At 33.1% G+C, this 140,849-nt stretch overlaps 15 protein-coding genes, 1 long non-coding RNA gene and 1 pseudogene across 26 annotated transcripts in view; 5 read left to right on the top strand and 12 right to left on the bottom strand.

Moving 5' to 3' along the window:
- The window catches only part of LOC130820970 (protein SIEVE ELEMENT OCCLUSION B-like), a 6,878-nt gene extending 146 nt beyond the window's left edge, over window positions 1–6,732 (bottom strand). The window contains exons 1-8 of one of the 2 annotated variants that reach the window (XM_057686548.1): window positions 3,800–4,009; window positions 3,482–3,672; window positions 3,271–3,375; window positions 2,466–2,914; window positions 1,939–2,048; window positions 1,648–1,790; window positions 916–1,407; window positions 1–806 (exon numbers count right to left, since the gene is read on the bottom strand). The exon at window positions 1–806 is cut by the window's left edge and continues 146 nt beyond it. In XM_057686548.1, coding sequence (XP_057542531.1) covers window positions 189–806; window positions 916–1,407; window positions 1,648–1,790; window positions 1,939–2,048; window positions 2,466–2,914; window positions 3,271–3,375; window positions 3,482–3,598 — 2,034 coding nt within the window. In that variant the 5' untranslated portion in view covers window positions 3,599–3,672; window positions 3,800–4,009 and the 3' untranslated portion in view covers window positions 1–188. Of the gene's footprint in view, window positions 807–915; window positions 1,408–1,647; window positions 1,791–1,938; window positions 2,049–2,465; window positions 2,915–3,270; window positions 3,376–3,481 lie in introns of both variants that reach the window. The other variant, XM_057686547.1, reaches the window with a different exon arrangement.
- An 841-nt stretch (window positions 6,733–7,573) lies between these two features.
- On the top strand, window positions 7,574–12,602 carry LOC130821012 (proteasome subunit beta type-7-A-like). The gene is made up of 8 exons (XM_057686610.1): window positions 7,574–7,914; window positions 9,170–9,311; window positions 10,709–10,805; window positions 10,933–11,002; window positions 11,083–11,187; window positions 11,303–11,401; window positions 11,521–11,608; window positions 12,386–12,602. The coding sequence occupies exons 1-8, from the start codon at window positions 7,777–7,779 to the stop codon at window positions 12,457–12,459; spliced, it is 813 nt and encodes a 270-aa protein (XP_057542593.1). The 5' UTR covers window positions 7,574–7,776; the 3' UTR covers window positions 12,460–12,602.
- Window positions 12,603–13,262: 660 nt separating this feature from the next.
- On the bottom strand, window positions 13,263–15,519 carry LOC130821773 (glycosyl hydrolase 5 family protein-like). The gene is made up of 4 exons (XM_057687552.1): window positions 15,124–15,519; window positions 14,575–14,825; window positions 13,953–14,473; window positions 13,263–13,762 (listed from the first exon to the last, which is right to left on the bottom strand). The coding sequence occupies exons 1-4, from the start codon at window positions 15,517–15,519 to the stop codon at window positions 13,263–13,265; spliced, it is 1,668 nt and encodes a 555-aa protein (XP_057543535.1).
- Window positions 15,520–17,932: 2,413 nt separating this feature from the next.
- LOC130821013 (glycosyl hydrolase 5 family protein-like) lies at window positions 17,933–18,396 on the bottom strand (annotated as a pseudogene).
- Window positions 18,397–19,581: 1,185 nt separating this feature from the next.
- On the bottom strand, window positions 19,582–25,021 carry LOC130821011 (E3 ubiquitin-protein ligase RGLG5-like). 4 transcript variants are annotated; one of them, XM_057686606.1, is made up of 13 exons: window positions 24,873–25,021; window positions 23,674–23,967; window positions 23,260–23,344; window positions 23,026–23,166; window positions 22,832–22,945; window positions 22,642–22,739; window positions 21,160–21,239; window positions 20,952–21,057; window positions 20,731–20,858; window positions 20,411–20,642; window positions 20,272–20,328; window positions 20,038–20,188; window positions 19,582–19,930 (listed from the first exon to the last, which is right to left on the bottom strand). In XM_057686606.1, exons 2-12 carry the CDS (start codon window positions 23,953–23,955, stop codon window positions 20,108–20,110), a joined length of 1,404 nt encoding a protein of 467 aa, XP_057542589.1. In that variant the 5' UTR covers window positions 23,956–23,967; window positions 24,873–25,021; the 3' UTR covers window positions 19,582–19,930; window positions 20,038–20,107. The 4 variants fall into 4 exon arrangements, with proteins under 4 accessions (XP_057542589.1, XP_057542590.1, XP_057542592.1 ...); XM_057686607.1 differs by having other exon boundaries at window positions 19,582–19,912; XM_057686609.1 differs by having other exon boundaries at window positions 23,674–23,977; window positions 24,873–25,006.
- Window positions 25,022–27,039: 2,018 nt separating this feature from the next.
- On the top strand, window positions 27,040–32,219 carry LOC130821010 (serine/threonine-protein kinase AFC2-like). 4 transcript variants are annotated; one of them, XM_057686604.1, is made up of 11 exons: window positions 27,040–27,203; window positions 29,748–29,774; window positions 29,861–30,002; window positions 30,128–30,176; window positions 30,267–30,381; window positions 30,656–30,747; window positions 30,885–31,023; window positions 31,127–31,191; window positions 31,287–31,384; window positions 31,870–31,972; window positions 32,097–32,219. In XM_057686604.1, exons 3-11 carry the CDS (start codon window positions 29,959–29,961, stop codon window positions 32,142–32,144), a joined length of 753 nt encoding a protein of 250 aa, XP_057542587.1. In that variant the 5' UTR covers window positions 27,040–27,203; window positions 29,748–29,774; window positions 29,861–29,958; the 3' UTR covers window positions 32,145–32,219. The 4 variants fall into 4 exon arrangements, 3 of the variants coding, with proteins under 3 accessions (XP_057542587.1, XP_057542586.1, XP_057542588.1); XM_057686603.1 differs by having other exon boundaries at window positions 32,060–32,212; XR_009045280.1 differs by lacking the exon at window positions 32,097–32,219 and having other exon boundaries at window positions 31,287–31,637; window positions 31,870–32,004.
- A 601-nt stretch (window positions 32,220–32,820) lies between these two features.
- Window positions 32,821–35,502, bottom strand: LOC130821009 (uncharacterized). The gene has a single exon (XM_057686601.1). The coding sequence runs from the start codon at window positions 33,835–33,837 to the stop codon at window positions 32,821–32,823; it is 1,017 nt and encodes a 338-aa protein (XP_057542584.1). The 5' UTR covers window positions 33,838–35,502.
- A 990-nt stretch (window positions 35,503–36,492) lies between these two features.
- Window positions 36,493–50,375, bottom strand: LOC130821008 (coilin-like). Its single transcript, XM_057686600.1, has 13 exons — window positions 50,054–50,375; window positions 48,409–48,473; window positions 48,015–48,281; window positions 46,354–46,518; window positions 44,539–44,599; window positions 43,416–43,487; window positions 43,098–43,263; window positions 42,247–42,467; window positions 39,724–39,990; window positions 38,807–38,878; window positions 38,542–38,712; window positions 37,988–38,156; window positions 36,493–36,946 (listed from the first exon to the last, which is right to left on the bottom strand). Exons 1-13 carry the CDS (start codon window positions 50,246–50,248, stop codon window positions 36,753–36,755), a joined length of 2,085 nt encoding a protein of 694 aa, XP_057542583.1. The 5' UTR covers window positions 50,249–50,375; the 3' UTR covers window positions 36,493–36,752.
- Window positions 50,376–51,390: 1,015 nt separating this feature from the next.
- LOC130821236 (uncharacterized) lies at window positions 51,391–55,280 on the bottom strand. Its single transcript, XM_057686917.1, has 2 exons — window positions 54,872–55,280; window positions 51,391–51,688 (listed from the first exon to the last, which is right to left on the bottom strand). Exons 1-2 carry the CDS (start codon window positions 55,180–55,182, stop codon window positions 51,679–51,681), a joined length of 321 nt encoding a protein of 106 aa, XP_057542900.1. The 5' UTR covers window positions 55,183–55,280; the 3' UTR covers window positions 51,391–51,678.
- Window positions 55,281–57,343: 2,063 nt separating this feature from the next.
- On the top strand, window positions 57,344–63,059 carry LOC130820999 (protein PECTIC ARABINOGALACTAN SYNTHESIS-RELATED). The gene is made up of 11 exons (XM_057686591.1): window positions 57,344–57,864; window positions 58,511–58,561; window positions 58,679–58,769; window positions 59,133–59,209; window positions 59,714–59,802; window positions 59,954–60,073; window positions 60,951–61,067; window positions 61,151–61,294; window positions 61,380–61,503; window positions 61,793–61,984; window positions 62,126–63,059. The coding sequence occupies exons 1-11, from the start codon at window positions 57,565–57,567 to the stop codon at window positions 62,483–62,485; spliced, it is 1,665 nt and encodes a 554-aa protein (XP_057542574.1). The 5' UTR covers window positions 57,344–57,564; the 3' UTR covers window positions 62,486–63,059.
- A 1,809-nt stretch (window positions 63,060–64,868) lies between these two features.
- Window positions 64,869–72,322, top strand: LOC130820868 (uncharacterized). 2 transcript variants are annotated; one of them, XM_057686411.1, is made up of 14 exons: window positions 64,869–64,984; window positions 66,997–67,156; window positions 67,307–67,564; window positions 68,053–68,227; window positions 68,861–68,922; window positions 69,001–69,164; window positions 69,265–69,362; window positions 69,892–69,950; window positions 70,046–70,180; window positions 70,264–70,499; window positions 70,601–70,757; window positions 71,205–71,280; window positions 71,365–71,415; window positions 71,773–72,322. In XM_057686411.1, the coding sequence occupies exons 1-14, from the start codon at window positions 64,929–64,931 to the stop codon at window positions 71,997–71,999; spliced, it is 1,914 nt and encodes a 637-aa protein (XP_057542394.1). In that variant the 5' UTR covers window positions 64,869–64,928; the 3' UTR covers window positions 72,000–72,322. The 2 variants fall into 2 exon arrangements, with proteins under 2 accessions (XP_057542394.1, XP_057542395.1); XM_057686412.1 differs by lacking the exon at window positions 64,869–64,984 and having other exon boundaries at window positions 67,018–67,156; window positions 67,336–67,564.
- Window positions 72,323–91,626: 19,304 nt separating this feature from the next.
- LOC130821033 (BTB/POZ domain-containing protein At1g67900-like) lies at window positions 91,627–95,601 on the top strand. Its single transcript, XM_057686633.1, has 4 exons — window positions 91,627–92,220; window positions 92,323–92,392; window positions 92,939–94,165; window positions 94,587–95,601. The coding sequence occupies exons 1-4, from the start codon at window positions 92,162–92,164 to the stop codon at window positions 95,073–95,075; spliced, it is 1,845 nt and encodes a 614-aa protein (XP_057542616.1). The 5' UTR covers window positions 91,627–92,161; the 3' UTR covers window positions 95,076–95,601.
- Window positions 95,602–102,686: 7,085 nt separating this feature from the next.
- LOC130820766 (uncharacterized) lies at window positions 102,687–103,819 on the bottom strand. The gene is made up of 2 exons (XR_009045251.1): window positions 103,502–103,819; window positions 102,687–103,072 (listed from the first exon to the last, which is right to left on the bottom strand). It is a non-coding gene; the product is annotated as an uncharacterized LOC130820766 (long non-coding RNA).
- An 8,367-nt stretch (window positions 103,820–112,186) lies between these two features.
- Window positions 112,187–112,869, bottom strand: LOC130820770 (probable E3 ubiquitin-protein ligase XERICO). The gene has a single exon (XM_057686278.1). The coding sequence runs from the start codon at window positions 112,770–112,772 to the stop codon at window positions 112,320–112,322; it is 453 nt and encodes a 150-aa protein (XP_057542261.1). The 5' UTR covers window positions 112,773–112,869; the 3' UTR covers window positions 112,187–112,319.
- A 5,512-nt stretch (window positions 112,870–118,381) lies between these two features.
- Window positions 118,382–124,123, bottom strand: LOC130821251 (uncharacterized). The gene is made up of 14 exons (XM_057686937.1): window positions 123,603–124,123; window positions 122,131–122,242; window positions 121,929–122,033; window positions 121,150–121,260; window positions 120,593–120,676; window positions 120,396–120,511; window positions 120,210–120,311; window positions 119,902–120,015; window positions 119,755–119,811; window positions 119,572–119,638; window positions 119,330–119,383; window positions 119,146–119,220; window positions 119,021–119,056; window positions 118,382–118,761 (listed from the first exon to the last, which is right to left on the bottom strand). The coding sequence occupies exons 2-14, from the start codon at window positions 122,239–122,241 to the stop codon at window positions 118,666–118,668; spliced, it is 1,128 nt and encodes a 375-aa protein (XP_057542920.1). The 5' UTR covers window position 122,242; window positions 123,603–124,123; the 3' UTR covers window positions 118,382–118,665.
- A 1,623-nt stretch (window positions 124,124–125,746) lies between these two features.
- LOC130820730 (chloroplast sensor kinase, chloroplastic) lies at window positions 125,747–136,478 on the bottom strand. 2 transcript variants are annotated; one of them, XM_057686222.1, is made up of 9 exons: window positions 135,822–136,478; window positions 131,509–131,670; window positions 131,103–131,399; window positions 129,228–129,293; window positions 129,071–129,139; window positions 128,868–128,960; window positions 127,900–128,117; window positions 126,845–127,118; window positions 125,747–126,262 (listed from the first exon to the last, which is right to left on the bottom strand). In XM_057686222.1, exons 1-9 carry the CDS (start codon window positions 136,263–136,265, stop codon window positions 126,008–126,010), a joined length of 1,878 nt encoding a protein of 625 aa, XP_057542205.1. In that variant the 5' UTR covers window positions 136,266–136,478; the 3' UTR covers window positions 125,747–126,007. The 2 variants fall into 2 exon arrangements, with proteins under 2 accessions (XP_057542205.1, XP_057542206.1); XM_057686223.1 differs by having other exon boundaries at window positions 131,509–131,675; window positions 135,822–135,955.
- Window positions 136,479–137,395: 917 nt separating this feature from the next.
- LOC130821298 (GDSL esterase/lipase At3g27950) lies at window positions 137,396–140,611 on the bottom strand. Of its 2 annotated transcripts, none has more exons than XM_057686990.1 (6): window positions 140,340–140,611; window positions 139,227–139,617; window positions 138,689–138,898; window positions 138,424–138,587; window positions 137,931–138,201; window positions 137,396–137,845 (listed from the first exon to the last, which is right to left on the bottom strand). In XM_057686990.1, the coding sequence occupies exons 2-6, from the start codon at window positions 139,543–139,545 to the stop codon at window positions 137,601–137,603; spliced, it is 1,209 nt and encodes a 402-aa protein (XP_057542973.1). In that variant the 5' UTR covers window positions 139,546–139,617; window positions 140,340–140,611; the 3' UTR covers window positions 137,396–137,600. The 2 variants fall into 2 exon arrangements, with proteins under 2 accessions (XP_057542973.1, XP_057542975.1); XM_057686992.1 differs by having other exon boundaries at window positions 137,931–138,108.
- Between the last annotated feature and the right edge of the window lie 238 nt (window positions 140,612–140,849).

Here is a 140,849-nt window from a genome sequence, read left to right as displayed (position 1 = left end):
TTATTATTGTTAGACTATGCTTCTTATTGAGGAACTATATACTATGTTATGAACCCAGAACATCAAACTACTATATTCCAAGATACTAGTGCATTGTAGCTATTTTCATGCGGTCGTTAGCATTAGGGGATCTTACTAGTTTATTGTAGTTATTATGATGGGGGAGTATTAGGGGGGGGCGCTTATTATTAGTCACTACAGCAGCGATACATGATAAACTTCTCCATGGTACGCCCACACTCTGCGCAAACCACCTTCTCTGGTATGCCACCGGTTGTTCCAGGAAGTATGAGACGGTTGCAGTGGTGTGGTGTTTGTATTTTTTTCAAATAGTCGATTATAGCTTGAACAAATCCTTTCTCCGGAACATCATTTTTCCATTCTTCGAAATCATTTAAACATGTCAAGAAGGTCTCACCTTTGGCTTTGGTCATCTCTGTTGAGCCTCGGCTGATGAGAGCCCACCCTTCATCACTAGCATCAAAGCTCATCAGTGTCACTATCTCCTGCATTATAGAGTCATTCTCTACAGTCTTTCCGTGCTGCATTTTAGAGTGCCACATGCTCTCCAGCCGCACCCAAAAGTACCATATGAGAGTTATATCAGGCAGTACGTGGCTCAAAGTCTGGGCAGCAATGACTTCGTTGATCGTACGGATCTTTTCTTTGAGACTGCTCTTGCCAACGTATAACATTTCGAGTGGGATTCCAGCAACTTGTGCAGTAGCTTTCAGTTTGGTTGTAAATCGCTGTATCCATTCCATGTCTTCTCCTCCATACAAGCAAATGTATTTTGCCTCTTGCATCTGTTAGAGTAGCATACAAAGTGATAATTTGTTTTATGTGTGGCTCTGAGGTGGCAGGGTTGGCTAAAATAATATTGGAGGATTCCATATGATGAACAGAATGACATACCCATTGGAAGATCATTGGTTCGATGGCATCAGCTAACAAGTCGAGCCTCCAGGTTTCTTCTCTCCAAAGAGCTTCTTCCCTTGAACTGGTGAAAGGGAATGCCAGACTCCCCCAAATCCACATCATGTGAAGAGCATTGGGGTTCGTAACTCTACCTTGTGGGTCCAGGACAACGAGCATGCACTTTTTGTTGAAGTGCCACACCTCCTTTGCATATCTCATGACTGCTGGATCAACCAAAGAAGGATGATATACAGTGTACCAAGGCATCGTTGACTGGAGACTTTCAAACTGTTTTTGTCTTTGTTCAGTCCAAGGAGTAGATTTGTCGACAATTGGGAGCCACACTACTTCATATTGACTTTCCATCCTTGCTGGGTGTTGCCTGGATTCTTGGTACATTTGATCAAGAATTGAAAGCTCTTCATTAGAAAGTTCAAGGTCTGAAATCAACAATAGAACATTTCTTCTTCTCAAAACATAGAGATTAACCTGTATGGTTGGCAAAGATCAATTCAACTTCTTACTGTCTGGAACTCCATTCATTCACTTGGTTATTTAAATAGCTTAAGTTATGTGTTGGGTTTCATGCATCAGGTTCTCAATCTTGTGCAATGTTTGATTTTAGGTGTATATGGAGTAGATTGATGCAAGTCATTGCTGTTAATGCTCAATCTATATAACAATGTTTATTTGTGAGCTATTACAAAAAGTAGTAAACAGTATGCAAACCCCTTTTTTTGCAGAACCATCAAATAGTGGTGGCTGATCGTCCTTGGCATAAATCAAAAGCCTAAGAATCTTCATGTTGTCGAGGTGGGGGGTCTCAAATGCACGAACGAGCAACTGATATGCTTCTATGTGTTTCTTTTCATCTGCATTTCTCAAGGATCTTAAATTAGTTGTGCACAATTATGTAATGATGCGAACAGTTTTTATATAAAAATTCACAAAGTGTGCCATGAACATTTCAATACATCCTCTTTAGCTTCACGAAATGCAATCCTGAATTTTTTTGCTTACCAATGTGTTGGTAACAGAGATCTAGCTGCTTTCGTAAATGTTCATATATGTTGCTGACCTTGTGAGCCAAGCTTGATATCTCCCAAGCTTCTGTTGTTGATAATACGTATCTGATTGCATCAATGTATCATTTAGCATTTTACCACTACACTATTCTTGTTATGCATTTTCGTGTTGAAAGGTAAAAAAGGGAAACTAAGGTGAAGGATGCGGTGTATGATTTCAGATATCAACTTTTATATTAGTTTATGAATTATGAGTGGAGCAATTTCCTTATAAAATGCTGCTGGGACTAATGAGAGCATCTACTGTCCAATCCCGTGTAATTCTCTTTACGTGTTCCTTTATGGTGGTTCATAGCCAACATTATGAAATTTAAATTATTATGCCTTAGTGAGAGTATGAAAGTTAGTGCAAATTTTAATCCTGTTGGAGGGTATGAAAGTTCATGTTTTGCCAATTTAAATTCAAAGAACATGCAAATGAACATATTGATAGGATTTTTGGAAGTACAAACGATAACTTACTCAAAACTCATGCTTATTAGACCAGCAATTTGTGATGCACAGGCCACGATACTTCGGATGATCCAGTAAGCAGCTGTTGGAATTAAAGCACTTGCACTTTCATATTCTGCTGTATCTTCTGTTATGTACTGAGATGGGAGCTCCTTGAACTCCACGATGCACTTGGTAACATTAACCATTGCTCTGATTAGATTGCTAATTGCTTCAAACTTTGGTTTGAGGGATCCAGAGTGTTCCATAATCTCAGGAAGCTGCTTTAGGATAGCTACAGATTTGGCCAGGGAGTTAACTGTGTGAAGTTGGGAAACCAACCAAAAATCACCATAATAGACAGCAAAAGCTGCAAGAGCTAGGGCCACTTTTGCATCCCATGAGTAGTTTGAAAGCATGTTGAATATGGATAGACTTGTAGCATGAGCATCTCCCCTGCCTGAGCATTTGCAAGTTATCTGTAGGAAGGACGTATTTAAGGGTTCCTTATCATTAGATTTTCTCTTAAATTAAGCTAGTATGTTGATAAGCATTTGAGTTTGCTATCATATAAGCTAAATCAGTATCAGTATATCATATAATTTCAGTGTAGCATTTGAAGATATTAAACAGAAAACTGAACCGATTACACAACACAAATACATGTAACATTCCATAAAAATTCTTGTTATGGGTTTTATACGCTTTTTCGTAAATTGTCTGGCTTGATTTGTTAGCGCATCTTTTTGTGCTACTTGTTTTATAACTTGGCTAGTTAGATATGTTTTTTTTGTTTCCTGTCAATAGCTTTTGAGAATCAGAATTTTTGACAAACCTCACAGGAGATCTTATTAATGGTGATTGCCAATAGTTCCATCAACTCTCCATGGCCAGCCTGAACTGCCTTATCATCAAGAGCCTCCAAGTGTGCTTGAGCTCCCTGCTAGTGTTCAAGCAATGAGCTTTATAATTAGGGCTGCTGATTTTATGCTAGAAAAAGTTCATTTGTTTTTGTGTGTGTATATGTCAATTAAGGGATGCTGTACCTGAACAGAATCAGAGGGTGCAGCACGGTAAAAGATATCTTCAATGATGTGGAGTAGAGGTCTCACGTCAATATCACGACCATCAGGGGCATGTATTGCCCTAAGTTGGGTTAACATTGCCGCATCATCTGAAGATGAAAACAGATGACGATCACCCTTGAATCGTTGTCTCCTTGCAGGTGCAGTAGCCCCTGCCATTTTGAATAAATGTAGAATTTAATCTCTGAGGTGCTTATCTTAATTCTCATCTTCTTCTTATTAGCTCTTATATAGTTTCGACAGATGGCTAGATATTGCAATAAAGGTTGAATCAAGTACCTTGCTTGCAAGAGGGTCAAAACTTTTGATCTTCCGATGAGGTTAAGAATTTCGGATGAGAATTTGACTGGCGTTGTAAGTTGTTCTTTCTTTAAATATAGTTTGTATGAGATTGTTTACCTGATTGGTTTTGGTACTGCTACTGCATGAGATTATTTGTCTTCTTGAAGCGTCAATTTTCTTATGTTTGAATCTATTGAACTGATCATTGCACTAACTGATAAACAAACAGTTTTTTGTTTAAAAAGTTTCACTGATTCATGTTCATCTTACTATGATTGTATCATTCTTTTTAGCTTGAATGGAAGGCTTGAAAAAGGTTGTTCTGGTTATTACTTTAGTGAACATTCCACACTTTAATGTAATAATATGACTCAATAATGTCCATAAGAAGCTACATTTACCTTTCTAGAGAGAAGAAATCATGCTTTAATCTTGAAATGTCCATAGAAAATGAGACCATTTAAAATAGTAAAATGAATGTGATCATAATATAAAAACAAGGGCACATCTTATCGACTTATCGTATAAGCCGTGTTGTAAAATTTTCAAATTCACCAAATTAATATTACCGGCACTGTGAAGGTGTAAAAAAATCGTGATTTAGGATTCAAGAAATATTTCATGGTTTTGGCTGATAATCGGCGGTACAGCAATTGCATCATTGCTGGTTACTGCATCACCGTTTTGTTACCGCAATCGTGACCGATATTGCATTTTTACACTGACGTGGATGGAAAACCAATTTAACATGCATAAATGAAAGGCTCAAGTAGTGTAATTAAGAGGACCAAAAGATTGTTGCATTTTTTTTTTATATAGATCTGAATTTTTGTTCTTTAGCTTTTCCTAATTCATTAGTTCTCTTAAAATACATGTGAACAAGTAGTCAAGAACTCTAGACCTTTAAGTTGGGTCCTTTTAGTTGCATCTTTTGCCGTTATCTGTCTACTAAGTAAATCTTGCTATTTTGTTGGGTACCCCAAAGATCTAGCTTTCCTGCTTTTAATTACATTAATTAACTTAGCAGTTAATCTGAATCGGGGCAAACTATGTGTATTATGTATATTCATGCTTTTCTGGCTCTCTTTTTAAATATTCAATCACATATTTTGACTATCTTTCAACTTTGGTTATGCTTTCAGAGTATTAAATTGTTGGTTTTTCCTTGGACTTAAACTTTAAATGCTATATTTAATTTGGATGTGGCAAAGTTGATTAAAGATGTATAGAGTATACATCCCTTCTGTTGAGGATCAAGCTCTAAAGTTAGTGTTAGCTTTTAATTGTGTTAGGATTCTTTTTGTAGGTGGTGAGAATCGAACGCCTATTATAAGGGTGAAAAGGAAAATCTTCAACCACTAGGTTAACCCATTGTTGTTATTGCTTTTCAACTATATTTTTTCCTCCGTGCTTAACTTATTTGTCCCTTAATTTTCTCGGTCTTCACAGAATGTACTAGTTCCCTTGAATTTAGCAATGCCCAAAATTTAACTATATAATGCATTTAAGAGTGCACTTCAGTTTACTCTTCAAAAATTTGCGTATCATGCTTCTGGTGAACCAAGGAATCTCTATGCTTAATGATATGCTTATGATTGGTTGTGCACGAAAAAGCACATTCTGGCCTTTGTCGCACAAGCCCAAACCAATGAAGGCGATTTTCCCTCATCTTATCATACAATTTTGTGAATTTTCTCCACTTGATCAGTGTTGATAAAAAATCAGTCTAATGGCTTCTTCTCTTGCTTGCAATTTGTAAATCCAAGAGACCGTTGAGAAGACTGCTTTGGTTGATGCATGTAGTGATTGTTGAATAATTCAACTATCAGTTTCAAAACAAATGGATCTAAAAGCTTTATTTGCAGGCTCGATTGTGGCGTGTAGTTGGTTTGATGTTCCTGGTAACTTGTGCTTGGATAATATGGACCACCAGCAAATCAGAGTTACAAAAAAGGTATTCTTTGCTGAATAACCGATAGCAGGAACTTAAAGAGTGAGGTAACCTTTGCTTTTTCAGTGGGTTGCTTTAGTTGCAAGTCATTCTTTGGACCAAATATTGAAATAACATACAAATAACATCTTGCTTGCCAATATATCTTAGTGCAAAACGTCACTCACATTACCGCAACTGAAATATAGGTGGAGACAACTGCAAAGCTATCCGCATTGAGTGTGATTGTGTGAATGCCATTTTGTGATTGTAGGCGGAGTCAACCGCATAGCTATCCCTGGGTTATAGGAGAATTATTTGCACTGGATTATAAGCCTGATACAAGAGCACTTGTAGTTAGTAGTACGGCAAAGTTGTTACCTAAAGACTATTATATGCATATGCTGTTGATGATCTGATAGCATTCCTCCTTTTAGGACTTGAGTAATAGAATAAATTTTAAACCAATATAATGATATACTTATTTAGTTATACGTTATATTATTTTACACTGCTATAGGCTTATCGTCATTTAACTTTGTCTGTGAGTGCTTGTCGCTTATTGTAGGTCCCAAACCCGGATAAAGGGTAGGGTGAGCGATAGGTTAGTGACAACCAGCTTAGTAAAACTTTATCACTTTCCATGATAGAACGAAAAAGCAATTTTTGTGGGGCATCCTCTACTTAGGGATGCGCTATACTTCTTAGGCCTGGACGTAGTGTTAAGTATTCATGAGGATGATCAATGAAACTAATAAATTGGTTTATATAGTCGATTTTAATCTTTTGAAATTAAGGCTCTAACGTTGTTGATAAGCTTATCATCATTTGGAGCAAAGGAAATCGTCCGGTCATCTCTCGGATTAAAGCTATCTATAATTGGGATATGACAAAGCTGAGAAGAGAGTAAGAGTACTCCTGCAAGGATCAAGATCTTAAGTGTGTTAGCCTTTTGTTGTCATGTACTATTGAATATGCTTTGCAATCGAATTTTGTTTTATTAGACCCAACTATTATAACATATATTCTCTTAACTTAAATCTTCTACTTGCTCGTCTGATGAGGCAATGTAGTTTCATATATATATATATATATATATATATATATATATATATATATATATATATATATATATATATATATATTTGTATTTCAAAATCTAATTGTTAGTATATTTTGATATTTATTTTTATTTTATTTAAAAAGAAGGCACATTCATAAAATTTATCGACAATGTAGAATAAAATAGCTTAAAAATCATCAATTAATATAATAAATAACATAAAACAAAAGGTTTCACCATAGTGTCCATGCTATTTTTAATCATTCTTTTAACATATTGCATTTTATAAACATTTTATCCCCAATCGATGTTCATCATATTGGAATAATGTTTTGAGAATTATTAATCAATCTAGTGGTCGAATATTATCCTTTTCATTATTATGATAAATGTCTCATCATTTATAATAAAGATGAATTCTCAATCTTTTTTTTACCTAAAGAATTATAGGTAACTTAGGTATTCTATTTCTTTAACATCAGGTTAATACACATTTCGGTGTAAAAATTCCTATATCAGGCGACACATTGTGACATGCACTCATGGATTAAAAATAAGGTCATTACATTATATAACCATTGCTTTATAACGAATTTTGAATTTATTTCATTATAAGCTTAATAAATAGAAGTTCAACAAAACTTGAATTATAATGGTAAATGTTTTATAAGGTTGTTCTCAACATACGTTATTATACATAAACTAAATTACCAACTCCAAATATAAATGATGAGAATGAAATTTTTATTTTGAAATTGTATCAATAAAAATTATTCACAAATAGTTGATTAAAAATTTCTCTAATTTGGATTTCTTCTCCTTCAAGACTCGTTTTTTTTTTAATCCAAGAGAAAAGCGCCTGAAAGTTTCATTACTCTCTGAACTTACTAGATCTTCAACACTTCAAAAAATCATCAAATTTTCCGTCGCTTTCTTCTTTGTAATCGTAACTTCAAACTACAAAATCAAAAAAGGTCGAAAATGTCGTTTGAAGTTCCTCCAGGGGGCGGATTTAGCTTTGACAATTGCAAAAGGAATGAGATGTTGATTAATAAAGCTGGTCTCAAATCTCCTACTTATCTCAAAACTGGTACTACTATTGTCGGTCTTATTTTTCAGGTAATTTTTCTAAATTGTTTTGGTTAATTCACTTGCTTTTTTTTGTCTGTTCAGGGAATTTTCTGATAATTTGATCTATTTATTTATTTATTATTTGTTGTTGTTGGTATAATTTATTTTGAAATTTAGTTCTTTGTTCTTAAAAGGCATTGATTAATTTAGAGTTGAGTGTGATACTGGTGTTGATTAGTTCTTGTGTGAATATACCTTTGTGATTAGTATGGTTTTATAGAAAGGATTTTGCAGAAGTTTAAATTTTGATGAGATTAGACCTAATAATTAGCAATAATTGCAAGAATCTGGTTGGGTTATTTATAGATTCGTGAAATCACGACCTAATGAAAATATAGAATGTGAGTACTACACTACCACTCTAATGGGTATGATTTTGAGATGACATCTAGTACTGGAGATCACTTTACCATTAACTCATTAAGGGTATGCTTGGATTTTCTGATATATATAGGGGCTTAAATTTGGGACTTGTGAATGGTTTAGATGTACGGGTTGAGATGATTGAAAATAAAAATGAATGGGGAATTAGAATTTAAATGGAGGATCACTAAGATTCATCCGTGGGTTCATGTTCATGTAGCTGAGCCCAATTGTTCATTGTTGGTAAAATTGGGGGACTTACAATGGAAATTATGAAGTGGTTAATATCTCATTTCCTTCGGTTTGACATCTTTGAAGGAGGAGGATAAATCTCGGAGACAGCAGAAAGAGTGATTGAGAGATCAAAGAGGGTGTGACCGTGAGAGAGTTATCAAAGAGTGCGAGAGATGTGATTAGAGAAAGAGTCAAATCAGTAGAAAGGTCAAGACACTCTTGATAAGGAGTGAAGAAGAACTGAATATTTTAGTGGGACCCTTGTTGAAGGGGATAACTTACTCCTTGATATTTCACCCCCAACTGGAGCAATAAAAATCTCAAAATTCTCCTTGTTCCCTGAAAATTCAACCCCAATTGTAATTTCTTGTATTTGCCTGGTTGATGGCTCATATTTAGAAAGCACTTGCCGTGTACAGTGGAGTCTCGTGATTTACTTTATATTAGTTGTCATCTAGATGTGATGATAGTTCTGCTGATATCTAATTATTTCTGTGCGCCTTTTTAAGAATTGAATAAAGAAATGAGAGTTTGGCTTTCTTGCATAATTAAATCATGACACTGTATTGTTGTCAACATTCAACCATAAATTTTCTTGTTACAAGGCCTCTTGCGAAAATTGATGGAAGCATCGTTATTTTTTTAGGATGGTGTTATACTTGGTGCTGACACAAGAGCGACAGAAGGCCCCATCGTGGCTGACAAGAACTGTGAAAAAATTCATTACATGGCGCCAAACATATACTGCTGTGGTGCAGGGACTGCTGCCGATACAGAGGCAGTGACTGGTGAGCTCTCCTTTTTCCATGATTTAGTAACTGTGCCAGTTATTCCTCTTTGATCCTGGCTGTGGTCTGTTAATACAATATTTTCTTCACATGAATTAGTTTTATTCAAGAAAAATGCCAAAGTATTTAAATCGAAATGCCCATGCTCTATTTCCTTGGTAACTTATTGGAACTGCAAATGATGCCTTTATAACAAGTTAATAGTTAGAGTTTCAAAGAACAAAAGAATCTTTAAGGGTTGTTTTTTTCGTAAGTATAATGTTTGTAGTAATTGTCATTAGAGCCTTTTTGTACCAACAAGAGCTGTTTTCTTGATCAAGGTGGCTTCGCACTTCTCACCTACAGTCTACATCATTTGTGACATCTTACAATGACTCACGGAGTCATGAATCATTATTTATCAAATATGATAGAAGTTGTGGAAAGATAATGGCTGAAAGGTGGCTTTTCAATGTGTGTAGGTGTAGCCAATTTTGTGGAGGATAGATGTTAAGGAGTAAATAAAGATTATGATGAAGCAAGTTGATTTATAGGGATCTACTTTCTTGGATGTTGAAATTCCTGTGTCATAAATGTGTTTTGAGACATTGTACTATGCTTACCTTTGGAAGAGAGGAATTTGCGACATACTCTTTTACTGAAATTTATTTATCTTGCTACTTCACTTTTATTGAATAGGCTATGTTGGCATATAGCAATAGCGATGCTAGATACTTACTCAGTTTTCTTAAGTGCATCCTTTCTCTACGCAGTGAAAGAATAATGGAGGAATTATCAAATTTATTGACCAAACAATCGCTTTCTGAATATCCATCCTCCTAATGGTAACTACTCTCCATGAACATGCTAAGTATGGTTGTTTCAGAAAACCAAATATTGCCCTTGCTTAAGTTTTTTGATGAATGAGGCGCTTAATTTTGTCCTCTGCAATGAGCATAATAAATTTGGATTTAGTGACACGTGGCCACCTGAGTGTCTAATTAAAATTGTATCATATGAGTGATACAAAATTTGGCTGTCCTGATAACTCTTGTATGTTTGTAGCGAATTTTGTATGATAGATTCTTCTTCACTAATATTTATGTTCTTCCTATACTTTTTATGGAAAAACCATGAAGGCGCTTCTATTTTTTACTAGAAGTCGTACCTTTGCTGAAATATCTTACTACAAGTAAAAACTGTATATCATCCACTAGATTTTTATGCATAAAATGCATTTCCGTTGTCGCTGGGTATGCTTGTCTTAGCATTTCTTTTATATATGTTTGTTCCTGATTTTGGAAAAGATTAATCTTATTGATATCACAAGAAGTTAAACAAACACCGTCTACTATAACGTATTTGTTTGTCAGCTAATTTGCTTACCGATTTGACTATTGTTTCATATTTGTGTGTAGACATGGTTAGTTCTCAATTAAAGCTTCACAGGTATCACACTGGCCGTGAATCGAGGGTTGTTACAGCTCTTACTCTTCTGAAGTCCCATCTTTTTAGGTGAGAATGCAATTCGTGAAAAGTTTCTCTCTGAAGTCTGAACTTCACTGAACCCAAAACATTCTGCATATGCTCTCTTAAATAGTTTGTAACTAAACATCTAATTGTCACGTGTTCTATGGTCAAGGTATCAAGGACATGTCTCTGCAGCACTGGTGCTAGGTGGAGTTGATGTGACCGGACCTCATCTACATACTGTATGAAACTTTCTAGTTTTTTCATTCAATAAATTAAAGATTTCTATTGGCTGATTGATGCTGATTTTTTTACTGCACAGATATACCCTCATGGATCAACAGACACACTTCCTTTTGCGACAATGGGATCAGGTTCCCTTGCTGCAATGGCTATCTTTGAATCAAAATACCGCGAAGGCTTATCCGTAAGTTGACATTAGCTTAGAGTGCTTGGAATTTAGCGTGATACTTTCTATTTATCTTTTAATATTTATTTTAATGGTGTTTTAAGAAAACATACGACTTATCTTGTGCATGCAGAGGGAGGAAGGAGTCAAACTAGTGTGCGAGGCAATCTCCTCAGGTATCTTTAATGACCTTGGGAGTGGAAGCAATGTGGACGTATGTGTCATAACAAAGGTCTGTTCATCTCTAACCTTACCTATCGAACAGTTTTTTCCGTGCATCTTGTGCTGTTTCCTGCTCTTGCCTGCCCTAGTATCAGCTCACGTTTTTGTAAATCTGATTTGTAATCACAGGGAAATGTTGAATATTTAAGAAACCATGTGCAGCCAAATCCTCGTACCTACAATAGTGCTAGGGGATATTCATTTTCTAAGCCTACAGGTGAAGTACTCAAAGTTTACTGAATTCTTATCTATTACAAATTGAATCTCTTTACATTAACCAATCACCAAAATGTTTAAGTTGAATTTAATAGTAATATGGTTGTCACCATATAACAATAGAAGTCTCGCTGTTGCCTGTTGGTGTGTATGTATTTGTCGAAGTGTTTTCTAATCACCTATTACTCTCATTCTCTTGGAGCACTGCTACTTGAGGAATGTATGGCTGTACACAGTTGCACCTTGTTTTTACAAGAAAATTTTCCATGCTACTCAAAGACACAATACAGGTCAGTGTTGTGTTGATAGGTGCTGGAAAGTTTCGCACACATGCCCTCCTAAGTGAACAGTGAACCAGTTGTCAACATTCTACACTTAACCCACATTTATTTTCCCAAATGCCTTTTAGTGACTTCCGCATAGCTTTCACTTAAGCAAGGTTTTGAGGGGTTAGGTGTGCGCAACCTTATTCTTGTGATTACAAAGGTTATTTTTGATTGACCCTTGGTAGCAAACATCTATAATTTCACATAAATAAGAAGTACACATGATTTAATGAGTTATTCAGCTATAGTCCATTATAATCCGGAACCAAAGCCCCTTCGATAATGGTCGAATACTTATTTTACGAACAAGGATACTTGGCCACTAGTTGATCTATAACAATTTGTAGTCATGTTGTACTTGATTTATAATCTAATTTGAATTTTTTAATATTTTAAATTTTTTTTATTTAATGTTTATGTTAAATCATGTATTCTTATTGTTGTGTATACAGAGGTTCTATCCACCAAGGTTGTATCTTTGAAAGAGGCTGAGATGGTTGAGGGAGGTGATGCAATGGAAGAGTAATGGTCTTTGTAATACCATTATCAGGTTTTTCTTCTTATTAAATGTTATAACTTTGGATTAAAATGCAATTGAAATGTGGATTGAGAAAAATACTTGTGGATTCCTTTGAGGGTATTATCATTTAAAAAATCTTGAGTACTTCAGATGCAAAATAATGTTTTAGCCTTTTGAGAACGCAAATTTTATAGTGGTTGGTTTTAAAAGTCAATTTCTATGATAAATTAAATAAAATATAATTTTACTAAACCTGGAAAAATGGTTGATCTGTACTTTGTTACTCCATCACCCATGAACTTAACTTCACGTATGGTAAAGTAGTATTCTTACACGACAAATTACAACAAATTCGTAAAACAAAATTACCAATTGTTTTATCAATTTTTAACACGTATTCAAAATAATCTCAAATGAATTGGCTTTATAATGACGCCGAAACATTACTTTGAGTGTAAAGTTATTACTTATATATTTGTCCATTAAATTAAATCTCTTTAAAGACCTATCTTGTACAACTTTCGAGTTTCGACTATACTAAAGTGGGTAACAAGTAATTACTTCGAGTGATAATTTAATTGAACACGTAAATCTTACCCGATTTCAACAAGCTTAGATATTACAAGTGGCGGACCCAAAATTTTATTCATGGCCTCACGGGTGATTCTCGGAATTGATTTTGATAATCCAAACGAAAACAAAAAATGGAGCCTTGACATTTTAACTCAAGATATTAAATACTTCTACATTTTTTCTAAAACGTTCAGTACGATGTACATTTGATGGTAGAGTTTGGACACCCTAAACCCCTATATACGTCCGACACTAGGTAGTACACTCGCTAAAGACGTATTCGTAAGTGTATCAGTAAAATTAGTATCTCTTTCAACACTAACATCAATAATCTTAAACCATTGGCTCTCAGGATTACACAAGTGATCTTCACTTAAGCACTTACAAGCCTTGGTAATCACCTTTTTTCTAACATAATCAACATCCAAACAACCGTACTCACCCTTTCTTAATGATACCGAGAAATGTAGCTTTGAATCTGAGATAAATTCCCATCTGGTCTTTCCTGTTCCTCTACAATCATGGCTTAGTTTCACAGGATGATCTAATCTTTGTGCTTTCAAACAAAGGTTTGAACCACTTATAGTTAAGGTGTTCTTATGTGTATGAATCCAATGGTTATTGGAATTTAAGCAATTGCCTAGATGAACACCTTTTACTAGGTTTCTTTTGATGCAAAGGCCTGTTGATGGGTGATATATTATCTTATGGGTATTGCCATTTGATAATCTTGGTCCTGCATTTCGAAAAAATATTAGAGGTGTTTGATTGTTTCATAATTGAACATATTCGAAATTGACCTTAAAAGACTCGATCGTAAAATGGAATATGTTCATAACTGAGCATATTCGAAATCGACCCACCCGATAAACTAAAACTCTGGATACTTCTACGACAAGAATGTAACGAAACGAGTAACAACGTACCTTGAAGTGGAGATTGGATTAGAGAAATCCTATCCAAGAAGCCTTTGCTTCTAAACTTAGTCCATTCCCAATCAAGCACTCCATAATACTCATTTACTTCGGTTATCCCTTCTCTTATATAATAGCTTCCAACCAAAGTCCAAAGTGCCCAATCAACATCATGTTGAGCCATCCATGCAAGAAAACAATTCAAATACCTATTATCATTGGTTTCTATTTCCCTTAAGTCTACTCCCCATTCACTTACAAATAATGGGAATCCAAGATCAAGCAAAAACCCGGAAAGTCTCATAATTTCTTTCTTCACATTCCCACAAACCTCGTTAGGGTTTCCATTTTCCCAATCATGCCCATCTGAGAAGGAATACCAATGTGTCTCATATACTAACTTTCTTTTGAAACTTAGAGATATTGGGTTTTCCTTAAGGAAGGTGAAATCTTTGTCGTAATCTAGGCCAGAGATGATAACTAACAAGTTCGGGTTTGCGTTATGCACTGCTTCTGCTCCTTCTTGCATGTACCTGAATTGTTTTTTCAACCATTTTTATTGTAAGAATATGCAACTTTAATTTTAGTGTAATTTTGACTCGAAGATCAAACGAATTTAGGAGTAATGTTATACCTATACCAATCTTGAACATTTTGCCTAAACCCTCGGAGTTCATTCCTTAAACTCAAACCAACGACATATGGGTCGTGCTTAAAAAGAGTAGCCATTCTAGTCGAGCCATAGACCCAAAGCCTAGGGTTGAAATCCCTATCACCAAAGAAGCCATTCCCATCAAAGATATTACCACAACACCATCCTGGTCTACTTACATGATTATCTAATATCACCATCACTTTTTTCTTTGTTAGACTAGCCACCACTGCCTGCATCAAGTTATTTTTATGACATATTACGTGCCGGTTAGATCATGAATTAACAGTCGAACTTTACGTGTATTGATTGTTTAGATGATCGTATTTTTAATTTGAATGGAAATAGTTACGTAGATGATTTTCCGAAAAAGAAAATTATAAATTGATTTATAGGTGGAAAAATTACCATGAAAGTCATATAAAGTGGTTTTTGAATTCATTTTTGATAGTGTATAATATATTTAGGGGTTGTAACCACAAGTTTAAGCAGTAACATGGTTACATTTACGACGATTGTAAGAGAACTTACCTGAAAAGCATGTATAAGAGAATGGTCAAGAATGGAGGGGTTATGAGCTTTTATCCCTGGAATAAAATTTGAGAGACCAGCATTTTGGAAAGATTGTCTTACAGTAAGAGAAGCTAAGGAACGATCAGTAGCCAAATAAAGAGGCCAAGTGAGCCTTACGCAATTAAATTTCATTTCTTTTATCATTCTTGATATCTCATCAACCGATTGTTTACTTAGCCCTTCCGCAACCACTAAATCGGCGTGTGCTACCCAATTAACACACGCCAACTTCACTCGTTTTCCTTTGTTGTCCACGATCCACCGAGAGCTTGTCGAGAGGGGTAATGCTTGCATGGAATTGATGAGGAAGAGGAAGATGAAGAGGCTAGAGTACACACACAAGACTCTCCTCATCTTTGCTAGTTTGTTTGTTAGATTGGATCCTCAAGGCAAGGGAATTTAGAGGCAAATTTGATAAAATATAGTCTTTGGAAATGGTTACGTATACTTTGTGGCATCGTTAGAATTTCGAATCATACAGAATGCATGAAGTTTTTTGATCTAATCCGTTATTTGCGTTTACGTAACAATAATTTGATGAAGTGCTGGACAAGTTATCACACATGGTGCATTCCTAACTTTATGACTCGTTTATAATTTTCGTAGCATGTGTTTCCTTGATTAAATATGAGTGATCTTATGTCAATATTGTATGTTGGTAAAAATGTTGGTTTTATGATCAAAATATACATCCAAAACAAACAATAATATTCCTCTTTCTAGTTGAAGGTATAGATGTGCTTTCAAGTATGATACCCTTTAACTATTATTTTTATTGACGTTTCTTTTTGTGAGAAGTACATTGCTTTAAGGCAGGTTTGAGTTCATTGATAGTTTTTCTAGAGCCGACTTATGACAAATTGTATTTTTTTCGGCTTTTTAGCTGAAAAATATGTTTAACTAGGGCTTATGATCGTGAAAACCGACTTCTAAGCCAGAAACAATACAATTTAGAAATCTTCAAATAACATATTAGTTGGTCAAACAGCTAAAAAATTTGTTTGATCAGTAGATTGTAGCGAGGGTGTTCACCGGCACCTATGTCTATGAGTAAGAGAAGGAGGTTGTAGACTTGTAGTGTCCGAGTCTCCTTACTCATGTAGTCATGAATTTTTATTTGTTAACTAGATTTAATCTATCATTCAAATATGTTAGTTTTGGATTAATTATGAGATATCTTTATAAAGTTTTTAATTCATGTATAATGTATGAAATATTTCATTGTCTTCACGTTAAGAGAATGTAACTTTTAAAACGAAATTTAACATAATTAGACCTATTAATACACTCCTAAACGTAATCGAAAATATGTTTCTTTGGTCGGTGTGACTTTGTAAGAATAGGTACATTCTATACTCTTTCAAATATGAAAATGAATTTCTCTTAATATGGTTTATACTTAATAGATTAAATTCTAGCGTATATTTCGGTCAATGTTTTTTTAAATAAGAGGTCACTAGCATAGTGCAAAAACAAGGCTGCATCACTGTATCACGATCGTATTGTAAAGGTTTTGAGTTTACTTCGATCGAAATATACACAGTATTGACTGTGAAGTTATCTGTATTGGAAGTGAAATATGTTTCGCGACCGTTACCTCAACCGTTATCATCGTATTTTTGCACTATGGTTAGTAGTACGACTATTGCACACTTATTCGGCTTATTTCACCATTGTTGATAATTTTCATACAAGTCAACTTGTTAAAAACCGATCTTTTTAGTAAATTAACGGATCGAATTACAAGCTTTTAGCAGGGTCCCGACTTGTTGCACAACTCTAATGGTAATGATATCATTAGTATCAACAAATTTAAACCACTGGCTTCCAGGATCACAATTATTATCCTTACTTAAACACTTACAAGTTGTGGTAAAGAGATTGTTATTAGGCATCAACATCCAAACAAACACTACTCCACCAGCTCAATGAAGCTGAAAAATGTAGTTTCGAGTCTGAGATTCATGTCCATCTTGTTCCCGACCCGGACAAAGTGTGCTGAGTCGTGCAGGCAGATTCAAACCCTGTGCCTGTAAACAAAGGTATGAACCCTTAATTCTGAGGGTATGTTGAGTTGTGCATGTCCAGTGGTTGGATTCAAGACAATTTCCTAGTTGCACTCCCTTTACTGGCTTTTTTAGGATGCAAAGTCCTGTTGATGGGTGAAAAATGATCTTGTGTGAAGTTCGATCTGATAGACCTGGCCCTGTATTCCGAACAATTAGTTGAACAATACTAATGATTGTAATTCGAGAATATGAAACATATACTTGATCACGCCGCCTCTGGTTTCGAGGTGGACAATATGCCATTTCTCGTAATTGACGCTATAGCCTATACATTTCACTTAAAATGAGAAATTGATGAGATTTAAATATGTGATCTTTGTAACGTTGACTTCTAGATTATGATGTCATATTTAAGTGATGATCTAAAGCAAAAGCTTAAAAGTTTCGGTTTCCTCCTACTATACTGTCAAAGTCAATTTAACTTATAACTCGAACCCTACTTATCAATTTTATACATAAGGTGTGTTTGTCAAATGTTTTTAGTTGGATTTTCGGTTTGTTTTTACTTTTGACTTTTTGGTTAATTAAACAGCTTGGAAAAGTGTGATGCATAACTTTGAGACCAACTGAAAATTCTAAAACTAAGAACCACTATATGTAGTTTTTCTTTTTGATCGACTTTTTCTTTAATATATCGTTAATGACCTATAATTAATACTTATAGACGGGTTATACAACTAGTTTGACAATCGAATTAGTCAATACTTTAAACCGATCAAACCAACCAACCCTAATACTCATTTGACCTAATTACCCCCTCTCAAATAGTAACTCCCACCCAATGTCCACAATGCCCAATCCAAATAATGTTCAACAATCCATGCAAGAAAACAATTGAAATATCTATTGTCATTCACATTTGTTCCCCTCATATCTAATCCCCATTCACTTACCAACAAAGGAAAGCCTTGATCAACCAAAAAATTAGATTTCTTCTTATTGTTCTCAATCACTTTCCCACATATTTTATTCGGGTTTCTGTTTATCCAAGCTTTCCCGTCAAATAACGCATACCAATGTATCTCGAAAAGAGCTTTCGGGTGAAGTTGCGTGATATAGGGTGGTTGAGAAGGAAGCTGAAATCGCTGTTGGAGTCTAAGCCTGAGAGGATGACTAGTAAGTTTGGGTTGGTTTTATGCACTGTTTTCGCTCCTCTTTGCATAAACCTTCGACGAAAGCATGATTAAAAGAGTATATATTATATCTTATAAAGTTACAATCATCAATATATGCTTTAATTGAGTGACTAAATACGATATAACTTATTATGAGGCTTACAATCGTTATAGAAAAAGATGAAAAATGTATGAATGAAATTAAAAGAAAAAGACTAAAATCATTGCTAAAAAAATATACAAAATAAGTGAAATATAATAAAATGAAAATTAGTGTGATTAATAGGTTTAGAGGAGTACAAGCTAGTGAGATCATAGTTGGATAGGTTTAAAAAGGTGGTTGAGATGTTATTTATTATCGATTAACTCTGATTATTAAAAGGGTATATTTTAATTGTATGTGGGTATAATTTAATTGTTACATACAAATTCTAAAATATGAAAATAAGTTGGTTTTTGTACAAAACGGATAAAGGTTTTTTCATATAGATTTGTTAATGTTAGAATTATGATCTTGATATATTTTGAAATTTGGACAAAAAAATTATAATATGATCTATTTTAGAAATGTATACTTTTTATAAATACTAATACGTTCCATTATAAGTTTATAACTTATACAATTAGTGGATCAATTGTTTTTATCCTTAAATTCTTTATAAAACTGATACAGATTTTATAATTAATTTTATAAAATTCGAACTAATAACACTTTTTAAGTTTAATCTAACTTTAAAACAAGACTGATAAGAACTCATTGATTGTCATTTGTCAGTAATAAATATATATCTTCTTAAAATTATAGAGGACTTCACTCAATAGACTATATATCCAGATCATAAGTGTAATCATCTATGTAAAAGCTAAACTAGATACTTGGAACAATTGGAACTAATCAAACATTCCTATGAAACCTCTTATTTTGCGAACAACAAGTTTTGTATGAGACTGTCTCATCGTGAGACGAATACATACAAACAAACCCAAATTATTTATATTTAAAATAAAATCACTTAAGTTAAACTTACGTAGCAAATAACTAAATAAAAATTGTTTTTTTTTTCATTAATTTTTAGGAAAATAAAAAATTAAGTCAATCCATATTAAGCCATCTTACGATGAGACGGTATCTTAATGAGAAATTTGTCTTTTGCTACATGATTTTACTGATGGAAAATACTTCTCGCTTCGGAATACCTACTTACAAGAAACGCAAACTCAACGCAAAATCATTTGAGTCGAATCAACCATATACTTTGTGTTTCTCTCATGCCATAATGAAAATACATTTTGCGTTTATTTTAAGACCATTAAATATTGTTCTTACCTTATTTGGTAACAAATACAAGAAGACTATTTACATCAATCTGTGGTTTTGTCAACAAAGAGCTAAATTACTGCAAGGGGGAAAGGTGAAAGACCAACAGAAGAACAAATTAGGCCACAATGAACAAATGATAAAAACCTCAAAAATTTTACGAGCTGATATACAACTGATTCATTCGCCAGAACCGGAATCCAACACGCTAACTCGCAACACCATTCATCGCCCATCTACACTCCCTGTCAATCATTAAACCACTGGCCCAACTCAAAAATTAGTCGACAGTTTGTTCAGTCTCACATCACTGCATTAGAACCACCAAATATTTTTACTTATGTACAAAACCATATAAAAGGATACTCACCATCTTTAGAAAATAATTTGTACTACCACTGGCCAATGCTACCACCCAGGAAACTTCAACTGAAATATTATCAGTAAAGCCTTATTCTCATCTCAATTGAACGTCGACAAATTGGGCAAGCATCCAGAAACTCTCCACAGTCACAGCATGTCTGAAGGGGAAAAAAAAGAATGAAATTCAAAGTCCATTCATCAAGTACTTCAATAATAATAAGTGGATTCATTGATACGTTACCTGATGCCCACAGCCGAAAGCCATATTTTTACTACTTGTAATGCAAATGGGACATAGCTGCTCCAAATTTAAAAAACACAACATTAATCTTTTCTTTTACGACTGGATAGGGTATGTCAACTCTATAATTAAAGGCTACCTGGTTTTCATAAGCAGAAGTTGAGGAAGGAGCTGTGGATGATGCAGGACCTTTATAAGCAGTAGTCGATGATGAAGTTGTGCCAACTCTAGTTGCCGGTTGAGGATAAGTCGGAGCACTCTGCTGAAAACTACTTGAACGGGAATATGATTTTGTGCCACTGCGTCCAGAAGGAGCATCGTATCTAGGTGGAGGAAGAGAAACCCTATCCGGACATTGTCCAGTTTTACGACTGTTTGATGGGAGTATAGGATGATATTATTAATTTCAAGTTCGTATTTTTCAAAAAAGACAATGTATACACAAGAAGAGATTATTACCCCAATATGCCGAGTTCAAGAGTAGCTAAATACTGAGAAGGTATTTCCATCAAGGCTGAGAGTGCAAATTCTGCTTGCTTTATTGACGTGTTCACCTTCTTCGACATGATTTGAGTGAAATTCACAAACTACCCACAGCAAATATACTAATAATTACTTTCAATGTTTGGTAAAAAGAAAAAGAAGTGTATCAACTGTTTATCATGTCACCTATTGCTTACTTGGAAATTATCAAAAGCCCGAGAAGGAATGTTATCATCAAACTCCCTCATCATGTCCCAAGGGCCATCCCCCACACCAACCAGCACTATTGACAAAGGATATGCGCTAAATTTAGCAAAGAAATACAAGTGAGTTCAGCAAATTTCCTCAGATTAAAAAGGTAAAGAGGAAATGCCTCTGCAAAAATGACAATTTTTCAGAACTCACCTTGCTTGAACTATTGCCTCAATTGTCCTCTGTTCTTGTGGACTAAGGTTGCCTTGATGTGTATCAACACTCCTTGTGACCTGAATAAACACAAAAAGGCTTTAAGTATCACAATGTAAGTATTCACAGTAGCAAATCGCTCAAATTGCAAGTCTAGAATTCCCTTAATCTGAGTCCTAGTATAAGAAAAGAACTAAAGAAGTAGCAAAGTAGAACGGCAAAGCCAGTCATAGAAAAATCTAAAGTTGAGTCCTAGTACTCCTTCGTTCCACTCGATCTGCTACATTTAGATTAAAAAGCTCTCACATCCAAAACTGCAATGTAACACATTGGGTGGGACAGAGGAGCATAAGATAACAAGTCAGAAGTAATGCACTATGTAGTAAAGATTAATTTTGCTAAAATACACTATCTTTTCCCAAACATTGGATCAACTGTATTTTAAAAAAATTTCACAATCTTGAAGGTATGGGCTCATCAACGAGCAGATATATATGTAGGGTGTTCTTATGCCTGTTAAGATGAGATGTACATACATCCTCTGATTTTTTATTGTAATGTATGACCAATAAGTCGCACAAAATATGGTCAAACGTTGCCAACTAAGAACTGAGGAATCACTAAGAAGACAATAAACCCAGTTCTGAAAATGATACCCAACAGTATTACATAAGTTGCATCAGAAAAATTGTGCTAATTTATTTAAAAAACCATTTAATTATATGAAAGGATATTGATTAGCAAAAGTCAAACTTGAGGGTTATAACATGCCTAAATACTGTTCTGTTCCAACTTCCAATAATTATCCATTGCAACGTTATCAAACAATGTCAGTTAAAATTGTTAGTTTCCCTGTTCTTCCCATATTTTAGGGGGTAATGGAAGTTCCTCACCTGATCTGTGAGATTATAACCTAAGATATGTCCACTATTTACCATTAATCATTCTCAAACAGCTCAAGTATTACCTCATCTATGATGTCCCCTCCCCAACCTTACACAAACCATTAAAATATGCATGAAGTTCATAAGAAAACATTTCTATGACTATTTGAGCCTCTTCTCTTCCCTTCCTTTTGCTAAGCTATGATACAAACTTTAAAGACAATACTTCACAGCATCTGACTTTCAATTGCAAATCCAAAGACCTCCACACAAAGTCTCAATCTACACTTGCATCAAGTTCATAACCAACAAATAGTCTCAATTCCTTTTTTTTCAAATCTTTTTTGCTCTTTTGAGCTCAAACCAGATACCATGCCTATTCATCCATGACATCAGACATTCATTGAAGGTCAAAAAGCAAGGATCTCAAGCTGTATACTAGATTTGGAAACACACACAAAGGTTGATAGTGTCTCCTTGCTACTTTTGTTTTAACTTTTAACTAATAATAATGCCCTCTCAAAACAAAACTAGCACTACTTTGATATTCTCAAGGCATCATCAACAGAAGAAAACACAGATTTATTATGGGAATAACCTGCCCATCAGCAATAATCAACAAAACATGATATTGACCACCACTTTGTTCAACAATAGTCATGGCCATTTCGATAACGGGTGCAAATGAGGTAGGCCCTGTTACAAGAACGAAGAGAACGTAAACTAATTGAAATTGCATCAATTTTCATTCAAATCGAAATACTATCATTAAAGTATAAGGTATTAACCAGCAAGCCGAAGCTGGGGAACCAACTGTCTATACCGCGAGAGAACTTCCTCAAATCCCTGGCAGTATCTATCATCACCGTAGAAACTGAAAACATCTTGGTCATGGGACGATGCTGCAGGAAAAAAATTTAATGAGAAATTATATACACACGCACACAATCCTAAACGTAGTCACTCAGCAATTAACAGTTACCATCTCCGAATCCATAACATGGGATCAAATTGTCTTCATCAAATGCAGATAAACTTTTTCCGATAATTGATATAGCCTCTTCATAGGGGTTTAATTCATTTCCAATGTGATGAAGACTTCTCCTATTGAATGATTTTGCACCTGTTTTCAAGAAATTATGATATAAACATATCTTTGTTAGAAAAAAAAAGACAAACTTCGAAAATACATATATGTTAGAAAGATGGAGTTAACCTGTCCATTCATTGCTCTTAGTAAAGTCAATGCCAACAATTAGATTGGAAGACTCGAGACCTGCGCGTGCAAGAGCTGCAGTAACCTACAAAGATGTCAAAATGCCATCAATGTCTACCACTAGATCACAAAGTCAAGAATAATACATAGCCTAGGTACAAATCAATAGATGTGCCAGAAAATTCAGAAAAAAGAAATTTCTGGGGTAGCTCAAACCCAAAAACTATCATACAACACAACCTAACCACTTTTGATATTGAATAACATGAGTGCAACTAGATCACATGAAATAATCTCCAAGTAAGATCTCAAATCTATCATGGATAAGTTTCTTCCGCCAACAAAAGACATTACCACAATTTAATTATTTTGCAAAGAAAAACAAAATCCATTAAAATATAGATCACAAGTAACCTCATCCAAGGTGCGGTAATTATCCGCAATCCGCGAATATTTCCTTTCTAATGTCTTCTTAGGACGTGTATTGCTTGGAGGAGGTGGAGCATAACTACGAGGTGATGGTGATGGTGAAGGTGCGTACCGAGGATGATGAGGCGTATAAGTTGGTTGTGTCTGGTAAGATGGCTGTGTTTGATATGGAGACGGTGGTGGATACCCATAGCTTCGACTCAAATCATGCTCATATGAAGAGGAAAAAGATCTCCTTGATGAATTTTTCGAACTTCTACCTCCCATTATATCTTCTGCCTATCCAGTTCTCCAAATAAAATACACCAAAGCCAAAAAAAATATCAACAAGACAAACATGAAAAACAAATTGCAACCAAACTTCACTAAAACCACTCAAACAACTCCTAATTGAGAATGAACAACAATATAGCTTCACAAATCAAGCCGAGCTCAAAGCTTTCAAGCCAATATTGCAACAAAATGCTTATTGTGTCAAATACATACCTGAATTATGATAAAAATAACTACACTGATTCACGAACTAATCAAACAAACGGCAATATATGTACCCAAATGTAATCTAGAAAGCAAAAGAGATAGTGGACTAAACAGAACAGATCAAACTTCTTCAACAAATACTTTTCTAAGTCTTCTTTAATATTAAAATTGAGTTGTACGCAAAAAAAGTCTTTGTCTTCCTCACCTAAAAGCATACAAAAACCAATCAGACTAAAATCTACAAAAAAAATTCAAAAAGTAATCGAAACTATTACAAATACAATGCACTACTAACATAGTCTGATCAATTATACTGAAATTTACCCATTGTTAACCTAAAAAGTCAAACTAACATTAATTGGACCAAGTTACTGAACATTCATCACGTAATCTCATATGCAATTTATTTCGTTTACGTCAACAATTCGCAATATTAAAATGCACAATTTGAAAATAAAAATTATATCAAATCAAAATCATCCTCAAATCTTAAATGCAATTACGAAATTGAAATGTCAACATTCAAGCGGATAATATAAGATATAATTAACAAACGATATTCATCAGTCTTAATCAATCAAGCCACTGCTAAATTGATACAAAGATAAAAAAAATTAAAAAAAAATCTTAAAAATCCGAATAAAAATACAAAAATGTAAAAATCAAATTTGTAGGAATTGTAACAGAGAAATAGAACTATATACCTCAGTATAATGAATAGGAAGGAGAGAGAATGATGATAGTTAGAAATAGTCAATGAAATCGTGATTGGCAAAGGGACTTTTCAATATCAAATGGAGTTTGATGTGTCAACTTTTATTGAAGGTTGCTTTATAGTGGTGTTATAATTTGTCTTTGTAGACCGTGGAAAGTGATTAAGTTCTAATTTTTGCTCAATTTATAGCCTTAATTTATAAAAGTATTTATTTATTCTGTTAATTAATTAACAAGAGATAATAATTCCTTTGTTTATTTAGGTGGGATAGTCTCTTTGAAGATTTTTCTTGAGCTAAAGGACTCTTTGACACTGCACTCTTTGACACTGCACTCTTCTTTATGGGTATGAGCTGCCGTTTTTCTTCCCTCCCCAAACCTTGACTATAGTTTTTTATGAGCAAAATATACTGGATAAGATGATGATGATGTTTAGAAGGATAGTTTAGAAAAGTGTTTTGAATTTGTATCTTTTATAAAAGTAATTTTGTATTTCAAATTTTATTTTTGTATCAATTTATAATATATTCACATTGTAAAAACATTAAAGTTATTTTGTTTTGATCTCATATTCATACAATATATAAGTTGATAGTATTTATACTCTCTTTATTTCAATCTCGGCTACAAATTTAATACTTTCATGTATCTCATCTACTTATTTATTCTATTTACTTTATCTTATACACAAATTACTATCGTTGCTTTTTTTTTTAGTGGGACCTCTGAGGTGATTTAGTATGATGTAATATTGACTATGATATACGCTTAATGGGCTACTGTTTAATGAAATTAATGAAATTAACCGTCTTAAAAGGAGAGTTGTAAGAGTACTTTACTTGGCTTATATGTTAGTCAACATCGTATCAAATCACTAATGTGAGATCACACATGGACATTTCCTCGATAATCAACCTCATATGAGAGCTCCCACACAAACTTCGTGAAATTCCATCCCAAAACCATGTGGTAACTGGAGGAGTAACCCATTTAAGTTATATGTTAATCAACATCACACTTAAATCATGTATGTGGTATTACATGTGGACATTCCCTCAACTCCCACCTCACATGTAAGTCCATTTTTTTATAAACCTACAAGGCCCTGAAAATCTGACTATACTATCATGACAATTTGTCACGGCCTCATGCGGACAAAAGCAAATGATCACCAGTAGACTCGTGTGTACAAGCTCATTCCCGTAATTTTAGCAATATATTGAAATTCTTTGTTTTTTTATGGATTTACACGAGTTACTAAATAAAAAATCAGGATTAAAAATATCAGCAATGTTTGTGAAAAATCGTTTTTTGGTTAGACGAACCAAAAACAAAAAATCTATATTCCAATAATTTATATTAGTTGAACTATTTTACTTATGTATGTGGAACATATTACGGTAAGACCACATTATACAATGGATATCGACTTCCATAAAAACCTCAACGTCTATTTTGATATCAATGCAAGCCAAGAACCCTTTTTAAAAAATTTCTCTACAATAAATGGGTAAATGGATATCCAGTTAATTTTTTTGGGTCCATGACCCGACCCGATTAAGACGGGTCGGGTACCTGTAATTGATACTATTTTTCGTTTTACGACCTGCCATTTAAATGTTAGTCGGGAGTCGACGTGTCAAGTCGAATGAGTCGAATTTTTTGAACGTGCTTAATATAAGTGAGTTTTTTTCCACAACGTTACAGATCGCAAGATTTCGAAACGGTAAAATGAGTTTATACTTTTGCCTTTGACTTTAGATAGTAAACCAAAGTGAATTATTTTCAGCAAATACAAGACATTATTGAACTTTTTTTCAGCGAATCAAACTCATAATTCATAAATGAATTTGTTTTTAGCAAACAAATGTGATAAGTTAATTCATCCGAACAAATAAAAATCATAAGTAAATTTATTTTCATTAAAATTTTCTTTTAGTTGATATTTTCATTAAATTAAAGTCATAAAATTTTTAACATATAATCCATAAAATTATTAATATTAAAAATTTAATTTTAAAAACTTTCCAAAAATTAGATCCGAAAATTATAATCCGATTTTATTTCCAATATCCGTTAACCGCCACATGACAATAACATCCCAGGTATAAATATCAGGACAATCAAAATTTATTCAGACAATAGAGTTCGCGGGAATCGGGGTGAAATCAAATCTTAATTCTTGATCCGATTCAATTTTGTGTATTCTTTGGATGATAGAAATGGATAATGTACGAGGAATCCCACATAATAATGAAGTAGATCGTCGACCAAGAAAAAGACCTAGAATTTCAACTTGGAATACTCCACATTCATCAAACGTAAGTTCTTTCTTTCTCCTCCAATCAGAATTCTTTTTATAATTGTAATTCATAAGATCATTTTATCAATGTCTGTTATGATATGTTTTGAAATTTTATTAGTGGTTTTTATTATTATGCGTTGAAGGTTTTTTGATCGAGGTTATGACTAATGTTAGAATGAACTGGATTTCAAGATGGGTTTTCTTGGTTGAATTTTATCAATGTGGGGAAATTTTCGGTTTATAAAAATTGTTTTTTGAAGTGAGTTTTTAAGCTGAAAGAGGAGGTGGTTTGGTGGGTTTGTGTGGTGTTGATTGGGAAAAAATAAGCTTGATTGGAAGGGAATCATTTGAAATTTTTGATGATTTTGGTTCTTTGGAGATTCAAGTGTTCGACTATTATGATTATCCATTAGACCACTATTCTAACTTGTAATATCTGAATAGTGGCAAGAAATAATGTTAAGATTATTGGTGACTTATGTTCACCAAGTAATCAAGAATAAGATTAAAGAAAATTAATCAAATGCATTAGTGAAGTTAGAAGAGGACACATCACGTATTTGTGATTGGTTGTGTGGGAATCAATAGTACATTGTACTATTGGTAGTGAAATCTTGACATGTGAAGGGTTGAAGTGCAAGAAATCAGTCCTAGGACTAAGGTAATGGGCACTGGAGACCGTGGGGATAAACGGAAAAGGAAAGACATGAAACAGAAGCAACCAGCAAGGTGCAGCAGCCAGCAGGCAGCCTCTGCTGTCCTTTGTGTGCATCTACTGTAGGGTTTCTTATGTACACAGCTGCTGCCCCCTTTTCTACCTTATGTTCCTCTATAAATACTCTTGTATACTAGGCTATTACATGCACTCCTTCTTGCTTATGTAATACTCCCTAATTAGCTCCTCTCTTCCCTTACACTAACCTCCATTGTAATTCCTTCAAATTTTGTATTTATCCTTTAAACACATTAATATTAATCCTAGGCTAGATGGTGGATGTAGCCCAAACCACCTTAAATCATTGTCTTGATTATTTATTTATTATTTCCATTCATCACATTGTATTGCATATTTGTTTCCTACACTTTGATACATCGTAAACCTTCGCTTAAACTTCATTTAGTGATCCTTAAATCATTACTCTGAATGAATGGAGAAGGGGATTTTACATGGACGTCCGTTTGCATTGATTTATGATTTATGGTTATGTTGTAGACCCTAATCCTTTGGGATTGAGGCTTTGGCGTTATTGTTGCTGCCGCTGTTGTAGTTTCTTGTTTTTTGTTTTGCGAAGTTAAATCTTCCTTTCAGTGGTGAGTTTTGTTCTAGAGCAATGAAGCTATGTTAGGTTTACATTTGTAGTCGATATTATTTGGGATAACCATGGAGGTGATCCCTAGTATGTGGATGATGGTTTTCGACCTATTTAGTATAGCTTCCAATAAGAAGTAAAAGAGTAAAATTTCAGAGTGGTGTATCAGGAATTTGTGTTTGATCTCAAATTGTTTTTCAGAAGGGTTTTGTTGATTATTTCATGGAACAAATTTGGGTGACTTTTACGTATTGCTTCGAGGAAAACTTGGATGTAAAAATTTTGTTGGCTTCCACTAAAGGCAAGTCATAGTTTTTTGTGTTATTACCTACTGTTGATGATAGTCTTTATGAGTGTTTTTGAGAGGGATAAACAAAATGGCAGTGCAAAAATTAGATTGGCTTTTTGTTAGTTGGCAATGAATTGATGGCTGTGTGTAGGCTCAGTCAGGCCTAGATAGAGGCCAAGAGTTTGCAATATTACAAGCTCTGGATCATCAAGGGTACATTCGGAGCATCCTAGTCATTGTGTAGGGGTTGGTTCATAAAGGCTCTCCACCATGGCGTGATGATGACAAAGATGGGAATTACATATTTGAGCTCGGAGAAAATTTAACGCCTCGATGTAATACACTGTATTGTTTTCAAGCATACCTTTCATTTGCCTTTTTTTCTTTTCTTTTTTAGATGTAAAATTTGTATCACTGCATTAACTCTTCCTTCTTACTATAATGAACATTTTATCACCCTAATGCTATTAAGTGGCTTCCATTAAGGGGTCTGATATATGCAACTGTACTCTTGTTTAATAAATAAATTGTTTTTGATTGACCCTTGATGTCAAACACCATTTGCAAATTCACATAAATAAGTGCACGTGATTTAATGAGTCATTCTGCTATATTCCATTATAATTCGAAATCAAAGAAAAATAATTGCTCCCTTATAATAGAAAAAAGTTGTTTCAGTGTTTGCAGTTTTCACACTTTTGACTTGTTATGTTCAGTAAATTCATGCTTGTTGCGTTTTGTTTCCAAGTTAATAGTCTTCAAAGATATATTGTACTTTATTTTGCTTCACATCTCTGAATACATGGATTGTATTAGATCATTTACAGGAATTCAAATATGTTAAGGAGCTTTAATTACAACTAGTAATCTAGGTCCTAGGATAATCTCATTGCGTTTGTTAATGTTTTTTTGAATGTATATTCTAAGGTAATAGCTAATATAGTTTCTGTTGTATGTGCAGATAATATTCTTAGGAAGATTGGACAAGGTTCGTTGTACATTAACTGAGTTGGCAATTTCTAAACATAATTTTTTTCCTGCCTAAACCCTATTTTTATTTCACTTTTTATACAGGCGTCTCTGGTCAGGTTTTAGAGTGCTGGGATAGGGAACTGAGAGAGGTAGTTGCGACAAAGATAATCCGAAGTATAAAAATTTTTCGTGATGATGCAATGATAGAAATTGATGTACTTGAGCAGCTAAGTAGACACTACAGGTATGGAAATGGGTATATTCCATTCTATCATGGATTCCTTTCCTACTTAATTTTCTGTGTCAGGTTAGCTTGTATTGTATATTCTGAATTGGGTGATAATGGTTCAAATGAATCCTCCTATGCAGTTGTGTTCAAATGCGAAACTGGTTTGACTATCGTAACCATATCTGTATTGTAAGTATACAACTGTCTACAATATTATAATTCCTAGCTTAACATTCAAGGGGTATTAAGATATCTGGATGGATGTTATCGGTTCAATAGGTATTTGAGATGCTTGGACCAAGCTTGTTTGAATTTCTTCGGAAAAACAATTATCAATCATTTCCAGTTGATCTAGTTCGTGAGATTGGGAGGCAACTTTTGGAATTTTTAGCATGTCTGTGGTTATTGGCTCTAATCTTCTTTACGTTCTCTTTCTTTTTCTTTTCTTTTCAAAAATAATTGAAGTGTTTATTGTAATGTTTTGGTAGATTTTGATTAATATGTGCAATGTATCTTTCTCATTATATGGTTAAATTTGCCGGTACTTGCTAATCAAGCCATTCTTTTCTATTGTGTGGTTGTGTTTTAACATGTGTTGCTGGAAGTTGTAGTCGAATAGTATCTTCAATTCTTGCTGGTACTTATGTATCACATGGTTTCTCTTGCAGTCATGCATGATTTCCGCCTTGTCCACACTGATTTGAAGCCTGAAAATATAGTTTTTATTTCGTCTGAATATGTGAAAAAACTTGACTATAAGGTATTGTTCTTTGGTTTTTGATACGTCTTTCAGTTAAGATTGATTTTTCCTCTTTTAGCTTGTGGATTCGATTGTTTTCCTTCATTGAAGATGATGATTGACTAGAACCATTTTTTGATGTTTTGATTTCTTTGTAGGGTACGTTGATAGAGAGAAAGATGCTGCCAAAGTCATGTGCTATAAAGGTTATTGATTTTGGCAGCACAGTTCAAGGCTCTCATCCACATCACTATATTGTTACAACAAGATATTATCGGGCACCTGAGGTTATTCTTGGTATGCTGAGCATCTTGGGGAAATTGCTGTTATCATGGACTTTACTTTATTCTGATTGAACCTCTTTTTGTTTTTTGTATTTTTCTTGTTTTCTTCTACAAAGGGCTTGGATGGAGTTACCCCTGTGATTTATGGAGTGTTGGCTGTATTTTGGCTGAATTGTGCTCAGTATGCCATCCTACTACACGTTTATCTTTAATGAGTTTAGCATACATAAAAATTTTCTTACTGGGCATCATTTTTCATTTGATTAATCTTTGCAGGGAGAGATATTGTTTCAAACATGTGAAAATTTGGAGCATTTGGCCATGATGGAAAGGGTTTTAGGACCCTTTCCTGAAAACTTGCTAAGAAAAGCAGAGTATGCATCTGTTTTTGAGACTTTTTTATCCTATGTTGCTGACAATTAATATGAAACTGGTTGTGTCCATGGGTAATTTGGTATGCAAGTGTTAGGAAAAATTTTTAGGAAAAATTTTCTGAGTAAAATTTCCTGTTGGTAATACTGGTGGATATAATTCCTTTTAAGAACAAGATACAACATGAGGTCTTAGGAAAGCATCGCATGGATAAATTATTGTCTCAACATACTCATGGAATGCTTTAGGAAAGTGGTAAGTATCTTGAGATCTATCTACTCTCATTCCCTTTTGGGTCCAATAAAAAATAGCTGATCTAATTCTCTGTACAAAATACAAATTTTGGATTTTGGGCCTTTGGGTTGGGTAAGTGTGGCCAGATCTGCTTTTTTTTTTTTTTCTTTTAACTGACCTTTGGAGTTTGGATGGACCAAGATTTTTGTTTGACTTTTTACTGGTTATAACTGTTATGCTTTCGTTTATGCAGTCGACATGCTGAGAAGTACATCAGACAGGGGAGATTGAACTGGCCTGAAGATGATACTTCCTGGGAAACCATTGACGCTGTTCTGAAACTCACTCGTATCCAGGTATGTGTTTTGTGTATCTTCTTCACGTGAAAGATAAAATAGTGTCGGTTCAGAATAGCTGAAGTTGCAATTGGGTTTCTTTTTCAGAACTTAGTGATGCAACATGTTCATCGTTCTGCTGCAGATCTTATTGACCTCCTGCAGGAGCTCCTTCATTATGACCCTTCCTTGAGAATAACAGCTAGAGAAGCCCTTAGGCATCCCTTTTTTACAAGAAGTGCTACCGGTCTTGAGAGTTGATCTCTTGTCTTTTTACTAGTCTTTCTGTTTGTAGTAGGAATTTTTTCCCTCATTTTCCCTGAAGAGTGAGAAAATAATCAATACATCTAACAGTTTCATTTACAACGCAAATATGTAAATACGATGATTTTTTGAGTAAATAATTCATGTTGAAGCTCTTTAAGCTGAATCATCAAGATAATCATAAAACACATTGATGCCTTTCTTTCACCCGCAGTGTGTCTCTTTATTTTACATTTAAAATTATTTTTATTATTGATTTGCATATGTTCTCTTTTCTTATTTTGTTCAGTCTTCAGTTTTATTCTGCTGGTACTCTTTAAAGATTCTAAAGTTCAGGTTTTTGCTAATTTTCTGGAAAATTTTTGGATGATCATTCTCTTATATGTGGAATAAATAAGCATGATCATTCTGAAAATGGTAAGCTTGCAATGGCAGTGAAATGAAATTATCTCAATTATTGGAGCCCATATTACAGAAATTCTGGATCTGTCCAGTGATGGAAATCAAAAAATGGTTGAAAAAATGTATCTTATTTCATAAATCCAAAAATCTTACAAAAAAAAAAAAGAAGAAAGTCTGGTCTGTGCCTTATAAGATATAACCCTTCAGTCCTTTGTTCTACAATGGCTGTTTAGCATAACTCCACTTGGGGGCCTTGTCATTTCAATTTGACAGTGGCCATACAACCAATAAGAGTATCTCAAAAGGCTTCCAAATTTTGATCTTGCATGAAAATACCCATGAACTTCAATTGTAACCCTATTTCTCTGTACCTGTGCTATGAGTTGTTGAGTCACTCCTAAAGGAAGCCTAAGCTGGCTGGTTATGAACTCCACATTTGCAAGTTTGGATTCCGTGCTGAAAATCGTGAAAGGGTCAATGTATTGATTAGCAATGAGGTGCTTGTCGAAATAGAGCTGCAGGGTCACATATCTAAAGTCTACAACCACCTTCTCATTGGGATTAGTGAAGTTGGCAAGGATTGTGATGTCGGAGTTTAGCACGTAGCCCATGTCGAGGTAGGCGGTATTGAAGGATGCGCTTGATATCTCAAAGTGTGGGGTATGTGGGCGATACACGAGGTATATTATGAGCACCATGAGGCCACCAAGAATTATGACAAGCCATAGGATTAGACAGAACACTGCTCCAAACCATGTAAGTGCCTTGGTTCGATTGGGTGTTGGGTACATTAAATGTTGCCGGGAATTTGGGGGAGCAGCGCCTTGATCGAAGCTAACTTGTGGATGTGATAATGGGTGCTTGGTCCGGGACTGAGTGTCGGTCTGAGCTGACACTTCGCCCAGGTGGGAATTCAATGCAGGCGGTGGATGCTTCAATGGAGTTGAGGGCTGCTGCGTTGTTGGGGTCGGGTACCATTGATGGGCATGTTCAGGCTGGGTACTTTTTGGGTGTACATCCAGGCCCGGACGATGTGGAGGAGGTGGCAGTTGCTGTCGCTGCCGAGACCTCTTTTGAATTAGATCAGGGTGTTGATCTCGATAAGGGCGGCCATCCCAACTCTGCCTTGATTCTGGCCGATTCAGTGGAGGTGCTGCAAAATCTGACGGCTGGGTCGGCCAGAAATGAGGATTATTTTCAGGATCATCATATTGAGACATGAATTTTGACAACTGAGAGTGAGAAGTTAGAAGAAGAACCAGTAAAAACAAGACTACCAGAGCTTAATACTGGTATGTGAGAGAAGAGAACTGAGTGTGTTCTATGAAAGTCTGAAGGAAGGAAGATGTTCACTTAGAATATCAGCTTAAAGCAAGGAAGATTGATGGAAAGGCAAAGTATCACACAATAGTTCAGCAAGGGAGGCAAGTTATCTTCTTTTCTTTTTTTTTTATCCACTTTAGTCCTTACTCCTCTCCCCTAGTGATAAATTTGTTCTGTTAAGTTTGAGGAAAAATATTTTTTCGGAGAATTAATTTTCATGAGTTTTATTCATAATAGAAAATTGTTCGGTTTAATGGAAAACTCAAGAAAATTAGAGATGTTTCGAAAAAGATAGAAAATTGATTTTCTTCTAAAGTAGTAGTTTTGTATAAGGATGGAAAATGCCTCTTCAAGCTGGTTATCCATTTAGGTGGAAAATGGACTTTTTTTATAAAAGAGATTTTTTTCTCTTTAGAACCAATTATACCCTTATACATGTAGTAAATATTAAAACTAGTATCATCCATTCATCCCTTTTAAATTATTTTTTTTGATTCGGGGTAACACTAGAGAATTCATATTTCATATCCTTTTGAATAAAGTAATTGGCAGTATATAGAGGAATTGTATTAGACCTAATCATGTATACAATGTATGGAAGCAAGCAATTATCCGACATTACTTGGTTACGAGCTCAATCCTTGCGAGCTATGATGTTGCAAGGTAAAGATCTCACCATCAGACTATCACCTCAATCTTAAATCCGAATCAATTCTCATATCTAAATATTATAGGGTAGGCTGAAGGAAGTGAAGAGTTTGGTGAGTATCGAACTCATGATCTTTTATGAAAAAATCATATTTATCTTGTCAAACTATTGCTCGTTCCGATTACTCGATCTAATCATGAAAGTAGACTGATCATTGAGACTCAACATAATGCAGAACCTATTTCATCCACTGCTCATTTGCTGCAGTCTGATCCTGAAACTGACTGTCTACTTAGGAAATTCTCCTTCAATTGCTGAAAGTCGAGGCAGTAGTCCACCAACACTTTGTTAGATCATGGTCCTTTTCTCTTCCTGGCTTGTCGGATGAGATCAAAAGTGAAATCGGGAGGATGGAGCTAGAATATCGGTAACTAAACAGCAGCTTACGTATCAATGCAGATCGGTAAAGAGACTGATGAAACAGAATATTTTGCAGAACGTCTAAACTTGGATGACTCGGAGCAGACTAATAGAAGTTTGGACATCCAGAGCAGTGCCTTGGCCTCGCTCTCCGCTTGTGAGATGCAAAGGTAAATTAGCACCATATTTTTCCTGAAGAACATAAATATGTACATAATAGATACACTCATTGTATATCGAAACAACTAGAGAATTAGAGCCACAAATTACAATTAAGAGAACAATTTAGCTTTGCTGTAGAATTGTGGGAATGTAAATCAGTAGCATACAAGGTGCTGGCTTCTACATAAAAGATCATGTCATTGTAGTATAAAATCATGTAGTCTGTGTAGTCGTATTGTACTTCTAAATGCTAATGTGTAATTTTTGTACCTCTAATCATTAGATATGGCCCATGGTTGATTGGTTGTCCCTTTAAGTATCCGTGTCTGTAATTCACCCTTGAGTATTTCTTGATCATATATTCATGAATTCACTTATTTTCTGTGGATTTGCTAGATTGTTGTTTTGGGTTGTTTTTAAGGTAAACATAAGTTGTTATTTTTATGGCTCGTTTGATTGGTATTTTCGTGAAATGTATCATATTGTCATTCTTAGATGCTGAAACTTTGAACATAAAAAGTTTTTGTTCACAATTTTTCCTTACTACCTAATATCACCTCTAAATGATATTAAATTAAATGAATTTTGAAAATAAAATGAGATGGTTGAAGTAGAACAAATATGACTATTAAACTTGTTAAATGATTTTTTTATTAAAATTACACTATCATCGCCATCATTACATCATTTGGTACAGAAAGCCAAACAAGCGGTTAGTGTGGTAAAAACATTGTGAAATGGAGAGATTAAATAGTATAGATGAAAAAGAGGTGAAAAATGTGTGGATATGATTTAAAAAACAACAAAACGTATTTTAATTAAGAAAATAAGGCAAAATGAGTAGGATAGATTAGAAATAAAGCAAAATGAGAAGGGCGAAAAAGTTACTTGTTGGATTTTAAAACTACAGAAACGAAAAACTACTTGTTTCTAAATACTTCTGTCTTTGCATTTGCTACATTGTTGTTTAGGCGGATTTTTTTAATTTCAAATGGTAGTCGGTGAGCACATAAGACAAAATTAAGTGAATGAAAGAAATGCGTAGATAAAATTAAAAGACAAATCAAGTTCATAGATGAAATTAGCAGAAAATGTAGCTTGATGTTCATAAATAGAAAATAATAATAAAATCAATAAAAGAACCTTAAATAGACAATTTAGTAAATAACCTTAAGTAAAATAAGCATGTCCAAAACTAGTTTCACTACGGTTAAATGTCATCATATGAGAATCTAGTATCAATCTAGTTCCATCTTATTTGGGTTGCAAATTGAACTCGCATTCCGATTCAAAAACATCCACGCCCAATCGAACAGGATTCAGAAAAAGGTTACGTATAGTATTTAATCAACTGTACATATCATTGATGCAAGTTCGAAAGATACATTTAAATAGAATTCAGTCAAACATCCGAATCTCAAAATTTTTAGCATGTAACTATGTAGTAAACGTTTGAGGGGCAACGAAACTAATGGCAAGAAGGGCCATTGACCTATGCCAAAAGATAAGCACTACAAGATATGCCAATCGACCGGAGTTTCAAGGCTCCTGATTTGAGGTGGCGTAAAAATCCGATCTACCTTAGTTCATGGCACCATTTTGTGCTCTTAACATGGCTATTGTAGGGCCAAGTGCACTGCTTTTCAAGGTTCTGTGCGACCATGAGCGCTTGGCCGAACTCTCTTTCTTGTTCCACTTGTCTTCTTGCGTAAGTTGTGCTTTCTTTGCAGACAACGCATCGCTTATCTCTTCCCACACGTCTTTCTTCTCATTTTCTGTTAATCAGAAATGTTCCATCAATTACAATGGTATTTTATGCTTAAATCTATAATCAAATCACAAACGAAACAAGCCACGTAATTCAAAATGAAAATAACACAATGATCCTTCATGTGTTACCTTTCATATATCCACTATATCATAAAATATCATGAAAATAATCATTTCGTTATCCGCACAATGTCATGAAGTGATTTCCACCTGGTATCCCACCTAGGTGAGGTTTTAATTTTTAAGGGTTGAACTCGAATATACTCAACCTAACTCTTGTAATAACAAATTGACTCTTTAATTCTTGATGACAAACACCATCTACAACTTCATCATGATCTAAGGGAACATTTTACTATAATCCGTAACTAAATATATATTATAAATCTTTGGTTCCGTTAAAAATGGACATTAAATGGATAGTCACCCAGAGAAAATAAAATTGATCATTTCCGGTCAAACCCATCAAGAATTCATCGCTTAAATAGCGTTCCATAATTCAAGAACCAATGCTGCACTTCTTTAAAATAATTGATGATAAATAAGTTCATATAAGATCCATAAAAGGTACCCGAGTAAAATTCAAAACTTAATTAAATTATGATTAATTCCATTAATTTCAGTTACTTTTAGACAAGGCAAAGTGAATATGTGGCGAAATGAACACTAGAAAGAAGGATCGTTTTCACCATAAAAATAAGTTTCATGAAAAACAAGTTTTGCACAAGTTCAGATAAATCTTAATTGCTTAGATGATTCATAGATAAAATTTTTGATAAAGAAAAACTTTATTAGGGTAAGAGGCAACCATACAAAGCAGGTGATAATTCATAAATTATTAGTATATAAATAAGGGATGGGGCCACATTCACAATACGGTTTCACGATCAGATAATTTCCAGTATGTTGACGTTCAGAAAGGTTGTTTTCCGTTGAAAGAAATCCACCTCAGTCATTAAGAAACAATGGAAGAAAGTTTGCAATATAAGGATACTTTTGTATGGACTAATTTTGAAATACGACAATTATTCAAGCTTTAAGCATACCAGGAGTAGCCGGGGAATGCAGCTCTTGGTTGGCAATATCTGATGAACCCTTTCTACTCGTTCCAGAAGGGACAGAATTACTGTTTGCTACTGCAATTGCAGTGCCTTCTGATTGATTGGGATCACCACGCTTCACGATACGTACATCGGCCAGAGATGGGAAATCAATCTGCAAAAAAAAAAAAACTTTACGGACTTTATATTCACAATATACTAGTGATCTTGGGCGGCCATAGTTGGCGGAACAGCCACCGCATTATCCCTTTACCACATCACCGTTACTGTAATCATGACCGTTACCGTTACAGGTCAAGGCGTGACTTTAATAAATAAATTGATTTGGTGCCTCCGGTGCTGGAGGCACATGCCTATAGTATGCATGGCTCACCTTCCTGCACCTCGCACATTTTACGATTATGACCTCAACCTAAGTTGAGTGAGCCAAAGGAGTGAAACGGGCCGAAGGGTGACACAATTTTGATACCTATGCGTAAAAAAATCCACTCTTGAGCTTTAGCAGAATATAAATAACTTAGTTTCCACAAAGTTGATACCTCTAATGATCCATCTTCATTATAGACAGAAGGTTGAACAGGTTGTTCAGAATCGTCGTCGTCGTCATCATGATCATCACCAGCCCTCTTTTTAAGATCAAGTGGGTATTCTGCTTCAGGAACCAACGTAGTTTTATTCGACTCTTGATCAAATGATGTTACTTTCCCGACCTAAAGGGAGACATTGATTAGATTCATCAGAGAAAAGGCCATGCATATGTACAAGGAAAACGCAAACAAAAAATTAAAAACAGTGGAGTCCTACACGGAAAGATGACAGCTCTGGGCACCAAGATGATGACAGCTCCAACAAGCGATAAGCAATGATGTCTCCCACCTATAAAAAATAAGACAGAAAAAACGTTCATTGTCCCATATCATGTATCGAACATTCACAACAAGAGTATTAAATTTCCAACAGTTGAACACGCTCTACATCTTTATAGTACACCACGAACCAGATCAATAGGTCACTTTTATAGTAATTCTTAAAATTTCAACTTTCTTCCTGTACACATAAATGGAAAGGGAAAAGAATATAAACACTTTTTTCAGAAAAACACAAACATCGAATAGCATCGTTTTTATTCCCAATAATGTTACACAATATGTGCTGACTCGGATTCGAAATTATCAACATTTCGCATTTCTATCATTCATTAATGCTGAACCAGTGAGAAGCCTAAAATTCACGTCACGTTCCATAACTAAGATGTACTTTCTCCCATGATTTCAAAAGGTCAAAACAAACTAAAGATGTAAATTTTTTAATATGAATTCAAAGAAAAACAAGAAGGCTCAATCGTTTTAATGAATACAACAACACGGAATTACCCGAATTGCTAAGTGGCTTCCATCTAGCAAGGTTTTGGGGTGGGGTTGGGTGTGCCTAACTTTACCTTAGTAATAACAAAAAGGTTGCTTTCAATGATCCCTAACCATCATCTGCAGCTTGACATGAATAAAAGCGCAAATAATTAATGAGTTATTTTACTATGTCCATTATACTCCAAACCAAAGAACTAGAAATTTATGGCTCCATCAACAATGGACATAATCGTTATAATACATCAAGTGCCAAAATTGTACCACAAAAATGTGACAACCGACTGCTATACTAAACATACTGCCAGCTAAATAAACAAGACGATTTGAAGGTGGATTTACATGAAACAAACAAACCTTTGGCAAGTCAGTTAGAGGCATCAGCTTTTCAAAATTTAAAGAGGCATCACATTGCTGCTTTCTTCCAGAAGCCCATGTACTAGGGGAGTTAGTGTTGCATTCTTTTGGATGCTTCCAGGAGGAGGATGGTTGGTACGTGACAGCTCTTGACATAGAAGGATGACCATCATAGTCTCTCGACTCCTTCCAAGAGATTGATTGGTTCTCCTTGCCCCAATTTTGACCTTTCCTTTTATTAGTAATCCCATTCCAGCAAAATGTTTCCTGAAATGTCTCCATGATATTAAATAAAAGTATCACCAAGGGTAAAATAATTTCAAAACATAATACTAAAAAAAGTTTTAAAACATAATACTAATCAATCAGACCAAATACTATACCTAACAAACCCAAATAGTGGCTATTACAACAGGTAGACAAAGTCAACAGACCCAAATCAGATCAAATCAGGAATAAATCTGATACCTCCGCCAAAGGCATGGGAACCTCATACCATGGGTTGGAGCACTGTTAGTTACGCACATAAACTTGACCCAAATAACCAAACATGCTCTTGTTTCAGTTCACAAAAGCAAGAAGATTAGTTAATTAAATAACAACGGATTTGAAGGTCCTCACTCTTCCCAACCCTAGCCCCCTATACACCCCCAGAAACTAATCTAACAGTTATTAACCTATCACCCATTGTTCTCAACAGAAGCATGTAATACATGGATATATTTGCTAATATTAAGCATTCAGTAATAAAACGTCAAACCCTCATAGTCAAGGTTAATCATAATGATTCGTTTTGTACACAATAAGGTAAAACTACAAAAAGTATCTTATGCAGTCTTATTTTAAACTCCTCCGTCCTAGTCATATTGCTACTTGAGAGAAAAGGCTCACATGGAATAGACAAACGTAGCAATTTGATAGAACGGAGTAGTATGAAGAAAAAGCGGGACAGAGTGAAAAAAATGCAGGACGGTAAGTGATGTATGCACTTTGTACTATATTTTTATGCTCCTTTCCCTTGCATTTTATGGCATTTTGATATGTGATTTCGCATTTTTCATGTGGTTTTACGCTTGGTTGGAGTTTTGTGTGTCTTTGATTATATCAGGACATTTTACTCCACTCTTGTATTGGAAGCGGATCACTCCTGAGCATTAGAATGCGTGCTTCGAGATTTGGAAGATTTGGAGACCGCATTGCGACACTTTTGTGAGCTCACGGGCCCATTCGGACATGCTTTGAGTCCCACTGGGTTTCGTTTGTACTTTTGCCGCGTTCTCATGAAGAAAAGTAAGCACAAGATGATAGGCCCGGGCGGGTATTTTCATACCCGGGTAATTTCAAGCAAGAAGTAAGAACGCAAGCATCCAAGCCCAGGACCCGGTCGGGTCCATTACAAACCCGGCCGGGTTTGTCTAAATTTACTTGCTGGAATGTTCAACCCACGGACCCGGTCGGGTCTTTATTAAACCCGGTCCGGTCCTGCTTTAATAACCGCTTTCCGCACTGTTTTTCTTATTTAATCACTAAGGAATGTAATAGACGGGAGGTTAACATTTTCTCTGCTTTTTAGATACAATTAATTCTTCATTTTGGGAGGAAGAAACTTTGTAATTTTCAATTACTTTCATTCGTCATTTGGTATTCGATTTCAAGTACTATTTCTTTATCCCTTCCTTGTTATTACTTTTAATCATGTTTTCTTTAATGAATTCTTGTTTTGTTGCATTTAATATGTGTGAGTAGTTTCTTAATCTAGGGTTAGATGGAACCCTAGCCATGATGTTGATGATGAATTATTGAATCCTAATCTCTTTTTGTTATGGTTCATGCTTGATTTCTTATGCTAGTTAACTCATGTTTTTTTCAATGGAAATTTTGGAATTTGTGGTTAACAATTCATTCAATCGCTAACGAAAGTTAGGGTTGAGTGAATTGCCTTTTAGATCAAGGACTTGATAATCATCATGAAAATAGATAGATTTGATTGTTGGATCTTATAGAATACTATGCTCAATGTCATTACTATACTTGATTCCATGAAAATAGGTTTGATAGTATGGTAGTGAAGCTAATAGTCTTCGAAAGGAGTTATTAGTATTTATAATGGTGTATTCGTCCCATTGAACTTGGTTATGATCGTTGTAGGGGTAGTAGGATCTCATTGTCATCACATCATGCTAGTGGGGAAGTTTATCCCTAGATGTTTTAATATCATTAATTTACCTTTCTAATTTAATTGCTTGTATTCTAGTCATTTAGTTAGTTTAGGTATATATTCTTTGAAATAGTGTGTTACTTGGAATCAATTGGTAGCCGGAAATTAATCATTTACTACGTTGTTCCCTGTAGATTCGACCCTAACTGCCGCTGTACTAGTTGCATATTAGGATTTGTTTGATAGTACATAAACGACCTATCAGTAAGTATTGCATTTAAAACAATATCAAGATCCAAAAAGGGCACAAGAAATGAAAAGAGACGGGAAAATAGGTAAATGAGAATCAGATGATTGCACCATACCCTTGTTACTTTAGTTTGGTTAAATCCCGAAATATTCTTCTTAGATTTGTGACTTTCCCAAGCTTTAGTTTGGGTTGACTGAATCTCCCAACCATTTGCTCTTTGATTATTTTGAACGCAACCATTTGCTTCTTGATTTTTCTGAACATCACAAGCACTTGCTTCTTGATTATTCTGAAGATCCAAACCATTTGTTTCATGATTTTTCTGAAGATCTTTTGCTATAATCAGAGAACACATTTGTGAGTCAGAAAGCCAAACATTGCCATAATGCCAAATTCTCATAAGCAACTGGGATATCAGTCAAGGTACACAACGACATTAAATTATTATAGATGTTCTATTTTTCAGAATCTTGAGTGAATACGCAAGTTTAGAGCAGTCTAAGCCACATGGGAAAAGTTCACAAAAACAACTTTTGTACATGCATTTATTAAAAAATATAAAAATTCATCTTTTGCACAATTACTACCTTCCACCTATTTGGGCCATTTAACCCCCTCAATACATGTCATCTTCAGCCAAAAAATATGCCGATGCACCCAATTTTCAATCTTGCAAATCAACAAGCTGCAAAGGTAGTAATCGCACAAAAATGTGGCATAACAGGTGGTAATTCACAACTCAACAATTTCAAAACCTTAATTCCAACAATATGAGTAGAAGTGACGAGCCATAAATCAGAAAAACCTTAATTTTAAAACCTTTAGCTTCAGCCATTCAAGTATTCTTATTCAGAGATAGAATTACACAAAAGAACTAGCAACATTAAAAGCACAACAGTTACAAAAGAATAATGTATATAGATATGCAAAGACAATTATTTAAACCAAGGATAAGAGCAGCAGAACCTTTGCCAGCGGAAGTAAAGCGTACGTATCCAGGCCGAATCTCTACGGCAACTAGATCATCATCTGCATCACTGTCTTCAAGTAACTGTCCAATGTTAGAATCCACATCTTTTTTACATCCTAAATCTTTTATGAGATCATTCGCTGGGAGTTGCTTCTCATCATGCTGCCAGAATAGAAAGTAGAAGAAATTATTGAATTCACTCAGGATACAAGAAAACAAGTCATAAATCTACTACTAAGACATCAGTAGACTTCCAATGCCAGCAGCATAGTCAACAATCGAGCAGCCTCAATTGTACTGTATTTTATTCATACCTGATCCACTTTAGATTTATTTAATTTCCGCATTTGCCTCAGCAACCTCTTACGGCGAGTACTTCTACTAGTCTGAAAGAGGGAGAAAAAACAAAACTAGTATATGTTTCCAAGTTTACAAAATAAAAACTATTCAATAACATGAAAGTAGTCAAACAACAGAAGAAAAAAGTAAAGCTTACCACCAGTGATGCAAAAAATCAATAAGCAAGAGACAGTAGCAATTATAGCCCAAAAGGCCCCGTAATGGAATGATGAAAAACATAAATAGAGAAGCATGATTGCATAAGCATGTTATGGGTTGACCTAGGGATGGTCCAAAACCTGTTCATTTTTCGTGGACCCAGCCCATAGGGTATGAAAATTTTGGAGCCTGACCTAGACATCTGATGGGGACCATAATGACTCCTAAATGGGTTTCATCTAATTGTTTTTACTCCACCATTTTTACATTTTTAAGGTCTAAACTCTAACTAGGTTTAAAATAAAGTCTACATGTGGAGTATAGGCCTAAAACAGGTCCAAATGAATATAAAATAGGTCTGACATCAATCAAAAATAGATTACTTGACCCCACTCAAAAGTCCCATAACAATTATTATCAGATATGTACAGGTATACAGCCATAGCATATGAATCTACTTTCCAATAATTAAAGACTCAATCATACAACTATGTTACACAAGCAGACAATCCAAATTATGGCTGGATATATATGAGATATCACCAGGTATTGCATGTTAGCTCTAGAGACTAGAAGACTAAAACTTCAAGAACACACACATAAAGGATTAGAAAGCCAGATAAGTAAGCAGCATCCAAGAAGGCCTACAGTGGGAGGATTGCTAGAAAAAGTTAATCCTGCTAGAATGTCAACATACAAACATTTGTATTAACTAAAAATGTAACATAAACTTGATTAACTGCCCCCCAAAAAATTTCCCACATGGCCAAAAAAGATATCAAAACTTAATCTTACAAAGAATTCCTACATTACAAAGAAAGAACATTAGAGTTACAAAAGCAATCAAGACAAATTTTTAGAAAAGAGATCATTTAACGCCATTCAGTAATCACAACACAATAAAAGAAAACAAAGCGTTGACATATTGCTATTGCTGACCTTTTTAGCTTCAGGCAGCCCAGATGCATTTATCTTCTCTTCCTTTTTCTCCTCAGGTTCACTGCACAAACATAACCAAGAACTCCTTGAGAAAATGATGGAAATACAAACAAATATAAACTCGAACATCATTTTCTTAAAAAGAAATTGATGATACAGGCGTACAAGTTTACAGCACAAAAACACAATAGCAATTTTTTAGCTTAAGAGTAGGCTGGGTTTGGAAGTGTAAAACACTGGTTTACAATTTGGTATAACGAGAAAAAACACAATTTTAGCTCCAAGGGTCCACAAAGAAGAAGTGTGTAGCTCCCATAGGCCATATTGCACCAATCCCCCTTGGGAAAAATAAGTATAGGCATGAGACAATCCAATTATTCAACATAAAGGGAGTATGCGAAAAAAAACTTCATTCTATCAAAAATCTCAACTTCATCTCTAAAAAGTGAAAACAAATATTACAAGCACACTGCTTCAAGAAGTGTTCCTAAAATAGTTAGCATATTCACTGTCTACAATTCTTACAAAAAAAACTATACTATGTTTAGTAAAATAACAAGAATCCTACAAAATCAAGAAAGCGAACAGCTTCAGAAGCAAATACTTCATGATTAAAATTGTACAGCAGCAATAAGCAGAACAGCACAGAGCAAGCTCAGGCTCATACAATTAGTATCAGTAGCTTGAATCTGGCGGTCGGTCTTGCCTTCCACATCTAGCGAAACCCAAAAACTTTTCATTGGCAATAGCTCAGTAGTTGTAGTAGCTAACAATACCTCCTCTTCACATAGGAAAAAGGTCAAAACTCATGGCTGCCACTAATATATTATATCACCACAAATGCAAAAAGATGAAATAGAGCACCATCACTAGTGTTGGTTGTAACATTAATCTAAAAAGAAGCACTACATCTCCTTTCATAAATGACTACAGAAAGCATATGGAAATGAGGTACTTGAACGAGTTATAGATTTCAAATTAAAATTCTAGCTTAAATGAGGAACTTGATAGTAGATGTAATCGATATCCCCATGACTGTCTATGATAGAGTCATTGTACTCTTTCTATGTTTCAACATCTTTCTGTAGTAAACTATCAACCCATATCATATACAACCTCAGTCCATCCAGCAGATACTGCTCTTACCTTATTGAGATGTTGCGGTTAAATGTTGTGGTGAGATGCTCCCTAACTTAAGTAGGAAGTCTTTTACTTTTTTCTCTCTATCTCACTCCTTCCCCTACTCTTGGCCTACCCAGGTGTGTTAGGTTTTTTTTTTTTTAAAAAAAAAAAAACAAGTAGTGGGTAGTGGAGCAATCGAGGACATCTCAAAATTGACCACACAAAGTACACAGGAAAAACTTCCTCAAATAAAGCATACAAGAAGCAAGATAAGTAAAAAAGTATTTAAAAAATAACAAAAACAAAAAAAAAAAAAAAAAAAACCTCACTGTGGTATGGGTAAAAGCCTAATAGGATTAGATTACAATTCCTAAACAAGTATCCATATTCCCAATATCCAAAAATTTAAGTTCAAGTTTCCAAAATCCACCCAGCCAAGGAAAAATGAATAACAATCCAAACGAACCCTCCCTTCTCACATGGTCCTAATTTGTCTTAGCGGAGATTCAAAAAGGCGGAATTCAACAGATAAACTATGCCCTTGAAAATTCAGCTTAACGGAATATTGGATAAGCTGCTATCACCAAAACTGACAGCTGCAATAAAATCCTGCGCAATCTTATTAAAGCTTCTACCAATAATGTTTGGAAAAAACGATAACCTAAAAAAGGTGCAAGAAGATCCAAAACCTACTTAGACTTAGATTTTGGATCTGAATCACTGGTACAATTAGCAGCGACTTCATTCGTACTCCCATTAGCAAGCTTCCTATTCTTCTGTGGGGTTTTTATATGCTCAGAGTGACTGGCATCCTTCTTCTGGACAACTTTAGTCATTGATTGTCGTTGTCTCTTTCTCCTGTTATGCAACAAATAGAAAATGCCCAATGATTAAATATCTTCAAAATGTAGATTGAATAAAAGAACAAAATTTACATACAAGGGAAGAGACGAGTATCTGAAGAAGAAACGAAACAGCTCATGTTATAGCATAAATTAAGCAGCAATGCTTTTCTGCTAGAAATGGGATAAACTCCATATATAGATGGGCATAAATAAAAAGTTTATTTAGGTGCAGAACAGTATAGGAAAACCCTGAATGGCAGTCTTTATTGCAAATAGGACTTAGACACGTCATCACAATTTCCTTTCACACTTCTCAGTTCACATAATATACGGGTGGAAGTAATATATAATATTAGAGTGAAAATAGATTTAATAGGAGTTATTAGTGCATTCTATGATTAAATAAGACATAAAGGAAAGAGAATAGTGGGTCTAAAGGTGGGAGAGAAAAAAAGATATATATTAGATAAAAAGTGAGACATAACTACTGATGTTTAAGCTATTTTAAGAAGGGTGAAAATGTGAAGTGGTAAAAATAACTGGAATAGAGGTATAATATTGTGTAAAACACATCATAGCCTTCATTATTTAATATCAGAAACAAAATTTTCTTTCATATTATAATGATTTCCACTTTCCAATCCGGGGACCGGAAAAATTCTCATTGACAAGGTAGTTTGAAGTTTGAACAGCTTCAAAGAGAGCTCAGGTAATTTTCCAAGTATCCTCTACTATCACATGATTCACTAATCTCCTTGCGAATGGCGAATCATGGTCGGTTTTGGGTTCTTTTAGGATCAATTTGAGCGAATCGCGAATTCAAAAAGCAAAATAACTGACGAATTATATTACACTGGTATCCTCAAATTAATCAAATAGATGCACAACAACATGCATGGGCAGAAATGTATTTTCTGATGGACCATATCTAATCTTCAATAGTTTAGAACCCACATAACTTCACAAAAGTAAAAGGCATTAAATATCACCACCGGACCTAGGAAACCATGTTAGTATAATAGTAGACTTATAAGCCTAGACAATAACGCTCTACAATTTATATTAAATTTTATGTTGAGACAAAAAAGCTTGATTATTGTGGACACTATAGTCTTACACCAATTTCAGATCATTAGCATTTAAGTGGTGAGTGGTGACTAAGTCAAAAGTCGTGTAATATCTCGGACTTCTACCTCTAGATCTGTTTCCATCTTTAATTACATTTCATCAATCACCAGCAAGTTTTTCATACAAGATCACATCATTCCCAATAAGGAAAAAAATGGCCATCTCTTACAGAAGTCAAAAAAAAAGTGAATGCAATTTTTTCAAAAAACAAACAAATCATGTAATCAACTGTTAGCACCCACTTAAGGTAGGGAAATATCAAAGTCTAAATAATATTGACTCCCAAAGACGAACACAGCTCATAAAACAAAGGATCAGAAGAGTAATAGGTATAATAGATTGACACCATGGCAAGAATGAGAATGAGTTACAAAGGCATACTTTGCATTCTCAATAGGGCTGGCTGCTTTCCTCTTCTTAGAAGCAACATCTACATCGGGAGCCCTTTTCACAAGACCCTCTGCATCATCTTCATCCTTTTCAGTTTCACTCTGGTATCCTCCTGTCTCCTTGTTAAACTCCTCATTTGCCAAAAGCCTAACAACAGACGGTAACGTTTGCTTCTCTACTATTTCGTCTTCAGCAAAAGGCATTGAATCTTCAATTGCCTTCATTGATTCACACATTGCCAACACTTTTCTTTTCACACTGATATTGGAACGAACAATCACGAAAAATTAAAAGTTAATGAATACATTTATACATCAAGAAAAGAATCTGAAGAAAAAATCCAAAAGAAGACAAGACAACAGGAAAAAACATAAAAGAGACTCACCATATTAGATCTTTATCCTTTAAAATGGTAGTTGACTCAAAAGGTGGGAGAACAAATCCATCCATCTATACACCCAAAAAAAAGGTAAAATGTGATCAATGCAATATCTATGGAAGCTCATAAAAGACATATGAAGGTTGACACTCATAAAAATCAAAAAAAGAGTAATCGTCGATTGACTCTACAAGGCACAAGCTATCAATCCCCACAATTAACATAATTGGAAAACAACTTCATCTATAGGAAAATCAAGACAACTATTCCTCTTATAGGGAGGGTGAGGGATCAATATTATTCAAGTCATAAAATTTTAGGAATCGTGTAATGTGCCAGGAAATGGAGTAATGCATGGTAAACCAAAATTTATTTACACATTATTCTTTTTGACTGTATGACAAGAAAGCAATGGAGTTACTTTAGTGAGTTAAATTCGTACGCCATGTACGTATATCCATGTACTCCAAGATATATATGAGGACATACAAACCAATGTTAGGGCATGTGAAGGAATGACGAAAGATTTCCTAATCACGATTGCAATGCTTTGAGAATCTTCTCGTGCTCACATGAACTGCCTTCATGCTCAGAAGAGCTAAGAAAGTTCTTGGATGAGAGGCCACGAGCTCGGATAAAGCAACGTGGGTCACCAAGAGCAAGAAAGGTTGAGCATAGGTAGTAGGCTTTGCGTGGTAGGTTGCGCGAGAGCTCATGTGAATCACTTAAAAGACCACGAGCATGCTTCATCGAAATCTTTTAATTTGTGCCAAGCACATGTATAACATTGTGGTCTTCAAGAATTAATTCATACGACCTTTAAGGGATTTTAAAATGCCTCTTGAAGCCGGAGAAAAATGTGCAGTGAATTTAGTGAACTTGTTAAAGTTTATCTCCACAATGAGAAGTATATTCATTTTATTTGACTAAGGGTCGCTCAAGATAGATTTTTGAAAAGCTAAGTGCCTAAAACATAGCGAAGTGCAAACACAAGGGTGCTAAAAGGAGCTAAAAGAGTGTTTTATATTCTATCGTACGAGCAAACACCATTGAAGGTGTTGGAGTTGGTGAGGCAGACACATTACGTGTTGACAAATTTTTGTATTTGTGTTGTAGTTGTGCATAACTACATCAAAGAAATACAAATAATTGGGATTAAAGTGGTATTTAAAGATACCACAAACACTTTTCTTTCCTTTGTTTTATGTTTTAATGTGTTTACTCAAGACACCACCATTGTTGATTGCCTACAAATGCTTGTAATCCCTTATTTCCTCTCTTCTTCCCTTTCCTTGTAGGGTCCTATTACACATATAGACCTTTATGGTAGAAGCTCGTCTTTAAAAACTATATAAAATTGCCTAGTACAAAATGGTAATCATACCTAAAACCTTCATAGATCAACCAACAGGAGTAAATAAAGAGTACGAAAAACAAAAAACAACAAAATTAAGCAAGGTCAGAATCTTTTCCATTTTCTCATCTAAAAAATGCAATTTAGAGAATGAGCAACACAAAACATCAACCCACATTGATAAAATGACATACAAAAAACAAAATTCGTTAAATTTAAGATCAAACATAAAATACCCAACACAAAATCATCAAAAAAATAGGGGAGAAAAGACATGCAATAGTATAGATAAATTACTGAGAGAATGAGGCCATAAGGGCACGATTCATGGAGCTCAAAAGAGTGAATAATGTATGAAATAATGTCGGAAATCTTCTCATGTTGTGGTTTGAGGAAAACCCATGAACGTTTGAGACCAGTTTTCCTCTGGATTTTGCTTAGAATCTTAGGATCATTAAATTTTAGGCGCAATCTTAGATGGGTAGCAGCCATTAAAGAGAAGGAGAAACTTTGAAGATAATTTTAATGGGGTTTTCGCCGGAAAAGATGAAACTTTGAAGTGCAGAAGTTTATGAGTACTGCAAAAACTAGTCAATTTGTGGGCTTAAACCCTTGACTGCTGTCGTAATAATAATGATATAAACATTCCATAAATTTAATTTAATTTCATGGATTATTGACTTTATACTCGATTAAACCATGACAACCAATTAATGTGAAGATAATTAGGGCTTGTTTGGTTGTTTTGACATTATTACTGCAAGTTCTTTTAGATGCGTATAAAATTTAAAGTAATTGGTTTAAAAAAAGAGTTGTAAATTGTAATAGAAATATGAAAGTAATTCATATGTGTCGTTTATGATATAGAAAAATATTTTTTAGGTTGAAATTTGAGTAACATATTATATTATAGGTTAAATGTTGACTTTTTAGAAGAGAAGATAAAAAATAACTCCATAATTTATAAATGAGATTCCAAAACTTTCAAAGGTTAACATTTGGTGTTAAACAAACAATATTAAAGTTATTTCTATCATGTTCATTGACCTCACCGGTGAACTCATTTTATTTTGCTTCGCTTACATTCAATGGTCTTATCTATCAAACGGTTTTGCACACCACAAATTAGGTATACATGAACATATTGTACTTGCCCGTGCCTTTTGAGCTATAGTTTCATACATTATTTGGGTTCATATTATCCCTTTAAGATTCACGTTTTTAATCGAGTAAAGAGTTTTGTATTAAAGAACGAAGACACTAATCATCGGTGCCAAAATCGAATACCAACCAAATGGCAATACAAAATACAATATTCAAGTAAAAGTTTCTACAAACAAAATCCGAATCACTTGACGTTTAACCATTGCAATTAAGCTTTTCCAGTTTTTCTTTTTATTTTAATCTATACTTGTTCGTGTTTGGTTAACCAACCCACCGTAATTAGGAGCACAGAAAATCCAAGACATTGCTGCACTACAACTATTCAAATTTCCGAGTACAAATATACAGTCTTCATTCGGAACATAGATGATGGAACCCCTGAATCCCAAGTACGTTAGACATATAAGTACTAGTTGAACATAAATTGATGAATTTGATGATCAAGGACTTGACCAGAATTCACAGTGAGCTAAGAAACCAACATAGCTGTCGATATTTCATTCACCACATTAAACTTTGCTTAGATCTTATCGTTAGGAAATTTGTAAACAAACAGAATACAACTAATAAGAAATTGCAAGTCTAACTCAAAAATGTATGGTTCTTGTTCTGCAACTAATTTGCAGCTTCCATGAACCTTTCAACATTCTTATACTTGTTCGCTAATTGAAGAAAGTCAATTACGCGGGCTTTAAACCCAACAGCATCACAAAACTCGAAAATATGAATGCAGAGCTGGCATCTCCAACACGCATCTCTCATAGACCCCTGCGAAAAAAAAAAGCAAATGGATATAAACAAACAGCTCTATTTATCAGTAATTCTTAAATGAGTTAGGTAATGTAAATGATTTTCGTCTACATTCAAGCTACAATCCTAGGGTGTAGGGACTTAGATCACAAAGGCCCTAATCATTAATCTTGACTGTGACCTGTTCCTTGCAGATTCCACTGCCAGCCCTATGAGGCTGATAGGCATTGAAGAAGGAGACCAAGACCCTGAAGTCCGACATTAACATGGACAAAGGCTGATGTCTCACTCTAACTGCTGTTCTTGGTACATGCTGGTATGGTATGGTCTGCTGATGTTGCTGTGCCGTATTCGGAAAAAATGTTTCTAGTTATTGCATCATTTTTTGGCTGAATTCGGGTGGCCTTAGTGTCTGGGTTTGTATTGGTAGAGCAGTTTCTGCTCTTATGGAATGCTTTTTTGGTGCTACTCTGTGGGTTGGGAATTATGGTGTCTAGATGAGCCACTGCTGGGTCTTTGTGGCTTTGGATAATCTCTCCCTCTATATGCCTGGTCTTCGGGGATAGGGTGGGAATGCTTTTGGGCTTTTGAAGTGGGATAGTGTTATGAGGCGTTCATCAAGGCTCTCTTGGTCTAGGTAAGTTAGGGTTTTTATCGACTTCAATTTTTCTTTTGTTGGGTCTCTTGGTGAGTTGGCTCTCAAGGGATTGGTTTTGGGTTTGATCGTAATTAGGTGAATGTTGGGAATGTTGGTTCCGATAAGCTGTAAATATTCTTTTTGGGATTTACATATAATTGCCCACAAAATCTTGATTGCGATCCAGCTCCCTCAATGTCAAGGTATAGAATGTCAACTCTACCCACACCTACAAATTTCAGCAATAGCTTCACTAATTAATTAGACAAACTAAGCATAACACCACTTCAACTAGATCAAATGTGACTGAGTATAGGCCAGCTTTTGCTTTCATATGTCAAGCCATAAAACAGGAAAACTTATCCTGCAATGCTATTGGAATTTGGAAAGGACGTCATGACATTCAATATTCCAATGTCGTAAAGTGGGGGTTGGATGCATGTAATTGTATCCTAGTAATAATAAATAGGTTGTTTCTGATTAACCCTGCTAACATCGCCAACAATTTCAATCAAATAATATGTATACATATTGGATTTCCCTTCTGCTAAAATTGAACCTAGAGGCACCATCGACAAGCTGGCTATACCGCAATTACAGTCTTAGTGACACCACAGAAATTTGAAAGCAAGATAATCAAACATGCTACTCTCAAAAAGTCACAAATCCTAACCTAGTTGAGACCAACTTTTCAACAGAAAACTGCTATAGAACTAACCCATCCTCCTCTCCCCCCCCCCCCCCCCCCCCCCCAAGATATTTGGTAGTAACCAAATAGATCATAGAATACAAGACTAATCAAAACTCGTAAATCGAGTATTGAAAAAGTAGAAAAAAAAAAATATAAACCTACAAACATTTACATGAGTACATGAAATGCTAAAAACCAACAAACGCAACACATATATCAAACAATATACTTTGGATATACATAATGCAATACGTCTGGGAGCTCCATGAACAAGTAAGTAGCACCTGCAATGGATGTACATAAACTGTTGGGTTGTATCAATCACATTTCAATGGTGCTTTGGATTTGAAAACACTGCCAAGCTAGGCTAGTTTAAATCAAACCAAGATCATTTTATCAAAATTGTACAACAAATGCAGGGAGCTGAGTCATGAAATCAGCTTACGAACATGATGGTGGAAGAACAAAGGAAACCCCAACGATGGTGAATATAGTTAGGATGTTCGCTTCTCTTCTAGTTATTTCCAAAAGTTAATTCAGCTTAATGATAGGCTTATTATGTGGGTGACTGATTACCCTTGTTATCACCAAAAAGAAAAGGTTAGGTATTGTACAAATGTATTGCATTTGTGAGCAAAACTTTCAATATACCAAAATTTTAACCTTAGAGAATAAGCCCAACATGATACTATACTATCCATCGATTTGGCCGAGAACTAACACCTCAGGTCTTTTTGTACCATGCACAAAAAGCAACCAGATCACCAACTCCCTCAAGATTTCTATCTTGACAACTGACTGGTATACAACTCTCCAACTTACAACTAACAAGAAATTTTGGACAAACAAAATGAAATTTGCCTGCACGTAGTAAAACTATCTCCAGAAACAATTCTTCAAGCTTTGACCAGACACCTAAAAATTTACCCAATAGCATGACTCCTTCTCAGACCAGCTTTCACATTGATGCATCAACTTCCTAAACAGTCATGAACTATTTCTATTCCACATATCCCAACGTCAAAAATGGTTCCCACATAAGTGGGGTTTGGGTTGAATGTAAGCAACCTTACTCCTATTAGTGATCGATTGGCCCTTGGTTGAAATACCATTTGCAACTTCACATAAGTAAGAAGTGCTAACGATTTCCAATCCCACATTTTGTTCTAGTTCCTAAAGCTCAATCAATATATAAGCCATTGCATTTCCCCAACATATGAAAACTCAGTTCAGTTTAGCATTCATTTCATCTTTTGAATTATCACCAATATTATCAAATTTATTAATCTCGGCCAAGTCCAGCAATATGAACATCTGATAACATATATACCCTATCTACAATCACATTCTATGAAACCCAAATTCATATTCAATTGAAACACACTTGGCAACAATGTTTGCAAAACGAGAGATCCAACCTTTTCTTAACCACTTACCCAATAAGAAACTAAATTCACACAACAATTAATATCAATCAAATTCAATCCCAAAAACACCATTTTCAATTGGAAAAAAAAATTGAGGGAACATATACTCACTTTCTTTAAAACCCAAAATCATAATCAATTGAAACACAACTATCAACAACATATCCGCATCAAATTATCCCAACTTTCCATACCCACTTGACCAATATGCAATTAGAGTTAAAATTAATTAACATCAACTAATCAATCCAAAAAACGAAATTATTCAAAACCTAAAATCATATTCAATTGAAACACATATAACAGCCAAATTTCCACAACATAAAATCCCAGTTTTCGAAATAAGTAATTAAAGTTCACAAACAAATGAAATCAACCAAATTAAATCCCAAACGTGACATTTTCAATTGCGAAAAAGGAGTCAATTTGAGCAATAAAAGACCCACCTGACTTTCTTGATGAGGATTGATTTGAGCTTACGAGCAAGGTCTTGAGATCGAAGCCTAAGCTGCAAAGTTTTTCGTGCTATAACGCGCTTTTCAGAATTCTTTATGTGGCGTGCTTGATGATTTTTTAACTGCCGTTCGATCCCACTTGAAGTCATTTTTCTTTGCATGAATGTCAGCGCTTGCTCTAAGTTCCCATTTATGACCTGAACTCTGATTCCACGCCATTGTTGAAGGGATGAACTCAGTGAGTTGATGGCTGAACTCGGACGTTTCAGCTTACTGACCAGGTGACTCGCCGCTGTGTTCATTTCTGGGTTTTTCTTTTGGGGCTTTCTTGTCTTGGGTTTGCCGGTGGAATGTAGGAAACTTATGAGATTAGATGAAATGGGTTTGCCGGTCGAAAAAAACCTCGAAATCTCTTATAACACCCTAAATTTCATTTTATTCATGTTATATAGGTGTTTTTTTTATTATTATTCATTTAGCTTATGTACTTTTCCGTTTTAAATTACTTGTAATATTTAATTTTCATGCAGTTAATTGTATTAATTTATCTTTTTGTTTCTAATTATATTTAATAAGATATTGAAGAAATTTAATATTAATAATCATTGTGTTGAAATGATTCAATTAAGATCTCATATGACTATGTTTTTATTTATCGATTAAAAATCAATCACAAATTTAAAATAATAAATGAATAATACAATATTTCTAATATTGTGAGTAATTTGGAATGGAAATGGTATATAGGTTAAATTGTCCAACTAATATAAATTTTTTGTTTAAAATTTCAACAATAGACAATCACTCACAAAAGTTACTTTTCTAATTTAAATTCAAGAAGTTATGATTAGTGTATGCAACAGGGTAGGTTAGGTCATGACCTGATATATTTTAAAAGAGTCAAGTTTGTTAATTATCTAAAATGAATTGTACTTCTAAAATATACTAGTTTCTCTTTTTAAAATTATATGAATATTTTAGCATGATGGTGATAGATAATGATTTCTACCATCTTTCATAATTCATTTGTAAAATGATGTTTTCCTTTTCGTTGTTTGATCCAATGATTACCACAAAGACACTTTTGATTTAAAACACACAAAAAACTTCATTATATACCTTTTGTCTCACTTTATTTCCTTACAAAAGGATTTATTTTAAAATTGTTTTTATGTTTGATTGTAGTAGACAAAAAATAAAGAGATACTATTATTAGGTTTTATAGCAAAATAATCCTTATGTCTTATTGAAAGAGTACTTTGTTTGTTTGTGTGACACTCTGATCCCTCGGATCGCTGGTGATTACATATGAAGACTGTAGACTAGCCCCACATACTAACACAACTCTTTCCAGCGCATATTGGCCTCAATCATGCGCACATAGGAAAAATTTTCAAGAGGTAACCCATCCTAATATTACCATCTGTAAAGTTCTTAGCAAACGAGCTCCCATGAAAAGAAGATGCATCTTGTTAATATGAGTAGTCTATCAATCCTTTTTAAAACACGCTTATATGTGGAGTTCTTAGTAAACGAGCTCCCATGAAAAGAAGAGGCATCTTATTGATATGAGTAGTCTATCAATCATTTTTAAAGCTAAATTTGAGGTATCACACTCACCCCCACTTAGAAATACAACGCCCTCGTTAGACCGTAGTTTTAGGATCTTTTTCTCTGTTAGGTGCATTGAACACACAATCAGCCACGACTATGAAATTGCTCTGATACCATTTATAATACTCCGGCCCCTTGGACCGACCGATGACTACCCTTGGAGACTATAGACTGGCCCACAGACCAACACAAGTCTTTCCAACGCACTTTGGGCTCACTCGTGCGTACATAGAAAAACTTCCCAGAAGGTTGCCCATGCTAAGATTGTTCCCCACCAAGTAAACTTAACTGTGGAGTTCTTAGCAAATGAGCTCTCATGAAAATAAAATGCATTTTGTTGATATGAGTAATCTATCAATCGTTTTTAAAGTTAAATCCGAGGTATCACAGTTTGTTTCTTTATTTTAAATCATCTTTTTGGTAATGTTTAATATCTTTTTTTTTCCTTTTCTCGCATTCACCAAATTACTTTACTTTTCATCTCAAATATTTATTTTTTGTTTGGATTTCGTATTTTAAATTGCTTTCGAACTACAAATTAATATTCACTCCTTTTAAGTAACTATTTGTATGGAACAAAGAGAGTAACAAACAACAAAATAGGAGAATCACGAGTGATCAAGTTGTTGAAAGCTTCACTCTTGTAAAATGAGTTTGTTTTACACACATATAGAAAAGATCAAAATAGAATTTAATTGACTTTTTAGTTAACTTTTGGCATTAGTTATCTAAAAAGTCAAAAATAGTGTTTAGTAAATAACTTTTTTTTGCCAACAAAAAAACTAACTTTTAACACAAAATGAAATAACTATCAACTTTTTCTAATGAAAATCGAATTCCTAAATTTATCAAATAACTCGCTAAATAGTCAATGCTAGAAATTCTCCTTCTCATGGAACAAAAAGACATAAACACCCTTCAACCTCCATTCTTCAATTGGTTGCTTCACTCTCACCTGCTTGATTTCTTGATGTAAGATCACATTGCTCCACAATTCTTCTTCAATCTTCAGTCACTCCTTTTTAAGGTTACTCACTATACATACACACTCAATATTGAGCCATCCAGCCATGGCCGCTGAGCTCCGAGAGCTCCGCCATTCCAGCTCTCTTGGAACCAGATCTTCTTCCTCTCCTCGTAAACACCCACAACAACAACAAGAAAACGAAGACGTTTCTCCCCTTCTCTCCGACCCTGATGACCACTCACGTGATCACCGACCATCATTCTTCTCCTGGTCCTACCTTTTCCCTGAAGATTCTAGAAACTCTTCTTCTTCTTCTTCTTCTCCTTCAAAGTTATCCCTTTTCTTCATCATCTTTCTTGTTCTTGCTGGATTTGTCTCCGTTTCTTCCCTCATTCGTCGTTTAGTATGTTCTTTTTTCAGAATTATTGTCTTTCTTTTAAATTATTGTCATTATTTTTGGATTAGGTTTCTGGGTTGTTAAATTTGGACGCTTTTACTTTGTTTCTTTTAATCAATTAGGTATTTTTCTGTTTTTTGTCTTCTAAATTTGATGGGCATTTGAGATTTAGAGTAGTAATTTTTTCTGGGTTGTATTAGATTTGTGCTTTGTTTTACTGCTTGCAGGTTTTTGGAAATTGTAAAAGGTAGAAATCTTGATAATTGTCATGATACGATTCCCAATTTTATTGATGAAATGGCTTGAGATTTTGATAGAAATGATGTTTTCAGTCTCAATTTTTCTGGGTTTAGGAGATTTCTCCTTGTGAAATGCTATACTATTTTTAGAATTTGGGTAATTTAGAATTCTTGATTATTGTAATGAGATGCATGCTTGGAATTTCAATAGATATGGTGTTTCAGGTTACACTTTTCTTTAATCCTCAAAAAAATCCTTTTAATTTATTAATTAAAAATTAAGGATTTTTGTTTTTTTGGGGGTAATTGCAAAGATAGATGCATGATTTATGGTTAGTAATTGTTGTTATTTATTGTTGTTTATGAATTTACATTTGAATGATTAATTAATATGTTTTGATGTTTATCTTCAGAATGCACCCTACTTGTGCCAAAAGGATGGCATAACTCTTCAGTGTCCTCGGGTAAGCTTTGTATAGGATCATATATATTTGTGAGCTTTTTTCACGTTGATTTCTTCTTTTGTTGATTAATTATGCCTGTCTGGTTGTTAATATTTAGCTGTATTTATTGTTACACAGGTCAAAGAGGCGCCTTCACTATGGGAGAATCCGTATTCAGCCACTACATCTTGGAAGCCTTGTGCAGAGCGTCGTAGTAACGGCATGTCAGGTTTGATGAATCTGTAATTTCTGATTTGACTGAAACTTTGAAGCATTGTTGATGTGTTGCATATGTCAAATATATATTTGTGATTCCTTTGAAGTTTCTGTTGTCGTGGTGTTATAATTTATCTAGTAGTTGCTGCCGAAGCACTATGTGTCCTTTTGATGTGGTGATACAAGTCTCTTCTTCCTTTGGATGTGGCTGAATCTTTTGTTTTAGACTTGTTGCTCCTTTGTGAGCATGTGAATGCCGATTTTGATGCGGGATCGTGTACCTTGCTTAAGCTTGATTGATCAATTGCCCTGAAACAAATGAGTCATTGTTTTTAAGTATGTTTTCTTTCTAATGTATTTTAGTTGATGCTTGCAGTTCCTCCTGCAGAGAATAGAACAAATGGGTATATATTTATACATGCAGAAGGCGGTCTAAATCAGCAAAGAATAGCCGTATGGTTCTTATTCTTCTCTCTTGTATTGTTTTATGACTTTTCGTGAGTGTTAGTTAACCTTTCATGTATTGTATATCTAAGTTATCCATTGGAGGAATGTTGCTGTTCTGAAGCTGTTATTAGATCTCTTAATTCTAAGAAGTGTAAAAAATAGTGTTTGCATAGCTGTTACGTTGGATTTTTACCTTTATCTTACCTTGTACTTTCATTTGTATCGATATATTCTATGTTACTTGGACTCGGGTATCGATGTCGGATACCGGTACGTGTCCAAGCGTTGGATTCATCTAAATATTCAATTTTACGCCTAAAATGACGTGTCTAAGGGCTATAGCAGTGTCCGAGCATCAAGGATCGGACACGGGTACGTGAAACAAAATGAACAGTTTGAGTAACATAGGTTATATGTTTTGTCTATTGTCTCTAGTCTCGCATAATATTTGTAATTTTTTTAGCCACTATTCAATAGAAATTTAACTGAGGTGCCGTGGATTCTGTGTAGATATGCAATGCAGTGGGTGTGGCCAAAATATTGAATGCCACACTTATATTGCCAGTGTTGAAGCAAGACCAGATTTGGAAAGACCAAACGTGAGACACCTGTTCATGTCCTTTCTTTGTATTAAGTTTTTCTATCTGTGTTCTATAGGATTTATAGCACTTTATTTTCTTCTCAAATTGGCTGTTTGATTACACAAGGAACAACCATTATACTTTGTAATATCCAATTTCTATTCTGCAGGAAATTTGAAGACATATTTGACGTCGATCATTTCATTGACTACTTAAAGGATGATGTGCCAATTGTACGTGATATTCCAGAGTGGTTCACCGACAAATCGGAGTTATTCACAAGCATCAGGTTTGCTCAACTTCAATTTGTCTTAAGTCAAGTCATATTCCTTTTTGACCAAAAACCGAGTCTTCTTCTGGAGGCAGTAACTTAATTTAATCACATACTTTGAGAATATATGATTTCTGCTTGGGATGAGATGAGAAATACTCCCTCTGTCCCATTAAATTTGCACGTCTTTCAAAGAGGTGTAAATATTAATTTGTTGTTGGTATATCAAGTTGGGTTATGAGATGAGTGGATGATATTAAAAGAGTGAATGAATTTGTGGCTTGTGGGTGAGATTATAAAAGAGTTTTGGGGATCATTAACAAATGAGGAAAGGGTTCAAAGTAAGTGGGACAACCAAAAATAGAAATTAGGTGCAAATTAAATGAGACAACGTGAGTAGAAGATAATGAAGATAGAAAGGCGTAGACAAAATTAAGAAAGTTGTAAGCTTTCGAGAGACTTGTTTCTCTCTCAATGGAGTGTAGAAGCTGTACGAAAATATTCACAATGTTTCCTGATGTTTTTTTCTCGCCTAGCCTTTTTGTATAAATATAAAGAATTTCCTCTTTCTCATTGAACTGTATTCTTTTGCAAGCTAGTCCTTGCCAAATAACTACTCTGAGAATACTACTTGACCCTCCTAACAGACGGCTATGAGAAATGTTTGGAATGTTTCTATATTATATATTATCATGTTGCTCTTCGCAATAGTATTACAGAATATGATGTTAATAAACCCACGAAGTTACTGCATTCTTCAAATCAAATACTGTATCTTGATTCTCCGGATATCACCTGTGTGCCATAATAATTTGGAATTATTCTCTTCTCTTTTTCGAGTGCTTTCTTGATAGATATTAATTATATTTTTTTGGGTTTTGTGAATGTTTGATAGGCGTACTGTAAAGAATATTCCGAAGTATGCTTCAGCCCAGTTTTATATTGATAATGTCTTGCCTCGAATCAAGGAGAAAAAAATCATGGCCCTAAAGCCTTTTGTTGACAGACTTGGGTAAGTTTTAGTTGATGTTGATCTGTATATCTTATGAAATGCAGACGCCTTTCCAAATTTAAAATTTCCGTCCCCATTTTCAGGTATGATAATGTTCCTCCGGAAATCAACAGGCTAAGGTGTAGAGTGAACTATCACGCCCTGAAATTTCTTCCCGAGATTGAGAAGATGGCTGATCAATTGGCATCAAGAATGAGAAACCGCACATCAAGTTCCAATCCGTACATGTATGGATCTTAACTCTTGCAGGGAGAGTTGTTGTTTTCCGCAAACTATTCATTTTACTATAATTTTGTGGTTTCTTTTGAGCAGGGCTCTTCATCTTAGATTTGAGAAGGGGATGGTGGGTCTATCTTTTTGTGATTTTGTTGGGACTAGAGAGGAGAAAGCGAAAATGGCAGAGTATAGGAAGAAGGAATGGCCAAGACGTTATAAGGTTCTCTCAACTAAACTTTTCCTCTTAATTGACAATTCTACCATATATCCAGATTCACAAATTGTTGTGAGAGACAGTCTGTCCGAGAGACGCATTAGATATATTTAGCCCAGTTAATACAAATTAAAGAAAATAGAAATGTGGGCTTTTTGTGTTGAGGTCGTCTCTTTGAGAGATGGTCACGCACAAGAGTAGCTGATCCAAATTATTTATGTAACTTGCCAATAGCCGTTAACAAATAAATGCTTAATACTTTGAAATAGTGTCTCATTGGAATATTTGGTTACAGAATGGTTCCCATTTATGGCAATTAGCTCTTCAGAAGCGGAAAGAAGGGCGATGCCCACTTGAACCCGGGGAAGTAGCTGTTATTCTACGCGCAATGGGTTATCCGAAAGAGACCCAAATATATGTTGCGTCTGGGCAAGTTTATGGGGGACAAAATAGAATGGCACCTCTCAGGAACATGTTTCCTAATCTGGTAAGTTTTTATCACCTCTTTCTAAGACCCTTTTTAAAGAAAGTGTTTCGACTTGTGTTGGTGTTCAAATGTATGCTTCTCCTTGAAGCTACAGCAGCAGTGAAATCACTGGAATTATTGTTGATTTCGATTCTTATACAGGTGACGAAGGAAGAATTGGCAAGCAAGGAGGAGTTAGATGGCTTCAGAAAGCATGTTACAAGCCTTGCGGCGCTCGACTTCTTGGTTTGCTTGAAGTCTGATGTGTTTGTGATGACCCATGGAGGCAATTTCGCTAAGCTCATCATTGGCTATAGGCGATACATGGGCCATAAACTAAAGTCTATCAAACCAGACAAGGGCCTTATGTCGAAATCGTTCGGGGACCCTTACATGGGCTGGGCCACCTTTGTTGAGGATGTTGTTGTGACCCACCAAACAAGAACAGGTTTACCCGAGGAAACTTTCCCTAATTATGATCTATGGGAAAATCCTTTAACTCCTTGCATGTGTCGGGCGTGAACCATGCACATAATCAGGTTTTGCTTAGGAAGAAAATTTAGATTCCCCATTGAAACCAAGCCAACTAAGCCTTCCAATTTTGGGATGGGTTTCAAGGATCGGGCGTGAGCATTGCTTTATCGACTCTCCTTTTTCTCGGGGTTTTGCTGATTATGCCTATAAAGTTACATACAGAAATCAACATAAATCTGGAGGTTGATTAGTTGCGTTTGCACGAAGTTAGGTTTCTTGATAGAAGGCAGGGCGGGGTTGGTCGTGTGATCGTTCATGTACTAAACTATTAGACGATTATAAGTTGTAAATTAAGTTGAATGGAAAAACTATGATGCCCTATTGCACTTGATTTAGCTCATATCAGCTTTGTTTACTGTTTGTGTCAAACCATTCAATTGAAGGTTGCATCTTGCATATAATGGTTCCTTCCTCTCACAATTGAACTTTGCACCAATTTTTGTTGTCATTTTTTGATTCGGGTTGGGCTAGAAAATTCTTACATATTAGAGGGAGAGGAAAGACAATCCTCAACCACTAGACTGATTTTTTTCATTTTCTCAATAATGTTTAATACTCCCTCCTATTCAGCTTATGTGTCTCATTTCCTTTTATGGTCTAGTCACCTTAATTGTCCCATTTCTATTTTTGGTATGGGTTTTTGACTTTTATACCCTTAGTAACTTTATCCTATTTTCAATTATACCCTTCATTACCCATACTAATTTTCTTCCCTTACATTAAAAAACTCATAATACCACTCTCTTTCCTACCTTTAGGGTTCCACTTTTGACTCTTCTTAAAATCTGTGAAAAGTCAAATGGGACTCCTAAGGTGAATAGGAGGTAGTATATTATTCTAAAGGAAGGCGTTGCCAAATATGAATTATGCATTTAACTACGGTTTTTAAACCTAACAACTTAGTAAGATTGAGGATTTAATTTTTGTTGCCCTTTTTCCTCACATTCCCTTTACCTCCGTCTATAAAACAACTAAGAAGCCATTCGGTTTCGTTTTAGAAATACAATGTAAATTTTTTTTAATCCAAAAGTGTACAACCATACAATAATAATAATCTTTATTAAGTATGATTTTCTTTTTTTTTTTTAAGAAAATATGAACATAATATAATAATTATTAAGTAATAATCTTTGAACAACTTCAACTATTAATCTTTGTAATAATAAAGAAAATTCTAATCAATAATGGTGATTTGCAAATAATCACAAAATAACAAAATACATAATATTAAAATAAACAAAATAAGAAAAGTAAAATAAAAATCTTAAAAGCCCTTCTCTAAAATGAAGACGCATAAGAATAATTTGCTACTTTCTTAAATAATTATTATTTACCTATACTAACTCGTAATAATATCCTAAATCCATCATTAACGTTCAATAAATTTCATTTCCTACGGATATTATCATGAAACCTAAATTTACAACTCTTTGTTCATACTACTCAACGGGTATTTAATACTTTGACATAAATCAATTATTTATTTTGTTGTTGCTAATCCTAACATTAATTACTTCAGGATAAATGTCTCAACTGTTAAACCCACATTGAAGTAGGCGTCACTGTATCATGCTCTTTCGGCCGTTTGAGTACCATCTTAATCCCTTAACGCAAATGTCATATTTATTTAATTTTTTTAATATTATTTACCAATTCAAAATATAGGTAAGTGGGATATATATAAATCGTCTCAATATAAATTTTATTAATATTAACTTTTTATGATTTTTAATCAAACACAATTAGGGATATATAGGGTTAAAATAATACATCAACAAGTATTAAGTATACAAAATCAAATGAGACATTTAAATAAGAGTGAAAATTTTGCTAGCATGTTAATTGAGTTTTCACTTTTAACTTTGAACATATTGGTTTATTAAATATATTATAAAAGTTATTTAGAAAATAATTATTTTGTGTTTTGTTCATGGATGTTTGATTTGTCATACCTTTTGTAGTTATAAGGTAGGTCTGGAGAGGGACTTAATAAAAAATAAATTCGGATCTCACTTTAAAAACACTTTTATGACCCTTACCATACCACTAGACAAGACAAGACCCTCAAACTAACCCTTTTTTTAAAAAAAAAACAGATACCAATTAGTAATTAATTTTATCAAATATCTTTAATAGACAATTAATATAATATTATTATACTTTTCATTTTAATATATTTCTTTTAATTTTACAATATTTTTGTTTAAAGTAATATTTCAATTACTTACTATAATTCTTAACTACACATGTTTTCTTATTTTCTACAATTTTTAATCATACTAATCAAATAAACCAATTGTTAATGGACCGACCAACCAACTAATCAAATAAACCAATTGTTAATGTAACGCCGTTAAAACATTTATTTTATACTCAAACAGATGGCAGATAAAATGTGTACTTCACACTTTACTAAGCTTCTTCAGTCTCAATGAAGATCTTTCTTTCTTTTATTTTCTTCCTCATCTCATTACTCCATTTTAACAGGTACTCAAATTAATTTTCTCCATTTTACTTTTTATTAATGTGTTCAATAAATTTAGCTTTTTTCTGGGTTTATTTTGTTGCATGAAGTTGTTAATCATTGTTTCTGAATAGGGTTCTTAAACTTTTTTTATTTAAATAAAGTGTACAATTTTAGCTTATTACTAGATGCTTCTAATATGAGTATTCCTATATAGTTTTGTTTTGAGTTGTTTGTCATTTCTCAAATTTGTTATTATAGTTTCTTGAAGTGTTGTATTGTTCTATATTTATGGTAATATTCCAATATTGGATTTGGAGGGTATTATGTATTTATATTGTGTGATTAAATTTAATTTTTTTGGGTTTCTAATTTAGCTTCATAACTGATGATTTAAAGGATTGAATGGCCAAGAAACTGTAATAAAGCTGAATTGTGCTATTTTCTTATAGGGAAATTCTAGGTGGTGATCTTAACCTTTCAATTTTTTCACATGGTAGACAAAATAGAAGTTTTTTTTAAACAAACGTCGTGATCACCCTAATTAACCACATTTCGAAATCCAAATCTAGTTAAAATAAGTACTTAATATAACCAAAAATTAAATATTATGTCTATGATACGGAAAAGTTGGAAGGTCCAGGTCACTACGCGGATTTAAAAAAATATTTGTGGAAAAGCTTAAAAATTTAAGTGTCACCACATGAAATGATGGAATTTCCCTTTCTTATATTCAAGGTGGGGTTATTTAATTTGGTGCTGCCTCCAAATTTGAATGAAAATACAACATTAGTTCAATTAGATTCTTGTCATAGGTGAATTTAAGAAGGTTAGAAGTACATAATTTCCTACACAATGATCATAGGTACTTTGGTAATAAAAAGACTTCCATTTGATGGAACTATGGAAGCATAGTTACACAAAACGAAATTCATTTTGATGCGAGAAATAGAACAAGAATCGAGAAACGTTAATTTGGTGTTTCGGAAACTTAAGAAATGAAATTTGATTTGGTAGTAGCTAAGATAGGGCCATGATGTTTTACATCTTGATGCAAACAAGAGATTAGAAACGTTAATTTAGTGTTTTGAAATGCAATACAGGCCAAGTTTAATGGATGAAAGAATGGGGTATTTGTACATTTATGTTTCAGCATTGTGAATAATAATGTGGAATGTCAAAGAGTCTTAGGGTTACATATTAACAAGTCCAATACAATGGTTCTTCATGTTGTGTATGTTGTCAAATCTGAAACAAAAGTGGTTTTACTCTTCATATGTCTCTAGAGGTTGGGGTGCGGTTCGTATAGTCAATTGCGACTTGTACCATGGAGGAATATTTTGCGTATTGTCTGCTATATGTCAAGTTTCGCTAGCTAAATTTAAAGTACCCTTGTTTACGAGCTTATAATATTTGGGAAAAAGAGACAAAAGGTGTAGACATATGTACTTAGACTTGTGTTAAGCTATGTGCATGGCTGGTCATGTAAAGGTGTGCAAAATAGAGAAAAGGGAACATTGGTGTACTATAAATGCTTGAGATCATATTTCTCAAGTTGTGGAGATATACTTAACATTGAGCGGTTGCTTGAGATGTCGTTGCTGAATTTTTTGTAGTACTTGTGGTAGAGTCATAGAGATATCTAACACTTGGTTGTGTGATGATTCTGTTGTGGTATACACGATACTGTTACTTGCCATTACCTGCTGTGGTAAATCGTGATTTAGTTCTCAAATTATGCCATTAATATAGTAATTTGTTGGATTTTCCATTTATGGGGTTTCCCACATTATATCTTGTTTATAGCCTTTGTTGTTTTATCTCAGTTTACATCACCTTCACTCAAGTCATTGACGTTTGGTCTATTCTTTAGGCCTTCCTAATATGAGAATTATTTGTCGTCTAAGTAAATCAACGGTTTTATTTGTGCACCTGCGCACCCTATAGGTGATAGGGCGATATTGGGATACATTTTTTGAGGATATAAGAAACTTTTAGGATTGTGGTGATCTAACAATAATCATTGTCTCGACAGTTTAACACGGAAAGGCTTATGCATTGCACAACTCACACATGCTGTGACACCACCAAGGGGTTGGAATTCTTATGATTCTTTTTGTTGGACAATCTCTGAAGAAGAGTTTTTGAAGAATGCGGAACTTGTTTCCCAACGCTTACGTGCTCATGGATATGAGGTCCTTTCTATATATAGCTACTTATAAGAGCTATTCTATTCATTTATACTATTCTTTCATTTGTCGTCCTCCTGTTTTCTATTTTCTTGTACTCGAGCTACATGATAGCAAATTCAATGAAAACTAACATCTCCTGTAATTTCCTTACAGTATGTTGTGGTTGATTACCTCTGGTATAGGAAAAAGGTGCCTGGGGCGTATACAGATGCTTCAGGATTTGATGTGATTGATGAATGGGGAAGAATGGTTCCGGATCCCGATAGATGGCCTTCTTCCAAAGGCGGGAAAGGATTCTCTGAAGTGGCCAAAAAAGTGCATGACATGGGTTTAAAATTTGGAATCCATGTTATGAGAGGAATAAGTGCGCAAGCTGTAAATGCTAATACACCTATCTTGGACACAAGCAAGGTGTTTCTTGCAAAACTGAGACTTATTTGTGTCTTCTGAGCTGCTGTATTTGAGGGATATTCCGAATGCGCGCATTTCTCCTTGCCCACTCCTTGGAGGGGGCACGGGTATGATTTGTCCGCTACCGTTCTCCCCCTTCGGGACCCTGCCTTGTGCGGGATACTGGGTTGCAGACTTTGACTTTGAGCTGCTGTATTGATGTCGTAGTGCAAAAATACAATTTCGGTCTGGTCAAATGGATTTTGCGGTTGATTCAGATGATTTCGCGTCAAAAAACGCTTTACGATACCGTCGCTATGCGGATATGCGGCCTTATTTTTGCACTATAATTGATATCATCTAAGTTATTAGGTTACTTAACAGTTTGTGAAAATTAGTAGTTACTCTGCTTGCAGTTTCATTTGGCTAATAATAGACCCGAAAAGGAATAATTGCAGCTTTGAGAACTGATATTTTTATTTTGTGAATGTTATCTTGTCTTCTTCAAGGGAACTGCTTATTTCGATGGTGGAAGAAAGTGGACAGCAAGTGATATAGGGATGCAGGACAGAAAATGTGCGTGGATGCCACATGGTTTTATGGGTGTGAATACAAAGTCAGGAGCAGGAAAAGCATTTTTGCGATCTCTTTACGAACAATATGCTGAATGGGGAGTTGATTTTGGTAATGTTAACTTTTCATACAATATTGCATCATGTTATATTCCACAAAATAATACCAACGATCGGATCAGGTTTTATTTAGGGTTGTCTTGAATGTTGATTCTACTTGACATGGCAATTCTGCTCATGAGCAACTAAAACCATTGCCATTGTTTAGAACCAATAACGAAACGGGCCGTAAGAGTAATCATTTCCTTCCCATTCATCTCCTTTGTCATTACATCCCTTTTGTTTTTTTTAATGGATTAAAGACTAAAAAGGCTTACGGAATCATGTGTGCGTCTTATTTGGCGAAAATTTGGTGTTTGTTATCAAAAGGAATCGCAAAACAACCTCTTTGCTATTATAAGGGCAAGGATGCATAAATCGGGTGATGCCTTAACCTCGCTTAGGCAGGAGGAGCCACTTAGGTGCAGTGTAATGTTGTTAGAGCTCTTCAAAATGGCTCATCCCGATTCGTGTTTCGGACTTGGAATATCCCAAATGTATTTTAGACCATTTTGTCTTCATTTAACTCTGGCGTGACCCAGTTCTACCTTCTTCTGATAGAGTACAGGCTGTGTTCGTTGTTGTCAATCTTACGGATATATAACTGATTAAAATGTCTTGACTTTTGTTTCTGTCTCGGTTATAGTGAAGCATGATTGTGTCTTTGGGGACGATTTGGACATAGAAGAAATTAGCTTTGTATCAGAGGTATGAAACTCCACCGTTTCATAAAACCGTCCCTTTCTCTGTTAGACCTTTCGCTAGAAATTGATCAACATCTTGTAGGTTCTGAGGAAACTTTCACGTCCAATTATTTATTCTTTGTCTCCTGGTACAAGTGTGACACCTGCTATGGCCAAGGAAATTAGCGGACTAGTCAATATGTACAGAATAACCGGGGATGATTGGGATACATGGCAAGACGTGTCAGCACACTTTGATGTATCAAGGTAAAAAACATGTAGCTGCTCACTGATAACTGCTTCTGAGCTTCCTACATCAGTTATTTCGCTATACTAACCATTGCGATGTTTTTATCTTCTGTTGAAGGGATTTTGCAGCTGCAAAGATGATAGGTTCTAATGGTCTATTGGGGAAGTCATGGCCTGATTTAGATATGCTGCCATTGGGATGGTTAACTGATCCTGGTATGTAATGTCGCTTATTATAATTAATTGGGTTTTCATTAAAAAAATCAAATTATAAAGTAGTTTTTTTCGAGTTACCCTATCCTGCAACAGTAACAACAATGTCAAAGCTTTAATCACTTCATAAGGGGTCGGGTATGTTGGGATAGTTTGTCCCAAATCGATGGATTAAAGATGGCGTGCAAACTTTTTAAGTCATTGGAGCCCTTCCTTTCATTGTCATATGGTTTTGGACGGTATCTCTTTAGTTTATGAATTATGTGCACCTCGTGTTTTTCCGATAATATGCTGACATTGACAATAAGTCCAAAAATTTTAGAACATGAACCAGCTTGGTGTGGATTATGGAGTATTCTTGACTTCAAATTATTAGCTAGTTATTAATAAATGACAGATCTGATAATCATGGATTGACCGAGCAGCTGAAGGCTTTTCTTTCCACACTTGTGATAGGGTTCGATTCTCATCACGTATAGAATGATCAATTCTTATCGGAGTACTAATGAGTGGAATATGTAAACAAAATTAGGTTCTAACGAAGGTCCACACAGGAAATGCAACCTAAATTTCAATGAGCAGAAAACTCAGGTGGAGTAAAGCTTTATGCAAACAAGTATTGGTTTTTCGCAATGTTTCCTTTCACTCTGAATATCTAAACATCAGCGTAAAACTGACTTTTACAGATAACTTTGTGGGCTATGGCAAAGTCCCCGCTTATGTTCGGAGGAGATATGCGACAGCTTGATGACATCACCTATAATCTCATCACAAATCCTACGGTTCTGGAGATCAACGCTTTTAGCTCCAATAATCAGGAGGCATGTTAGAGTGAGCTTTATCGAGTGATATTATGTCAAATACAGCATGATGGGCTAACGTTTTGTCTTGATCCTCTCTACAGTTTCCGTTCGTCTCAGGGTCTCCAAAAAGTCATTTCTCACTACATTCAGGACATACGAAAAAAGTAGGAAGTTCTCGCTTAAAATCTTTCAATTTCTTGAGCTGCAAAGAAACCAAAGCAAAAGGATGGTCAGTTCAGGCTGTTGACCAGGATCTCGACAAAATTTGTTGGAAAAATAGCTTTGAAACCCGTGGAGCACCCTTCTGCCTTTACAAGCGAAAAGCATGGATAAAATCGTAAATTTCTTGTTTCTTGACTCGATCATACGACCTTCAATTTTCGTTAATGTAGCCTTTTGGTTTTTGCTTTACTGATCCAAGTTAAAATGATACTCTAGAGATGAAGAGGTATACACAACACAATATCACGGCAAAAGTTATCTTCTAGCAAGTAGATGGACATCACTGTGCGTAGAAGCCTCTCCAAAGAAAAGGCTTACTTCTAAAGATTCGAAAAGGGGTTCCATATCGCCGTGCAAAATGGACACTAACCAGGTAAATTTTTGTTTTGATCAGCTCGATCGAAGACTGTAAAGTGTCTTTAGATGTCTGAAATAAATGAATTAAGGTGAAACAAACTGAGCCTTGCTTCATTTTCTTCTCTTGAATTCTCCTTAATTAAATTTGTTAGGCCTTGAAAAATTTCCAAACTTGGGGTGCTTATCTGAACGTTTTATCGAAATTGTTGGGCTTTATCTATATCTTCATTTCCTGTGAGTGATTGTCGCTTATTGACGGTCCCAAGCCCGGATAAAGTTGGAGGGTGAGCTGTAGGTTAGTGACAACCAGCTCAGTAAAACTTAATCACATCTCATGATCATGAACCAAAAATCTGAAACTTATATATTGGTCAATGTAGCATTTTCCCAATCTTTTGGAATTAAGGCTCCGTTATTGTTATAGATTTAGTTTACCATCATGGCTAATGCTGGAAGTTTTCAGATGTGGGAACTAAATATCAACGGCACGCTTTTAAGCAGCTATTCGGGTTTATGTGCCACAATAAAGACAGTTGAAGGTAATACTTTGAAGTTTGAAGCATGTTATGATCATCTTATATTAGAATTTCCCTCCTAATTACATATTTTTTCCTGTTCCGTAGATAATGCAATCCCGGGAGGGATTCGCTCTTGGGTTGCGACTGGGAGAAGAGGTATGGCTTCAAGTTTCTATTCACGAATGCTATTTATAATTCCAATTTTCCATCCACAAATTCTTGTTTGAGACGGTCTTACCGTGAGACATATTTTATACTTGGGTTAAATAGCCCAATAATAGAAACCTATAGTTTATGGATTTCTTGTTTTGAGGTCGTCTCACCGTGAGATGGTCTCATACAAAACGGGCTGTTTTCCGTCAAAAATTCCACACAATCGGGGCTTAAAATTTCAATAATTTTCTCTCGTGATATTGTCTTTAGGAACTAGTATATTTCTGGTAATCTGTTAGGATTTACAATCTGAACTTTTCAAATTATCATATCGTCTTGTAATCATCTTTCGTTATCCAGACGAAGTGTATCTTGCCTTCTTCAACCTAAATCAGGGAAAGACAACGATAACAACACGTTTGTCGAATCTAGCAAAGGTACTCCCTGGTGTAAAAATCGGAGCTTTATCCAAATGCAGAGAGGTTTGGAGCCATCAAGTCTGTCATATAAGTCGAGGTCGATCAATTTCCATGGATGTAGAAGCACATGGAGCCACGTTACTCGTCTTGACGAGGAACGGTGCATGATTATAGCCATGGATGGTCAGGTTTGATATAGAGGTTTTAGCTACGGAGAGTTGAGAAAAAAGAATGTCAAGACAATGTTCAAAATCATGGGTGTTGTATGGAACTTATATGAATGTCAAAAGACAATTGTTCATAAATAAAGTTTTCTATCAAAGGGTTTTGAGTTTCACATAAATATTAAGAAATGGTATAATTATTATGAGAAAAAATGTAGCAAATTCTATGGAGATGGAAAGAGTACAATACTAATTTTGATTAGTATGTAATCAACTAATCATTCTTGTATTTTTCTTAAAAAATTGCAGTTACAAGTTATTTTGGTTTGGGGTCGTGTCATACTTTGTTTTGATTAATTAGATTTGAATCTGCAAGTTTTGTATGAAATTGTCTCACTATGAAACGAATTTATATAATTAACTCATTTTTCTAAGTGATCATTCTAAAATTATAAGTAATGACTTTAAGATTATAAGTGATTACTTTAAGACATTATGTGTAATTGGGCTAATTTAATAAAAATGTTATCACTGTAGAACCGTCTCATTAATTTGTTATTCACTAATTCTTGATTGAGGCCGTCTCATCGTGAGACGACTTTAATTGGGTAAGCCAAACTGTTTAAAAATGAATACAAGACTTGTTGGTTGTTATTTTGAACAATCACTTTTGAGCATCTTAGATCAATCATGATTCATATTGAAATGGGCCTGACTGCCCACCTTCAAGCCCATTACAAAAACGCAAACACTGAAAGAAACCAAAAAAATTAAAATTTGAAATAAATAAGATTAATTATAAAATCAAACCACTTATTCGCAGTTAATAAGTGCGAGCAGAACCATATCTTAGGTTTGAGAATTTTGAAAATAAGTTCATTTAGCTCTTATTTTGTACTTTTTTTTTAATAATTAATCTTATCTATTTCAAATTTTAAAAAAAATCAGAACAAGAATAAATTCAACAAATAATAATGAAGAGTAGGCCCATTAAGTGGAGTAGGGCTGTAAGATTACAAATAGCCAGCCCATGTGGTCCGGTAAATCCTAATCACATGGCATGTTCACGTGACTTTGAGTAAGGTGAGTACCCACATGGTTGCGACACACGTGTGCACACAACCACTCCTTTTTTTTGTGTAGTGTAAAATGTTACCATACCAACTGACTTGGCCACCTGAGTTGTCCTTTGGCTTTTTGGTGCAAACAAATCCAATTAATTTAGGTTTATGTCTTCTCGTACGAATGACTGCAAGTCTGCAACTACTATGCCCATACTCCACTGTTTCATACTCTTCGTATTATTGATACTCAGTCTCTCACAAGATGGCTCTGAGCATGTTTAATATATTTAAAGGTCTCAATATTAAATTATGTAATATATATTAAATATTTAAAATATAAAATTATTTGAAAAAAATATCATAATTTTTGAAATTACACTAAGCCTTCAAAAAATTTGTTAATTTTTTCATATAATGAATAAGGAGTGAGGGATGACAAACAAATTAAATTTTATATGTTTTGTGCTATGTTGTCCTAATTGAGACCAATATGAATGGAGTATCAATTTGACATGTAATAGGTGAAAATAAGTGTTAAAAGTCTAATCAGTCACGAGTAGTGTGTGTGAAATAGGGAAGAATTGATTGATTATTATTGAAAACATAATGTACATTATATATAGATACAGAAAGTGATAAACTAGGTAACTAAATATGCATTGCTAATTAAAGGAATCAAAAAGATATTATTATCCTTGATTGAAGGGAGATAATCAAGATGGTCAAAGGTGAATAACTATAATCTTGGAGAATAAAATCAATGGGATATTTTATCCTTATTATGCCCCCGCAAAATGATCATGTATTTGACAAGACCAATTTTCAGCTTCCGTGGATGATTGGCTCTAGTCTTTTGCTTACGTGAGCACCATGAGATGGAATTATTGCCAAAATAAACAATGTAGGCTGTTGTGGAAATGCAATCATCAGTATCGCAAGCCCAATTCACATTACTGAAGGCATAAAAGTTGTACGAGAGAGACTGCTGATGTAAAAGTAAGCCAAGATGAATTGTACCAGCAAGATATCTGAGAAGTCGTTTAAGAGCTTCCCAATGCTGTTGTGTAGGTGACTGCATATATTGTGCGAGCTTATTTACGGAGAAGGCAATGTCAGGTCGGGTAAAGCTAAGATATTGAAGACCGCCCACTAAGGAACAATACTTTGTAGAGGAAGGCAATGTAATACCAAGTTTTGTGAGAGGGGGTAGGTTTGCTTAGGTGCGACAGTGGGTTTAGCATTGTCCATTTTTTCTCGGCAAAGGAGGTCCGTGATGTATTTTCGTTGACTTAAAAACAACCCCTTTGGATGAAGTACCACTTCAACACCTAAAAAATAAGATAAGTCACCAAGGTCCTTAAAGGGAAAATCTGGTAGAAATAATATTGATGAAATCGGAGAGGAAAAATTTGGTATTGCTTGTGATTATAATGTCATCTACATAGACAATAAGGTAAATGACATTATTGATATCCAATTGTCTAAGTGACCAACCATTTTTGAGAGCAAGAGAAAGAACGAGACAAATGATAGTCGGTTTGACTACTGGACTAAAAGTTTCCTCATAACCATGGATAGCACAGACAACCAAAAGAACGCAGCTTAGAGTAGTTTGGTTCAGTTTTAAAAAGAGTTGTAAATAGTGAGGAGTTATTTAGTGTTGGTGAGGGTAGTCTATTAACTAAATAGATAGCAGTAGCAAAAGCATGAGTCCAAAAATTGAGAGGTAGTGAAGCATGAGTGAGAAGGGATAAACTAGTTTCGACAATGTGACGATGTCGATGTTCAGAATAGCCATTATGTTGAGGGGTGTGAGGAGGCGTAGTTAAATGAAAAACGCCATGAAAGGTGAGAAAATTACGAAAAGCTTCATACTATCCTCCATTATCACTATAAAGATGAATTATTAGACGTTGAAAAAATTTCTCCACGAGAGCCTTAACGAGTAAATATTTAAGCAATGTCAGATTTTTGTTTTAAGGGATAAAATCATATATACTTAGAAAAATGATCAGCAAAGATAATATAGTATTTATAGTTATCATGAGAGTAAAGAGGGGAAGTCCATAAATCTGTAAAAATATATTGTAGTGGAGCATTAGAAGTTATACAAGACATAGAAAAAGGAAGACGATGACTTTTATTACAAGCATAACTATCACAATCTATTGTTGATGGTACATTAAAAGGTAAAAAAGAACTGATAAGATGCATTATTTTTATGGATGGATGGCCTAAGCGGTGGTGCCAATCAATATTGCTACCAAAAGGGGTTGTGAAAGCTTTAGGAGAGTTGAGATGGAGTTCATAGACACCAAGTTCAGTTAATAGAGATTAGAGAAGAAGTTAATAGAGATGTTATTATCATGACATAGACATGATACAAAGAGGATATTGCGAGAAATAGTAGGAATATAGAGAACATTTTTTAGATGAATTGTATAATTAGAAAGACAAATAGTGAGAGAGCCAATATGAGATATAGGAAGACTCTTACCATTACCAATAATTAGCTTCTCCGTGCCATCGTATGGAGCATGAATGGAGAGATTAGCGAGGTCATTAGTAACGTGGTGTGAGGCACCACTATCAAGATTTAGAGGGTTGACGAGGGCCACGATAATGACTTTGTGTTGCGAAGGCAGTGATAGGTAATGTTGAAGCAACTTCAGTTTCTTGTTGAATGGTAAGTTCATAATTGATAAGTTTTTCATGTAGTTCTTCAAAGGATATGGTTGTGTCTCTACCATTAATAGAGTCTTTAAGGGACTTGTAATTTGAATCAAGGCTATTAAGAATTTTTTCAATAAAACCCTCATGTTCAATGGGTTTCCCAAGAGAGGCGAGTTGATCGGCAATAACTTTGAGGGACTGAAGGTAATCGGTGATGGTGCGATTACCTTTTGTTATTTTGCTCATTTCAGATTTTAGTTGTTTAATATGACCACGGGTAGGTGTAGCATAAGTTTTGGCTAGAGTGTCCCATAATTCCTTAGTGGATTTTGTACGAGAGATAAGAGGGAGAAGATTAGTAGAAAGAGTACCTACGAGTGCTCCAAAAAGCAGTTGATCTTGGCGTAACTAAGTAACATAGGTTGGATTGGAGCGTTCAACATGTCAGTGATGGTGGTGACAGGAGGTGGATAAGGCTTCCATCTACAAATTTTAAAAGGTCATGACCAATAAGAATAGCTTGAATTTGAAGTTTCCATGAGAGTTAATTTTGAGGAGTGAGTTTAACAACATTGTTAATATTGATAAATGTAAAAGGGTAGGAGGAATCATTAGGATTGGTAATTTGGTAGGCAAAGTTAGCAGCCATGATATTGATATCATGTGAGATAGGGAAGAATTGATTAATTATTATTATTGAAAACATAATGTACATTATATACAGATACAGAAAGTGATAAACTAGGTAACTAAATATATTATATACAGATACAGAAAGTGATAAACTAGGTAACTAAATATATTATATACAGATACAGAAAGTGATAAACTAGGTAACTAAATATACATTGCTAATTATAAGGAATCAAAAAGATATTATTATCCTTGATTGAAGGGAGATAATCAAGGTGGTCAAAGGTGAATGACTATAATTTTGGAGAATAAAATTAATGAGATATTTTATCCTTATTAGTGTGCAGGTGATGAATAAGGATTATCCACTCTACATCCACCACCCACCTACTTATTTTGATGTCACTATTTGTGAGGATAATTATTATTACTAGCCATATACAAGGATAGGGAGTGTATTACCCTTTTCATTTAGAATAATGCATTTTCTTCGTATTCTTGATTGCACTTTTGCACTTTGTATTACATTTGTTTTAATTGAGGTAAATATAAATATGAATTTGATATGCAATAAGTGAATATAAGTATGAAAAACCTAACTAACTATAATGGTCCAAAAAATAGTAAGTAGGTGGTGAACATGAGGTTTTTTCCCTCGATATCCACCCACCAGCTAATTTTATCGTTGCTAATTTATGTATGGAGATATTACTAGCCACGTACAAAGATAGGGAAATATCACCATTTAGAATGATGTCTTTTCTTGGTATTCTTGATTGTACATTTGACTTTGCATCATTTCAGGGTCGTTTCTGGAAGTGGTCAAGGAGAGCCGACGCCAAGGGCTCTAAATTTATATGAGGCCTAATTTTTGTGTAATCTGTGGCTTTATAGTAGACATTTTAGGTAGAAGTCATGTTTGAGAGAGGAAGAAGATGATGAATCTTGAAAAATAATTTATTTAAATATAAAGAAATTTGTCCCTATTATTTTCTCAAGTACTTAATAAAGATTAGAATCGATCTTCTATAGAGATGATTATATCTATTATTTTACCTAGAGCCTACAAAATATCAGATCAGCACTGCATCATTTAAAAAAAAGTTGCCATATTGATTTGGGTTAGAGCAAATAGTTTTAAGAAAGAATTTTATAAATTTTAGCTTTTCAAACAACTATATTCAGTCTTTTGGTTCACTCTTATCATAAGTTATGATTTGACCACTATTAATGAACAATGACAAAAAATATGACTATAAATACATAAATATATAGTCCAAACCCTAATTAAAGTAATTAAGACCCTCTTAATATATTTTCTCCCCCTTTTCCGACAATATAATTAAGAAGAATTAATCGTAAATCATGTTACACACTAATATTTGTACCCAATGTGTAGTCTATTCTCAAAGTATCGGGTACCACTACCTGGATCTTGCAATCTCAAATAGTATCAAATTAGACAGCAAAACCCACTTGATCAGAAGCGTATGTCTAATGTTTTCAACACATAATGACCCATTTTCCAATGGGCATAAACCAATATAAAGCCATCACCATTTAACCTTACCTTTATTTCAAATAAGATTAATTGCGAATTTAAGATATTAGAATAAGATCAGCCGAACATAATTTAAGCATCTTTATAACACAAGATTCAATATTAAATTTTTTTTTAATTAATTAGATATCTAGGTCATAATTTGGCAGGTTCGAATCAAGCACGAGAAATGTATGTTCAGGCCTACCTCGGTAATGACACGGGTTATTTGATTCAAAACTTATGAATATTGAGTTGAATTGTTTTAACACACACAATTAGATGAATATTCAACTCATTCTATACTAGTATTTTGAATTTGTTGCTAGAGTCTAAATTTCTCCGAAATAAGAGTAACGCTTGATAAGTCATTTGGGTCGGGTCCATCTTAGTTGGTAAACCCTATGCTTGTCCTTCTGCATAACATAAAAGGTTATGCAAAAGGCATAAAATTGAAGATTAATACTTGTATGTAAGTATTGATTATGCAACCTGAACTGACAATATTGTCATCCTTTTCTTTTTGTCATGGAACAAAAACAAAACCAGCTGCTTTGATTCAATATTATTAATATGGTTTTTGTCAGTTTTTGTACTGGTTTTTGGTAGCAGATCTCTAATTACTTAGCAACTCATAAATTTATAATCGATTGTGTTAGAGTATATAACATATCTTGGGGCCTCAACCATCAGCTTAAGCTTTTGGTTGAGTTGGTTCCTTGACATGGTATCAGAAGCCAACGTGAGAGGTCACGGGTTCGAATCTCAATCACCCCTCATTTAAAGTGGAATATTCAGCGCCTATGCGCATCCACATTTCTAGCCCAATGGGGTCTCGTGTGAGGGGGCGTGTTAGAGTATATAACATATCTTGGGGCCTAAATTAAAAGGGAGAGAAAATAAAAGAATATATATGAATAAGAGTTAAAGAAAATAATAAACACGCTGTCTAAAATAAAACATTGCAAAGTTAAAGAGACATACTAAAATAATAACTGCGTTAATTTATTAAGAATGGATTAAGGATGGAGACATGGAGTCTTATATTTATTTGGCACAATTACAATAGTGGTTGTTTTGTACAAAGTCTGTCAAATGGTTGTTTGTAGTGAATAATAGCAACATTTTGTTCACTATAAAGTGATTTAATGCTTTTATTTTTAATCAAATTGTTTTGGGAATATAGGTTAGGTTAAAGGAAGAAAAAAAAATAATTAAGTGAGAATTAAATTAGATTTTTTTAAAAAAATTAGTACTTACTTCAACAAAGACAAGATCTAGTACTCTATAGTATAATAATGCATCTATTATTTCCATCTTTTACAACAAAAAAAATCATTAACATTTCATTAAAATTTACTTTTAATTTAATTTAAGCTACTATAGTAATTTTATTTTTCTTATTTTCACTACTTAATTTACTCAGTTTTAATTCATTCATGCATGAGTTTAAAATCAATATTAAAACATACTACATTTATTTTACAAAATAGAAGAAATATTGAATATCAAAAAATGTCATAAACCTTTTTTATTTTTTTTTAATTTTTTCTATTTTCGTCTAATCATCATAATTAAAATATAAAGACCTTTTGTTTATTATAATTCTAGATTTATTACGGCTTATAGATTCGAATACATAATGATCCTTATCAACAAGCATTAATATTTATATTAGCTATTATTAGGAAAAATCGTTTTGCAGTGAGACATACGATTTTATATATTTATTTTGCTCCTTATTTATTGTAAATATATTTATTTTATTAATTAACTTTATATATATATATATATATATATATATGTTAAATTAGGCTGGACTTATTGTTAATGCCAGCATATTAACGGGGGGACACAAGTGCACACACTTCATAAGCCAAGGAGATATATACCATCCCAAAACCATATGTCTATGGGAAGAAGGTCTCTAATAGCTTATAAAGCGTGCACACTATTTTCAATTTATCGATGTGAGATAACTCATTCCAACAATATATATATATATATATATATATATATATATATATATATATATATATATATATATATATATATATATATATAAAGTTTTTCATATATGGGAGAAACAGAGGTCCATGTGCGGTTGATCATCTCGTACACCCTAAAAGATCCACTGTGCGGCGTGTTTTAGAGTGAGATTGAGATTTTAATGATTAAAGGAAAGTCAAATATATTAAGACCAACCCTTTCCCAAACTAATTTCAGCATGTTGGACCCTATTAGCTTTTTTTCTATACAAAGAAAGATCATAGAAATTTGTTTAGCATTTCTGCTTTTTTTTGGACAAATCTGGCTCAAGGTGAAACTGAAAATAACATTTCTTTCAAAAAAAAATATTTGTGTTGGCTTTAGTTCCTTTTCCCACCCTGCCCTTTGAGAAAGAAAACTCATGCTGATGAGTTGGATCACTCACAAAATATACACATTTAATTTAATGTGGTCCAAAAAAGATAAAACTAATGAAGAAATAATAAGTCTTCATCATTAATTATCAGTACAACACAGTTTCAGCCACAATTTGCTATGTAAATTACAAAAATTATTGCTTTAAAGTAATATTTCATATTATTTTTACTATATTGGATTTGTTATAAACTAGTTATAAATATAACATATGATGATGTGATGAACTACTGTTGTGAAATATCATCTCTCGGTGAGATGACTTTAAAATAAATAATTCATATAATCTAATAATTTATATTAGTTGAATTATTCAACTCATATATAAAGTGTGTTTCACGATTAAACCGTCTCATAAAAATTGTATGTATAATCACTTGATATGTAAGAAGTACTTTCACCTTTTTCACTTATAAAACTTTGATATTTACATTATTATAAATTTTGGCGTTTTTAATGAATTATCTATAACAAATAACGATATAGTTATGTGAGATTTTATTTCACTATTTAATAATAGTTAAAATAAGTCAAATTTTATGATTTTTAATTATATACATATATCGCTTAAAAATGTGCATTATAGAGGAAATATAATGTAGTTAATTTGGTGATCAACTTTTCACATCAATACTTGGAACTATTTTCTTGCCTTTTTGAGATTGAAAAGACATTATTATTGTTGCCTTAAAATATAAGGCACTTATGATTTTCGACATTAAATTTCCATACTAATTACTTTGAAATATATTTTTCACTTATATTTTTGTTGTCTTGATTTTTTTAAATAGTAATTTTCAATAATTATGTGGTTATATAATTTTCAATGATGGAAGTAAAAATTTGAAAATCTAGGCCCTATGAAAGTACTTAATTCTACAATGAATATTTCATATGCTCCATTGCTCACTAATTTTTTTATTTACACACATATGGTTGAAAGAGTGGCTATTGATTTACAATTTAAAATAATAATTTAAAAAATTAAAAGATGAGAGGTGAAGGTGTTTTATTAGAATTTGCAACTTTTAAAATTAATTATTATGACTATGCACAAACCTCTTATGTGTAATTATAGATGCCAAGTGATATTACTTATTTACTATTATATTATTATTTACTATTATATTATTATTTACTATTTTTTTAGTATGAAATTATTTATAACATCCTATTATACTTTTTCTCTATGTATTCATAAATTAATTGAAAAAATCTATTGAGTATCAAGTGGCCGGAATACTGTGTTACTATTAATACAATTAGCTAAGAATATATTTAATATACTTCTTAGGAGTGTTAAAATATTTGATATTCTAATTATATAATATTTACTTTACTTACTATAACTGAATTATAATTTGAGTAATCATTAAATTAAATTAGTAATCGACAATTAATCAATCAATTACAACAATCTTTTATAAGAACAATATTTCCAATCAAAATATATGTCACATTAAGTTGTCATGTACTCCCATTAAAATTCATCCAATGAAATAAATTTAATTTTCGGTGCTTTCAAGAATATGATATTTATTTGTCATTTTTAAATATTTTTATTAAATTGTATGATTATTTGGTATCATGAGTTTCAGGAAATAAAAAGAAAAAAAAATCAATGAAAGAAAATTGATTTCTAACGAGAAATATAGAAAATCTAAAAAGCTCATATATAAATAAGCAAATGTATATTGTAAATTTTTAATGAGTACATGAAGTATTGGCATGATAATTTTGTACAAAAATATCAATTATGCAATAATTTATTTAACTTTACAAAGTCCATGTATAGTAATATGATAACCCAAATAATGATTCCCATTATTCTTTCATGGAAAAGGAAGAATAAAAGCCATTGGTATCTTCTTAGCAAAATTCCCTTTAATTCCTTTCTAAAATTTGAATATTCCTTTGTATATATGTATATATATATATATAATATATATTTAGCAAACAAACAAAAGATTAAAGACAGAGAATAATGTAATTATGACATTATTGGATATCAATCCTTCTAAATCATTTTGCCCCATTTGGTATTAACACGGACATTAAATATAAGACATTTAAAAATAATTGAGAATATAAAAGGTAAAAGTATTAGGATTATAGTCAAAAATAAAAATAAAGATAAATATATAATGATGAGTTAAAATAAAAAATGATGTTAATTAAAGGGGAAGAAGATTGAATTGGAATTGATAGGTTGATCATATTCCTACATACAACCCCCATCTCCCATAAATTTGTGTTGACTTTTAATCATAATATTCTCTAGTAGTAATGATACTACCTAGTTAAACATAAAATTCCTCATCCTCATATTATCTTATCAGCCCATAAAAAGATGACAACCATACAATTCTTTGCATTAGATTCTAAGTTCTAACATATCATATTCATGCATCATATTCACGGTCTAACAATCCGTCTTTCTAAAAAAAAAAAAAAGATTGGCGGAAATAATCTTTAAGAGAGTTGTCACTTAATCTTAAATAAATAAGAACAACGATATAAACCTTATAAACCTGAAAGTAAATAAAAACTTGAAAGAGCTAAACCTTAATACATCATTGTAGTGTAGGGCATAACTTCTTAAATGAAAAAAAACAAAAGTCTCAAAGTCCCAAAGCAAGAAATCACGAGGCAGAAAAAGTCCTAGAGTTCATTCTCACACTTCCAGCCCGCACGGTAGTAATCAGGCTATCATATACCATATGTATCAAGATATAAATCCACAATCAGTGGGGCGTAACTAGCTGTCCTTCCTAATCATAAAACACATACAATATTATCTTTGATCACAAAAAAATAAATTAAATTAAACATTTATCCATTAGTCACATGAATGTATAAATCTAACTTTAAATCGGTTAATGTTTGAAAAATAAATTTAAACCAATTAAGGTTTTCATTCAATATAAATACTTTAAATTAATTTAAAGAACTTAGTGAATTGAATACATATGGTTTCAAAATTTTCAAAATATAATCAACAAGTGGAGAAGGAAAGAACGCCGGTGTTAGTGCCCACAAGATGGCCTTACACTAGCTAACATCTTCTAAGGTTTGTCGGACGAACCCTAATCTATTAAAAATAGACCTGTCTAAGAATGGTCAATTCTCCCCTAGTAGTAGATGTCTCCTTTGCCTTACACCATTGGGTACCGGGATGACAACAATTAACCCAGGTATATATATGTATCATCAATGGCATGTTCTAACCATTTAGAGATGCCAAATAAGGCCTTACACTCTTATGACTCCTTACTCTCACAAAAGATATAAAATTAAACTTTAATAATAAAATTACCATCAAAATATTTGAGATGCCAAAATAGGTCTTACACTCAAAAATCAAGATCAAAATACTTAACCAAAAAATACTTTATCACAAACATTTATTTTTAAAATATTATTTTTCAACCAATAAATTTCATTTTTTTTTTTCATACAAATGTCAAAACAAATGTTATGAGTAATGTCTGAGTTTGGAAATAAAGTCAACTCTAAACTTAACCTAGTCAACAAAAGTTAACCTTATTACTAACTCTTGGCAAAGAGGTACTAATAAAAATATTATTCTACACAAAAGTACAACTATGTCAACAACACTCCTAACAAAAAAAATTATATAATTTAAGAAGTCTCATAATTACAAATCAAAATATCCAATTTTTAATTCAAAATTATAATTTCACCAAAAGCTTATTAATTAATTTTAATTACCGTCAAAGAAAACAGTTTGTAAAAATATAACCAACTAACTATTATATTAGTAATACATAAATTCTTACTTGAAACCGTCTTACAAAAAGACGTCTCAAGTTTGGGCCATCCTAATTTTTAAATTTTTTAAAAAAATATTAAGCTTTCTAAACAATGCTTTTTAACTTCTATTTTCAGTTTTCCTTTTTTCTTTCGTGACAAAATTACTCATCTTCTTCTCTCAAACTCCATTTAGGGTTTTCAATCTTCATCTTCCTCTCTCAAACTCTATTGTTGTTTATTCTCTATTTATCTTCTTCAACATTTGCAAAACCATCAAAATTATGTATTTATACTTCATCATTTTCGTTTTTAAAGCTTTCACTTTCATTTTTTTTGGGTTGATTGTGTTATATATTAGTTGGATTTAAAATTTTCTGATTTTTTTTAAATTAAGCTTCATCAATGGTGTAAATACTGATGTTGATGAAGACAACAATGTCTACTGTTTGGGGGAAATAATAAAAGCAATTGTAGTTATAACATAATATATTGGGAGTTATAACATAATATATTTGTAATTATAACATAATATATTTGTAATTATAACATAATATATTTGGGATTATAACCATAATATATTTGGAGTTATAATATAATATAGTTGGGATTATAACAAAATATATAATTGCGGTTATAACGTAATAGAATTGGATTTATAACTATAACAGCCGCAGTAGCCTCCGTATATAAATCACACTAATAATTATGTTTACAATAAATAATGCGAAAATCTTAAATTCCAAACTGCTAAAATCTATTAATATTTATAATCATTTAAAAACAAAAGTTTAAAAATATTACAATTGAGAGAAAATAAATGTTGCATTCAAAAGAAAAGTCCTCCTAAAAAAGAAAAAGGCAAATGAGATCAAATTACAATTTGATAATTTTGTTACATTTGAAATTCTTCTTTACATTTATTAATATTACTATGTGAAAATTCATTAAAATATATCAACAATTTAAGTTAATTATATTTTATACCAAGTACTCAGTCAATGAAAAAGCGTCATTTAAAATTAAGGGGTCTTTCTTTAGTATATTGTATAATATGATATGATGACTTCACTGTCTTTGTCTCACTTGGTTTGTGCACATTTTCAAATATATTAATCGATGTCCTATGCATTGTATTGTGAATAATTAAAAATTATAAAAAGTTGATATTAATAAATTATGTTTGAAACAGTTATAAAAACGTCTTCGTTAAAAAATTATTATTTTAATAAGTAAAATGAGTCTGTCATTTTAAAAGTAAAATTTTACTACAAATTTCAGTTTTATTATTTTTGAGGACAAAATAAATTATACGACGAAAAATATGAGTGTATAATACACCTCATACTTGATAAATATGAGTAGGAAATCTAAACTCTCCTAAACTGCCATCTATACTAATGACTCAACAAAAATTCTATGACTCACCTAATGAGTTCCTGCATAAAATCCACTCTTACTCACCATTTCCATACTTATTATCCCAAAACAAAATTCTAAGTCTCGTCCCTTTTAATGCTCTGAAAATTTAGTTTATCTTTTCATCCTTAGCTCATAAACCCTAATGATTTAGGTAGTGTGTGTTTATACTAGAAACTCCCAATTTCAATTTAGGGTTCTTAAATTTCAATTAAGATCTCTACAAAATTATTATGAAGTATGGAGCTAATTGAAGTGTTTTGATGATTGCAACTATTGTAGAAGAAGAACACGTCTAACACTATCACCATCTCCATCTCAATTAACTGTGATTTAATTTATATATTTGGAATGATTCAAATTAAGAGTGTTATGAATAATGTTAAAAATTAAATTGTGTAAATAAAGGGAGTATGTTTTAAGTATAGCTGAATTTAAATAATTAGAAGTGTTAAAAACTAAATATGGTATCGGAGTTTAAGGTTATCTCAAGGAGAGATTTTAATAAAAGATAAGTTGGTAATTGGTGAGAAATTGATTTCATGTTCGAACGTTAAAAGGAGAGAGAAACTTTATATTTTGGGTTGTTCAAGAATATATTTTCCTTATCTACAAGTACTCTTTATTTTCATTTTGTATGAGTTGTTTAATTTACAAAGCAAAATAAACATGTATCCTTGCATTTTTCTTGTGCATTCACTTCATTACATACGTTGGAGTATTTATAATCTATTTAATTTTGATAAATATAAATTTTTGTATATCATGTTTAACACGGTTTAAGTATTATTATATACATATATTTAACATATAGTGATTATTAAATAGCTCATGATTAGCACGAGTAATCAACAATTATGTTCTAATGATGTGTAAATATTGTTATTTAATATTCATTTTTCTTTGTTGTGATTTTTTAAAGATTATTATTCATAGTTCTCTTTCTTATAACTTTTATTTAACCTGTTTGTAACAATTATATTATTTCTGCATAATAATTTCTAAAGGTCTCGAGCACGGGAGATCACCTACTTATAGAGTATAATGCATAATGAAAGTGGACTAAATGATTGCGACCTCGATTTACCTTAACCACGCCTCAATGGTGAAGTCTTGAAGGCTAAGATAGTACTACTATTACACAATTACTAAAAAAATGGGATAACTAATTTTATGGATATAATTTAAAGAAGAGAAAATCATAATATATGTGAATAATAATTAAGAAAGTGGTAAATACAATACCTATGATATAAATATTATAATATAAAAGAATTAAATAAAATAAAATATAAACAAACTCATAAAAACATAAAGAATATTACATATTATTAAACATAAATAAATTTTGTTAATTAAATTATTCTATTAAGAAGCATGTTGTGTGCATCAGTTGAAGGTCTACAAAGGGGTAATAAATGAAGAATCCAGTTAATTCACCAATTATAACCATATATATATATATATATATATATTGGATTCTGCACAATCTTTCTTAACCTAATCAACTCATATGTTCATCATTTATGTATCAAAAGTGATCAATTTTTATTCAATAAAAAAAATAAAGATATGAACAAACTTTTTGCAATCAATACTAGGCTAAAATTTTTGTATTCACAATTATTGTTAGAATCAACTTTTTTCCGGGACAAAAAGATTTATTTTTGCAAATTAATCCATTTAAGAAATTTGATAATTGTGAGGTATATTCTATTTTCTTTTGGTGATTGTGTTATTAAGTACTCAGTTCAGCTAGGTTTCACATTTAATTCTGCATACTTGTCCATGCATATATATGTTATAGTCCCTTCTATTCAACCTAATTGTCCTATTTATTTTTAGACATTATTCACTTATCACTCTTAATTTGTATTTATTCTTAATCTATAAGTTAAAACATAGTCATGTGGGAATCTTATTTAATTCGTCTCAATATAAGGATTATTAATACCAACTTTTTATAAAATTTAATTAAGAATAATTTGAGATATTAAAGATTAAAATATTACCTCGACAAGTATAAAAAACTAAATGGAACAATTAGACTGAATAGAAGGGAGTATAATTCATTTCATTCTGCATACTTATCCATGCATATACAATATAACTCACACATTTAGACAACAAAATTATTAAATCAACTTTATGTATCGTTATACTTTTCATATAACAGAGGAGTATTGTAATTGTGTAATAAAAATTACAAACAGTTATTTTTATGAGAAATTGTCATTTAAAAAGATGATTTTAAAATAATAAGCTCATTAATATTCTCATAATTTGTATTAATTTGACTATTTAAAACATATATAAAGAATGTCTCACAGTAAAGCGGACCCCTAAACTAATTTTTGAAATGGAAAATAACCATTTAGAAATGCTAAGTGCCAACTTGGATGGCAGCTCTTGGCTAGTGTCAAAGAATCAAGGTCCTAACACAAGAGGATAAAGAAAAGAATAAAGGAAAAAAAAAAAAAAAAAGCAATGGGGCCAAGTATTGTCGGGTGGTTACCCCGATGGGCGGCAAAAATTAGGACCCACACGACCCGGATCCATACAGCTTACAAAATTGAAAGCTTTGAGTGGATCTCAATTCTCAATTTAGTGTCTCTGTCATCCTCAGTGTTTATATGTAAATGTAAAGTAATTTTCTGGTTCCAATTGGGTCACTCTACCCGGCCCACATTCACCCACCCACTTCACTCAATCACCACCTCCGGGTTTGAAGGGTCATTATATTTGTCTAGTCAATCTTTATCCTACTCTGTTTTTTTATTTTTGTTCTTGAATTATTTTTTTTAAAAGTATTTTTAACCAAATGTGATAAATTCTAAAAGGTGGAATGAGCCCGCGTATCAGTAGATAGAAATTGAAAAAAAATATATCACATGACATGTGTTGCATTTTATTTGTTACTCTTATTTGTGCACCACATCCAATTCATAATATGAGTATATGAACTTATATATAATTGGGCTAATTTTTCACGATAGTGAGTAACCTCATTAATTTCTTACATATGACATTTGGGTCATCCTTTGTGTGACATATTATGGATCCTCTAAAGTGATCTGTACATTGTGAACAGTTATTTAAAACTTATATTTTTATATAGTAATTACTAATTTATTATAAATGCTAATTACTCTAGTTAAATTAATTTTAGAATAAGCAAAAATAGGAAATTTAAAATTGAAAACTTGAAATTGAATATCTTCTCTTATAATTATATAACAAATGAGAATCCTTAGGTACCGTATTGATCACATAAATAGGGATCTTTAGTGATTGGCTGATAGTTGCGGATTGTTAATTTGTTTAACTAGTTAGTACTTAGTAGCATCAAAAAATTAGTTGTTAAACTAGTTTTAGCTGTTAATGAAGATACTTGGTTTGAAAAATTATTGGCTTTTGGCTATTTAGAGAAAAACTAAGCCAAAAAAATCAAAAATCAATAAAAAAATATATTTAAGTAATTTTTTTCATTTTGGCTTATAAGTCTAATATTCTTTTTTTGAAATCTGAAAAGTCATTTATTAGTCAACAAGCCGACTAAAAAACCAACTAAAAATCAAAGCCATTAAAAATCACATATATATATATATTAAATTATTTCAATTAACACGAGACAATATATACACCTTATTTTCAAATCAGTTTAGGTTAGTTTAAATGCAACTTGCTGATTTAGTTTAAAGCAGTTAAAACAATATCATTTTTATGGAAAAATATTTTAGTTCAAAGTTTTTATGGAAAAATCAACCATGGGTGTTTTTTTTTATATGAAAACTTTTCGGTTACATAAAAATAAAGCAACTCACCAAAGTAATTAAGGAGTAAAATTATTTACATAGGTTGAACAATTAATATACCAATATGATTGTTGAAAAAGTATTAGAAATATTTAATACTTATATATAAATAATTTTAAAATTTTATGACCATCATATTAAAATATTTCTAGAAGATTGTACTTGCATGATAAAAGAAAGTGATTAAATGATGATATATCATCGCCGGTTACGGAAACAAATTACGTGTTATCCACTAAAAGATTCAATCCAAATTTATAAGCTAAAAAGTTAATTGTATAATGTAGGTTCTATAATTCTATCTTTTACTATATCAATATGTAACCCAAAAAAATTGAACTTTTTTATCAATCTCATTGTCCCCACAATATTTCTTCAAATCAATGTATTTTTTGAGTTACTTTTCAATAATTATTAATTGATATGTATTTTAAAATTATTTGTGAATAAAATAATAATTAAATAAGTAAACAAATATCTATTGTAGAAAAGATATAAAGATAGAAAATATTATATTATAAAGCAAAATCTATACTATGTACTCATGATGGAGGACAAGTACAGCTACATTTCTTCCTTTTATACGAGAGTTTGACAATTATAGTTATTAAAAATTGGACATCAGCTATTACGATTATCATAATTTTTTTTTTTAATTATTGTGGGTTTAGCTAATCGTTACATCCTTAGCTCTGCCTATGTATATAGTAAATGCATCAACTTCAGATATACATGCATGTCATTTTCACATTTTTAAAATTTTCTGGTTAAAGTAGATATGTATCTATGCACTTCTCGTTTTATGTGATTGCTTTTTGGGTGCAAATATTAATTATTAAATAAAATAAAGGACAATAGCTATTATTCTCAAAATAAAAATTTCAAAAATTAAGGGGGATTTAACTGAACCCGATACCACCTAAATTTGTCTATATGATACTAAATAAATTAATCTCAAGTACGAATTTCATTTTTACATTAATTTTTTTCTTCCAAAAGTTCCATGATAAAGTAAACATTTATCAATACTAATATACTTAATGCATTATTCTAAAAACAAATCAACATTAAATATATTTCCATCAATATTATTCAAGATATTGAATTAACAATGTTTACCTACAATCTTCTAAATTATGAGTGGCTAGCTAAATTGATTTACAATGCCTAACTTTAATTAAACCATTTACAATTAAAGTGCTTCGTTATTACATAAACATCAATTTGAGACGATTTGATTTCATAATTAGGGTTTTACCTACTTTCTAATTGAAGATGTACCTAGAAAAACGTAGGACACCTCCTTATAACCCAACGACCTTAATTTAATTTAGACAAGTAATATGTAATTATTGACTTGCCTCATTTTTTTTATTTTAATCTATTTTATTAAATATTTTATTATTTTTTTTTATTACTTTACCCCTTTAATGATTAATGCATCTTTACATTTTATTTTGTTCTCTCTTATTCTGACTTAACTCAATTTTTTAATCTCTAAGCCATTTATTTAAGGAGCAAATTTAAAGAGATAAAAGTCTTCACATTGAAAAAAATATTATAGAAAAAGCGAGTCAATCATTAGAGAGAAGCAAAATGCATATGGTTCATCTTAGGCGAGGTAAAAAAAAAAAGTACATACTGTCAATTATTTTTATTTTATTTATTGTATGGTTTTAAAAAATTAGAATTTGAAAAATGAAATTGTCAATAATAAACTATTTTTTATCGATCCATTGAAATAATAAACGAATCTTTAATCGATTTGTTAAAAATAAATTCATTTTATTTATTTTCAAATAAAAAATGCTGAAAATAAACTTATTTATTGTTTATGACATTCTTAAAACCTTTTTTGTATGTCAATTTGACCCTATTTTTCTACATCAACACTTGTATGAGACCGTCTCATCGTGAGACGGGTCCATACAATTACATAAAAAAACAAAAATGAAAACTGAATTTCCACTTGCATAGAAAACATTTATGTTTTTTAAGTAGTTTGGATTAATCTAATTAAAATCGTCTTACGGTGAAACCGCTTTTTTATTCTCCTTATCTAATTTGTACTCGCTCGATTTGTTTTGGAGTGTCTGATTTGCTTTTTATATTAGAAATATTATCAATCACTTTAATTTGGAGAAATGTGTTTGAGTCACAACAAAGATAAGTTAAATATGTCGATAAAGTATAAATCATAATAAAGAAAAAAATTTAATAAAACCGACTAAATAAAAAATAGGACAAATCGGAGAAAAAAGTTCCATATATACCCAAAATAACAACAAAACCAACAACCCAAAACTGAGGACAATAGAACACCACCCTTCCTTTTTTCTTGGATTCTATACTCCTATCTCATCTCATACCAAATAAAGCTAAAGTCTCCCTTTTTTTTAATTTCAGGAACTGCAAATTTCTAGTAAATTACATTTTTTTTTATATTTTTATATTTATATATGAGGTGCATGTTTGTTTAAAGCTGTTTATATTGATTTGTTTATTTTAATTCCAAACCCAAAAATAAAACCCCTTTTTTTTTTTTTCTTTTTTTTCTCTTTAATGAGAGATAGAGCCATAGAAGAATGGATGCCCTCTCATTGTGACACTATTGCTTTGCTTCTAATAAAAACCAAAATCAGCACTACTGTTTTAATTTCCCTTCTTCTGTCATTTTCTGGTATTATATTTGCTTTTAGCTTATTAAAATGATAAACCCACAAATTTCCCAATTCAATTTCATTTATTTTTCCAATTTTCTGATCATATTTTGCTAATAATTACAATATACAAATTGGGTTTTTATCTGTTTCTTAAACTTGTAGCCATGAAATTTATGAAACTTGGATCAAAACCTGATACTTTCTACACTGCTGAAGCTGTAAGGTTTGTCAATTCTAACTCTTTTTTCGCAATTTTTAATTTTATTTCATCAAATTATTATTATATATATAGTTCTTATATGAAAATTAATGTCTTATGAAACAGGGCAGTTTCTTCTGAAGTGTCTAGTGATCTCATAATTCAAGTTCAAACTAGTAGATATTTGCTTCACAAGGTACATATACATATTATCTACTTCTATTAATCTTTTAGTCATGAATGGATGTTTTATCCACTAACCATCTGAGTTTGATTATTATTTTTGTCTATATATATGAAATAATTTTGATTTTTTTATGGAAATAATTTCACTTTTAAATTATTTTCAATTAATTTAATATTTATTCTTAGTTTGCTATGAATAATCTAACATTTGTCTTAATTTGCCGGCAACATACCTATTATTACCCATGATGGTAATATGGTATATTATAGTCAAATATATGACAAATATTAAATTATTAGAAAATAATCCAAACATAAGATTATCTACGATAAATGGGCCTTATAAATGCCAATTTTTCTTTTATTGTATAATACTTGTGCTTATGTCCTCGGTAGCAAATTCAAGGGTATATGTGATGAATATTCTATCATGTCTTGATGGTTGAATTTCTATCATACCTTTTCACACGAGACTAGAGCTTGTGACCTTTCATCACGTTGGTTACTGATACATGTTAACTGATTGTGTTTGAATTTTGGTTAATTTTTCATGCAGTTTCCTATGCTGTCAAAATGCCTGAAGTTACAGAAACTATGTGCAGAATCCCCAAACTCATCACCCCACCAACTAATCCAACTTCAAGATTTTCCATTTGGGGCTGAATCATTTGAACTCTGTGCAAAATTCTGCTATGGAATAACCATCACATTAAGTGCACACAACATCATATCAGCAAGATGTGCAGCTGAATACCTTCAAATGTCAGAAGAAGCAGAAAAAGGGAATTTGATTTATAAACTTGAAATTTTCCTCAACTCTTGTGTTCTTCAAGGGTGGAAAGATTCAATTATAACATTACAATCCACAAAAACATTTCCATCATTATGTGATGATCTTGGTATCACTAGTAGGTGTATAGAAGCTATTGCTTCAAGGGTCTTAACTAACCCATCAAAGATTAGCCTCGCTCGAACCTGCTCGAGTCGTGCTGGTGGTGGTGGTGGTGGGAAAGACGAGCCCGTATCGTGTAGGAATAACAAAGGGTGGTGGGCTGAGGATATGGCTGAGTTGGGTATTGATCTATATTGGAGAACAATGATAGTAGTAAAATCAGGAGGAAAAGTTCCTCCAAATATAATAGGAGAAGCATTACAAGTTTATGCATCAAAATGGCTTCCTACAAAGCAAGTAATTCCTGAAATTGATTCGGATAAAACAGGAGAAAAAACAACTAAGTATAGATTATTACTTGAATCAATCATAAGCTTACTACCATCTACAAAAACCTCTGTTTCATGTAGTTTTTTGCTTAAGTTACTTAAAGCTTCAAACTTGCTTAATGCTTCTCCATCATTAAAAATGGAGGTTGCAAGAAGGGTAGGAATCCAATTAGAAGAAGCTAATGTAAAAGATTTGTTAATACCCAGATCATTAAGTGAAACCAAGTACGATTATGATGTGTTTATGGTGATTTTAGAGCAGTTTATGGCACAAGGATCGAGTCCTCCTACAAGTCCTCCTAGGAGTAAAGGAAGGTATGAGAGGAGAAATAGGTCAAGATCAGCTGAGAATATTGATATTGAGTTACAAGAAAGTAGATCTTCTTGTGGTTCTCATAGTGCTAAGTTAAAGGTTGCTAAGATTGTTGATAAGTATCTACAAGAGATTGCTAATGATCCTAATTTGCCTTTATCTATGATGATTGCTATTGCTGAAGGTGTACCTGATTTTGCTAGGGTTGATCATGATGATCTTTACAAAGCTATTGATATTTACCTCAAGGTTTGTTCCTATTCTATGTTGAAAGTTGGTGATAAGGTTTGTTACTATTCTATGATTAAAAGTTGGTGAAGTTCGAAAACAGCCTTTTTGTTATCACTAACAAGGTAAAGTTGCATCAGTGTTGCATATTTCGCTAGTTAATTCGCCTTTTAAATTCGCAATTCGTTCAAAATGGCCGAAATAGCCCAGAATCGACCATATACGCTTTTTGCAATTTGCGAGAAGATTAGCGAATTATGTGACACTGGATTGCGTAAATTCAACCCCAAACCCATTTAGATGGGAGTTATTTAATAACATTGTGGTAATTGAATGTTGTAAGGAAATGTTGATTTTCAATCATTTGTCAATTTTTGATCTGAATCGAAAATTCATATTATTTAAGCTTGAAAGTCTAGTTAACATTGAGCTTTATGTTCAGGCACACCCCGAGCTCACGAAAAGTGAAAGAAAACGATTGTGTAGAGTCTTAGACTGCAAAAAACTGTCCATGGAAGCTTGTATGCATGCTGCACAAAATGAGTTACTCCCACTTAGAGTGGTAGTGCAAGTCCTTTTCTTCGAGCAAGCTCGATCAGCCATGGCGAGTGAGAAAGTCACCGATCTACCCCCAAATATCAAGGCATTACTCGCTGCACAAGACGATAGTTCATCTAAGCCTATTGGAACATTAAGTACAACAACGACTACTCCAGGAGCCGAGGATCAATGGAGTGTATCGGACCTTAAATCAACAAAATCGAAAGTCTCAACCCTTAAGATGAAGTTGGCCGAGGATGACCTAGAAGAAAATAGTTTCGCAAAAGGATTAACGTTTAAGAATCTCTGTTCAATACCCACTCGTCCTAAACGAATGTTCTGTAAGTTGTTATCGATCAACAACAACAAAAGTACGAGTGCAAAAAACTAAGGAAGAAAACTAAATTATCGTAATATAGAAAATTTTTTGACGGTACCCTGCTATGAAACTTTTGTAAAGTTTTTTTTTTTTTTAATTAGGGGAAAAGGAAATTAAATGTGAATTATTGATGTAGCCCTATTTGAATAAAGTGAAGAGAAATCTCTTAAGGGATACTCTCAATTTGAGTCCACAAGAATTAGGATTTGGTAGTTGTAATTGTATGATCATATTAGGGACCATAAATGTGGTTGTGTTTATTTTTCCATATATTATATCAAAAATAATGTCCCTATCCATTTTTTTTTCTTTCCTTTTTATCATTATGTAATGCAATCCAATATGTACTCAATTTTCTCATATCTAACTACTATGTATACTTTATGTAAATGGCAAAGTATTGAAAATCAACAACTAAAAGCTTTGACCTAATGTTGAAGCCATATTATGATATGTTATATACTCTATTATACTCTCTTAGATGAGAGACTTTCAGTTAGAAATGTAAACGCAATACATATCCTTCTCATACATAGTACTGTTAAATATTTCACTTGAAATGAGGGGTGAATACGATTCGAATGAGCTAATGATTAAGGCCTTATAATATGTTACGTAACACTTCTGTCAGGTTCACTTCTGATACCATATTAAGAAACTAACTTAATTAAAAGCTTAAATAGTAGTTAAAGCTCCAAGATATTGTATATATTACTCTTATCTGTGAGAATTGAATCCCTATTGCCACAAAGGTTTAAAGGAAAACTTTCAACCTCTACTCCAACCGATAAATATAATTCTCAATATTATCAATGTCTTAATCCCAATAATATAACGCACGCTTATAATGTAATATTCTAGCTTTGAATTAGTGTATAATAATTTAAGCTAAATTAGTGATTGCAATCGAATTATTGAGTCAAGTTAAATATTGATGCTAAAGCAAAGGTGTACCCGGGAAGGTGAGAGGAAAATCAATGATTAAGTTCGTACAGGAAAAATAAGAATGGGAGACAAGATATATTTTCTACCAAGACACTATAGTTTGTAATGACTAATTGATTCTCCAAAAGCATGTTAGTTTTAGATTATAAACCAAATCACTCTTTGTCAATCATTCATTTTATTGTAGATTGATTCTTCCATGTACATTGAATAGGGCTTGCTGAAAGTTTGAGATTGAAACTTATACATTGAATAGGGCTTGCTAAATATATTTGATAACCCTAAATATTCTTGAGCTAAGGGACTCTTTAATCGCACTCTTCTTTATGGGTTTGAGTTGCTGTCTTTCTTCCCTCTCGAGACCCTGACCATAGTTCTTATGAGGGGGATATATTGGGTATGATGATGATGATGTTCTTAACCACCAGTGAATTTTGGGCAAGGAGAGGTGTTTAAAACAAATCTGATAATTTAACATTTATCCGACCTTAAAACCACATTCGATTTGACCACACTTTAAAATGGATCTACAATTATTAAAAGCCATGTGGACACAAGACCTGAATTTGAACTGATCAAAAACACATGTCTCCAAATCGACCCAATGACCCAAGTAAATACGGGTGAGCATGTTTAGGCCCGATTGTAATTCATAATTAAAGTCTCTATCAATATTAAATCGTATAAAATATAAAATTAAAAAAAATATAATAGGCAAGTTATTTGAATACACATGACAAGGTGAGTTTTTCCTTCAAAAAAAATGACAAGGTGAGTTTTTTAAGTGTAACACAAATTCTTGTGAGAGACGGTCTATTTGAAAGAATATTTTTAATTGGGTCAACCTATTATATATTTTTTTTAAATATTCTAAGTAGACATTAAGAATTATGTAAATACTCATTTAAGATATAAAAAATAGGCATTAAGAATACGATAAGTGAGTATTAAGGATAATGTGAGTAGGCATTAGAATACGGTAAGTAGGCATTAATCTCTAATGGGCTGGACTTAAGATATATCTCTCAAAGAGACGGTCTCTCAAGAGAGTAGCTGTAAATGTAATGGGTTCAAGTTCAAATCCATATTCTTTTTTTTTATGAAATTTCAACCGGCGACCGTGAGTTTTTGACTTTTTCACATGATAGATAAATGTTATTTTAAACCCGTGTGGTGACCTTGAGCTTTCAATTTTTCCATGTGATAAACCAAATGTTAAGTTTTTGGTTAAATAAATACTTATTTGACTAAATTTCAAAATATGTGATCAATTAGGGCAATTATATTTTTTTTATTTATAAAAATGTCATTATATTAGATAAAATCACGTGAAATTTGTGTTTTAAAAACATGAATCAAAGTACTAAATTAACTTTTATCGTTTCTAATCTGTATTATTATGTAATTGTTAGTCATTTTTTTCTTTTGTAATTATGGCATTGGTAATACATTGGAATAAATATTTTGAAGAAAATGTGATGATTAAAGTTGAAGAAATATGGCGAGCCCTACAAAAATAGTCTCACTGTGAGATCGTCTCATTTAAGAATTAGTGAGAAAACTGATTTTGGGTAAAGAAAATTTAGGAGCTTAGTAATAAATTGGATGAGTGGAGGAAACTTTAGAAAGTAAAGGGCTGCGCATTAGTTGTACGAAGACCGAGTATTTGCGTTGTGACTTTAGCGGGACAGCACCGGTAGATGACCCAGAGGTTTTGTAACATCTCGGAATAACTCGGATCGTACGAAAAGAGAAGATGACCTTTTAAAAACAAGTGTATATCGTCCGAGTCAAACCAGGATGTTAGAAGGCAGTTAAAAACGGATTTGAAATTAAGGGAAGCTTGCGGATCGAGTTTCATTAGTGTTATTATGAACTACTAGATATAAGAAATTCTTAGCAGCGGATAAGAACGAAAAATTAAATCAACTTATTACAACTTGAGAACAAAATCGCCTCATAAAACCAAATATTCTTTAAACTTTATTAGAAGTTCTTATCAAGACTTCTGTATCCTAACGGTTTATTTCTCCAAGGGACAATCCTCACTCCCCAGACCTGCAACTTAACTTACTGCTAGTCATTGCCCAGATAGGAAACAACATCATCGCAGGGTCGTTAAGACCAAAAGTACACGTCAGCTAACGTCGCATAACAAATAATTAATTACAACAAGAGAAAGACTTAATTCAATAGCTGTCAATTCGCAGAAAAGTACGCTTTGATCATGCTAATAAAGAATAATTATTTTCATATAAAGGTTAGTCAGCCATACTGCTGTACTATCCAGCCATACTGCCGGTACACTCCAATCTCCATAAGTGAGACAATACATTAGGGGGAGCTAACCCCTAAGCAAGTCTCTACCATAGACACTCGCCTTACTTCGGTGCCTATGGTTAAGTATGCATACCCCCGCGGTGGCTCATAATGCCCCCATATACCGCGAGTAATTCATTTCCACCAATTGACGTCATACTACATCCACTTTAAGGTTAGTGAGGTCATACTACCTCTGCTTATCAAAACAATGTATAAAAATTATTTATTCGAAAGATAACATTATCCGTACTATATATCCATGCCTTACTTTTGTATACCATTATTATATGATACATCGGACTAATGCGAACCACACTGCGTGTACATACCTTAAGCAAGATAACCAATTCACAAGCGTCTTAATCAATTCCCGGTCACGAATCGACTTCCTACAAGGTTCAATCGTATTCGGGAAATAAGCACACATACACATTTTCCTCAAATCATCCATAACACACATATACAATTACACCCACACCTAGAATACCACACACATCATGAACATCCATCACATACTATAACATGGTAAACACACAAAACAGGACAGCATACATAATCTGTCCAGAAACACAACTTAAAACTGTCAAACTGAAAATCCGACTTCACCGTTGCGTCCGGAAGGCGTCAAAACCCCCGGGTACCAATTTCCATAATTTATAACATAGTATAAGTATTTTTAACCTAATTTCAAAGCCAAAAATGTTCCAAAAACACCTTTTTTCACCATTTTCCAAACCTAAGGGATTTTGTCATTTCATTTTTTTTTATCACAAAAATATAAATTTCAATGCTTTATTTCCTATTAAATCTAAACGACTATTTACATAATTTTCATGACCATCTATGAAATTAATTTTTATTCCTCAAAAATAATTCTTTTTACACAATGTACACACACACACATCACATATATATTTATATATATTTGTCTAACAACATTATAAATTCCTCCTATTAATCAATAAAATAAATTTCTAACACCACATACATTTTTCTATTAGCATCCATTTTTTTTATATATATATACTTTACAATCATCCTTCACACACATATAAACATATCTAAAACCCTAAAAAGAAACATTCTTCATCAATTTAGATAGAAAAATACATCCCAAAATCATACATGAAATTTTAAATTCATAAAGTAAACATGAATTATAAGATAAAACATATAATAATCATAGAATTTTAAATTAAAACTTAAGATTCAACATAGATTAAGAATTACACTTACAATTGTAAAGGAAAACACGAAATGATGAAGTGTGATGGAGTTAGGAACGTGAATTAGGAGGAATTTTGAAAGGATGTCAATATGAAAATAATTTAGGAATTAAGAAGGGTTAATTATATGGGATTAATGCCTTGATCCTTCATTACCCTAAGGGAGTTACAAGCTCCACCAAGAGTCCCTCCTATTTTCTTTCTTTTTTTTTTGAAAAGAAAAGATGGGTTAAGGAAAAGTTTGGGCCCAAATAATTCTAATTGCCAAAAAGGATTGCAAATCTCATGACCAAGCCCAATAATAAATAAAATATATATATAGAAATAATATTACTAGTGAATTATTAAATATATCGGGAAGAAAATATCGGGAAAATATCGGGGTGTTACAGGTTTCCATTGTTGAAGTAGTTGTTAAATGTACGACCAAGTACAAGTATTTGAAATCGATCATTCAAAGGGATGGAGAGATTGACAAGGATGTAAATCATCGTATACAAGCGGGTTGGATCAAGTGGCGAGTAGTCACCGCGGTGCTATGTGATAGGGAATTTCCAAGCAAGTTAAAAGGAAAATTCTACCGGACGACAATCAGACCTGCTCTGCTATATGAGACTAAATGTTGGCCTGTAAAGAAGATTTTTTAACATAAAATGGAAGTTACAGAAATGCGTATGCTGAGGTGGATGTGTGGACACACATTGATGGTTCGAATTAGGAACCAAGAGTTTAGGGACAAACTAGGGGTAACCCCTTATTCTAGAAAAATGTGCGAAAATAGATTGAGATGGTTTGGACATATGCAGAGAAAGACTCTTGCCACCCCTGTGAGGAGAGTAGAAAGCATTATAGTAGAGGGTAAGAGGAGTCGAGGAAGACCTAGGAGAACTTGGGATGAGCAAATAAAAGTTGACTTACGTGAGTTAAACCTCTCCGAGGGCCTGACTAGGGATAGAGGTAGTTGGAGACGTCATATCCATGTTTTAAACTACTAATGTCCTCGTAGATTACTTCTTTGTGTTCTTGCCATCTTGCTCCTCTCGCTTCTTTTATTAGTTTTTCTAATACCTTTTATTTTGTAGGTGGATCTACTTATTTATTCTATTTATAGGCGTTTATTTTATCTTTTTCGTGTAGCTAGGTCTCCATAGCTTTCTCGAGCCGGGGGACTCCTTTGGTCGCGCTTTACTTTATGGGTATGAGTTGCCGCCGTTCTTCCCTCCCCAAACTCTGTCCATAGTTTTTTTCTATGAGCGGGATATATTGGGTAGGATGATGATGATGATGGTAAGGAAATTAGGAATATAGTTAAGTTATTGATCCTTACTTTATCAACCCATTTAGTATAATTTTAGTTGGAAATTCTCTTAATAAATTTATCACTAACTCTTAAATAAGACGGTCTCACGGTGAGACTATTTTTATTGGGTTGGCCCAATACATACTTTATGTTTTAAAGTGATCACTTATAACGTTGAAGTGATCACTTATAATTTAAAAAAATCATTTTTTATAATTTGAGAATGATTATTTATAACCTTAAAACGATCACTTACGATCTTAAAGTAATCAATTAAAAAATAGGCTAATATATGGGCCCATCTTATGGTGAGACAGTCTCATATAACATGAGATGATTTTTTTACAATAACATTCTATCTGGACTAGGACTGTAAAAAATAGACTCAACCTGTAATACAGTTTGAAATCGACCTGTATCCGACCCGTTGTTGACCCGAGGTGTGGTGACCTGTAATCAACCGAAACTCGACCCGATGGTTACCTATAACTCGACATGAACCCGATTATTTTAGACTCATAACCGACCGAAACCCGACTCGAGAACAACCCACAACTCGAACCCATCTTTAACCCGATAGGTACTCGACATAATCCACACAAGTGACCCATAATCCACACCTAAGATTAATCCGACAAAATAGTTAATCGAACTCGATTTGAACCCGAATTGTTACAATTTGAATTCGTCTTTAACCAAATGGATACTCGACATAATCCCAGTTAAAATGACCCATAATGTACACCTTATGTAATTGATGAGTATAGAAGCCATTTAGTGTTAGCTTCTAACACCACTTTCTTTAAAGTGTAATTATTGATGAATCCAAAACAATAAAAACGGTTTGTGAATTGAAAAACAATTAGCAAGGAGTGTGGGAATGAAAAGTGGGAACTGGGAACGCTTGGATGCATGGAGCCGTTGAAAAAATTTGTTCAACTGAACTTAAATTTAACCAATCAAAATTTGAAGAATAACCAAATCACAACCTTAAAAATGATATAAACGATTCAAAGTAAACCTGAATCCAAAATGATATAATCAATTCGAAGTGAACCCGAATCCAAAATAACCCGACTCGACGTTAACCTAAAACGAAAATTGACCCGACCCATAGTCTAATCGAACTCGATTCAACTGCTGTATAACCAATTTAGATTTGAACTGTATTAACCTAACCCGATATAAATTAAAACTGAAATTGACATGATTCGAAACTGAAACCGATCTGGTGTGATATTAACCCGACATAGACCCGCAATTGTTTACACCCGTACCTGAACCTACTCGATCCAAAGTGTCATATTACCTAAAAAGACCCAAACCCGATAAAACCCAACCCATAACCCGACCGAGTAACCGAATTTACTGTTGGCCTGGTCTTGAATTGGGCTCCTAATCGAAACAAGAAACTTAAATCTAAGCAAAATTAACACTAAATTTATATATATATATATATATATATATATATATATATATATATATATATATATATATATATATATATATATATATATATATATATATATATATATATATATATATATATATATATATATATATATATATATATATATATATATATATATTGTTCATATTTAGAATCTTGGGTTCGCCTATATTAATAATATATATATATATATATATATATATATATATATATATATATATATATATAATATATATATATAATATATATATATATATATATATATATATATATATATATAATATATATATATATATATATATATATATATATATATATATATATATATGCGAACCCAAGATTCTAAATATGAACAAGACACAATAGCAATAACACATCAATAGCAAAACATATATAATCATCAATTAAAAGAACACATACATGATTAACATGATCATGTCGTAAATATTATCACAATGAAATCATATGATGATCTAGAGTTCATAAATGATGATAAATAACATTAATTGCAGCATGATTTGGCTTAGAAGATGCAGGAGGATCAACACTTTTGGTGCGTTGAAGGGTTGGAGATCGATGAAGACGGCATCTAAAAGAGCCAGCATGAGTAGTTGGAGAACAAAGACAACTGCTTACTTTTGAACTTCCATTGCTAGCTTGCCTTGTTAATCCTCTTGGACTTGTTGAATTATTTTCTGGAATTTCTATCTTCATTCCTCCTTCATTTGACTCCATTTTTACACTAATTTATCTTCTTGATCACCACCTTGCAAATTGTGTAAACATGCATAATTAGTAATACTAAAACACACTTTTTGTTATATTAGCACTAAATAGTTGTATTAATAGTGTTAAATTAGAAAAATCGGATTTTGTTTCAGTTTGAACAAATATCACATTCTCTAGAAAAAGTCTTGACCCCTTCCCTTAGTCTATCCTATAATTTTTTTTAAAAGAAATTAGTGTTGAATTAAGTTAGAAAAGGATTGATTCCATCTCCTCTAGACTGTATAGATTGTTTAGCCTATTCTCGGATAAAAAAATAGTGTTAAATTAAGCTAAGAATCATGGGTTGGTACAGTTAGTATAGTGGTTGAAGATTTTTGTTTTTCCCTTCTAATAAAAGATTGATTTTCATCATTTACAAGAAACATTAATTCCCTCTCTCCACCAATAAGAAATTCTCTAACCTTACCCGAAAATAAAAAAATTAATATTGAATTAAGATGAGAATTATAGGTTGGTCTTTCTTTTCACTCGACATAAAACTATTTTGAATTGGAATTACAAAGGATTTTTTCCCTTGATTTTTTGGGTTATTTGGGAGTCTTTTACAAGAGTTTTCCTTTAGCTAAGAAAGAAGTTTAGTGCAAAGAGTCTCTACCTTCTTTTATATACTACATGATAAGATGAGGAGAATGGGAGAACAAAGTATAATGGGAAAGAGTATTTGATCATGACTTTAAGATAATAAAGTAGGATAGGGATAAAAATCATGGTGATGAAGATCATGGGCATGATAACATAATCCACAATTGACATCTCACCTAAAATATGGCAACTTTATGTTATGCTTCAACTACTCTAATTATTGATGCTTACTCTATAAATGTTTACTGACATCCTCTTAGGTTACCTTTTGGTGTTTTTGATCTTTTTGTTTTTCTCATTTCTCTATTGTTAGTTTTTTTGTTTTTTTTTTATTTTGTAGTTGGTTGTACTTATTTATTTTATTTATAAGCTTTTAATTTATCTTTCCTGTATAGTACGTCTCTTTATTTTTCTCGAATCGGAAGAATTCTTTGACCGTACTCTCCTTTATGGGTATGAGTTGTCGTCTTTCTCTCCTCAAACCCTATCCATAACTTTTCTATAAGCGGAATATATTAGATAACCACCATTACTCTAAAAATGTTAATAAGAACAAGAGATTAGAGAGAGTTTTAGTAAAGGTGAAAGACTGAAAATAAACTCATCAAATTAACTTCCCACTCAAAAAAGTAAAACTAGAACTTTCCGTTGAAGATAAGATTGTAAACTAATATCCTATAAAGATTAGCTTTAGAAAAACTTATTTTTATTCATTATAAAGACAAAGGTGAACTTAAAGTTTACCATTTTAAAAAATAGGTTTTATTTAAATTTTATTAGAAAAATAAACTTCAAAAGCAAAATAATTTTAAAAATAAATTTTTAAATATAATCATCATCTGAAACAATAATTTTGCCATTGAGTAAAATTATATTTAAGCCAACGATTAACTTAATGAAAATTGTAATACAACTCTTAGATAAAAATTGTTGTCTTACAAAATGATTTGGGTTTGTATAGAAATTCTTTTTTCTTCTTCTTATTCCTCGGTCTCCTAATATTCCTCTTCTTTTCCTCCATTTACGAGCTTTCATCAATTGGGTCGATTTATGATTAAATTTTCAAATTTAAAACAGGCCTTTTCCAACTAATATCAACTAATTGAACCGATCCTAATTCTAACTAGTTCTCCCCACCTTTATTTGACCCTAACTTTTAACCGATCTGCATACTAAAGGTTTGTTTTGTTCACCTAAAACAATAAGCAATTTGTAAATTTAAGTTTTAATCAGGTTTAATTAATAAAAATATGTTACACACGGTAAAAATCAGTTATAATAAGTAATAATAAGTTGCAATATTAAAACTCGATTATAATTTATAACTAAAAATCGAATACAATCAATAAAACTCAGTTTCAACCAGTATAAATCGGTATTAATTAGTTTAAATAAGTTACACTTAGTAATAATCAATTTTAATTTGTAAAATCAATTTCAATCAAAAAAAAATATTTTAGTGAGCTAACATTAGTTGAACTAACTGAGCCTAAATCGACTCCAACCTTATAATAGCCCATATATACTCCAAAGAATTGTGTACAAAACAAATGAAATTTTTTTATATTTCAAAAATGTAAGGCGTTAGTATATGGCAAAGAATTGTCATCGTCAACCGTTTTTTTTTTTCTAAAATCGTCAACCTACTTGATAACTGTATTTAATTTAATACACCTAGACAATTATTTATGGAGTAATTGAAAAAATTAGATATCCTTACTTAAAAATTTAAATTAAAATCAAATGGTGTAAATGGGATAGTAGACTGCACGTAAGATCAGACTGAATCAGATCAAATCAAATAAGACTTTAGTTAATTCAGATCGAAAAAAACATGCCCTTAGTTTTTAAAAACCAATACTTTTGCAACCAAGAGGCTAAAACTCGTGTGGTACACTAACTATGATTTTACATGAATTTTTGAAATTCTTGAGTGAAAAAAAAAAAATTAATTAAATAAACTAACATTTAAACTTTTTCTAAAAGTAAGCATCCAAACCCCAAAGCTGTGCTTTGGAGCTGTTCGCAGTTAGTAACTGCGAACAGGTCAAAAAAGACAAAATAGCTGTTCGCAGTTAGTAACTGCGAACAACTATTTTGTCTTTTTGCTGTTCGCAGTCTAACTGCGAACAGCTATTTTGTGTTTTTTGAACTGTTTGCAGTTACCAACTGCGAACAGCTAGTTTGTCTTATATGCTGTTCGCAGTTAGTAACTGCGAACAGCTCCAAAGCACAGCTTTGGGGTTTGGACGCTTACTTTTAGAAAAAGTTTAAATGTTAGTTTATTTAATTAATTTTTTTTTTTCACTCAAGAATTTCAAAAATTCATTTTACGTATGCACCCGTTAATCTGAACCAGACTACCCTTTAAAGGGCCAGCCCATTTGTAATATAACAACCCAACCTGTTTTGAATGGGCTGTTTACAGCTTCATGGGTTTTTAATGGCCTCTGGCCATTCAATAGCTACACCCTCCACTAATGAAGGCCATGACAAAACAAAGGCAACTTTTGCTATTCAAGCAAAAATTATTGATGCATATAGAAGTTTAAGTTAGAGTGTTAGGGCGATTTTATGTTTGATATTTCGTTTCTGGTTATCTTTAATTATTGTGCATATCTAAATATTTTAGCAATTAATTTTATTTTTAGATGTTGGTTGTTTTGGATAGAATCGAGTCATATTTAATTTTAGTTAATCTTGTTGGTTTTTGGGCAAATCTAGATGCATTTACTCTCTTTTATTCACCCCTTTTATGCCATTTACATTTTTCACTCAATTCAATACACTTTTCAATCCTAAATATATAGTTGTGTATACTTAGGGGGTGTTTGGCACAAGAGAGTAGGACTTGTGAGACCTTAACACGAGACTTTTAAGATGAGACTTTCAAGATAAAAAGTGTCTTATTCCTTATTTGTCATATTAGGAACTTAGAAAAAAGACAAAAAATAAAAGTGTCAACTAAAATACTACCCTCCTCAAGACTTATCTTGGAAACTTTCTCATTTTTTAATACCATTTCCTATTCCAATTCTCTTTAAAGAAATCAAAATTTTAACTTTTTTAGGCCAAAGTTTCATTCCCTCCTTGAAATCCCATATATGCCAAACGCTCCCTTAAAGTGATCGCTTATAACCTTAAAGCGATTAATTAGAAAAATAAACTAATTATATGGTTTTGTGTTTCACAAAACCGTTACAAGCAAGACTTGCTGAAGTCATAATATTCTCCTAGTTTTTTTTTTTTTTTAAAAAAAAAAAAAAAAAAAAAAAGCGTCTATACCTAAAAAAGTGAAAAAAAAAAAAAAAAAAAACATTCTTTTGACTTTTCATACTTGTTGACCCAATGTTGTAAACCCTAAAATGGTAAAATTTAGTTTTATAGGTAAGTGAAAGTGACTAGTATGGTTTTAGTTGCGAGTTATAAACATTAGTTGCTTTGCAGCTCAGCTTGTAGTATGATCTTATAACCATTTTGTATTGGATCATAGATTATTAATTAACATAGTGTTAGGTAGTCGTCCAAAATATCTTTTAGTAATGCATGCTGATTATAATCCTAAATATATCAATGAATTGCCTAACCATCTTGCTTGCACCGGTTGATCTTGAACAGTTTTTGTAGGACGACCAACTTATTATAAAATTGTTAAATGAAATAATCGAAACCTATATAGAAGAGGATCGGACAAGATTTTTGATATAAAAAAATAAAAGAAAAATTACCGTAAATAATATAATTTTTGTTAATTTTCCTACAATAATATTAACTATTGATTAATTATGAATAATACCAACTTAGAGGGAAAAATAACAAAATATTGTATTATTCACGGTAATTTTTCCAAAAATAAATTATGAGGGCCTCAACCTCGACAAGTCCAAAAAAGATCTGAATGGTGCATTATAGTTTAATATCGAGCTTATATGTAAATATACATGTACTTACTTCTATTAATGATGTCCTTATAACAACTTAAAGTCATTTAATTAAAGTTAAAGATTTTAAACTAATGTATCAATAGGTTGTGATCCTTAAATGTATGAAGACTTATTTTATGATCGATTGAATATTAGTCATATGGTAATATTATATATAGCAATAATTTTGGTTCCTAGTTTATACATATTTCATTTCTCCCCGCCGTTCCATTATCAGATAAATATGAAGTGAAAACATCAAAAGTCACTACAGAGAATACATATTAACCTGAAAGATCTAATCGCTCTCGTTTTACAAAATTTCTCCTGCGCTATGAAATTAGATAACTTTCGATTTGGTCTTTGAAACTTCGTGAAAAACGTTTGATTATATTTAATACCAAGTGATGAAAATTAGGCAAATATTTTAGAGTTAAAAACTAAATTATTTTGATATAATTTTTAGATTATCTGTATTTGACACAGAATAAATATCTAGTTATTTTTCTAATTCAACATAATAGATCATCTTAATAGTAATAGTTTTCATTTTTTACCCCATCACGCAAGCGTTTTAATGAGTTATGCCAATTCAACAATCCGTTAGGCTCAATCTAACCCATTAGTATTAAATTCTTTAAAATTTGAATATTATTTAAGTTTTCATTTTCATATATGACGTAAAAATTCTAAAACCAAAGAACAGAATTCTATGAATATTCGCTAATTTATTTTATTAAAAGCTTTTTTATGTGCTATTTAGATTAATTTAGCTTAAAAATCTAGATTCAGCTAAACATTATTTTCAAAGCAAAGAATTATGATGTTATGAAGTTATTTACACATAATTGTGCTTTAGTTCTATAGTTAAATCATAGGAGTATAAGAAAGTAAAGCTTTATTCTTTGCCATATCTACTTGAAAAGCATAATCTAGGTTAATCATAGAGTCATCAGCATACTTACGTAAAAATAACATGTTTTTACATAAATACATTGCATAGTACTTGTATAAAATACTGTAAAATATAAAATATAAAAATAATACACTATTACATATCAGCAATCTTTTCTGATTTTGTATAAATTCGTTCATTAAAATGATGAAAAATCATTGACAATATAGCGATTTTTCGTGTGAACTAAAATTTTTTCGATAATCACTAACAGCGAATCATTACTAAACCGCAAATACATAATTGGTAGGTATAGCTCAAATAATGCAAACTTGTAACACCATATGTACGTAGACGATATTGTTAGAATTGTAGTTTCAAGGGGTTGAGTGAGAATCTGAAACTTTAAAAACATTATTTTGTGAAAGAAAAGTAATCAATATTATTATTATCCTTATAGAAGTTTCTATATAGTTTACCTAATTATTGCTTTATGGATTATCAAGTTTTAGAAGTTAAATTACATATTTTTTTTAATGAAGTAAAACATATACAAATCCAGCTATAAAACCTACCTTAATACATAAACGTAAGTATCGTAATAATGTTTGTGTATGACGATCTATATATATTTTTTATAGAACGTACATGACCAAAATAAACGAGGTAGAGATATATTTCTCTCATTTGTTATCACCTCCTAGGAAGTTCAATGGTTCTAATCCTTGGGGCATCCTTAATACAAGCAAGTTCCCGAAGAAAATACTTATCCTACAAAATTTCAAAATGACATCGATGTAGAAGCAGAGCGATTCATCATACGGAAGAATTAGCATATTAAAATCGATGATAATGCTGATCTTAAAACCGACGATTTTATTAAACAAATGGGCGAGTTAGAACAACAACAACAACAAGATGATGTCTTTGTAGATGTCAAAGCGGAAAAATTCATTAAGAAAAACAAGTTAGAGCTTAGTAAATTGTCCCACAATGTTATAGGTAAATAATTGTGTGTGGCTAATTCCATTTATCGGAGAATTTTATATTCCTTGTATATGGTGAGTCGAACACTTATTTTATATACGTAAAGAATCAACTTGGTCGTTATAGTTCTGTGTCATATGTAATATAATTTAACATTAATAGTTTTTTTTTATCAAATTATGAGTCGAGTCATGACGTAAGCAAGCTTGAACCTCCTTCAACAACTAATAAAGATGGAGTCTAGTTTAATTAAAGGATACATAATTACATTTACAAGTGCAAATAAAAAATATATATAGATAAAATTAATTTTAAATACGAAAAATATTTATTTTATCAATTTAAGCTTTGATGGTAGTTTTATAATGTTTTAACGTACATGTGACAATTATTATTATTGCTCTAATCCTTTTACATATTTAGAACTTACAAATTTCAAAGTAAATATCTACAATGATAATAATATGAACATTTAAATGATGGTCTATATGAGGAGAATTAAATGACAAATTATATCTTTTATTAAAAAACTAAATAAAGAAATAAATATAACCAGTGAAACTGCGAAATCTAATATTAACCAAAAGCTCAAATTGATAGTGAGTGATAGAGCCAGCTTGAAAATCCTCACGACTCCATTATCCAAAAATAGTTTAAAAATTACATGAAAAACCAAGTAGAATAAACAAAAGTTGAGAAATCAAAGAAATCTAACCTACAAAATCTTAAATGAATATGTTAATATGAACCTTACATTTCTGGTAAGTTAGGTAGTGCCAGCCATGACACTTACACTGTCATAGCTACTTCTATTTTTTAGTGTCACAATAATAATTTACTCAACACAACTGTCCTTTTAGCTTACTTTTAGTAACTTATATGGATACAAGTTAGAGGACCACAGGCAACAGCAAATAAAATACAAAAAATAAAATCATTTTTTTACAATTATTTGTGAATTGAAACTACGTGACAAACCATATTCTTTATGTTCTTTAAATGAAGTTTCTATAATATGAGAATTAAAAAAATAAATTTTTTTTGATAGTAGATGGAGTATTATTTTATTTAATAATAGATGGAGGGAAATTGAGGATCACATATATTAAAAGAAATTTAAAGAAAAAAATATCAAAAAATAAATGTTGTTATAAAATTAGTGAAAAATATATGAAGACCATTAAGAATATATTATGTAAAATAATAAATTATTTATTAAAATAACAAATAAAACTTTAAAATTGACAAATGAATACTTTTTTTAAATGAATAGAGAGAGTATTTTATACAATCTAGTTATTTTAAAAGTCAAAAAAGTATAATCAATCTGTTGTTAAATAATTTGCTATATTTGAAAATTTTTATTATTTATAGAGCTTGATTAATATATATAGATAGTAATATAGTATTTGGCTATTTGGTAATTGGTATAGCACCAAATTACTAATTCAAAATTTCATGCATTATTTAATTACTATATTATAATAAAAGTTAAAATTAGAAATCATGTTATGTTTTCAGTTAAAGTAAGTATCACTTTTTATAAATAAGGTTTGAATTCGATTTACAATGCTCTCCCTTCCCTTGTAATCGAAAGAAATAGAGCTAAAATTAGAATATCAAATATTATCTAATCTCAAATAAAGTAAGTATTACTTTTGAAGATATAATTTTAATTCTCATTATCGTCTTCTCTAACCTTTCCCTCTTCTAGCATATTTTGTAATAAAAAAAAATCCAAATATTAAATTTAAGTCGATTTTAAATTTCCTTATCAAATTATGGTTATTAAAAATAACACTATTATATTTATTTGATTAATTAAAATGGCACCAATGATTGTTGTTACCAAGAATAGGAAGAGGTCTCTTCGCATGTCTTTTAGCAAATAAATAAAAACTGTCACATGATACACTGGTGGAGTGCTGTAATACCAGTATAGGAGTAGTAATTACTTTTTCTATTTTTATTTATTTTTTCCATTAATTTTTTTATATAAGTTCTAATACAAACTTAAAAATTTAATAATTTTAATTACAAACATCTAAAATTTCCAAAAACAGAAGAATTCAAAAAAAAAATTATCTTAAAAATAATAAGAGTATAATTATTAGAACATAAGTACACATGTAACCCTTCATTTTTTTTGATGATATTTTTGGTGTTATGGATAAACACACAACATTACAGTCTAATGTCTATAGCTACAACAGCAAAGTATATTAATTATTAATATATATTCTGGATTACATTTTTGCTGGAAAACAATAAAAATGATGAAAAATTCCCAGAAATTAAATAAAAAAGAACCCTCTTTCAATTTATTCAAGATAATCATGGGCACCATTGACTAAGTCAAAACGATTAAATTATCTCAAAATAAAATGACGACAAATCATATCCTAAATAAAATTTAAGAAGATAAGGATTATCTCAGATGCCCTTAACTTGAGAAAGACATATAAATTTAAATCAATTCTCTTGCTTCCTCTTAATCACAGGGATTCTCCTTATCAAAAAAGCTTAAAAAACGCTTAAAAAACTAAACCACTTCAGCAAACACATATCCCTTCACTAAATATTTCTTCCACCCCTAAAAATAGTTAAAAGCGTTTGACAAACAAGTCGATTACAATAGTTAATTTGATCAGCTAATTTAATTAACTAGTATGATCAGCTGATACTAAAATCACTTAGTAGCTTAATTAAAAATACCTATTTCAACCGGCTAGTTTACTAAACATTAATATTTTCTATTTTGACCACTTAAACCTGTATTAGTATCAGAATAAACTGAAATTGCTCAATAAGTTATTTTGCCAAACACCACTTAATCTTTATCTTTTTCGGCAAATAGATCTACAAAGAGGACAAGTACTATGATGATTAAACCACTTATCTAAGCAATTCTTATGAAAGAAATGCTTACAAGACAATTCACTAACCTCTTCTTCATCCTCAAATTTACACAAACAAACACAACACTCAACTATTATTCTTCTTTTTCCATTGGAACTTTCCTTCTTGTTGCAGGTATTAGTACACAAATACTTGAATTGGGTAATTGAAATACCCTTTACTCTCCTTATTCTATAGGGACTGTTTGGTGGGTTTAATTCATTTTGTGTTGGATTTTCCTCTAAATTATTACTAGAAACCCAATTCAAGCCTCTCATCATTTGAAGAAATGACCCTAATAAGTTCTTCAAAATTGATACTGACATTACTGTGTTCATCACTAACACTGGTAATACACCTTCTGATGGACTTGGAAAATTTGACAAACCCATTTTTTTCGCTCCTTTTTGATTTTTTTCTATTTATAAGAGAGAGAAAAAGGGGTTTCTTTTTAGAGAGAGAACAACTTAAGTTTTAGAATTTTTGATAGCTAAAGCAAACACTTGGGAATTATGGGGAGGAGTCAATGATAAATAAAGGAAAGGAAATAGTGGGGACTGAGGAGGGTTTGAGGTAACTTAAAATTTAATATTTATCTAACTTTATAATTAAATTAAATTTGATTTAATTTGAAAATAAATTTGCACTTATGTAAAATTATGTAAGAGTTTATTTTGAACTAATCTAAAATATTTAATTCGAAATCGACCCCGATGAATTAAATAAACATCTCTAATAAAGAGGTGTATTCGAGTGTTACGAGTTTTGAGTATGATATTTTAAATTAATTTATTTCCACTTTAATGTATGTGATTGTTTCTGGCTGAGTTAAGTCCTTATTAATTTCCGTTAATCAGGTTAATTTAGTTTTTTGACGGTTCTAGTAATTAGCGTTTTTTGTTTGAACTTGAATTAAAGATGGGTTAGATGAATTAACCATAGTTAAAAAGTATTTTTGACACGTGGTGATACGTGTTAGGTGTTTATAAGAAAGAATTGTGATTAAATAAGGTTTTGATCATATTGACTTATATTGAGTAAAGGGCGTGTTTGGCATAAAAAGGAAAGTTTACATAGCCACGTGTCTATGTGGCAAATCATTAACCAATTAGAGAATGTAATGTGGCAAGGTAGATGATAGTGGGACCCATATAACAGAAAACTTTCTTGATTGTAGTGAAAGTGTTAATATGAAATGTCATAAGTTGAAGGATTTTTCTTTGAATGAAACCATAAGCTAAAAGCCCAAAGTTTATGCGTTTTGCTTTGCGTGTGGGCCGTAGATGTTTGTTACCGGGAAATTTCGGAAAATTTAAAATACTTGAGCCAAAAAAAAAAAAGAAAAAATAATTAAATAAACGAAGTTTCAAAAAATTTTTAAAAGTAAGCGTGAAAATCTCAAATCTTTGGTTTGGAATTGTTTGCAGTTACTAACTGCGAACAGCAAGTAAGACAAAATAGATGTTCGCAGTTAATAACTGCGAACAGCTAATTTGTCTTACTTGCTGTTCGCTGTTACTAACAGCGAACAATTATTTAATTTTTTTTTTCCTTAATTTTTGAGTTGTCATTTGTTGTATTTGCACTAAAGACATTAGAATAAGTAATTACAAGTCAATGTATGTTTCAGGCGGCATGATTCATCGCCAAAACTCCCATCATTCATAAGTCAAAGCTTGGAGGCTATGATAAAGTAATTAAACATATATATACAACAAAATATATACAAATGTTTGAAATATACAACTCAATAAAAATATATATATATACATAGTCGATCCAAATACACAAAAGTTAAACGTTAACGCTCACGACCCTCATCTACGATATCCAACTGAGTTGGTCTCCTACGCCTCCTACGATAGTAAGAGGCGTTTGGGTGTCGCTCTGGCAGTGGAGGGGACTGATACTGTGATGGCTGTGATGGCCCAGCCTGCGAGGTCCCCGCAACGTCAACGGGGTATGAATGGTTCATCTCCTCCAAATGGTAGTCATAAGCAAGAGATGAGACGTGCGTATGGGCGGTAGTCGGTGAGGACTCTGCAGCGACTTCCGGTATAAAGTGCTGGAACTGCGAGCCGACGAGCATGCCATGGCGCAATCTTCCTCACCGACTACTCGTGGATGTACCGCATCACGTCTGCCGCACCTTGTGCCTACAATTAATATTTAGTTAATGTAACATTATATTATTTAATCGGCAACTTAATCATATAAATGCAAATGAAGACTTACAAATTGGGTCATCGTAGGCGCAGCAGGTGCGTAATGTGCTGCTACAAAGATGGCACGTGGTGTATCCATCAGCGCGTGATGGAGAGGAACCACGGCATGTAGTCTGGTGTAGTAGGTGCGCCATGAACATCGATCGGCGCACCTTGTGCCAGCAGCTCCAGTCTACCATCCCAACGAGCGATGTGATGCCAGTTGTAACACCCCGGCCCCTCGGACCGCTGGTGACTATTCTTGGAGACTGTAGACTAGCCCCACAAACCAACACAAGTCTTTCCAACGCACTTTGGCCTCACTCGTGCGCACCCGGGAAAACTTCCCAGGAGGTCACCCATCCTAAGATTGCTCTCTACCAAGCACGCTTAACTGTGGAGTTCTTAGCAAATGAGCTCCCTAGAAAAGAAGATGCACCTTGTTGATATGAGTAGTCTATCAATCCTTTTTCAAGTTAAATTTGGGGTATTACACTCACCCCCACTTAAGAATCCAACGTCCTCGTTGGACCGTAACTTCAGGATCTTTTCCCCCGCTAGGTGCACTGAACACTATCAGCCACGGTCGCAGGGTTGCTCTGATACCATTTGTAACACCCCGGCCCCTCGGACCGCTGGTGACTATTCTTGGAGACTGTAGACTAGCCCCACAAACCAACACAAGTCTTTCCAACGCACTTCGACCTCATGGGAAGTTTTCCCGGGTGCGCACGAGTGAGGCCAAAGTGCATTGGAAAGACTTGTGTTGGTTTTTAGGGCTAGTCTACAGTCTCCAAGAATAGTCACCAGCGGTCCGAGGGGCTGGGGTGTTACACCAATTGATCTCCATCCTGTTTGACCCACCCTAATTTTTGCGCGAAATTAGGTACAGCTGGGGTTCAGTGTCACAAGGCGGTGGAATGCCCTGTACCAACCCATATTGGCGCATTACGCGCTCTGGTAGATGTACTTCGATAATGTCGAAGCATATGAGTGGCACAGAAGCCCTCCATGCACCTGAATGAATCCCCGAGTGTTCGGGTATAGTTACGTAGGCTTTCGCAGGGTATGGGTCCCACAAAAACTAAAATACATGTTATGAAAAGGTAAGTGATATGTTAATTAAATTGTACTAATGCTAATGAGTACTGAAATGTTTACCTGGTTGGGTCGTAGCAGGTCTAATTGATCTCGATAGAATTCGAGACCGCTACCGGTGTGCTTGCGCATCCGGCGTGCAAAATTCCACCTCAAACCGTACACAACGTCTGGGGGTAGGAGTAGGATTAGAAGCAACTACATTCCCTAATGGTACTTCTTCTACGTATAACTCCAAAAAGGGAATTTGGGTGGACTTTGAATACTACCACATAGCATCCATAGCCTCATCATCCTCAACAGGAAAGGCAAGCAATTCTCCACTAATGTCATATTTAAAGCTTATATTTACGGTACTTCTAGTAGGGTCCAAACCAATCTTAGAACATATAAAACGTTTAAAGTGGTTCTATGTTCGAATTGCAAGCAAACAATTTACGTCTTCCCCCAATATAATGAACTTTGTCACTACTTTCTTGAATACAACCATTCCAAAAACATACTATTAAAATCCATAATATAACTAAGTTCATACATATATAATACACATAAAATTCAAATAATAAATCAATTCATAAATAATATTTCTAATACCAACATCAAAATTAACATTTCTAATAATATTATCAACATTGAATTCCACTAATTCAACAACATTAATTCAAAAAACAACATAAAGCTATAAAAACAATTAAAAATTACCTTCAAAACTTATGGATGATTAAGAATAGTCTTGATTTAACAACTAGTAACCTACATTTGAAGTAATAAGCAAATTTGGTTAAAACCATAAACAACTACATATAAACCAAAAAAACACAAAAAAGTTTACCTTTGAGCAATTTAGAGTATCCCACACTAATTTTGAAGTGCCAAATTGAAAAGGAATGCAAGAATTAATAGATTGAATCAATGGTTTTAGAGGGAGAATGTCGAGTGAAGTTAGGGTTTTGAGAAATGGGGTAAAATGCGAAAAACAGAAACTGATCTGCGTATTTGTGGAGCAGGTCTATTCGCAGTTACTAACTGCGAACAGCAAATAAGACAAATTAGCTGTTTGCAGTTAGTAACTACGAACAGCTCCAAACCACAGGTTTGGGATTTTCACGCTTGCTTTTAAAATTTTTTTGAAACTTAGTTAATTTAATTAATTTTTTTTTGCTTAAGTATTTCAAATTTTCGAAATTTCGATGGTATCCAAGGCCCATATAACCCATGTGGTAATTATTCTACAGACCGTCTCACCATGAGACGGATCCATATAATAGCCCATTTTATTAATTAATTACTTTAAAATCATGAGTTATCGTTTTAAGGTTATAAGTAATAATTCTAAGACTATAAGAAGTAATTATATTAAAATTATAAGTGATCATTTTAAGACAAAAAATGTATATTGGGCTAGCCCAATAGAGATGGTGTCACGGTGAGACCATTTCATTTAAGAATTAGTGTCTACAAATTGTTGCATGATATAATTTTAACAAGAAATGTGCTTTATAAATAGGTTAAATAGCACATATAATACTCCATATATTATGAGAATATGAATTTTTTATTTGTGGTTGTCTCATCGAAAGATAATCTCTGACTAAATCGAATCATTCTGAGGGTCTAGTTTGATAAGTTTTGTGCTTTGATTATGTGTTTATATTGAATTAATGCTATATGACTAATTTATATTTAAGGCAGATCTTGATATTTTATGGAAATTTTTTTTTCTAACATGTTTTTTGATCGGGAGGTAAGGAGATTTCTCTACCACCAAACGAAAGGAGGAATTTGTTTTTTGGTTGGTTGTGATAAGCAAAGATTTGTCAGTAAAAAATATAAAAGGAAAAATATTTAACTACTAGGCTAACATATTATTTTATACTTAACATATTTACAAGCTCTTTAACCGAAAACAAGTTATATATGTTTTTTTTAAAAAAAAATTTTATGGGTTTACAACAAGTAAAATAGAATAACCTAGAAAATTATATAGTATTAAAGTTGACTTGAGAGTTTATATGACAATGTGTTGCTTTAGAATATTTGCTTTAAAAGGAACTTAGGATATGAGATTAAAGTTTTATCTTCAATGTATGGTTGTGTAATTGAAAAAAAAAAAAACATATATTTGGTCATATCTATATTCTATGTTTTCATTAAAAAAAAAAAAAAGCATTTTGCTGGTATCTTTTTCATAGACTTTTTGTTTACTTTATTTTGGTGGTGGGGGAATTTGTGCACTCTATAAAGGAGGCAATCAACATCCATTTGATGGGTTATCGTGTATAAGTCGGTTGGATAAAATCCAACCTTAATTAAATTTGTCATTTCTACAAATTGGCTTTTAATAAGCTCGTTGACAAATGTTAATCTTTTTGTTGATATTAATGTTTAGTTGTGCAAGATTTGTTGACAAATGTTAATCATTTTTTATGAATATGTGTTATTATTTTTGTTTTATTTTTGTTTTCTTTTTAGAGTATAATTATAGTTTATATAAGCGCAATATATTTAATTTAATAATCATGATGATGATGAATCGGGTTCTTATTTTATCTTTTAATTTCATCAAAGTCATCCTCTCTCTTCATCTCATTCATATTTTTTATCCATTTTTTTCTTATAATTTTTTATGCCGACATTTTAATCGAATGTTTCAAGCAATTTTAAAGAGAATGCGGGAGTAATCAACTATACAAGTAATATAAGATAGTGTGGATCCCATAGATGGATTAGAATTGATCATTATTTATTTATATACAATGTCCAAAAAAAAAAAAAACAATATCAAACCCCCAAAACCTAGAGCTCAAGCACTAAGTGTTGCCTTTTTATCACCAAAACACATACAAACATGTATATATGTATCTCTCTTGCACCTACAAAGAATTGTCAAGTGCTAAACACTCAACCTTAAGCATGTAGGACAATCACTATTGTCATCTATAATTAGAATCCTGAATCCGCCTCTAAATGGAATAACCCTGATCTAAGAAGATTCTCCCATTTCCTTCTTTTGCGCCTTCTCCGCCTTATTAAGTCGATTTTCAAACATTTTCCACTCCTTTTCACATCTTCTTCGCACCTATAAGTAATACTATTATTAGGCTCACAAACAAGCCTAAATTCGGAAAAAGTGTAATAGTATATATACATGATATATTTAGATCCTGTAGTTGATTCGTGGGAATCAACACTCGGGTTAGTCAGGTTACCACTAACCAGTTTAGGCCACTATACTTTCAATCATAAATGTCGATGTCGCTCTAAGTAACCAATCATCCCTTATGGTAATTGATATTTGATAGTTTAAATGAACGCACAAAGAAACGTAGTTCACTTACCCCTTGCCAAGGAGATAAACCGTCTGCTGATTCACCCTGAGACAACCCCATTTGACAATTTGAAGTTACTATCGTCGAGAAAATGAGCAAGTAACGATACCAAAAAGAAAGCTAAATTTACGTACCTGACTACCAAGGGAAGGAACGCGTTTATGAACAATCCATTGTGTATCCACGACTCCTATTTTCTCAAATGCAGGCTGTTTTTGAGTGTAAAAAGAAACAAAGCTATTAATACACTCATTACTTCTATAAGTACTTTTCAAATACAGTACATGATAATAATGTGTTCAAGATTCAGCCACAAACCTCCACACATTTTCTTAGAGCAAAGTCTATACCCCATCCATGGACTAAGTCATTCTGCAATGTTAAGCAATCTGAGTTACTATGTAATGTGAATCAGTCTCGGGTTTTTCTAATCAGCTTGTCGATTTGGTTATTTTTATGCTCGGGTCATGTTTAGGGTCAAGTCGGGCCCGGTTTCTCACCTGTACGTACCACATTAATCCCAAAGACATCAGTTATGGTCTTATGGATGTATAGTGTACCTGAATCATATGCCATACACAACGCCATGCATCCCTAGAGAAAACTGGAGCCATAATCTCTACAAATCTGATCAGATATTAATAATCGGACAGTTTACAGTTAGCGTCAAATGAACTTTAAAGACGAAGTAGAATTTAGATGAGTGCAAGTTGCTTGTACACAATACGAATGGATATACGTACGCAGCACATGGGGGTAGATGAGGGTCCTTGCACCAGCCTGGTTTCTCCTCTGTTTCCCTGCAGAGTGGACCCATAAATGAATGAAGTCTTATGAGAGTTATTCTTATTGCAAAAGAAAAAAAATGACATGTATTTCATTATAATTACTTGTGAACTTCACTATTATGTCTTTTTCTAGTCATTTGCCATGTAAATGGACTCTTAGGATCCACCCCAGGTTGCGAAATCTCCAAACGATGTTTCTTTACCATCTCAATGTACCTAAAATTTTGACAAAATAAGCACGATTTAGACATAAAAGTGATTGCTTGGCATGTAGAAAACTCGAGAATTGTTTTGTTCGTTACAGATAAGGACGAATAAGTTCAAGTCGTATAGAATAGAGCCTAAGCTCGACATCATGTACTTGATCAAAAGATTCCTAAACGTAAAGGGTGATACTGAACGATACTTACTTTTCGGAATCAAAATTCTCCACTCCTAAGTCTTCATCCCAGATAAAGATGTATTCATATGGTGCCACAATGTCAGGGTGTAGAAAGCGTTTCGCATACCACCTTTATCAATCAGTAAAAACGGGATTAATACGATGAATAATACGAACAACCTTCCCAAAGACAAGAAGAGTACTAAGTACTAACCATTTAGTTTGTTTTGGTACACTGACATGAATAGCGCGCTTCGACCACTCAAACTGATCCCATTCACTAGTCTTCCCATCGTAATGGAAGAGAGCAATACTGAAGTTTCCCGAAAACTATGCAAAGATAAGAACAACATGGATTACTACAAGAGTAGTGTCAAAAGTTGTAGATGGCTAGAATGACTAGATACAAACCTTTTTAACTGCTGCATCAATATTTTCCTTCATAGCTAACCCAACTGTGAAAGCCACTAAATACTTAGGTTTGGTGGGCAGATCCTGCAGAAACCAAATGTCAGATTTTGAGCTTCATCTACCAAATATACAGTATAAACATCAATATTTAACTGTGGTCCGTTTTTGATGGAGCAAAAGGTTTATAGTTCTTTGGTTTCGGTTTATGATAAATTATGATAAATGACTCACTGAATTATGTGCACTTCGTATTTATGTCAGGCTGCAAGGGTCAAATAAAAAAAAAAACTCTTTGTTATACAAGTTTAAGAATGTATATTTTACCCTTCCAAACAAGCTTAGATGAGAATCACCTGATGACATCGAGATAACGAAATGTTGTTGCGTTGATTTTTTAAGTGAGATTTTGCAATCCAAGGATAAAGAAAAATTAATCAAACTTATGTTGATTGCTTTTGCCTAACAATTACTAAGACCCAAACTTAAAGTACTTGAATGTAAAAAGCAAAATGATATCTTAACAAAGTTACTTCAGCTGTTGTACCATGTTCACATACCTCACTAGGAAGACCCCATAGTCTACGGGGAAACAAATCTGACTTTGATACCACTATCCCTGGCGGTAGTCGTTCTGCTCCTGTCGGGTTTGTTTGGACCCGAATAGGCATCTAACAATCAATAACAAAATTGTTTACAGTTAAAATCCCTTCTTCAGATTCTAGTCGTTAAACTAAATCAATCATCTTAAGTTGAATAAGCATCAAAACACTAATCCCATGCATGATAAAATGGCCTAAATGCAATCAATAATTGATATCTGATTTTGCAATGAACAGATGCGAGTTAAAAATGGTCATGAATAGAGGTGTTCAAGGGGCCTCATACAGTGAGTTAAAATCTCTATGTCATGCATGTTATAAGTCAGTTACATGAACCAATATATCATTCCAACTGAGCATTTTGCAACGATAGGAGGTACTAATTATTAATTCAGAAGAATATCCTTGCATGTGATAAATATGATTTGCACAGAAAGATTGTTAATACCATGTCTTTTAAAATGGAATCCTTCATTACATCAAAAGATAAAAAAACTTCCACTTCAAGAAATATAATTTAAAACAAAATGTATTGTAACATTATATTTTAAAATTACTTCAAATATAAAAAAGGTTTACAAACAAATCACTTAAAAAGTGTTGCCTTGAACCGGGCTTGAATGGCACCATATAATATTTGAGGCCCCTTATTATTGGGGGCCCTAGGTGGTCGGCTGTCTGGAATGGGCTAAGAACCGGCCATGTCAATATGCAATGAAAAAGAACAGAAAACCTACCTTTAATGTGTCATTCAAGGGGAGATTTTGTCTAAGATCATCCTTAATGGGTTGAACACAAGTGGTGGGCAGAATTGCCACAGGAAGATAATTCACTGGATTTAGCTGCATTATTCAAACGAGTTTGCAATGATTTCAATAACAATACACACATAAAACTCTAATGAAACAAATAAATGTAGATTTTAACAGAATTTCATACCTTAGAAACTGAAAGAAGTGAAACATAAACACCAACCACAAAACCTATAAAAATTCCAAATGAAGTTGTTGCTATAAGCCGTAACGAGTCATGTGGTTTCCTGCTCACCATTCTGCATCCAACAAGAATGAAAAGTGAACCAAAAAGTTTTTTAAGTTCTGATTTTTATACCATGTTTTCCCATGCTTGTAGTTCTATATGAGCCTATGGTTCTATAAGCACAACTCTAGACAATTCTTAGTAACTCTATACAATAAAGAAGAGATCATTGAAAGGCATAGACAAACAAAAGAAACATTTGTAAGACTGGTGTAATATTAAATCAGATGTGCACAAACACAAATACAGAAATAAGAACAGATTGAAGTATGCCTATAAAGATCACCACAAAAGTGTCATGTTGAATGAAAACAGGAAAGTGATATCTAAAGAAAATCTCGATCATTAATTGCTCTGACTGATGCTTGGTAATAAATTTTGAAATCAATACTATCTAAAGTAATGTACTTGACGATTAATTTAATCGTATTCCTAATGCTACGTATACCATAATCCATCAAAATAAATATATTTCTGACTTGTTTGGTTATTGGTATGGTGGAAATAGTAATGAAAATTTATCGTAATTTGGCTTAAAAAACTACTTAACAAGGTTTCTTATCAAGCTTCTAATATAATCATTTTTTTTACTCGCAAAATTCATTTTGATCTATTACCACTTGAAAAAATATTATTAGGTTATAAACTGATAATGATAAATTACGAAGAAAATACATATTTGAGGATAAGATCTCTATTACCATGGAAATGACATAGCATATTTTATTAAAATTTAAAACTAAAACTCATTAAAATCACATTTTAATACACACAAATATAACCAATGCAATCATACCTTGATATAATGGAGAATCAAGTATTAAGTCTACAATGATAAAGTTCAATGAAGCCAAATTTAAGACAATACAACAAAAAGGACCAAGAAAAATGTCACCAAGCACAAAAGGCCAAACAAAATGAAGTAAATTAAGAACTAAATATATATGAGCATAAGTAGAGTATAGACACACTTTTGAATAGGTAAATTGAAGAAAACCAATTCAATGAAGGAAAAAACAATGTGCCTTTTAGCTTCATTTCAACTAAGTAATAAGCAACTCCATTAACTAGCAATTAAGTAAACCAGAAATTAAGCTAACAAGTGCCCTTTTGACTAAAACCACCATTAGTCCAAAACAATCATTAATAATGGAAACATCCTTTCCCAAAAATTCATACAAAAAATAAATTAATAAACTTGAAATCAATAAAACGTCATGAAACAGTTACCCAACAATAAAATTTATTCAAGGGTACTAAATTCACAAATTAATGCATCATAATCAAAGTAAAATGTAGACTACTAGAAAAAGAAGCTCTAGAAAACAGGGATACAAAGAAATTAGCATAACTAAATAAAGTTTATAATATACCTTATTAGTTAATTTTTTCAGGAAAATGAGGGAAATGATCAAATGGGTAGTGATAAAATCACGAGAAAAAAACACCCAGATTGTTAAAAAATGGAAAACCTTGAAAAGAAACAAGATTAAGCACCCTTCTCATCAGTCATAAGAAAACAGCTGATGAGAAAGGGCTTTTTAGTATTGGTTTTCACAATATGAATGCTTAATGGTGTTGTTTTTCTTGTTTTCTGTTTTGGTGATATGAAAGTTGAAAAAGGAAATAATTTGGTTGATTATTTTTCTGTATTTTGAGGAGAAATGACAAGAGAAATAGAAGGTATTGGGAGATTTTGGTGCACTTTTTATTGCGGGAGTTTCTTTTTTTGGGATTTGATTGATTATTGTTTTAGTATTGTTTGTTGTGATTAATTAATTGTTGTTTGAGAATTAAACATGGTGGAATTCATATGATACACGGCGCGGAAATGTATGAGGGATTCTTCTAAGTCTTGCATAGGGATGGGCCCATATCAAAAGAGACCAATGCTACAACTTTTTAAATGCACCTAAGTTTTGAAGTTTTTATTTAAGAATTACGATCAACTAAACTATTCTTGTCAAAATATCGTTTTTTAACAAAATTATTTGTGATTTACAATAGTTAAGTATTTCAAATTGATTTTGGACCGATAGCAAACATGAGTCGATCCTTTTATTTGATCCAAATCGCAATTATATAGAGTACTCTTAAGAGTTCATATACTCCCTTAGTTTTTCACAAACTTTTTATTGAGATCGTTTCACCGTGAAACGGCTTCAAACTCTTGAAAAAATTTACTTTCTATAAAATGTGAATTCAGATTTTTGTTTTTTTGTTAATGGGCTACTTGTATGAACTCATCTCACGGTGAGATCTCATACAAGACTTGTTGCAGATTTTTCGTTGTTCTTCTTCTAAAAATCTTCTCAATCTATTTAAAAAAATATTCTTGTGGAATCTTGATTAACACATCTTAATATACATAGTTTCTAATTATCAACCTTTTATTATTTTAAAAGCTCACAACTAAGTTTTAAATTTGTGTTGAAAACTGTAAGAAAATGAACAAGAAAAAGCAAAAACAATAAAGGAGTAGTAATTTTCAACACAATGAAAAATAAAGAAAGAAAATTAACTAACAATGGACTTCAAATACTCTATTTGTCCATCTAAAATTACACCATTTAATTCTAAAAGTTCTTACATCAAATATTTTGAAAAGATTATAATATAGATAAATCCAAGATTTTAAAAATAATGATTAAATATACTTATATTTAATAAAATAAAATGCATTAAGTTTGAAATTGATGTTATTTTATGCATCAATAGAATCATATTAATATTTATGATGTTTTATATTTATACTTTTAGGTTATTTCAAGTTAAGTTGAATTTAATCACAAAAATTCATTCATGACTAATTTTTATTTTACATTTAATTTATGATTTATCTCCTCTCCTTCCCAATAATTATAAGCATTAAAAAAGTAAAAAGTGGTAAAAAACATTGAGATGGAGTTAGAGTGAATAGAGGATGAGTAATAGAGAGTATTGACTAGTTGAGCATTGAAAACTCAAAATTTCTATGGATCTGCCTAAACTTGCGTAACCCACACATTGGGTCACATATTCCAAGTTTTGAAAGTTGACATTTCTAGGTCTACCTCAACATTCAATTACAATCGTGATCGTGCATGCCCTTTTTTTGATTATTCAAACCTTCTTTATATTATTATTATTATTATTATTATTATTATTAATATTATTATTTAATGGATACTAGAATGGATAAAAGAAAATAGGAGGGCTAGAAGAGGGGGACAAATTAATTAAACTCACATTGTATATGCATATATAGACTTGTTTTATATAACATAATTATGACTTAAAAAGCTCATTTTGGCCGAACAAAAAAAATTATTTTAAAATTTTAAAGAAAAAAATTAGTATTTTAGCTATTTTTTAGCAATAAGAATAAAATAGTAATAGATTTGACTTGGAATAAAGTCAATCAATTTAAAATCGGCCCGATCAAACAATTTGACAGGTCTATTCTTATTCTATACACGAAGGTCTATTCTTATTCTATACACGAACCGAGGCATTCCAAGAAATTTTGCAAGAGATATGAAAGGACAATAGTTTCATTATAAGCAGGCTAAAAGTATTAATATCTGTAATTAATGAATTTACACTCTCATCTGTTTATGACTTATGATATTGATCTAACTTCTGAAGACAAACAGGGGATGTGGGTTTTTATACTTACAGAGTTACAGGTTGCGATTTCAAATGCTGCTTTCTAAACGATATCGATATATGATATGATATACCATTATACGATGAGTACTATACATCAGACGGTTCTTTGAATGATAGAAAATACGCCTTACTGTGCACCCTCAGCTGGAGTGCTGTGATCATATGGTGTTGAAGAAGGAAACCAAACTTCCACTCGAGTCCCACCTGATCCAAGAGCAGCATCTGCGTTTCGAGGAGAGATGACACGTAGGACACATCCGTAGCTCTCGAGAATCTCACGTGCAACTGTGAGGCCAGCGACAAAGTTCCATGTCATGTTGTCCTCCATCATATGCTCCGAAAAAAGTTCAGCTCCAAAGGGTGTAAGGGAATGCATCTGTGTCTGCAAATTAACAGGAAATGAAGACAAGCAAATTATATCAAGTGTATGGAAGCAGGCACCGGATAGTCGGATACTGTACAACTCGAACAATTGCTTATGTGCTATGATCAGATGTTTGTTGATCTCCTCGCGAAACGTAAATCGGGATAAGAGAATTGTGGTCAATTATGGACCGTTTTTTGGGTCATTTTAAACGAAATAGGTAGCGAATTATATATTACACTAATTCAGTCAGAACATGATGGGTTTGGATATGCTACTAGCGACATTGAAAGATTCATGTATAACCAATAAATTGTCAAGTACAGTTACACTCGTACTTTGATGCATTCCCTGTAGAGGTGTTCAAAATAGCTCCAATGACCCGATATTTACCCGACTATATAACCGAACTTGACTTGACATGACGTTGAATTTAAAATTATTTAAAAATCAATATGGACTCAAAACCCGATTTTGAACCAACCCATAACACGTGACCTGAAATCGACCCAATGACTCAAACGAACACCTTCTTGGTAAGGCAGCACAATCTCAAATGCTAATCAATAAATACATGTTATAGCTCATAGATAATCTTACCATGTAGTGCATATCAGGACCATCATCGTCAATCACAACAAGAGCACCACCAGCAGGTGCTCCAACAGAGACGATTTCAACTTTGCCCCCAACATGTGTGCGCAATAGTGCACCCTCTATTAGATTTCCTAGTGCCTGTCGCACAGCCGGTTCTTCAACAGCGACTGGAAGGTGATGGGAATATTCACTTAATTCCAAAACACGCTTCTGGTTTTGAGCAAGAGGCTGTGCAGCTCCAATCAAATCCACCAGTACATCAGAAACATTACACGGTCTTCCTGACAAGAGCAAGAAGCATAAGCAAACGCGAGATTTGCACAAGCAAAGAGAACAATTTCATAAAAATTGTTTTCCATGCAAAATATATTCCGTCAAATTGAAAATCCCTTGGTCTAGACTCTAGATTGGTCACTCTCAATTTTCATTTTCAAAGTGCAATTTTTAGCAAACCTTACATGAGCTTTCAGGACTTCCACAAAGATATCAGTTCAGAGTGATTTTTAACATGTTTATCCAATTCTACCAAATAGATACAACCTTACTTGGTAGAATACCACGGCTCAGCAAAACGCTTCACATAGCCTTGGCAAAGGTACAAGCTATAACAACAGGCCAGGTTGAGCCAAAATCTAAATGGGTCGGTTCTGGTCAGGCCATGTCATTTTAAATTTGGGCGGGGCGGGGCGGGTCAAAGCCCGTTTAAACCCGAGCCACTTTGACCCATTTTTTAAAAGTTCATATAATAGTTTTTTATTCTATTTTATGGCCCGTTGGGTCGACCCACCTATGTATATAAAATAATATCATATAAAAATATAAAAAAGTGATAAATTTTTTTCGCAACCAATTTCTATAATTATCCGACCCAGCTCGGCCGACCCTTTACACCAAGGCCCGTTAATGGCCCGACCCATTATCGACCCAACCCGCTAATGACCCATTAAAATGTGACCCGACCCTTGACCCATTGGGTCGACCCGCCCCATTAAACACCTCTAAGTGGTCAAGTCAACTAGAAAAAGTAACAATGATCTCCCTAGTTGTTACAGCTATACCTGATGCTATGCTGTCGTAAAGGTGTTAGTGCCAACGGTGGCATTGGCATCTCCAAATCTTTTAGTCGTAGAGAATGTTTTTGATCAAAGTCTCTTTTTTTATCAGCAGAAGCATGAGTTGACAAGCCTTTTCCTAATTTGAATATCCTCTTTTCAGATTCAGCATGTGAGCCGTCCATCTTTTTCAATGATTCTTCATTGAACCTCATTATGTTTGCCTAAAACAATACGATCAAGACAGTGAGATGTTAGTCCTGAATCATAGAAGAAGCATACACCAAAGGATAACTAGAGCAACACAAGAATGCCAAAGCCTTAATCCCGACATGGGATTGGCTACAACAGATAAAACGGATTTTATAAGTACACACTATTTTTCACTCTATGAAACTGCTGACAATAAGACATTTGGCTTCATAGTTGCAATCTATGTTACTTGAACTCGGGTAATGATGTCGGATACCGGTACGTGTTCAATTGTCGAATACGTCTAAATATTCAATTTTACGCCTAAAATAAAGTGTCTAAGTGCCATACCAATGTTCGAGCATCAAGGATCGGACACAAGTACGTGAAGCAAAATGTAGAGTCCGAGTAACATAGGTTGCAATCATAGAAGCTTTCAACCTACTACTGAAAGGAATTATGTGCAAAACAACTGAATGGGCGACTATGAATATAGCTATATAACTAAATAAAGGACACAATAAAGGATGCAGTAACAGGAGCGATATGGTTGTCGTACCGCTAAATATTGTACAAAATTATGAGATATCTCTAAAACCGGCCTAAAATGCAGTTTTTCTAAACCTCGACTATGCGGGTAACAGATTCAGTAAATTTGCAAAATTTCCTACAGAAGGAAGGTCTCATGCATTGCATAAAATATTTATTGAACATTAAAAAAAGGTTGGCTAAAAGCTATTTAAAAAAAATAAAAATAAAAGAAATCAGCAGACTAAAGACACCTTTGTCAAGAGAACAGCATCCTGCAGCTGTTGCAGGGTGTCACGCATACGATCACCTTGAACTACTAAGTCTTCTACAATGTCATGAGCAATCTGTAAAATACCAAGGACAATAATGTCAATGTATACGGGCAATATATGAAGGAACACGATGAGCTAAATAAAATCAAAAAAAATGATTCTTTGGATAATAGATGCAACACCTCACTTCTTTTTATCTGGACAGATAGCATTTTAGATAGAGTCCGTAAGCTCGATAATGGCCCGCGTATCTGACAACAATCGATAAAAACAGCAAGCAAATGAGTTCTTCTTCTCATTATTAATAAGCAAGGCAGAGAAAAAAAGACGATAGCTTACTTGCTCAACGAGATTACTCATACGAATGTTATTTTTCCAAGATGATTGTTGAAGCAACATCGATTTCTAGAACAAAGACAAAAAAAAAGTAAGAAAGATCCAGCAAGAGGGTAGAGAAGGAAAGAAACATGCTAAAGTATATAAAAGATATACGTGTTGCTGACAATTTATAAAGGTGAAACAATTAACAGAATAGGAAAGTAAGAATAGTGAAATAGATAACTGTGACAATGGCGGCAAAATATTTGGAACAATTCAAAAATTGTGTCGTTCTATAATACATCATACACAGGCAAACACAGCTTGTATTATTGAATAGAATATAGCATCTCTAGTTTTTATCCGTTTTAGAACACTTAGGTAAATAGAGTCAAAATAAAAGCTACTTCATTACCACATATACAATGCAAAATGTGGTTTCGGTTGCGGTTGTGGTAACGTTCTCAAAACAGCTATTAAGTATAGACAGATGGTTTTGCGATTGTCTCGGTCTAACCATAGGTACAAGAAACTGAAAACTTCTCTCTGAATCCCGTTTTGGAACCTTCGTTCCCGAAACACCAAATTAACGTTTCCGAAACTATGTTTCCACAATATTTTTTCAAACGCCAAACCATTTTCTTACATTTTCTTTTCTTTTGCTTTTTATTGTTCTGTTTTAGTAATTTTCTTACATTTTCCTTTTACTCCTTTTATTTTCCGTTTTTAAACTAAAATTGTACCTACGTTTTCAAAACTCTAAATTAATGTTTCTCGTTCCAGTTTCTGTTTCTCGAATCATTTGGAATTTCGTTTCAAGTAACAATAACTCTAACACCTTCACAATAGGGTTGCAATACACAATGATGTGGGCAATATTTTGCGCGATAACATCAATATGGACTCACTCCATTGACTTCTCCATAAATGAATTCTCCCCATGAAGGGAGGACATTCTTGTGTAGATTGGCAAAAACAAAGTTCTCGAAAACGAGTAATTGGTATTAAAAAAAGTTCTCAGAAACGAGTAATTCAATGTTGCATAGTAAACCCATCAAAAATTGTGATCTCAAACAACATCCATGAGTTTTCCACGATAATCAAGCATCCCACAATTGGCAGTTCATTTCTCCAAAAGGGTTGTGAGTTTGAACATATATAATCTCTCCCTGTACCAAGAAGTTATTTCCGAATATCTAGCCTAGAAAAAAAAGGAGGGAGTGGACTCATTGCTATGAAGCTTGGGAGAAATCCATCGTTTACAGCAATCGAAATCAACATGTGACCACAAATACAAGAGAATAGTAACCACCTATCATCACGAAAATATATCTTAAATAATAGTAAGGTACCAAACCTTGCTAAGTTTTTCATAATATCCAAGAGAAATAGGTAAGGACCTTAGAAGGGAAATGTTTGCCTACACGGGAACCCAATAGCACTACCAAGCTTCTATGCACCAATACAAAAGCTATTTGTAGGATATTTGTAATACACAGGACTTTTAGGATAAGCTTCTACGCACCAACACAAAGGTCTTTTAGGATAAGTTAACACCAAATAAATATACAGGTACAAATGCACATGGGCAACAAAAAACTTGATAAAAGATATTTGTAAGAGCAACAGGCGTGATTTAAAATTCTGCCATTATAGCGATGTGTATAGGAATATACATCAAGTGAAACCCTAAGATAGATGAAGATCTATGATCTCATCACAATCCCGATAGTGATTTCTATGGGAACGTGACAGAATCGAACTTTACCAAATCGCAACGGAAAGGGAAGCAAATTTACACGAGAATATTGGCATTGCTTATAATTTGAAAACCACAAATTCGAATAAAACAAGGTGGAAACACCTAAAGATGAAAAATAATTGAGGTCAAGCTACCTGATCCATGACATAAGCCATAGCAAGGGAGCGAGAAATGTTTATGGCATTTAATCTCTGATCAGCAGAGAGATTGAAATACGTCAATGGATTTCCACTGGCAAGAGGAGTATTTGGAGACTTCAAATCAAAACTAGGGGGCAACGAATATAATTCTTCGGGAGATGGAAATTGCGAAGCATCATGAGATCCCCTCCCATGCTCAACACCGGGAAGCTCAGCAACCAAAAATCCAACCACAAATGGGTGTTTGACCATCGGGAATACAACAGCTCTACACTCAGGTATTGCCTCGGCCTACAATTTAGAAAAAACCAAAACCAAAGATAAGTCACTGAATCATGAGGCATAATCATGAGATAATATTGATAATATTGTTAAATTGAATTATTAGTTTAAAGCCTACTTGCAGATTAGAAAGAGTAGCTTCAGCGCCACGCAATCCAGCAGGAATATCAAAATTACCAATGAATAAGATAATTTCAGACGCATCCACTGTTGGATAAAAGATAACACGTCGCAGCTCTAACCGGTCCATAACATAGCTACCAGCAGGCCTAACATAAACCTGCACTAACGTAAGAATAATGTAAATAAGAAGGTCAAACAACTACCATACAATGATCCAAACCAATATGAAAGCCCAAACAACAATGCTGAGTAATCTCATTTAAACACAGCATCAAAACAACAAAAAAGCAAGATACTTAATCACAAACAACAACAATGGCAAAGTCAAAACATTTACTTCAGCAACATTTCCCCATAACAACATTGTCTATCCATACACTACCGAATCAACTTTAAGATAATGCCATCATTTCTATCATCGAAAAGGTTTTCTGGGTCTTTGAATTAACTTCATGATGCGAATATGGGATTGAAGGCTTCAAGAACCCGTTAATTCCCTCCAAGAACTATGCCAAGAATGGTCTTGACACAATGAATAACACGCACAAGCCTTCTGTTTTGTATGAAAAACAGAAGGTGACTAGAACAATTCCTTGGAATGGTTTTATGTCGTGGATAGAAACAAATGACCTTCACTCAGCCACTGGCCTCTTCCTCACACTCAAATTAAGATTCACTCTCTTAACTCTCGTGGAAACAATCAAGAACCATCCATTGTGGAGAATAGTGAAGAAATTGTTGAAGCATCTTGGGTAGAGGTGATTAATGATCTTAACGGAGATGTTGAGGCATCTTGTGTAGAGATGGTAGATGATCTTGAAGAAGTTGTGGAGACATCTTGTGATGATTTGCGTTGTACTAGACAAGAGGTATTACATGTGGCCAATGTTCATGCAAGTTTTGACGATGATTCACAAAAAGATCCAGCAAAGAAGCATGAGTATGTAATGATTGATGATTTTGTTGAGTATGTTCATGTTAGTAGGTTTGTTGAATTTAATCCTACAAAAATTCGGGGTCGAATTTTTGCTAAGAAGGGGAGAATACAACAAGTTGAATGTAGTCTTGGCAATAGAAGCAGGCTAATCTCTTTGGTAAGCTTGTTTAATGTATGGGTGTGGTTGATTATGCAAGTAAAGGCAAGATCATTCATCCTTACATGTGTGATGATTATGGGGGACTTGGTTTGTGGAGTGTTTGTATGTAGATCAGAATGCAGATTAGTGTGCAAGAATACAACAGCATGTCTACAAATTAAGACCAACACAGAAGGTTCAGCAGCAGAGCAGCATCATTCAGCAACATCAAACAATGATTGTTCATTACACAGAAGCAGAACAGATTTATTGATCTGCAAGATGATTCAGAAGTATGTGCAGCACAGTAGGTTGAAGGCAACAAGTACACTGATCAGCATGTGTGTGCACAGAACAGCCCAGCATTAGAATTCAGAAGCAGATCAGTAAGGCTTGTATTCTGACAGCCAGCAGCAGCAGCATTATGCAAGTCAGATCAAGTAGCATCAGTAGGCTGCACGCATGAACAACTTTGTCTCACCTTTGGGATAGCTCAAGCATTCAAGGAGAAGGTCAAGAATTGAGGACAATTCTTTTTCCAAGAAGGAGGGAATGATCCAATTATAAATAGACCACAAACAAAGACAAACATTGAAGACCATAATTGGATCAATGTGCCTGATGAACCTGATATGGAAGCCCTACAAACTGATGATGTTAGCATCCAATCTGGACCAAGCATGAGTATCAGGACATGGCAAGACCAGGAAGGATCAACAGAAGGCCTCCCAGCAACAATCAGACAAAACAGAAGCCTTGATCAAAGCAAACAGACAGCACAGAAAACTGTATGTCAGCCTACCTTGCGAGACACGTGGAGCTCAGGTGTATGCACTAGAGACCTGGAAAACTCGAGAGATGGAATCTCTATACATGGGCCAAGCTAGCAAGGTTCAAGGACAGCCCTCATGATACGCACAGAAGCCACAATCACAGCCCCAAGGTCTTGTGTCAGAAAGATCAGATCTGGAAGAGATGCAAGCCACCACCTGCTGACCAGCATACCTTGCAACTCTTCCACAGAGCCAAGCTGAGCATCCCAAGATACACCAAGGGTAGTTTTGGAATCTCTATATATGGACCTTTCCATCAAGACCTTAAGTGCCTCCTAACAATCACAGTAAGACACCAAGAAGGGGAGCTGAAGGTCCCCTGTCAGACAGATCAGACCTGGAAGCATACTTAGCCTTATTCTAATGTATTTGATCTTGTGTTTGCTTGTAAACGTGCCTATCACGTGTTTTTTTTAAGTGAATTAGTTAGGCATAGATTTAGCCGTTATTTACCTTTGCATTGCTATATATAGGGATCCTCATAGTTGTAAAGAGAATTCAGATTGTTAATGAAAATTTTCTTCAAGTAAATTGCTTTGCAATTTCCTTCCCTGGGTGAGTTCTTTGTGAGTGAAACAAAGAGACATTCGGTTTGTTCCACGAGGGTTAAGAGAGTGAATCTTAATCTTAGTGTGAGGAAGAGGCCAATTGGTTGATATAAGGCCAATTTGTTTCTATCCAAGGCACAGAACCATTCATCAGAATTGTTCTGGCCACCTTCTGTTCATTCAGAACAGAAGGCTTATCGTGTGGCGTTTGTTCAAGATCAATCTTGGGGCTGATCTTGGAAGGGATAATTGAGTTCTTGAAGTATTCAATCCCATACTCGCATCACTTCATGACTGAAAAAGGATAAAGATATTCGTAGTTGCATCCTTACACCTAAGGTACTAGGACACACGTACTTGAGTCAGTACATGTCCAAGTCAGCCATTTTCTATTTAAAGAAGTTATGTTGTTTTTGGCCATCCCAAGAAATTTGCCCCATATACCACTTTAAGACATCCTTATATGTTTGCCCTTCTACATATTAAAACTTGCCTCACTATTTTACTATAAGTTTCTCCCCTTGTATCTTGCTCGACCCACTTATATATCATGAAAGTAAGTCCAACTCACATAGAGTAGAGCAAAAGAGTACATGGAGTGAAATCTTACTTCGAGTTTGCCTCATTACCTATTATGAATGTTGTCCAACCCATTATTTTTAAGAGACTAAACTCATGGACAGAAGAGTACATAGAGTGAAATGTAAACTCCAAACAACATAAATTTGCACCCTCTCAAATTCTATCCACCCAATAGAAAGACCTTAATAAGCCAGGACTGTAAAATTATGTCCCTAAAACACCAGTAATTAAAATATAACAATAATTTTGTGGACTGTAAAATTATGCCTCTAACACCCCTCTGATTCCATCCTCACTCAACAGAATGGACTTACTAGGCCAACACTATACAATTTTGTGGCTAAATAGTAAAACCTACCATGATCAATAATAAGCTCCAAAGCATTTCCTTTTGAGTGCACAATGAAAATCATCAACCTTTTCCTAATTGCGATCATTCAACAACACAAAAAAGAAGACAAAAGAGTAATAACAAGTACTAGTATTATGCAATTACATTGTTTTGATTAAGGTAGTGACTTAGGTCCTTAATCCAAGTTGAAAATGCCTAAGCAAAGAAGAGGTTAAAAGAGGGTAAAATTGGAATAAGGAGAAAAGGCATTAAAAGGCAAATTGGAGTTTGGAGTCGGAAGCTAAAGCCGCCTCGGCTTTATATGCTGTCTTGTTTCTGTTATTTTTCCCTTGGCTTTTTTCTGTTCTTATGTTCTAAATTGTAAGTGATTAGGCCCTGTGTGTTATAAACAGGCCTAATCACATAGTTTAGGTAATCTTAGTTTCTAACCCTCTTTCTCTCTCTAGATTACTTAGTATATACTCTCTCTCTAAATCTCTATCATTTCTCAATTGGTGATCATACTTCCATTGTAGCTCCATTGGAGTATCTTGAAAGGCAGTAAAGACATTTAGTCAAGACCGTGGACGTAGCCCAATTACGGGTGAACCACTAAATCTTTGTGTGTATTTTGATTGCTTCTTTATTGCTTTTACTTTGTTGTTCTTGATAGTTGTTTCATTGATTCTGTTTTGGGTCTTAGTGTTCATATCAATTCTTGAGACTCTAATCTTTGATCCTTGGTAGTGGGGGCTCAATTTGTTCATACATAATTCTAAATAACCAAATTAAAAATGAAAATTTTCATTAAACAAAAATCAAATCACTCATTCAACTAGTCTTTTCAATTTTTAAACAACAACCCATCATTATTCACATAAAAACTGAATAAGAAAAATATTCTTTAACTAATAAAAAATTTCAAAATTAAAGCTTACAGATAGAATGGCATTTGGGTCAACAATTCTTCTAAAAAGTTGCAATTGATCAAGACAAAGTCTTTGAAAATCAGGGCTAGGAAGAACAATCCCTTGAGATTTAGGGTCCCTTTCAATCTTAAGGGTAAATTCAATAGGAGAAGATGAAGCCTTTCTTATAGCAGAAGCAACAGCAGAAGCAGAAGGGACCCACTCCCCTCCTTCTTCCTCAAGAACGGGGTCATTTACATATCTCAAAGTAGCAGTAGAACTAGAACAAGAAGTTGAGAAGGTGGGTAAAAATGGTGGTTTTGGGTGTGATGGGAAATGAGAGTAGCATTTGAAACAACAATTTTGGGGTTTCGGGTAAATATGATTTTGATTAATGGGGTTTGAATTAGGGCAAAAAAAAGTTGGATTGGACAAAGAATAGTGTGGAGGAATTGCAGAAAGTAGAAGAAGCATTCTATGGTTAGTTAGACTCCACAATATCTTTCTAATCGTTCTTGATTGTTTGGGTTGGTGTTCCTCATAAAGAGAAATGGACCTTTCAATTTAGTGGAATTTGAACAAGACTGATGATAAGAAATGGCGACCAGAATCACCATATATTATGTATTTGTGTTTGCAATTATAGAAGCATTTTGGTAGGCTTTTTTGATTAAGTTGTGATTTTTGTTAGTCAAACGCATAAAAAATAATATTTTAATTTTTTTATTATATGAAACTGAGGATATTAAAAATAAAATTATATATTAAATAGCGTGAAAAAAAAATTGTTACAACTTACGACTATTGTAAGCTACAAGTTATCTAAAAAACAACTACTCACTTTGTTCTCAAATGTTCTTCCCATTTGAAACATTCTACTTTAGGGAGAGAGAATTTTGATTAATGTTTTTAACACATTTAGAGATAAAATACATTCATGTGAGATCTCGTTAGATTCATCTTAATATATTTTTTTTTATTATGTATTTTTTATTATTTTTTATTATGGGTATTTAGAGATATTATGGTTTAAAATTTGCTTTAAAATTTGTGCAAAAAGTAAATGGAAAGAACAAAAAGAAATGGAAGAAATATTAAAACGAGAGAAAATATTTAATAAATGTTTTTCTTGTAATATTTATTTAATATTTTTTTAAAAGTTGGCTTAAGTAATTATTTTAAACAACTAACATAATAGTTAACATAAAAACTATAATGTTGTAGCTGGTTGAATAAATCAACATCCAATCACCCGGTTTAAACACCCCCACTAGCTTGTTGAGTAATTGACTATTTGGCCATTTTGTTGGCTAATTTCAACCTTTTTGATTTTATTTGATTTGCACCACTTTATAGAGGTGTAAAAAATATAATATTAGAAGTAAATTTATTATTCGGTGAAACAAGTAGAGCATAAGATTTAATGAATAAGATTTAAAGAGAGAATTACTTGAGGATGAGATTAAAACAGAATTATGAGACCATAAAGAAAGGGTGCAAAGTAATTCATGCAACCTAAATAGAGATTCAGTGTAAGTTAAATAAAGCAATTGGTTATCTAATTACAAAAGACAAAAATAAAAAAATGTCCTCAGATTACTTGATGATAAGGGTAATAATAATTTTTAAAGAGTAAAATTAGGTATTGATTATTGACCCATTTTTCTACTAATAAATAGTCGATACAAAAGTCATTCACTAAACAATCCTGCGCCTACAGCTAAGGTAAAAACTGAACAAAAAACTATCTTCGAAGCGATGTCCAAACAATGAAACTTCAGGTATTGTTCAGCGCACAATTGATGAAAACTAAGACTTTGTACATAATCTAGAGAGGGGAACAGGAGGGTCTGAGAAAGAACCATCCAAAACCCGGTTTGCGACCCAGCGATTGGCAGCTTCCGTGTAATGTATGCTGTCCCAACTTATGTATCCCGATGGATTACTGCACGAAGTTGCATAAACTGCAGTTCCGTTCATCGTTTCTTTGTCCCAACAAAACAGCCCAGAATTGCCGGAGTGCTTGCAGCAGTATCCAAAGGGATCGACAAATCCTGCAATAATCAAATCGCACAAGATAAACTATGGGACTCGTAAAATGTCCTATTAAAACAAGTTTGTTTCTTGTATATGCCTCACCGTATTCCTTTGATCTGCTGATAAGAGAGTATTTGGCAGAGTAAATGTCAACGTAAACAAGGGTGGAATTGTCGAGTTGAGTTCGCAGCTCAGAAATCCTGTTTTTGAGCTGCCTGTTGAATTCTTTAGCCACTTCATTGTGATACTTCAAGCAACCAATTTCGTCGATATTTCCAGGCTGGGAAGGAAGTTTGATCAGAAAATAAGGCAGGCAACCAATAGGTCCGGTGTTATGTATCCAGAATGTCCTTGCTCCTAGCTCGTGGAGTTTCTGAAAGAACGACGAGCAAGCCAGAGTAAGTTTTGCAAAACACCCTGCTAGAAAAGGACATTATTTGCAGGCCGCAGCTCGTCAAAAGTATGCCAGTACATAACACAGGAACCAAAGAGGTACGAGAAAGTCGAAGTGCAAAGAATATACCAAATGTATACAAGATGGGCTAGCAAGGATATTATGAAGTAATGAAATTATGCATGTCTAACTTGCACCTACCTCTATTGCCTGAGCAAACTGATTCATAAGCTCGGGAATAGCTTGACGGGCTTCAACATCGGTCATATTTGTTACTGCATAATGAATGTCATTTTGTCCGATATCAAATGTATACAAGGCCTGTGAGAAGTCTTCACGTCTTGGCATGCGGTCTTTGAAACTAGCTGGGAACCAAAAACCAGAGAGTTAATGCACAATTAGAAATTAAATTTCATGATGCTTCTTTGATCTAGAGGATAGGACTTTTCAAGTATTCTAATACAACCTTGAGCATATAGTTCATTAGTTCTCTCTTTCAAATGTTCAAACTGCAAAAGCTGTACATCAAGGGAAAGAGGATTAAAGCCACTTCCGTAAAGCTTCCCATCGACATGTTGAATTGTCGTCCCACTAGCAGCAAAATCTGTTCCGTGTTGAAAGTTGGCTTGGAATGCATCTAAATATGCGCTCAGATATGGCAACCCGACCTTCTCAGCTGCAAGTATTATTATTAAGGCAACATTAGGGAAAGGTATATGGCAAGGTGATGTACATTCGGGTGTTCACACAGTTTTCGGCAGGAAATTTCGAGTCAGATCAATATAGGGTCAATATGTGGGTTATTTTCAGGTCAGATCGAGTCATACATAGTTTCGGTTAATTGGATCAAATTTGGACACTGCTATGTAGGACTAATTGTTAATATATGAACAACCAAAGACCATGCAAGTAATTGCATTTTCTTTGTCAGGTGTATGAAGCTGAAGCAGTAAACAAGTTAGTTTAAAGTGCTAAAAATAAGAATGAGTTTAGCGCGAACTCACCAATAAAATCAATGATTAGCCGCCCATCACAATTCCTCCCAGAAGGCTTACCAAAAAAGGTAATACCATTCGGATAAGGAACACGACCAAATGCAGCAGAAACACAACCAGTATCAGAATTAGAGTCACCAAAGTTATAAATGGCAGGAATTTGACATTCTTCAGATAAACCAATAGCCCGTTTGCTTCGAGATCCAAGAGATGCAACTAATATAAACCCAACAATAACAATCCCAATTGCAACTAATTGGAGGTGCTTTATAAGGGGCCAACCTGTGTTCAAATTTCTACTGATACAAACAGAATACAACCAACTCATCCTCACATGAAAGTCTTTCCTCTTTCAAGCATTCCATCAAAGATGTCTCAATGTAAAGTCCTAGTACAATCCCTACAAAGGACAGATTTCTTTAGTTCTTATATTGTCAATAGCAGAAAAAACAGAAATCCACACCAGAGTGTTTCCTCTTTCAGGCAGTTCCATCATAATACACAATGCAAAATTTAGTAAAGCAATTTTCTTTAGCTGTAATGTCAACAATATACGTCCAGTCTCGATGAGGCCAAAGATATATAACATTGGTTTTGGATTAATCGTACTATATTAAAGAATTACTATATCAAAATGACTTATTAAATTATATCATTTTCTTATTTAAGTGAACTTGCATATATGTTTGCACCAAAGTTCAATTGAAAACAACTTCTTCAGTATCATAACAAGCATAAGATTGCACACGTCAGACCCTCAAACCCTGCCTAACGAGAACCACTTAATGGCAAGGTTATAAAATGTTGTTATGTGGACAATAGTCAATAGCAGAACTAAAAATTTATTATCACATAAAACCCTTTTCTCTTTCAGCCATTTCATCAAACACTTTATGATCAATATAATCTTAAAAAAAATATACTTCTATAATAGTTTTCAGCCATTCCATTACAGTGATTATACCCAAATGCCAAAATCTAATAACTAGAATGTTGTATCTTCGATCAAAATAATGATATGAAGCTAGAATTTACAGTCATACAGCATTAAACCCATTTCAGTGATTAATAATTATACTCAAAATTTCAATAAGAAAATTTTACGAAGAACAAACAACATACCTAGATCTCAAGTTTAAAAACTGAAATCTTTCAAGGTTGGCTGATCGAATGACGGATTAAAAGTGTTCTATGATGAGATTTAAAGATATGATCTGGGATGAGATATAACAAATGTGCTCCTAGCAATAGAAGTGATCTGGTCCGTAACAGTAAAAAATATTGGAAAGCAGTTACATTATATTAGGCAATTATCCTTTGTCAGTTACTATAAATGAATAAGTGCTCATGTATATATTGAATATGATTCTACGTAATAAACAAGAAAAAAAAACAGTATTTTTCACAAAACAAAATTTCAGAAATTATCAAATCTTTATGGTATCAGAGCTTTAGGGTTTAGATTCGGGAAGGACTCATCATCTACCGTTTCTTACCTTGCAAATGTCCGATTTATCAAAAGAGCAAACACACCAAACCCTAATGTCATTGAAACAGATGGAACAGATGTTTCAGAAACTCAACAAAATAACCAATCAAACCGAAAACCCAACATCACTCAAAATTTCAGAA

Source organism: Amaranthus tricolor, chromosome 8, assembly GCF_026212465.1.
Source record: "Amaranthus tricolor cultivar Red isolate AtriRed21 chromosome 8, ASM2621246v1, whole genome shotgun sequence".
Lineage (NCBI taxonomy): Eukaryota > Viridiplantae > Streptophyta > Magnoliopsida > Caryophyllales > Amaranthaceae > Amaranthus > Amaranthus tricolor.
Note: the sequence above shows the minus strand (reverse complement) of the source record. Positions and strands in the feature narration are given on the sequence as shown.

What these genes read in the sequence shown, in the direction of transcription:
- LOC130821008 (XM_057686600.1), bottom strand. Translation starts at nt 50,248, where the DNA reads ATGGCTGCTACCCATCTAAGATTGCGCCTAAAATTTAATGATCCTAAG. An exon ending in GGCTGCCTGAAGCTAAAAAG is followed by an intron (nt 43,488 to 44,538) that starts GTCAGCAATAGC and finishes TCCCTCTTTCAG; the next exon opens with ACTAGTAGAAGTACTCGCCG. An exon ending in CTTTACTTCCGCTGGCAAAG is followed by an intron (nt 42,468 to 43,097) that starts GTTCTGCTGCTC and finishes CTCTGATTATAG; the next exon opens with CAAAAGATCTTCAGAAAAAT.
- LOC130821012 (XM_057686610.1), top strand. Translation starts at nt 7,777, where the DNA reads ATGTCGTTTGAAGTTCCTCCAGGGGGCGGATTTAGCTTTGACAATTGC. An exon ending in TTGTCGGTCTTATTTTTCAG is followed by an intron (nt 7,915 to 9,169) that starts GTAATTTTTCTA and finishes TTATTTTTTTAG; the next exon opens with GATGGTGTTATACTTGGTGC. An exon ending in CGATACAGAGGCAGTGACTG is followed by an intron (nt 9,312 to 10,708) that starts GTGAGCTCTCCT and finishes ATTTGTGTGTAG; the next exon opens with ACATGGTTAGTTCTCAATTA.
- LOC130820730 (XM_057686222.1), bottom strand. Translation starts at nt 136,265, where the DNA reads ATGCTTCTTCTACTTTCTGCAATTCCTCCACACTATTCTTTGTCCAAT. An exon ending in ACCCAAATGCCATTCTATCT is followed by an intron (nt 131,671 to 135,821) that starts GTAAGCTTTAAT and finishes ACGTTAGTGCAG; the next exon opens with GTTTATGTTAGGCCTGCTGG. An exon ending in GTCCTGATATGCACTACATG is followed by an intron (nt 126,263 to 126,844) that starts GTAAGATTATCT and finishes GTTAATTTGCAG; the next exon opens with ACACAGATGCATTCCCTTAC.
- LOC130820868 (XM_057686411.1), top strand. Translation starts at nt 64,929, where the DNA reads ATGAAGATCTTTCTTTCTTTTATTTTCTTCCTCATCTCATTACTCCAT. An exon ending in GCACACTTTGATGTATCAAG is followed by an intron (nt 69,165 to 69,264) that starts GTAAAAAACATG and finishes CTTCTGTTGAAG; the next exon opens with GGATTTTGCAGCTGCAAAGA. An exon ending in CACAATAAAGACAGTTGAAG is followed by an intron (nt 71,281 to 71,364) that starts GTAATACTTTGA and finishes CCTGTTCCGTAG; the next exon opens with ATAATGCAATCCCGGGAGGG.
- LOC130820999 (XM_057686591.1), top strand. Translation starts at nt 57,565, where the DNA reads ATGGCCGCTGAGCTCCGAGAGCTCCGCCATTCCAGCTCTCTTGGAACC. An exon ending in CTTCCCTCATTCGTCGTTTA is followed by an intron (nt 57,865 to 58,510) that starts GTATGTTCTTTT and finishes GTTTATCTTCAG; the next exon opens with AATGCACCCTACTTGTGCCA. An exon ending in TAACTCTTCAGTGTCCTCGG is followed by an intron (nt 58,562 to 58,678) that starts GTAAGCTTTGTA and finishes ATTGTTACACAG; the next exon opens with GTCAAAGAGGCGCCTTCACT.
- LOC130821009 (XM_057686601.1), bottom strand. Translation starts at nt 33,837, where the DNA reads ATGTCTCAATATGATGATCCTGAAAATAATCCTCATTTCTGGCCGACC.
- LOC130821236 (XM_057686917.1), bottom strand. Translation starts at nt 55,182, where the DNA reads ATGAACACAGCGGCGAGTCACCTGGTCAGTAAGCTGAAACGTCCGAGT.
- LOC130821010 (XM_057686603.1), top strand. Translation starts at nt 29,959, where the DNA reads ATGATAGAAATTGATGTACTTGAGCAGCTAAGTAGACACTACAG. An exon ending in ACTTTTGGAATTTTTAGCAT is followed by an intron (nt 30,382 to 30,655) that starts GTCTGTGGTTAT and finishes TTTCTCTTGCAG; the next exon opens with TCATGCATGATTTCCGCCTT. An exon ending in GGCACCTGAGGTTATTCTTG is followed by an intron (nt 31,024 to 31,126) that starts GTATGCTGAGCA and finishes TCTTCTACAAAG; the next exon opens with GGCTTGGATGGAGTTACCCC.
- LOC130821773 (XM_057687552.1), bottom strand. Translation starts at nt 15,519, where the DNA reads ATGAGGAGAGTCTTGTGTGTGTACTCTAGCCTCTTCATCTTCCTCTTC. An exon ending in CTCTTATACATGCTTTTCAG is followed by an intron (nt 14,826 to 15,123) that starts GTAAGTTCTCTT and finishes AACTTGATGCAG; the next exon opens with GCAGTGGTGGCTAGTCTAAC. An exon ending in AATGTTCAAGATTGGTATAG is followed by an intron (nt 14,474 to 14,574) that starts GTATAACATTAC and finishes AAAACAATTCAG; the next exon opens with GTACATGCAAGAAGGAGCAG.
- LOC130821011 (XM_057686606.1), bottom strand. Translation starts at nt 23,955, where the DNA reads ATGGGAGGTAGAAGTTCGAAAAATTCATCAAGGAGATCTTTTTCCTCT. An exon ending in GAGGCAATAGTTCAAGCAAG is followed by an intron (nt 21,058 to 21,159) that starts GTGAGTTCTGAA and finishes TGCTAAATTTAG; the next exon opens with CGCATATCCTTTGTCAATAG. An exon ending in CTTTCGGCTGTGGGCATCAG is followed by an intron (nt 20,189 to 20,271) that starts GTAACGTATCAA and finishes TTTCCCCTTCAG; the next exon opens with ACATGCTGTGACTGTGGAGA.
- LOC130821298 (XM_057686990.1), bottom strand. Translation starts at nt 139,545, where the DNA reads ATGAGTTGGTTGTATTCTGTTTGTATCAGTAGAAATTTGAACACAGGT. An exon ending in TAATGAACTATATGCTCAAG is followed by an intron (nt 138,588 to 138,688) that starts GTTGTATTAGAA and finishes TTTGGTTCCCAG; the next exon opens with CTAGTTTCAAAGACCGCATG. An exon ending in AGTTTGCTCAGGCAATAGAG is followed by an intron (nt 138,202 to 138,423) that starts GTAGGTGCAAGT and finishes TCGTTCTTTCAG; the next exon opens with AAACTCCACGAGCTAGGAGC.
- LOC130821033 (XM_057686633.1), top strand. Translation starts at nt 92,162, where the DNA reads ATGAAATTTATGAAACTTGGATCAAAACCTGATACTTTCTACACTGCT. An exon ending in GTAGATATTTGCTTCACAAG is followed by an intron (nt 92,393 to 92,938) that starts GTACATATACAT and finishes TTTTTCATGCAG; the next exon opens with TTTCCTATGCTGTCAAAATG. An exon ending in CTATTGATATTTACCTCAAG is followed by an intron (nt 94,166 to 94,586) that starts GTTTGTTCCTAT and finishes CTTTATGTTCAG; the next exon opens with GCACACCCCGAGCTCACGAA.
- LOC130820770 (XM_057686278.1), bottom strand. Translation starts at nt 112,772, where the DNA reads ATGGGTTTGTCAAATTTTCCAAGTCCATCAGAAGGTGTATTACCAGTG.
- LOC130821251 (XM_057686937.1), bottom strand. Translation starts at nt 122,241, where the DNA reads ATGGTGAGCAGGAAACCACATGACTCGTTACGGCTTATAGCAACAACT. An exon ending in CTCTAAGAAAATGTGTGGAG is followed by an intron (nt 119,221 to 119,329) that starts GTTTGTGGCTGA and finishes ACTCAAAAACAG; the next exon opens with CCTGCATTTGAGAAAATAGG. An exon ending in GTTTATCTCCTTGGCAAGGG is followed by an intron (nt 118,762 to 119,020) that starts GTAAGTGAACTA and finishes TATTACTTATAG; the next exon opens with GTGCGAAGAAGATGTGAAAA.